The 144179-nt window shown below is 44.5% G+C and overlaps 2 protein-coding genes and 1 long non-coding RNA gene across 3 annotated transcripts; 1 reads left to right on the top strand and 2 right to left on the bottom strand.

Annotated features, from left to right (window-relative positions):
* Nucleotides 1-22949: 22949 nt before the first annotated feature.
* On the bottom strand, nucleotides 22950-37521 carry LOC108384474 (laminin subunit beta-3-like). The gene is given in 19 exon segments (XM_073228273.1): nucleotides 22950-23046; nucleotides 23048-23097; nucleotides 25380-25525; nucleotides 25528-25543; nucleotides 26292-26468; nucleotides 26869-26978; nucleotides 26981-27009; nucleotides 27395-27602; nucleotides 30816-30960; nucleotides 31285-31476; nucleotides 31754-32010; nucleotides 32073-32206; nucleotides 32600-32848; nucleotides 33440-33842; nucleotides 34629-34740; nucleotides 35126-35322; nucleotides 35673-35819; nucleotides 37062-37250; nucleotides 37512-37521. Coding segments are annotated over 19 exon segments (2868 nt in total).
* Nucleotides 37522-37685: 164 nt separating this feature from the next.
* LOC118967661 (extended synaptotagmin-2-like) lies at nucleotides 37686-90315 on the bottom strand. Its single transcript, XM_073228274.1, is given in 29 exon segments — nucleotides 37686-37758; nucleotides 38071-38112; nucleotides 39440-39488; nucleotides 39491-39538; nucleotides 39541-39569; nucleotides 40842-40925; nucleotides 42118-42192; nucleotides 42194-42362; nucleotides 42365-42500; nucleotides 43771-43920; nucleotides 48861-48947; nucleotides 49734-49812; nucleotides 52894-52952; nucleotides 58219-58314; nucleotides 58762-58851; nucleotides 59775-59823; nucleotides 61407-61489; nucleotides 62448-62624; nucleotides 64512-64632; nucleotides 67134-67189; nucleotides 71595-71684; nucleotides 71915-71993; nucleotides 78699-78775; nucleotides 80105-80239; nucleotides 81070-81111; nucleotides 86612-87487; nucleotides 87607-87766; nucleotides 88335-88432; nucleotides 89929-90315. Coding segments are annotated over 29 exon segments (3696 nt in total).
* A 52696-nt stretch (nucleotides 90316-143011) lies between these two features.
* LOC140847567 (uncharacterized) lies at nucleotides 143012-144145 on the top strand. The gene is made up of 3 exons (XR_012127625.1): nucleotides 143012-143110; nucleotides 143512-143550; nucleotides 144036-144145. It is a non-coding gene; the product is annotated as an uncharacterized lncRNA (long non-coding RNA).
* The last annotated feature ends 34 nt before the right edge of the window (nucleotides 144146-144179 follow it).

A 144179-nucleotide genomic window follows, 5' to 3' on the forward strand; every position in this document is an offset into this window, starting at 1 on the left:
TTTCCAAGGAGGAGGCAGTAATCACTTCCATCTTAGTAGTGCCAAGAAAGTGAGGATGAGAACTGATTCCTGGAGGTAGTGACATGGAAATCAGTGATGTTGACCAAAGCACAGCTTTGCTGGAGTGAAGGGATAAAACTTCACTCCAGGTCAAGGGAGAATGGACAGAAAGAAGTTGGAGACAGAGTTTAAAGGCTATAGAATGGTGTGATTTTCTTAAGGGACAGGGCATGGGGTCAAGGGAGAGTGTTTTTTTAAAAAAATTGAAGTCACAATGGTATATTTGCAGGTTAACAGAAAAATCTAGAAGAAAAGGAGGACCTCGAGTAGGAAAGAGAGAGGGGACAGGATGCAGTGCATAAATGAAGGAGCAAACCTTCACCAGGAGCACAGACAGTCCATGTACTGTAAATGGAGGGAGGTGGGTAAATGGTACAGAGGTGGGAGATGTGGCATTGGGAGCCTGGGAAAATTCTCTTCTTGTGAAATAAGATGTTGATATGTTAAAAAACCACATGAAAAGCATCAATATTTTCTGCAGTCTACTTAATAAAAGGATAGCCCAAAGAAGCAATAAATGTTGTTGCTTTTTTCTTTTTGTCCATTTATAGCACATGTTATACTTTACATCTCAAATGTTATCAAACTATAATCATCTGGCTCCTTATGAAGTGTTTAGCCATAGTGGTACATTAACCCAAAGAGAAAAATCCTAACAGGTATTAAGAAGAGTAAGGAGACAGACACAGTGAAACTGTGCACACCTGTAAAACACAAAAGAAAGTTCTAGTAAGCAGACTACCTCAGCATTTAAAAAATATTTATTACCCATATAAAAAGTATGAGTAAATAGGACAGGACTAAAGTTGTGAAAATGAACCTAAAACAAATAGATTAAAGCCAAGGTTTCTCAAATTAATTAATCACAAAATTACCAGCAAACAGCAATCACAATGAATGGCAGCGTAGCATAGTATTTAAAAGCATGAACTATGGAATTAGACCTACTGGGTTCAAGCACTAACTGCACCTCTCAATGGCTATATGGCTTTGGGGAAATTATGCAGCCTCTCTGTGTCTCACTTTCTTCATTTATAAAAATGAAGATCACATTCATTAGCACCTATCCTTTAAGATTGTTAAGAAGATTAAATGAACATAGAACAGAGCCTTGCATACAGCGAGTACTGTATGAGTCAGTTAATTAAATCAAATCACTGTGAGTAATCAAGACCTAGCCAGAAAATACAGCCAAAAATTGACACCTGGTGTTAATTTTTAAGACTCTTCTTCTAAAATTGCCTATTAGGAAATCTTTTCTAGAACAATGGATACATCTGGATCTTGATCATACATGCTTTTTTATCCTCCATCTGACTTTTTCTTAAAACTGTATCCTGACAAAGAGTAGGAAGGTTTCATCATCAATTTTTCCACTTTTAGAAAGTTCTAAAGGAATTGTTCACTTTTTTCAGTTCTACTGAGAAATAACTGACATACATCACTGTATAAGGTTAAGGCATACAACATGAGCATTTCATCTTCACCCACAAGTTTCAGCTAACATCCATCTTCTCATATAGCAGAATAAAAAAAGAAAGAATAAAGGGAAAAAATGTTTTCTCCCTGCGATGAGAACTCTTAGGATTTCCTCTCAACAAATTTCCTCAAAAATACAGCATTGTTAGCTGTAGTCATATTTTACATTATATCCCTAGTACTTATTTATCTTATAACTGGAAGTACCTTTTGATCAACTCCCTACAATTCCCCAGCACCCCACCTTCTGCCTCTGGCAACTACATGTACTCTGATCTCTTTTCCTACAGTTTGGTTTAGATATCACATACAAGTGAGATCACACAGTATTTGTCTTTCTCTAATTCACTTACATAATGCATTTAAGGTCCATCCATGTTTTTGTAAATGGTGAGATTTTCTTGTGTTTTTTTTATGGCTGAAAAATATTTCACTATATATATATATACCACAACTACTTTATCCATTCATCCACTGATGTACACATAGGTGGTTTCCATGTCTTAGCTACTGTAAATAATGCTGCTGTGAACAGAGGTGTGCTGTATCTTTTTGAGTTAATGTTTTCATTACCTTTGAATATATTCCTAGAAGTAGAGTTGTTGGGTCATAGGTAGTTCTATTTTTAATTTTTTGAGGCTCCCGCATACTGGTTTCCATAGTGGCTGTACTAACTTAAAATACCACGAACAGCACAAAAGGGTTTCCTTTTCTCCACACTCATGCCAGCATCTATTACCTCTTGTCTTTTTGATGGTGGTCATTCAAACAGGCACAATATCTCATTGTAGCTTTAAGTTGCATATCCCTAATGACTAGTGGTGTTGACTATATTTTCATGTACCTGTTGGCCTTTCATATATCTCTTTGGGAGAAATGTCTACTCAGGTCCTTTGCCTATTTTTCAATTGGGTTGTTTGGCTTTTTGCCACTGAGTTGGATGCATTCGCTCTATATTTTGGATATTAACTCCTTATGAGATATATGGTTTGCAAATATATTTTTCTCCATTCTGTAAATGATTGTCTTTTTACTTTGTTGATGGTTTATTTTGTTGTGTAGAATCTTTTTAGTTTTGTGTAGTCCCATTTGTTTGTTATTTTGTTGCTCTGCTTTAGGTGTCATATCCAAAAAATCCTTACCAGGATCCACGTCAGGGACATTTGTTTCTATGTTTTCTTGGAGGAATTTCATGGTTTCAGGTTTTACATTTAAACCTTTAATCCATTTTGAGTTCATTTTTGTCTGTGGTTAAGATACAGGTCCAGTTTCATTCTTTTTACTTGTGAATATCCAATCACCCCAGCACCATTTATTGAAGAAACTCTTTTCTCCATTGAGTATTCTTGGCTCCCTTGTCAAATATTAGTTGACTGTATAGGCTGGGATTGATTTCTGGGCTCTTGTTTCTATTCCTTTGGCCTATTTGTCTGTTTTTATGCTAGTGTCATACATTTTGATGACTATAACTTTATAGTATAGCTTGAAATTAGAACATGTGATACCTCCTGCTTGTTCTTCTTTCTCATGATTTCTTTGGTTATTCAGTGTCTTTAGTGGTACGGCATAAATTTTATGAATATTTTTCTACTTCTGTAAAAAATGCCACTGGATTCTTGATATACATTGAATTGAATCTATAAATGGCTCTCAGTCATATAGACATATTAAAAATATTTTTCAAACCATGAATATGGGACAACTTTCCATTTATTTGTGCCTTCATATTTTTCATCAACATTTTATAGTTTTCAGGATAGAGATCTTTCACCTCCTTAAATTTATTCCTAAGTGTTTTATTGTTCTGATACTATTTTCAGAAATTTAATTATTACTGCATAGAAATACTATTTTTTTTACTTTTATTTTTATTTATTTATTTTTTGAGAGGGCATCTCTCATATTTATTGATCAAATGGTTGTTAACAACAATAAAATTCTCTATAGGGGAGTCAATGCTCAATGCACAATCATTAATCCACCCCCAGCCTAATTCTCATCAGTCTCCAATCTTCTGAAGCATAATGAACAAGTTCTTACATGGTGAACAAATTCTTGCATAGTGAATAAGTTCTTACATGGTGAACAGTACAAGGGCAATCATCACAAAAACTTTTGATTTTGATCACTCATTATGAACTATAAACAATCAGGTCAAATATGAATGTTCATTTGATTTTTATACTTGATTTATATGTAAATCCCACATTTCTTCCTTATTATTATTATTATTATTATTTTGAATAAAATGCTGAAGAGGTAGGTAGATGCAAGATAAAGGTAGAAAACATAGTTTAGTGTTGTAAGAGAGAAAATGTAGATGATCAGGTGTGTGCCTATAGACTAAGTGTTAATCCAAGCTAGACAAGGGCAATAAGACATCCACGGATGCAGAAGATTTCTCTCAAAACAGCGGGGATGAGGTTCTAAGTCTCACCTCTGTTGATCCCCAATTTCTCACCTGATGGCCCCCCTGTGACTGTGCCTGTCTTAGGTTGGTCCTCTCTTGAGGAATCTTACCCATCTCTGGCTAACCAGTCATCTTCCAGGGCCATACAGGGAAATGTAAAGTTGGTAAGTGAGAGAGAAGCCATATTGTTTGAAAAGGTTAGATTTTTACTTCTTTGCAGATTTATGCCCTGTGGCTTCTATGCCCAGCATTTGTCTTGAGGTATCTTTAGCACTTGGAGGAATTATGATACTCAGTGAATTTGATATGAGGCACGAATTCTATTTAAGGATTGTAATGAGGAAGGAAGAGAAAAGCTATAGGGGTAGCAGATGGAAGAAAACATGGGAAGATTGATTATTTCTTTGACATATCTTCTTGTAGAGTAACTTAAGCATGTATAGGTTTTAAACTACTAATTAAATTGCACACACACATTAACATAATAGGAATACAGTTACATAACCAAAGCAGATCTATAATTACCAGCCATCTCCAGTGAAGCCAAGAAAACCAGTTAGGCACCCTAGGCATTTGTGAAAATTTGTCTATGATATAATGGATATTGTCCAACTGTACTTGAACAGTCTGAGAGAAATTAGACAAATTAAAACAACCCATTCCTGGGAACTGTTCACATCCCATATGTTCTTTTAACAATAGATAGTCTGTAGTCGTAAGATTTTGGAGCACTACAATTTGCACTTCTCCTAATTCTTGGTTGAGTTACAACAGTACAGATCCAGTCAAATTTGTTGTTTTACTGTATGCACAGGCTAGCTTAGATATCTCATTTTTCATTCCAATTGCAAGTCCAGGAACCGGTGGGATGAATGCAGCTGCAACTGCAGCATCGCCTGGATCTTTGTTGAGGTTTTTTGAAGATCATCTTCTGGTATGACTCTTCCAGGGAGTTGGAAGTTCTTCTTCATATTGTATCTTAGTTCATTTTCTGGGTAGCCAAATTAGTCTTTGATCCTCTGTTAGTCAATTCTTGGGTTCTGTGTTTCCGCTGCTGTTTTGTTCCTTCAGTTTTTCCTTTGTTCTTATACTCCACAGATGAGTGAAATCATTTGGTATTTCTCTTTCTCCACTTGGCTTTTTTTAACTGAGCATAATACCTTCCAGGTCCATCCATGTTGCAAATGGTAGGATTTGCCCTCATCTTATGGCTGAGTAGTATTCCATTGTGTATATGTACCACATCTTCTTTATCCATTCATCTACCTATGGACATTTAGGTTGCTTCCAATTCTTGGCTAATGAAAATAGTGCTGAGATAAAAATAGGGGTGCATCTGTCTTTCTCAAACTTGATTGCTGCGTTCTTAGGGTAAATTCCTAGGAGTGGAATTCCTGGGTCAGATGGTAAGTCTGTTTGAGCATTTTGATGAACCTCCATACTGCTTTCCACAATGGTTGAACTAATTTACATTCCCACCAGCAGTGTAGGAGGGTTCCCCTTTCTCCACAGCCTCACCAACATTTGTTGTTGTTTGTCTTTTGGATAGCATCCATCCTTACTGGTGTGAGGTGATACCTCATTGTAGTTTTAATTTGCATTTCTCTGATAATTAGTGATGTGGAGCATCTTTTCATGTGTCTGTTGGCCATCTGTATTTCTTTGTTGGAGAACTATCTGTTCAGTTCCTCTGCCCATTTTTTAATTGGATTATTTGATTTTTGTTTGTTGAGACATGTGAACTCTTTATATATTTTCGATGTCAAGCCTTTATCGGATATATTCTCCCATACTGTAAGGTTCCTTTTTGTTCTATTGATGGTGTCTTTTGCTGTACAGAAGCTTTTCAGCTTAATATAGTCCCACTTGTTCATTTTTGCTGTTGATTTCCATGCCCGGGGAGATATGGTCAAGAAGAGGTCACTCATGTTTATGTCTAAGAGGTTTTTGCCTATGTTTTCTTCCATGAGTTTAATTTCATGACTTACATTCAGATTTTTGATCCATTTTGAATTTACTTTTGTATATGGGGTTAGACAATGGTCCAGTTTCATTCTCCTATATGTAGCTGTCCAGTTTTGCCATCACCATCTGTTGAAGAGACTGTCATTTCACCATTGTATGTCCATGGCTCCTTTATCAAATATTAATTGACCATATATGTTTGGGTTAATGTCTGGAGTCTCTAGTTTGTTCCACTGGTCACTGGCTCTGTTCTTGTGCCAGTACCAAATTGTCTTGATTACGATGGCTTTATAGTAGAGCTTGAGGTTGGGGAGCGAGATCCCCCCTACTTTATTCTTCTTTCTCAGGTCTTTGGTGTTTCCATAGGAATATTTGAATTATTTGTTCCAGTTCATTGAAGAATGTTGCTTGATAGGGATTACATCAAATCTATATATTGCTTTGGGCAGGATGGCCATTTTGACGATATTGATTCTTCCTAGCCACGAGCATGGGATGAATTTCCATTTGATAGTGTCCCCTTTAATTTCTCTTAAGAGTGACTTGTAGTTTTCAGAGTATAGGTCATTCACTTCTTTGATTAGATTTATTCCTAGGTATTTTATTCTTTTTGATGCAATTTTGAATGGAATTGTTTTCCTGGTTTCTCTTTCTATTGGTTCATTGTTAGTGTATAGGAAAGCTACAGATTTCTGTTTGTTAATTTTGTATCCTGCAACTTTGCTGTATTCCGATACCAGTTCTAGTAGTTTTGGGGTTGGAATCTTTAGGTTTTTTTATGTACAATATCATGTCATCTGCAAATAGTGACAGTTTTAACTTCTTCTTTACTAATCTGGATTCCTTGTATTTCTTTGTTTTGTCTGATTGCCATGCTAGGACCTCCAGTACTATGTTAAATAGCAGTGGGGAGAGTGGGAATCCCTGTCTGGTTCCCAATCTCAGAGGAAAAACTTTCACCTTCTCACTGTTCAGTATAATGTTGGCTGTGGGTTTATGATATACGGCCTTTATTATGTTGAGGTACTTGCCCTCTATTCCCATTTTGATGAGAGTTTTTATCTTAAATGGATGTTGAATTTTGTCAAATGCTTTTTCAGCATCTATGGAGATGATCATGTGGTTTTTGTCTTTCTTTTTGTTGATGTGGTGGATGATGTTGATGGAATTTCGAATGTTGTAACATCCTTGCATCCCTGAGATGAATTCCACTTGGTCATGGTGTATGATCCTTTTGAGATACTTTTGAATTTGGTTTGCTAATATTTTATTAAATATTTTTGAATCCACATTCATCAGGGAGATTGGTCTATAATTTTCTTTTTTGGTGGGGTCTTTGCCTGGTTCTGGTATTAGGGTGATGTTGGCTTCATAGAATGAGTTTGGGAGTATTCCCTCCTCTTCTATTTTTTGGAAAACTATAAGGAGAATGGGTATTATGTCTTCTCTGTGTGTCTGATAAAATTCCGAGTTAAATCCATCCCACCCGGGTGCTTTGTTCTTGGGTAGTTTTTTGATTACTGTTTCAATTTCTTTGCTCATAATTGGTTTGTTTAACTTTTGTATTTCTTCCTTGGTCAGTCTTGGAAGGTTGTATTTTTCTAGGAAGTTGTCCATTTCTTCTAGTTTTTCCACCTTGTTGGCATACAGGTTTTCATAGTACTCTATAATAATTCTTTGTATTTCTGTGGAGTCTGTCATGATCTTTCTGTTCTCATTTCTGATTCTGTTGATTTGTGTTGATTCTTTTTTTCTCTTAATAAGTTTGGCTATAGGCTTATCTATTTTGTTTATTTTCTCAAAGAACCAGCTCTTGCTTTCATTGATTTTTGCTATTGTTATATTCTTCTCAATTTTATTTCTTCTCTGATCTTAATTATGTCCCTTCTTCTGCTGACTTTAGGCCTCATTTGTTCTTCTTTTTCCAATTTCGGTAATTTTGATGTTAGACTATTCATTTGGGATTGTTCTTCCTTCTTCAAGTGTGCCTGGATTGCTATATACTTTACCCTTAGGACTGCTTTTGCTGCTTCCCACAGAAGTTGGTTCTTTGTGTTGTTCTTATTTGTTTCTATATATTCCTTGATCTCTATTTTAATTTGTTCATTGATCCATTTATTATTTAGGAGCATGTTGTTAAACCTCTGTATGTTTGTGAGCCTTTTTGTTTTCTTTGTAGAATTTATTTCTACTTTTATGCCTTTGTGGTCTGAAAAATTGGTTGGTAGAATTTTGATATTTTGGATTTTGCTGAGGCTCTTTTTGTGGGCTGGTATGTGGTCTATTCTGGAGAATATTCCATGTGCACTTGAGAAGAATGTATATCCTGTTGCTTTTGGATGTAGAGTTGTACAGATGTCTATTAGGTCCATCTGTTCTAGTGTGTTGTTCAGTGCCTCCATGTCCTTACTTAATTTCTGCCCAGTGGATCTATCCTTTGGGGTGAGTGGTGTGTTGAAGTCTCCTAAAATGAATGCATTGCAGTCTATTTCCTCCTTTAGTTCTGTTAGTATTTGTTTCACATATGCTGGTGCTCCTGTGTTGGGTGCATATATATTTAGTATGGTTATATCCTCTTGTTGGACTCAGCCCTTTATCATTATGCAGTGTCCTTCTTTATCTCTTGTTACTTTCTTTGTTTTGTAGTCTATTTTGTCTTATATTAGTACTGCAACCCCTGCTTTCTTCTCGCTGTTTGCCTGAAATGTTTTTCCATCCCTTGCCTTTTAGTCTGTCCATGTCTTTGGGTTTGAGGTGAGTTTCTTGTAAGCAGCATATAGATGGGTCTTGCTTTTTTATCCATTCTATTACTCTGTGTCTTTTGATTGGTGCATTAAGTCCATTTACATTTAGGGTGACTATTGAGAGATATGTACTTATGGCCATTGCAGGCTTTAAATTCGTGGTTACCCAAGGTTCAAGGTTAGCTTCTTTAGTATCTTACTGCCTAACTTAGCTCGCTTACTGAGCTGTTATATACACTGTCTGGAGATTCTTTTCTTCTCTCCCATCTTATTCCTCCTCCTCCATTCTTCATATGTTGGGTGTTTTGTTCTGTGCTGTTTCTAGGCGTTCTTCCATCTAGAGAAGTGATGTAAGAGATGCCTGTAGAGGTGGTTTGTGGGAAGCAAATTCCATCAGCTTTTGCTTGTCTGGGAATTGTTTAATCCTGCCATCATATTTTAATGTAGTCATGCTGAATACAGTATCCTTGGTTCAAGGCCCTTCTGTTTCATTGCATTAAATATATAATGCCATTCTCTTCTGGCCTGTAGGGTTTCTGTCAAGAAGTCTGATGTTAGCCTAATGGGTTTTCCTTTATAGGTGACCTTTTTCTCTCTAGCTGCCTTTAAAACTCTTTCCTTGTCCTTGATCTTTGCCATTTTAATTATTATGTGTCTTGGTGTTGTCCCCCTTGGATCCTTTCTGTTGGGGGTTCTGTGTATTTCCGTGGTCTGTTTGATTATTTCCTCCCCCAGTTTGGGGAAGTTTTCAGCAATTATTTCTTCCAAGTTACCTTCCGTCCCTTTTCCTCTCTCTTCTTCTTCTGGTACCCCTATAATGGATATTGTTCCTTTTGGCTTGGTCACACAGTTCTCTTAATATTGTTTCATTCCTGGAGATCCTTTGATCTCTCTCTATGTCAGCTTCTATGCGTTCCTGTTCTCTGGTTTTAATTCCCTCAATGGCTTCTTGCATCTTATCCATTCTGCTTACAAATCCTTCCAGAGTTTGTTTCATTTTTGTAATCTCCTTTCTGGCATCTGTGATCTTCCTCTGGACTTCATCCCATTTCTTTTGCGTATTTGTCTGCATCTCTGTCAGCATGTTTATGACTTTTATTTTGAATTCTTTGTCAGGAAGACTGGTTAGGTCTGTCTCCTCTGGTGTCTCTGTGATCTTGGTTTGCCTGTAATTTTGTCTTTTCATGGTGATTGGAATAGTTTGCTGAGGTGAGACTAGTGATGGGTGGAAGAACTTCCCTTCTTGTTGGTTTATGGCCTTCCTCTCCTGGGAGAATAGCGACCTCTAGTGGCTTGTGCTGTGCAGCTGTGCACAGACAGGGCTTCTGCTTCCTGCCCGGCTACTATGGAGTTTATCTCCACTGTTGCAGTGTGCGTGGCCTGGCTCCAGCTGCTGCTCCAACGTGGTGGAGTTGTGTTGGAGGGGGAGTGGCAGGGAGGCCATTTATCTCCGTAAGGGGCCTCCGTGCTCCTTGCAGCCCAGGGGATTAGAGTGCTCAGAGATCCCTGGATTTCCTACCTCTGGACTAAGTGTCCCGCACTGCCCCTTTAACACTTCCAAAAAGCACCCGCCAAAACAAAACAATAACCACACACACACACACACACACACACACACAAAAAAAAAAAAAAAATGGCCGCCCATTTTTCTTTATTCTCTGGTGCCAGCCTCGGGCACCCGCTCACCAGTCTTACTGCCCTGTTTTCCTAGTATTGGGGTCCCTATCCCTTTAAGACTTCCAAAAAGCACTCGCCAAAACAAAAAAAACAAAGAAAAAAATGACTGCTTGCTTTTCTTTTGTTCTCTGGCACCGGCCTTGTTCTCTGGCACCGGCCTCCGATACCCACTCACTGGTCTTGCTGCCCTGTTTCCCTAGTATTGGGGTCCCTGCCCCTTTAAGACTTCCAAAAAGCACTTGCCACAAAACAACAACAACAACAAAAAAAAGGTGGCCGCTCATGTTTCTTTTGTTCTCCGGCATCGATCTCTGATGCCCACTCACCGGTCTTGCTGCCCTGTTTCCCTAGTATTGGCGCCCCTGCCCCTTTAAGACTTCCAAAAAGCACTCGCCACAACAAAACAACAACAACAACAAAAAGATGGCCGCTTGCTTTTCTTTTGTCCTCAGGTGCCAGCCTCTGGTACTGCTCACCATTCTTGCTGCCCTGTTTCCCTAGTATCCAGGGCCCCACGCTTGCACTGTGTCTGCGCTCTGGTGCAGTTGACTGGGGCTGGGTGGTCAGCAGTCCTGGGCTCCCTCTCCCTCCATGCTGACTCCTCTCCTCCCACCAGGAGCTGGGGGGAGGGGCGCTCGGGACCCACCGGTCTGGGGCTTGTATCTTACCCCCTTTACAAGGTGCTGGGTTTTCGCAGGTGTTGATTTGGTCTGGATGTTTTCCTGTGTCCTCTGGTCTCTATTTTCGGAAGAGTTGTCTTATATTTTCATAGAAATATGTGGTTTTGGGAGGAGATTTCCGATGCTCTACTCATGCCGCCATCTTGGCTCTGCCCCCAGAAATGCTATTTTTTGTATGTTAATTGTGTAACTGAAACTTTACTGAATTCACTAATTAGATTTAACAGTGTTTTGGTGAGTCTTTAGGATTTTCTATATATAAAATCATGTCAACTGCAAATGGAGAGTATTTTCCTTCTTTCTTTCCAATTATGATACCTTTTATTTATTTTTTCTGCCTGATGCTCTAGCTAGAACTTGCAGTACTATGTTGGAATAGGAGTGGTGAGAGTGGACATTCTTTTCTTGTCCCTGATTTTAGAGGAAAAGCTTTCATTCTTTCAACATTGAGTATGATATTAGCTGTGGGCTTGTCATATATGGCCATTATTATGTTGAGATATGTTCCTTCTATGAAAAATTTGTTGAGAGTTTTTATCATGAGTGGATATTAAATTTTGTTGAATGGCTTTTTTGCATCTATTGAGAAGATCATGTGATTCTTTTATTCTATTAATGTGGTGTAGCTCATCGGTTTTTCATATATTGAACCATCTTTGCATCTGAGGGATCAATCCCACTTAATCATGGTGAATTGTCCTTTTATGTGCTGTTAAATTCAGTTTACTAAATTCAGCATTTTGCTGAGAATTTTCACATTTATATTCATTATGAATATTGACCTGTAGTTTTCTTTATTAGTAGTGTCCTCTTTTTGGTTTTGATTGCCCTCATAAATTCAGTTTGAGAGTGTTTCCTACTATTTCACTTTTTGGAAGAGTTTGAGGGCTGGTATTAATTCTTCTTTAAATGTTTGGTAAAATTCACCAGTGAAGACATCTTATCCTGGAATTTTCTTCATTGGGATATTTTTTTTTATTACTGATCTGATTTGTGATCCGTGACATTGATATCTGTACATTTGATTAATTGGGCTCCTCTTTCAGATTTTACAGGTTTGCCTTGGCAGAGACAGTTCTCCACCAGTCAGTTCGGTTGGGATTTCTGTGTGCATCTGCTGGTAATGTCTTTTGGCAGGTGGGGTGTCCTATTACAGACTATTTTTGGGTGAGGCAAATGTTTGAGCTCTGAGGATGGGGATGGGGGTGCCACAGACTAAGAACAGTTGGATAGGTATACTGGTTTGGTTCCCCATGTAGGATGGGTCTCCATGATTGCCTGAAATTTCTGGTCAGGAGTATGAGATGTTTGGGACTAGGTACTCTGCTCAATAGTACATGGGGTTATGAGTTAGATTCTCTGCCCTGGCAGGGAAGCAGGCCATGATCCAAGGCCTATACAGCTTATTGTTTTGGGGCCCAAATCAGTGTTCACTGAATTCCCCAGTCTGGTGAGACCACCAGTGTTGCTCTGAAGATGGGGGAAGCCACAGTCTGTTCACTCTGTTCAAGTGCTACTATGCATAGACTGCTGAATGGGCTATGTAGTTTGCTGTGTACTCTGCTTAGGTTTTCCCTGGTCAGACAAGCTGAAGGATATATTCTGATAAGCAAGGATATGAATCAGATTCCCTGCCCAGGTACACTGGGAGAAACAGCTCTAAAATTGGTAAAACTCTTTGTTGTCTCAACTCAAGCTGACCCATAGCCCACGTTTCCTGGACAAACAGGGTCACTGGCTTTGCTGTGCAAACTATAGGCCCTGTCTGCCCTGCTCAGCTTGACCACCACCGGGTCACATAGCTTTCAGGTGGTTCCACCAGACTTGTGGTCAGATGAGGCTGGGAGACACTCTCCACAGTACATGGGGCTCTGTCTCAGCCACTGCTCCAGGCCACACTCAATTTCCAGCCTCTTTGGTTGGAAGGGGCCAGGAAGTACCCTCTACCTTGGCTACTGAATTAATCCCCCTGACTGTACATAGCACAGAAGCCTTCACACCCAGTGCTGGTTTTATTCTGTGGGTGATCAGCTCTGACTGCCCACCTCTCAGGTAGAGTGAAACAGGCCATTCAGTTGTCACCTGCTCTTCTGTTCCTTTGGGGCTGAAAGGCACTCTAGAGAGAGTGGCTGGGCCTATGACTCAGCACCTTGCCTGGACATGGGCAAATGGGGCTCTAGGGCAATCAAACTCATTTGAGGATCTGAATCGGGCAAATATGCACTCCAAGTTCCCAGGGAAGAGTGTGCCCTAGGCTTGATTCTGCAGATTAGCCACGCCAGTGGTTGTGGTTACTTGTTGGGCCCTGCAGGAATGAACTCAGTTGGCCAAGATCCCAGTGCTGCTTGTTGCAAGCTCCTCTCCCCTGTCATTGTCAAATGCCTGGTGGCTGGGCCCTATAGAATCCCCTGCAATCTCTGTGGCACAAGAACAGAGTAGGGGCTCTCAAAAGTGATGCACAGTGCTGGGGGAGGCTGGTCGTTGCTCTGGGGATCTCTTTGCCTACTAGAGGAGCTGGGGGTTAGGAGGAGACCTCTCTGTGTGGTGCTGCACTGTCCTGGGAGATGGGTAATGCAGTGTGTAGCCACTCCTTACCCTTCTAATGCAGCCGTCCTGGTCTCGGAGGTACAGGGGGTGCTCCAGCCTCATCCTGTGTTCTAGGATTCTCTCAGTGGTGTCTTGTGTTTGAATAGATGTTAGTTGTACTTGTGAAGGGGAGAAAAGTCAGGAACAATCTGTATTGCCATATTGCTGATGACACCTGGAAATTTGTACTTTTAAAAGACAGTTGAAACCAGAAAAGAGCTTCTTGGACCACCATCCTACCTGTCACCTATTAAGTCATATACTGAGAATTGACTTTATGTTCAGGCTCATATCAGAAGGTTAGAATTCATTAATAAGCTTATGTTCATTATCGTTTCTCAATTTTAATAACAAAATAAGGAACATTATATTTTTTAATTTTATAAACCTTGATTTACTTACTTTAGATAAATACCCCTATATAACATTGATTTCTTCAGTCATCTAATATTATTAGAAGACTGATATTAAATATTCAGGAAATAAAGTCTGAACCCCCCTCCCCAGTTTATTTGGGAGTCACTTCTACATAAACTATACATTAACTATGTTCTTTAGAACATTATAATATCCTAATTTAGCCATTAGATTTTTATTGGAAAATAAATTATACATGTTTAATGTGTACAACTTATATAGAGATATACATATGAATTATTTATATACTTATGCAAAGATTCTGAAATAATGACCACAGATAAGATAATTAATACATCCTTTAGCACAGCTGGTATTGTTTTCCTTTATCCCTATGATTTTTTCCCCTTTCTTTTTCCCCACCCTTGTCCCTCCCTTCCCACCTATCATCCCCAGTCCCTTTCCCTTTGGTAACTGTTAGTCCATCCTTGGGTTCTGTGCTTCTGCTGTTGTTCTGTTCCATCAGTTTTCCTTTATTCTTATACTCCACATATGAGTGAAATCATTTGGTACTGGTCTTTCTCCACTTATTTCACTGAGCATAATACCCTCTAGTTCCATCCATGTTGTTGCGAATAGTAGGATCTGTTTTTTTCTTATGGCTGAATAATATTCCATTGTGTATATGTACCACCTCTTCTTTATCCATTCATCTACTGATGGACACTTAGGTTGCTTCCATATCTTGGCTATTGTAAACAGTGCAGCGATAAATGTAGGGGTGCATCTATCTTTTTCAAACTGGAGTGCTGCTTTTTTAGGGTAAATTCCTAGAAGTGGAATTCCTGGGTCAAATGGTAAGTCTACTTTGAGCATTTTGAGGAATCTCCATACTGCTTTCCACAATGGTTGAACTAATTTACATTCCCACCAACAGTGTAGGAGGGTTCCCCTTTCTCCACAATGTCGCCAACATTTGTTATTGACTGTCTTTTCAATGATGGTGATCGATCTCATTGTGGTTTTAATTTGCATTTCTCTGATGACAAGGGATGTGGAGCATCTTTACATGTGTCTGTTGGCCATCTGAATTTCTTCTTTAGAGAACTGAATTTTAAGCTCCTCTGCCCATTTTTTAATCATATTAATTGCTTTTTGTTGAGGTGTGTGAGCTCTTCATATATTTTGGATGTCAGCCATTTATTGGATCTGTCATTTATGAATATATTTTCCCATAATGTAGGATAACTTTTTGTTCTATTGATGGTGTCCTTTGCTGTACAGAAGCCTTTTAGCTTGATGTAGTTCCACTTGTTCATTTTTGCTTTTGTTTCCTTTGCCTGGGGAGATATGTTCATGAAGAAGTCATTCATGTATATGTTCATGAGATTTTTGCCCATGTTTTTTTCTAAGAGTTTTATGGTTTCATGACTTACATTCAGGTCTTTGATCCATTTGGAGTTTACTTTTGTGTATGGGGTTAGACAATGACCCAGTGTCATTCTCTTAAATGTAGCTGTCCAGTTTTGTCAGCAACATCTGTTGAAGAGACTGTCATTTCCCCATTGTATGTCCATGGCTCCTTTATCATATATTAATTGGCCATATATGTTTGGGTTAAATGTTTGAAGTATCTGTTCTGTTCCACTGGTTTGTGGCTCTGTTCTTGTGCCAATACAAAATTGTCTTGATTACTGTGGCTTTGTAGTAGAGCTTGAGGTTGGGGAGCGAGATCCCCCCAACTTTATTCTTCTTTCTCAGGATTGCTTTGGCTATTTGGGGTCTTTGGTGTTTCCATATGAATTTTTGAACTTTTTGTTCCAGTTTGTTGAAGAATGCTGTTCGTAATTTGATAGGGAGTGCATCGAATCTGGATATTGCTTTGGGCAGGATAGCCATTTTGAAAATATTAATTCTTCCTAGCCATGAGCATGGGATGAGTTTCCATTTGTTAGTGTCCTCTTTAATTTCTCTTAAGAGTGTCTTATAGTTTTCAGGGTATAGGTCTTTCACTTCCTTGGTTAAGTTTATTCCTAGGTATTTTATTCTTTTTGATGCTATTGTGAATGGGATTGTTTTCCTGATTTCTCTTTCTATTAGTTCATTGTTGGTGCATAGGAAAGCCACAGATTTCTGTGTGTTAATTTTGTATCCTGCAACTTTGCTGAATTTTGATAATAGTTCTAGTAGTTTTGCAGTGGGGAGTCTTTAGGGCTTTTTATGTACAATATCATGTCATCTGCAGTGACAGTTTGACTTCTTTACCAATCTGGATGCCTTGTATTTCTTTGTTTTGTCTAATTGCCGTGGCTAGGACCTCCAGTACTATATTGAATAACAGTGGGGAGAGTGGGCATCCCTGTGTTGTTCCCCATCTCAGTGGAAAAGCTTTCAGCCTCTCACTGTTCAGGATGATGTTAGCTGTGGGTTTATCATATATGGCCTTTATTATGTTGAGGTAATTTCCCTCTATGCCCATTTTGTTGAGAGTTTTTATCATGAATACATGTTGAATTTTTTCGAATGCTTTTTCAGCATCTATGGAGATGGTCATGTGGTTTTTGTCCTTCTTTTTGTTGATGTGGTGGATGATGTTGATGGATTTTTGAATGTTGTACCATCCTTGCATCCCTGGGATGAATCCCACTTGGTCATGGCGTATGGTCCTTTTGATGTATTTTTGAATTTTGTTTATATTTTGCTTATATTTTGCTTATATTTTGTTGAGTACTTTTGCATCTATGTTCATCAGGGTATTGGTCTATAGTTTTTTTTTTTTTTGGTGGGATCTTTGCCTGATTTTGGTATTACAGTGATGTTGGCTTCATAGAATGAGTTTGGGATGATATTCCCTCATCTTCTATTTTTTGGAAAACTTTAAGGAGAGTGGGTATTCTGTGTTTTCTGTATGTCTGATAAAATTCCAAGGTAAATCCATCCGGCCCGGGGGTTGTATTCTTGGGTAGTTTTTTGATTACCGGTTCAATTTTGTTGCTGGTAATTGGTCTGTTTAGATTTTCTGTTTCTTTCTGGGTCAGTCTTGGAAGGTTGTATTTTTCTAGGAAGTTGTCCATTTCTCCTAGGTTTCCCAGCTTGTTAGCATATGGGTTTTCATAGTATTCTCTAATAACTCTTTATATTTCTGTGGGGTCCGTCATGATTTTTCTTTCGTTTCTGATTCTGTTGTTGATGTGTGTTGACTCTTTTTCTCTTAATAAGTCTGGCTAGAGGCTTATCTATTTTGTTTATTTTCTCGAAGAACCAGCTCTTGGTTTCATTGATTTTTTTCTATTGTTTTATTCTTCTTGATTTTATTTATTTCTTCTCTGATTTTTATTATGTCCCTCCATCTGCTGACCTTAGGCCTCATTTGTTCTTCTTTTTCCAATTTTGATAATTGTGACATTAGACTATTCATCTGGGATTGTTCTTTCTTTAAATATGCCTGGATTGCTACATACTTTCCTCTTAAGACTGCTTTCGCTGTGTCCCACAGAAGTTGGTTCTTTGTGTTGTTGTTGTCATTTGTTTCCATATATTGCTGCATCTCCATTTTAATTTGGCCGTTGATCCATTGATTATTTAGGAGCATGTTGCTAAGCCTCCATGTGTTTGTGGGCCTTTTTGCTTTCTTTGTACAGTTTATTTATAGTTTCATACCTTTGTGGTCTGAAAAGTTGGTCGGTAGGATTTCAATCTTTTGGAATTTACTGAGGCTCTTTTTGTGTCGTAGTATGTGGTCTATTCTGGAGAATGTTCCATGTGCACTTGAGAAGAATGTGTATCCTGTTGCTTTTGGATGTAGAGTTCTGTAGATGTCTATTAGGTCCATATGTTCTAGTGTGTTGCTTCAGTGCCTCTGTGTCCTTACTTATTTTCTGTCTGGTGGATCTTTCCTTTGGAGTGAGTGGTGTGTTGAAGTCTCCCAAAAATGAATGCATTGCATTCTATTTCCTCCTTTAATTCTGTTAGTATTTGTTTCACATACGTTGTTGCTCCTCTATTGTGTGCATATGTTTATAATGTTTATATCCTCTTGTTCGACTAAGCCCTTTATCATTATGTAGTGTCCTTCTTTATCTCTTGTTACTTTCTTTGTTTTGAAGTCTATTTTGTCTGATACTAGTATTGCAACACCTGCTTTTTTCTCCCTGTTATTTGCATGAAATATCCATGTGAGGTGATTTGTGAATAATTACAAGAGCAACCAATCAGCAAAGTAGGTAAATAACATCTTGAAACACTTCCTTTCTTAATGTTACACACCTGTTCAAGAATTCACACTAGCTCCCCACTTCCTGCCAGGGCAAACTAGATTCCTTTGTGTTTCCAGGTTTTCCTTCTTCTGGGCCTGACCCTTTATCTCCAACTTCATTTCCCAGGATTTCCAACACACCTTCTCTATTCCAAAAAGGCCTAAAAGTTATCTTTCTCTCCTTCCCTTCCTCCACCCCACATATGAAACTCTTTCTAAACCACACCTCGTGCCATGTCATTCTCACCACCTAGCATGTCCTGCATCTTGCCTTGTATGTAGCATCCTTCAGGATCCCGAGCAGCCTCTGCCCTTGTGTGATGCCCTGGCTCTCCTGCAGTGCAGGCAGGCCTCCCCATCTCTCTCTATTAATCACAGGTCTTACAGTGTTCAATGTCTTACTCTAGTTCAAGGCAAGCAACATGGCTGAATACCTACTCTGAAATCCCATGTGGATTAGGGCTATTCTGTTACTTCTCTGGGTAGCACTACAGGTAGTACCTAGAAAGTAGTGTGCACATGGGGAGGGTCTGGGAAACACTTTGAGATGAGTGAATAAGAGTCTGAGGGTACAGGAAAAGGCAGCCTGTATCTGGGGCCTCATTCAGGAAGGCTTCCTGGAGTAGGTGGGTTTTGAGCAAAGCAGATATATTCTGTAAAAAGCCAGATAGTGTGTATTTCAGGTTTTGTTAGCCATACCCTCTCTATGGCAACTACTCAGCTGTAGTTGGAAGAACAGAAGCAGCCATAGCCCATTCCTGAATGAATGGGCATGTGTCCCAAGAAGACATTATTTACACAAGCAATGGGCAGATTTGGCCACAGGCTATAGTTTGCTGACCCTGCTTTCAGCAAGTCTTTGGTTTTGCCAAATCATAGGCCCCCTCTGACCAGCCCAAGGAGACAGTGGAGCCCTGGTTCTAGCCCTTTCCTTCTGTGGACCACTCTTCTGGGGCACTCCACTCAGCTTAACCTCAGTCTGCTTTCACAGCCCCCAGGCCAACCCACGGCTCCCACAGGTACCCACTAGCCAGGCATCTGCTGTGCATCCATAGGATTGACAGGAACACAGCCCTCCACCGAGACATCTACCCATCCGTCAGCCTCCAGATCCAGAAGAACTTTGCCAAGAGCAAGTGGAGGGTAAGTAGTCCTCTCTAGGAGGTGGGCATGATGTTCTGGGATGCTGGAGGCTGGGCTGGGGCAAGGGCTGGTGTAGGGGCTTCCTTGGGGCTTCCCAGCAGACACTGGAGATACCTTGGCCTTCTCTAAGATGAGAATTAAACACAGAGATTTCTGGAGGGCACAGCCAAGGGGAAACCTTGAGCCCTGTGGCCTCTGATGCAGGAGAAAGTCAGGGGTTGGTCTTGTGTCTCTTCAGCAAGCCTTCAATGCAGCAGCTGTGGTGCATCTCATGAGGAAGCTGCACATGAACCTGCACAGCCCAGGGGTGGAGAACAGGTCACCTGTCATGCAAGACTCAGAAGCCTCCAGCCCCAGCTCCCCTGTGATCACCCTCACTGGAGCAGAGCTTGGGGCTCCCTGCCCTGTCCTGGCTGCCCTGCCAGCACAGCCCCCAGCCCAGCACTGCTGGTGGCAGGTCCCTCAAATGCCTGGTAAGTGGCTCCCTGTGCATCAGCCACAGCCTGGTGCCCATGCAGCAGGGGCCCCTGACTGCTGGGCCCTGTGGCTGCTGCTCCAGCTGCCTGAGCATCGGGAGAAAAGGGAAGTCCTCCCACTGCTCTGAGCCCACACTCCTCAAAAAGGCTAACAAATAAGTATTTACAGCCAAAGACAGAGGCCTGGCCCTGCTCAGCCTGGGTGTGAGAGACCTCAGGCAGTGGGGCTGAAAGGAATTGAGCAGAGTAGAGGCAGCTCTATGGGAAAAGCTCTGGATGGAGGTCAGGGGAACTGCTTCCAGGCCTGTCCGTGCTGCTCACTAGCTCTGCAGCCATTGACAGTCAAGTCAGTCAATGTTTCTGTTTCTAGTTAGCTCATCTGTAAAATGGGTTAATCAAATTACATTTATCTACCTATCCTGCCTCAAGAGATTCTATAAAGGTTTAGTAAGCAACAGGGATTATAAGTGCACACAGAACACCAGGTACATGTGAGTGATGACTCTTAGGCTCTTTGAGTTTCCAGGGTGTCCATGTTTGGGGAGGAGGAAGGGTGCTTGATGGTTGTATTTTCTTTACTGTAAGGGCTTGTACATGCAAAGCCTCCTAATGGGGGTGCTGAATGGATGCCACAGTCACAGAGGAGCATCCCAGCCCCTCTTCCTTCCTCCAGTTCTCATGCCTGCTGCTTCATTTCCTTAGCAGCAACTACAAATCAGAGGTCGTGGTGCCAGTCAAAGCCAGCAGCAGTCCCCACTGCTGGGCAGGGCAAACTGGAGTCTGTCTCCTTATGTGATCCCCGACTCATCCTGCAGTTTTCAGGTGAGGGGTCTAAAGGCAGGAGGGGCTGGCAGTGGGAGGGTCAGGGGAGCTTCTACCAAAGAAGGAAAGCCACATCCCAGAGTATGAAAGATGGAGTCTTAAGGGTGCCAGAGGCAGCAGCCCCACTCCCACCCTGAGCCCCTTTGCCTCGCAGGAGAGATGTTCCACTCTTTTCTGCCCCTCCAAACCTGGCACCTACTCTGCAGTGGGAGGAAGAGGGAGCAAGCAGAGCAGGGCCGGGCAGGAGCATTTTCTGGTCAGAAGCAGCTGACGCCTGCCACCTGGAGCAGACACTCTCAGAACACCCAGGAGTGAGCCCCAGAGCATGGAGGCCTCGCCTGCCAACAGGAGGAGCAGCATCTGAGGCTCCCAGGTCCCCCTGACCTGCCCGCTCTGTGCCCCACACTCTGCGTGCCATGGCTCTGAGCAGTGCACATAGATTGCTCTTGCCAGGCCTGTGTTGTTCATCATGAAAAGCTTCCTAGGCTGGCCAGGCTGTGTGACCTTCTCCAAGCAAAGCCATGTGGACCACCTACCCAGACTCCCTGCTCAGCACACCCTCACTCCTGCCTCTCAGGCCTCCATCATGGCCAGAAGAATGGGTTCGTGAATGTCGGCGCCTGCCCATCCGCATGAATGGCAGGCAGCTCCTGGTCTGTGAGCTCTCAAGCTCAAATGCTGAACTCGGATAGGCCCCTGACTGCACCGAGACCAGGCCAAACTCCTGCCAGCACACTTCTGAACCACTTCCCTCCCTGCCCCCATGCAAAAACAGTACCCAGCCTCCAACATGACAAAGAAAGGAATCCTAGGTACTATAAGGAGTTATTATCCTGGCCAGATGCCCTCCACACACACCCAATCTAGTAAAAGCTGGAAGTTGACTGGTTTAATTTCAGCCAGTAATTCCAATCCCACTTCTGCTCCCTTCTCTCCACAAAAAGCAGACACATCATTCTTGTCCCTTACCCCTCCCAGTTTTCTTGCCCCCTCCAGCCTCATGCTCGGTGTTGTGCTTAATAACACATATTTTTCTCTATGAGGCTTCACTTTGTTCTCAAAGGCAAAAGCAGTTCAGGGACTTCTGAGCCTATGCAGCTGATGTGGACTGGAAGCCTATGGGGCCAGGCACCCAGGGCCAGGAGTTACACCTGCTGACGCATCAGCTCCTCGGCAGCCCCTCAGGTGGCGTCTGTTGGAGTCCAGGCAGTTGGCTTCAGAGTCCTTTGTCCTAATGACGGTACTAGATGAACATGAATCTGAGGCCCAGCTCTGCTCTGCCTTACCACATGTGTGGCCTTGGGGGAGTGACTCAGCCTAAGGGCCTTGCTTTCCCCACTTGTCACATGGGATCACCAGCACCATGGACATCCTGAGATGACATAGACGGTGTGTCCAGCACAGTGCACTCACTAACTAACATGATTATCAGTCAAGAAGTTAAAGTAAATGAAGTCCTAGTACAGTGAGTGCCTGAGCCATGGTTATCACACAGTCATGCCTTCTCCATATTTGCGCCCCCCCCCCCCCCCACCACACATACACACACAAATACACTTTCCTTTACTTCTCTTTGAGATTCCAGAAGACACAGATTCTGGTCTGAGCTCTGCCTCAAGAAGCTGTGTGAACTTTGGACATGTTACTTTCCTTCCCTGGACTTCTACTTCCTCATCTGTAAATGAGAAGTGGAATCACTGTGGACAGATGAAAATGGCTCCTCTGGTTTCTTAAGGATGGATGCATCAGGCCCTGGGGCAAAGGGGTCCAGTCTCCCTAAGTTCAGGAGGTCAGCAGGCTGGACTGAGAGTGAGGCAGGCTATGGCTTCATACAGTTCTAAGCCTTGATCGTGGGCAGAGGAGCACCCAGGAACCCCAAATGGGAGACAGAAACAAGTGATGAAGCTTTATTTAATGGGGAGACAGACCATTTTCCCTCTTTCAACCTCCAGGGTTCTTTCCACAGATGTTTATTGGGCTTTTCACTTGTATATCATTTTATGTTAAGAGTTTGTGTGGATCCAGGATTCAGCCTCAGTGGAGGATGAAGGGCAAGCACACTACTGCCCAGCTAAGCTACCCCCACATGACACGGCCCGCCTCCACCATCTGGGTCCCATCAGCTCAGGCTCAGATGCAGCCCAGAATGATCTCAATAGGTGCACACCAGGGGTTGGCCAGGCTGTGCTTTGGGCTGCATATAAGTCTCCTGGAGCTGGAAAGTATTCCAACCCAGCCTGTCCCCCAAAAGCACAGGCGGCTGGTGAGTGGGGCCAGGGGCTGGGAGCTGGAGCATCACTTGCAGGTGGCATAGTAGAGCACATGCCTGTTGATGTGGTTGCAAACCTTCTCCACATATTTCTCCAGCCCCAACAGGTCTGCTGAGCGAAGTGGCCTGGCTCCCCTGACACAGCTCCAACTCCACATCTGAGGATAGGTGGAACTGCAGGGTGGAGGAGCTGCTAGTGAGGAACTCACAGACCCCCGACCATTTCCTCTCTTCCCATCCACCTAGAGGCAGCCCCTGCAGGAGAAATCACCTCCAGTGCTGTTTGGCCTCTCAGGCAATTCTCCCCTCAGTGTACCACCCCCTGAGTATGCAGGGAGGATGTGAAGTACTCTGAAGTGAACTAGCCCGGTCCATCTCTCCTGTCAGGCTGGGTGGGGGTCTCCTCTGTTGTATTCATGAGAGCTCCCAGCCTCAGCCCTAACGTTTCCAGGAATAAGCAGGGAGTGCACTGCCTCCCAGGGCTCCACCTTCAGGCAGCTCTAGTTGTTAGGAAAGTCTTCTCATTAAGTCAGAATCTGAGCACTCCTTGCTTCCACCCAGTTGTCAAGGTCTGTCTCCTAAGGGTTTGGGAACATATTTGCTCTCTCTTCCAGGTGGCAATCCTTCAAATGCCTGAGGCTGCATCTTCTCCAGGTTAAGCCTCCCTAGTTCCTTCAGCCAGTCTTTGTCTGATATAATTATCGAGGCCTTCCCTACCTCCACACCCTGGTCATCCTCCCTGGATATGTCCAGGTTTGTCAGTGTCCCTCCTGAGGATGTAGCAGCCACCACAGAACACCACCCCACAGGTGGGATCCTATCAGCCAAGTATAACTGGGTTGTTACTGGGTTGGCATTATTAAGCCAGCCAGCACCCCTATGGACCTATGGGTGAATAAAATATTGAAATTTAACAGCTGCTCTCCTACTCCCTGGTCCCCACTCCCACAAGTCCCTCTGCGAGATCTTTCCGATCATCCTGCAATTAAGGATAAATCCCTACAAGCAGGTAAATGCCTGTCCCAATGCTACAACCTGAGCCTTTTCTGGTTGGCAGGCACATGACACAAATAGTTAATAAATATTTTTAATATCATCCCTGAGCCATTTCTCCCCTTATTTTGGTGGCTGCTTTTTGTATCTTTTTGCTCTTTTGGCAGCAGCAAGGTACTGCTGACCCACAGCACTACTGAGCCAAGCATCTGGAGTCTTTTTCAGGGGAGTAACAACTCATATTTGCTTATCACTTACCAGTAATGACATATTTTCAGCTACATTAGGCACTGAGAAGCTAGGCCTCAACTGAGGTGTACCTGTAGGGTTAAGCCCAAACGAAGCCAGAGTGGGAGATATTTCTCCTTATGTACTTTCATCCTGTATTTTGAATATATCCTTTCGGTTCTTCTGACACTGCCATAGAATACTGATTCTGTTACCTATTGTATCATCTGTCATCCACAGTTTGATAAGCAAATTCTCTATCTTCCTCTTAACACTCACAAACATGAGGAGGGCACATGCTGACCCAGCCCCGAGGCCCCTCCCCCTCGGTCTGCACCCCTCGCTTCACCCTTCAGGTCTGGCTGACCACAGCCTCGTGTCTTCTCTCTGCCAGCTCACCAGGCCAGCCTTCTCTGTGCTGTCCACCTGGCTGGTCAAATGGATCTTTTGTCTGTTTTATTCTAAAATCCAGAGAAATTCTGTTCCTTGCATTCACTGGGCACACTTGTGCAGAGACCCAACTATCATGTCTTTAGAAATTAAATGTGGATGCCAGAAATGCCTACTGTCCTTCCTGAGGAAGCACAGAACCCTTTGGTGATGGCCACGTTCATTATGCATCTGCCAGGGTGAAGACCCTGTTGCCTCCAGGGCAGAGTCTGCCCTCCTCCCCCAGATGTGGAGGCGGTCCCCTGGGCCCGCCACAGTGACCCCACACTGCTTCGCCCCCACCTGTTCTGTCCCCCCCAGCCCTCCTCTCCTGTGGGTTGCGCCTGCCCCTGCCCTCCACATGCCTTGTTCCTTCCTACCCACCTCGTCTTGACGCCCCTCCTCTTCCTCACAGCCTCACCCAGGCCTGTGCATCCTGCCAGGCCCACATCAAACCTTATCTCGTCTCAGCTTCGCCTGTTCGCTGACATTATTCATCACCTGAACCCCTAGAGGTCTTGTTATTTAGGTTTCTATCACAGACCCCTCGTTAAATACAGCTTAATGCCTCTTGTGGACAATAAGAACAATGTCTGCCTCTGGAATGCAAGCCGCAGGGCAGGGCAAATCTCCCGCACATCTCTGCCTTCCCCCAGCCCCATCACTATGCCTCCTCCTCACCAGGTGCTCAGCAAATCCCGACTTGTCTCACCCCCTCAGCACTGCGAGCTCCAGCAGGAGGGGGCCACAGAAGACCTGGGCTGGGCTCAGCCTTCAGGAGTGCCCAGGAGACTGAGCCCCTGCACCATCCCCTCATGTTTCATCCTGTCCATCATCTCCGTGGTCTCCCCAAACAGTTCCTCTGCCTCCGTCTTGATACTCAGGATCCGGCTGCCCTGCTCACCCAGCATGGGGCTCTGCCCCAACTGGTCCTTCAATTCTGCATATTTTTTTTTATTCTTTCAAATCCCTGAAAATTATAGGACAGTCTCTGTGTTGCTATCATCACCATCCAAAGCCCTCAAAACCTTCGTGGAAGCACGAGGTATTACCCAAATCCACCCGCAGGTCAACTGCCTCCTTATATTCTGCATGGGTTGGTTTTGCTTATAAAAACCCCTAGGCCACAAACTGTAACTTAAGCTCCTGTATTTCCCTCCCTCCATCTGCGCCTCCTGTCCTTTCACACCTCACTTGCAGCACAGTGCCAGGCACAGTTGTCCCTGAATTGTATATGTGGCAGCCTGGCCACTGTGCTGGGACCACAACTGCCAAAGTTCCTGGCAAACTGCTAAAAATGCTGGAGACATCGGGAATGGCACCTTGGTCTTCCCTCTGATGTAACTCTAACACCAATGGGCCCGGGTCAAGACAGTGATGCAGCGAGTGTCTGTCTGGGCTAGGTAGCCACGAGAGGGGACAGGCTTTGGCCTGGGTGTCAAGAGACCCATGGGCCTGACAAAGTTACCACTTCATCTGTAAAAGGAGTGGGATTGGACTAGATAATTTCCAACATGCTTGAATGTGCTGCCCCAAAGCAACCAGAGGTAGTTGCGGATTTGGCCACATTTGGGTGAATCCTGAAGCCCCACGCAGTTATTTTGGAACAGCTGTTGCTCTAGTTGCCTTTGAGCCCATGGTCTTATAAAGTGTACAAAGTCTGCTCCTGCTCAGGCCCCCACGCTGTGCTTCCAGGACTGCCTCTGCCCTCTCTGTACCTCCTGGGAACTCAGTGCCTGCTGGCTGGCGCCCTCTGTGAGCTGCTGGGCCTGGGCTGCTTGCACTCGTTGCTGCCCTGCCTGGCTCCAGAGCGCCTCCGTCCAAGCTCGGAAGTCACCTAGCTGCTCCTTCATGCTGGTCACCAGTCTTTCTGCTGGCCCCAGGACCTGCTGAACCTTTGTGGAAAGAGGGGGGCTGGGGGTTTGTGGTGGGTCTCATAAGCAGTAGCTGTCATCCTTTTCTCCAGTGCATCAGGCAGCCAAAACTCTCTCCAACCAGGTCATTGCTATTGCCCCTTCCCTATCCCCTCTGTCCCCTCGCATCCAGGCCTCCTCCTTCCCCAGAAGCTGAGCTGACCCCCACCCTACTGCAGCTCAGCCCCTGCCCCTGCCTTCTGCACCCAGCCCTGAGACCAGAAAAACAAAAGCTCAAAGCCAGTCCCAATGCTTATAAACTTTCTTCTTTAGGGTCCCAGTTCAGGTGCCATCCAAGTCGCTTTCTGGCATTTTCTATGCCTTGGGCCTGAATCTGTCTGTTCATTCCCAAACATGGGGGACAGAAGCCATAAAGCCTCACCTCGGCAACCCTGTCCTGCATAAGCTGAAGGGAACGGCGGGTGCCCTGCGTGGTGTCCTGGGCCTCCTGCAGTGCCACGGTGCCCTGCTGCAGGTTCCCCACCACCTCCCCACCTGGCCCTCCACTGCCTGGGGTCGGCTCCTGGAGCCACAGAGCAGGAGAGAGAGGAGAGAGAAGGAGTGAATAACAAATGGATAGTTGGGTGGCTCAATTCACTCACCAGGCTAGAATATCCTTCCCAGCAGAGACGACAAAAGGAATATTAACTCAGTGGCATTTTCATCCCAGGACCCCACCTAGCAGACACAACAAATGTGTTAAGTCTGAGACGCCCTTTGGGCCTGGTTTCCAATATGGAAGACAGGACTGTGTGATGTTTCACCTGGACACTGTGTGAGCCCCCTTTATGTCCCCCAGCCCTCAGTAACCGCCGACCTGCAGAGGCTTCTCTCCCATCAAGCAGAGGAGTTGGGGAGCAAAACACAGGCCCAATCCTGAGCACAGAGTTCAGGGCCCAGGGCCATACCTGGCCTTCTCAGCCTCATCCTGGAGCCTGCAAGCCCGGGTGATGTCCTGCTTGGTCTGGGACAGCACCAGGCCCACGTTGGGGAGCCTGGCTGCAATGGCCTGGATCCCACTCATCATCTTCAGGACTGTGGCAGAGTCTGCGGGCAGTCACAGGGCCAGCACAGCCTCGCTGACCTCCTGGATGGTGGATGTGTCTGTGTCAGGGTCTGGAAGATAGCAGCCCATTAGACTGGGGAAGCCCAGCCACCTCCCCAAAGGTCAGGGGCCTCTCCAGGCCGAGCAGCACCCACAGGAAGCTCAGTCCCTGCCCTGGCTGCTCCATCCCAGGCACACTCAGGTACCCATTCCCGGAAAATTTTGGGGAACACTGGAGGAGAGGAGCATCAGCACAGCTAACTCAGTTTCTGATGCCATGGGAGCTGTAGGTGGGGGAGAGGAGGTGATGCCAGGCAGCTGGTACCAAACAACACCTGGAGCACAAACATAATCAGCCCTGAGCTGGGGAGAGCCATCAGGAACTGGAATTGCTTCCTTGGCTGTAAGACCCCTTCCATGGGCCCCTCCTCAGGCCAGAGTGGTCATTTTTGCAAAGGTATATAAAGATTCTCAGGTCTCTGCTCAAATACTACCTTCTCATAGAGGCTGGCCCTGGCCAACCGATCTAGAATCGCAACCTCCACCCTAGGCCATCCCTCCTCTCCTCTGCTTTATCTTTCCCCCTAGCATGTATCACTTCCCACATGCCAAATGCTTTACTCATTGTGGGTAAAGTGAAGGTTCCTGTGGCCAGGATTCTCACCTGGTCCTGGTTGGCTAGCTCACTACACATGTGTGGGCAATGCATCATTACTGGCTCTATATAAAACAGCCCTGCCAGGGCTCTGTGCGACATTGTGGCATGGCTGCAAGGCTGCAGGCAGAGCTGTGCAGGCAGAGAGGCCCAGAGGCAGAGACTGGTTTGCTGCGTGCAGACTCGCTCTGAGTGGATGAGATTTTAGTCATCGACCTGCCACTGTGGAAATAAAGTTGGGTATAACCCTTTCACCCCAGGAACGTTCTACTGTCATTTCTTTGGTCACATTGAATCCACAGTGAACCCATTGGCAAGACACTCATTTTTCTGGTGTTTTGTCTGTTACCCGACCAGGACAAAGCTCCATGATGGCAGGACCTGGGTTTCATCCACGACTCTATCCCCAGGCCCTAGCACAGCGTCTGACTCTAAGAGGCACTCTGTATTTGTAGACTAAATGAATGATTGAAAGGTCTCCAGACCCAGGCCCCTTTTACTATCCAAGCAATCTGGGACAGGTCAAATGGCTTCTCTGGGCTCAGTTTCCTGGTCTATGAAATGGCAATAATAGTTCTCAACCTGAAAGGATTAAATGAAACAATGAATTCACAAAAATTTTACCACTCAGTTCTGGGTGAGACTAAGGCCAGAAGTACAGAGATAGCATCCTCTCTGCTATTTCACCCTGTTCCCTTCTGTAGATTCTACTGGTATTGACCTGGGGGCACCCACCCACCTCAAAGGTTTCCCCTGGACTCAACTTCCTGTGAAGAATCTTACTTGCAATCAGACAGTTTCCTCACTGGCTACCTACACAGGCCCCAGCCCCAGTGTCCTCCTTGCTAGATGGAAGGACATTCCTGGAAGGCAGAAGCCATGCCTCATTCATTTCTGTGTCCCTTCAGAGCCAGATTCGCAAACTGCAGGGGCCCAAACCATGATTATGGCTGAGTACATGAAGTTGGCTTATCCCCAGCTGCAGATTTGCACAAGGACCTCCTCCTAGAGATAATCGACCTCTCATCTAATGCAGAGCCCTACACCCAGAACAAGGCTTACCATGCCCCTTCCCCAGAAAGCCTCCCACAGTGAACACACTCTACCTAGCTTGGGCCCTCCCTTTATTCTGTGTCACTTCGGCTGTGCCCGCAGGCATGGTCTCAGTTACACTCATTTTAATGTGCATCGAGTCTCAGGGTGGGCTTAGCAGACATCCACTGCTCCAACTGGCTAAGATTGAAAATCAGATTATATTTGGTCCCTGCCCCATGGAACTCGAACCTGATGGGACAGACAGGCACATGACCAGGGAAACATGACACTGAATAGGATGCTAGGATGGCCACATGGGTCGGGCACTGCCTCCCTGCATCCCCACGGAATTCCCACCCTGACCCCATCCCCACCCCCAATTCTGGGGCTCTCTGGGATGCTGACCCCAGCGTGGCTTTAGGCAAGCCTTTAGGCAAGCCCTGGGACTTAAGCAGACCCTGCCCGTCTCTGACCTGCCATCCACTCATGAGGGGGCTTTGGCCTGTCTGGAGCAAGAGCATCACTACAGTAGCAAGAAAGCCACTGTTGTTAGACTAATCCCTCAGCTCACATGAGCTGGGTGGGCTGCCAGCCAAGCAGATTTCCTGGCAGGGTTGAGAAATCTAATAATATCAACTTATATTCCTGATGCACCTTTGATTTTTCAAAACACATTTTACATCAGTTACTAGATCCTCAGAATAGATGTGTGAAATACTCGCATCCTAGTTTGCAGAGGCAACAGATGAGGCAAAGAGAGCAGCGACTTGCCCAAAGTCACACAGGTTTCCTCTGTCCTGTCCAGGGATCTTTCCATTCCCCAGGGTGGCAAGAGAAGGGATCTGATTCACTTATTCTTTCCACCAATGCTGGGTGCTTTTCTGAGTCTGTCCTCACCCTGGGTGCAGGTGACAGTGAACAAGACAGATGGCCATCCCTCCCCTTTTAGAGTGTAGAGTCTAGTTCAGAGACAAACAGCACATGTGTAGACGGGTGAATTCAACAACCATGGGCTGGAAGCAGTTCAAAGAAGGTCAGACAGCAAAGGGGAAAGGATGGGAGGGGAGGGGAGGTCAGGCCAGGGCTTTCCAGGGAGATATTACTTAAACTGAGGCCTCAAGCACAAGAACCAGCAGCCTTGGAAAGAACATTCCAGGCAGAGAGCAAATAAATGTCTCCAATGCAGGCAAGGTCCTGGCCTATTCAAAGGTGGTCAGCGAGCAATGATGGGAAGAAGTAGTTTACACCTTGGAGGTGAGCAGAGGCCATGTGAGGAGCTGGGGTGCATTCCCAGAATGAGGGGGAGCCAGGGGATGGTTTTGAGCACGAGTGGGATGTGATCTCCCTTACATACTTCCCCAAGATATGTCAGGCTCTTCTGCTGAGAACCAACTGCAAGGGAGCAGGAGGAAAGACAGGAGAACCACGAGAGGGCATGGCTGCCATCCAGGCAAACGGTGGGGGCCTGGCCCAGGTGGCACAGAGGCCAGGGAAGGAGGCAACTGGCTGATGAACAGATCATGGACAGGGAATGGGAGGACCAGGGACAGGCAGGCCAGGCATGAGCTGAAGGGCACGTGGAGGCCAGGCTCACTGGAGAGGAAGTCCCGGACCTGCTGGATGAGGTACCTCATGCGTCTCAGGTCTTCCTCCATCTGTGAGTGGCTGATGCTCAACTGGGTCTCCAGTTGCTGACCATCAGACTGCACCTGCAGGGCAGCTTCCTCGGCAGCCCTGGTCTGCAGACACACTTGAAAGGTCAGGAGTGGGTGTGGCCCCAGGAGCACATCTCACCTGCCCCCAAGGATTCTGGGGAACCTGCTCCCCAGTACCTACCTGGAAAACATTTGTAACTAATTTGGTTTGCCCCCCAGAAGAAATGATGTGGAATCAGGTTTAAAAAGCCCAAAACATTGGCCCCAAACTCTCTCACTTGCTGTGGGGCCTCAGATAAGTCACCTAATAACTCAGACTTTGGTCTGCTGCCTGTACAATGGGACTGACTTGCCCAGGAGTCTCTATCCCCTCTGCTGTAGTGCCCACCAAACCTTGGCAGCACCTACCATCTGCCTGGTCTGCTGGAGCTGGACATTGAAGCCCTGCAGCTGCTTGGCCACCTGCCCTGCAACCTGGAAGGACCCACCTGCCCTGGCACCTATGCAGTGGGAGCCACAGGCTGTGATGTTTTCTTGGGGACACAGCTCTCCAGGGCACCCTTCTGGGGTGCAGGCTGCCAGCTGGGAGCCCCCACAGAGCTGTGGAAAGAGGGGGATATCAGAGAGGGTATCGAAGGCTCCTCAACAACCACCCATCCCACACTCAGGGGACAAAGAACCAGAATTCTCCATGGCAACCAGGCACCAGAAACTTGTTTCCTTGGCAACTGCCAAGCACGAGTGAGGAGCCAAAGAACTGGATGGGTTGGGGGTAGGGTGCCTTCAAATTTCCCTAGTGGGGAACATGTAGCAGCAGTTGATGTGTGACAAGCTGGGCCAGGGGCTCCAGGCAGTGGCAATCCATGCCAGGAGTCACCTTGTTGACGGTGGGGGTCAGATTAGGCAGGGAAGCCATCTCCAGCTGCAGGGCCTCGAGCTGGGGGCCCATAGCTCCTGCTCCTCCACCGGCCTGTGTCGCCTGCCCCTCTGCCTCCCTCCGACTGCCCCTGAGCTGGAGCAGCAGGCGGGAGCTATTGGAGACCTGCTGGGCTGCCTGCAGTGACCGCTGGTAGGCCGCAGTCAGTATCTGGAAGGCCCCTGCGGCAAGAGGACGGGAATTGGGCCACCATGAGCCTGGCGGCAGGGGAATGGAGAAAGAGGAGGTGCGGCATAGATGGCGGCAGTAGGCCTCCTGCCGATTTCTTCCAACTGCTTCCTCTTGCTCTGATACATAACGCGGACATGATTGAAGCTTCTACCCACACTGGCCAGGTCTTCCAGGAGGGACAAGATCTCCTCTAGGGTCAGATCGGGCTGCAGGCCCTGGAGACTCCACGTGGGATGGGAGACAAGCTTTCATTAGAAGAAAGGAGAGGGTTCTCCCCCCAGAACCAGCCATGCCCTTGGAGGAACTGAGTCAGGAGAAAGGACTTCAGCCAAGGCAACAGAATGCAGAGCCCTCCAGTCGGACAGAGTTGTGTAGCACAAAGGCTGGGAGGGCTGGCAGGACCTCCCTCCATCTGCAGGGTTTGGGGGCATCTATAAAGACCCCTCCTTCCTTGAGATGTGTGATCTGGACACTCCGATTCTCCTCCACGCCCCCACAGCTGGCTTCCTCAAGGAGCCCACCCTGACGCCCTCCTCTTGGCTGGCTGCACACTGCCTTCAGCCACACACCACCTGATGAACTGGATCCTGGGCAGGGAGAAGGAGGACTACCCACCAGGCTCCCAGGTCTCCCTTCTGCAGGCCCCACTCCCCACTGAGCTCCCAGAGCTGCTGCCCACTGCTCATCCCCACTGGAACGGGTGTCAGCATGCACCCGCCCTGGTCCATGACCCCTGAGCTTTTGTTCTCCCTCTGAATCCCTTCTGCAGCCTGACCAACCACCAGCACCCTCCACAGCCTCACATTCTCCTCCTCCAGGCCTCGCTCAGGCATGGACATCCTTTCAAAGACCATCCTTCCACACCTGCATTTCCAGCCTACCAACTACCTATGGACTCACTGCTCAACTTTGAGACTTAGGTCAATCACAGTCCTGGATGGATCTGGGCTTCAATACTCAGCAAGGGCTCAGGGAATACAAAGTAATTATAGAAGCTTCCAGAACCAAATCTCATGAACCAGATGGCTCTGCCAGTAGGACGGGGGCTGTGCGGGACTGCTCCCAATCCAAAGGCAAATGCAAGTTATTTTTAGAGCTCCTGCCTCTCAGATGCCCTCCACCAGGGTGACTAATGCAGAGCTGACTCTCCTACAGGCAATGCTGGGGACTTGAAAGAATGCCGGGCTTGGGCTCCTGCCTGGCCTCTGAGGCCCTGCTCTGCCCCTCAGTGGCCATGTGGCTCTGTCACAGCACCCATCTGTGCCTTTTTCCTCATCTGCAAAATGAAAGTCATAACACCAGCACAGCAACCTCACAGGACTTGCAATTGTTGAAAGAACAAGCAATGCTTTTTAACTGTAAAGGGCTGAACCAATGGGAGCAAGGACAAGTGTGCCCCTTATGTGCACCCATGTGGCTTAATTCTTCTAACTGCATGGCACAGAAAGGAACTACCCAATGGAGAAGATGGCATTGGACAACTGGGCCACCTCCTGCTCCGGGACTGCAGCGCTGCCAAGGATTGCTTGGATCTGCTCAATCTTGCTCTTTGCATCCACGATCTGGGAGGCCAGGCTGCGGTCGTCCAGGGCTGGCCCAGGACACAGGCCAGTGCTGGCATTGCAGAGACTACTGAGATGTTTGGCCTACTCCTGGAGGGCAGTATCATAGGTCTGGAAGCAAGGATGGCAGGCCACGCACGCTGGGTAGCGGTTGCAGAAGCCTCGCTGACACTTGTCACAGTGAGGTCCAGTCAAGCCCGGGCGGCAGAGGCAGTGACCCAAGCCCTTATCACAGCCTGTGCCTTGTGTTTCCCAGAAGTCACAGTCAGGGTGGTGAGGGAGAATGATGGTCAGGGCTGGGTCAGGGAGATAGCGCAGCTGGTGGGAGAGCCCGAAGTGGAGGCCTGACCTCCAGCTCCTTCTACCACACTTAGAATAATGGACTGTCAAGGCTGGAATAAAATCACAGTAATGACAGCAGAGAAGGCAAGCCTTTGCTCAGTACCCACTCTGCACTGGGCTGTTCTGTGCCTCATGTTCATACCCACATAACCTCATTTGACTTTCGCAACCACACCGTGATAGTCAGCCACCCTTCTTTTCCCATTTTTATAGAAGAGGATCTGAGGCACAGAGAACTTAAGTACAATGTGCCTTCCAGAAACTGAGGCCTAAAGAGGGGAGCATCTCACCCCTGTCACCAGGGAGGTGGAGGCTGAGTGAGACCAGACCCAGGTCTGCTGGCTCCACACCCCAAGCTCTTGTCACCACTTGTCAATCTGACTCTGAGGAAAGTACACCTTTCCCCCTGAGGACTCACTTTCTCCATCTATGAAGAAGGAAGAAACATCCTTCTCCCACTACTGGGCCCTAGAGGTGGCTTCTGGGAAATGCTTTCTCAAGGATGTAGGCAGCAAAGCAGCCCTCCTGTCATGAAGACACAGGCGGGCTAATCAGCCAGCCCTAGGGTTGGGGCCCAGCCAACTGGCAGGGGTAGTAAGTGGAGCATGTGCCACATCAGGTGGCAGGGTGTGCACCCCTGTGCCATAGAGAAGTCCTCCCATAACACAGCCCCATAAGCCCCCTGCCCCGAGCTCATCCCACAGCCTCAGCACCCACTCCCTGACCCAGTGGACACCCACCTCAGCACCCAGTAGCTGCATCTCCATAAGTCCTGTCTGGACACTGACAGATGGCCACAGCACTGCATGTCAGGCCATGAAACCCTTCCAGGCAGGGGCACTGCCCTGTGAACTGTGGGGGCCAGCACCATGAGGGAGCCCCCTGGAAGCCCCGGCCTGGCCTGGGTATGGGGGAAGTGGCCCAGGTCCCTGGTCAGCAGACAGAGCCCAGGATTCACCAGCTGCCTGTGAGCCGGTGTGCCCCCAAAATAAGGGCTTCCATCAGAGGCAGGCTCTGAAGTCAAAGGCCCTAATGACCCTGCAGAAGATGTGATGAATATGGCATTGCAGAAGGCCCTGAGCCAAAGAGGAAGGGAGACTGGGTGGCCTTCCAAAAGGGCAATGAGGACAGCAGCAGCCCAGCCCGACTTTGGGGAGGCCCAGGGCCGCGTTCAGGGGAGATGGAGGCTGATGGGTGCAATCCTCCCCCGCTGAGGGGCCCATGGGAACACCCCCACCTCACACCTGGTTGGGCTGAGGGCATTCTGTGGGTCGCAGGCACACGGCTCGCAGCCTCGGCTGCTGGCCAGCTCCCAGTGGTGGGGAGCACACTGGTCACATTTGGGGCCCACCATGTGGGGCAGACACAAGCAGTACCCACTCTCCTCATCACATGGCATGTTCTGCCTGGACCCCAGGATGCTGCAATCACAGTCTGTAGGAGGGAGGGCTACTGAACTCTCAGCAGACAACCAAAACTCACCCCTAGAGGACAAACATGAGGGCGGGGGCCCAGCCTGGGAAAGGAATCAGGCAGCGTCGTTCCTTCCAGATAACCTGTGACTCACAGGACCACCATGCTTTCCCACCAGGGCCCACCCTGGCAGCTTAGCCACCCACCTTCCTCCACCGGCTTGCTATCCTGCCTTCAAGCTCAGGCCGGTGCTGTCACCTGCTGGAATCCAGTGGCACAGCATGTGGCATCCCAGAAACCAGGGCAAGTCTTGAGCCTGGTAGCCCCAAGGGCCATTCCCAGGCCGGGCCATGCTGGGTCCCCCTACTCACGGTGGCAGCCCTTTGGGTTGGCATGGGTGAGCCCCGTAAAGCCCGGCTTGCATAGGTCACAGCGCTCCTGCTCCTTGCACATGTGCTGCCCAGTCACTGGATCACAAGGAGCTCCAAGCACGGCCCCATCTGGATCACACTCACAGGCTGAGAGAAATGGCCACCACAGTCGGAATAAAGAAGGAAAGCAGGGAGTTACAAGGAGATTGAAGGAAGCCAGACTGCCTGGTTCAAATCCTTAATCCACCACTTACTGTCTTATAACCTGACAACTTTAGTCAAGGTTCTTAACCGCTCCATGTCTGTTTTCTCATCAATAAAATGGGGTTAGTTATACCATCCTCACAGACTTCTGCAAGGAAGAAATGAGTAAATGTAAAGCAGGTGGAGCAGGACTTAAGAACACATGTTAAGTCCGATAGAAGTTTCTGTTGTCATTATTTACTGAACAACCACCAGGTGCCACACAGCTGAGCACTGTCCCATGTTGCCTTATGCAATCCTCATGAGAACGCTGCAAGGTGAGAAAAATTACCCTCTTGTACCAGTGAGGAAACTAAGGCCCAGAGATGTTAAGGCATGTACTCAAGGTCACACATCTAATCAATGCCAGAAACTGAAGTCAAACTCAAGTCTTTCTCCCCCTTTCCATAAACAAGTCATATCAACAGGAAATGAAGCCTGTTGATGAAGCCCTCTCACACCCACACACCCAGATTTTTTTCATGCTTAAATGCAGATTCTTCCTTCACTTCGGTCTTTCCTGATTTAAAAAAAAAAAACAGCCTAAATCTGATTGCTTCAGTTCACGTTGTTCTCTCCCATACAACCCACTGGCCCTGGTGGACTTGTGAGGTCACCCCTGAGTGTTACATCCACATATTCATTCAATAAATATTCCTGCAGCATCGACTATTTGCCTGTGGTTGTGCTAGGGCTTGAGGATATAAGACATAATCCCTACTACAGAGGCATTCTCAGTGTTGGAAGAAAGAAAAATACGGAGCAAACCACATCAAATGGTAAAGGCAATGGCATATGTATACATAAACTACTTCCCCCATTTTCTCATGCATGTACAGTTTAAGTAACCAAACTGTGTGTGTGCTTCCTTACAGAAAAAACTGTATCATGTATTTACTATTTTCTCTCCTTTGTGAAAAATAAGGGCTACACAATGAATGATTTACTGATTGATTAATGGTCCAGCGAGGTTGGGTTGTTTGATTAGAAGTGCACAGCCAAGTTTTAAAAATGGCCCAAAGTCCTGACACGCAGCCAAGCTTTCCTAAGTGCTCTAATGTACCCAAGAACATTGCTCTGCCATGTCCAGAGTGGATGGGGAGCAATGGGCAGAGGAAACGCTGGGTCCCCAGGGCCGTGACTCATGGATACAGGTCTCCTGAATGGGAACACCAAGACGCCAGTTCCGGAAGTAGTGCAGCTGACACCGCTCACAGTTCCTGCCCTCAGTGTGGTCCCGGCAGTTGTTACACACACCTCCATGTGCACCCTGGCTGGCAGCAAACACAGCTGGGTCAAACTGACACGTCTCTGAGTGCTCGTCGCAGTCACACCCTGAAAAAGGAGATTGCCAGGGCTGGTGGTAGACCAGCACCACTGCCACTCACAATGGTCCACACGGACTCAGGGGCATCTCCTGCAACTCTGCAAGATGCTCAGGTCTGGAAAATGAGGAGGCTGGGTGATTTATTTAAGGTTGTATGGACAGTAAGAAAGAGTGTAGAGCAAGAACTTGGGCCTCCTGGCTCCCGGTGTGGGGGCTATCCCAGGCATAATGTCCCTGTTGTCCCCCATTTCAGTGGGGTTCGTCCCAACTGTCCCCCATTGCCACCACGGGTCTCCTGCTAGGTCACTGCCTCTCTCTGGGTGGGGGACCCACACCTGTGCAGAGGAAAGCCCTGACTCCAGGGGCCCATCTGAAACAGGAACCAGACATGTCCTACACAGGATAAGATGTACTTGGGTAAGTGTAGGAGCTGATGAAGGTTTTCAAAATACTTTGCCAAGAAGCCCTTTGTCTTGGGACAGGAAGCCGCCACTGTTCTTCACTGCAGATTTTAATAAATGTATTCATCCCACTATATATTTTAATGTTGACCTTACAGTGTTTTTAGCAGTACAATTAACAAACTAAGGAAAGAATTCAAATTTATACTAAATTACAGTAAGAGAGTATACCAAACATTTTGATGTTTTATATCTATCTTTTAAAAAGCAGGCATTTGCTTTGTGCCAGTCACTCTGGTAAGCACTTTACGTTCATTCAGTTTTCACATAATACAATTGTTTTTCTTTTATGGTGGAGGAAATCAAGGCTGAGAGGTTAACTAATTCTTCTAAGGTCATAAACAATTACATAATGAAAAAGCTTTGTGTCCTCCTCTGCACTTCTGGGAAGGAGACACTGAAATTGAAGCTGAAAACCAATGCAGGGACCTTCCTAAATTTCTCCACTATTTTGATGTACTTCATTGCAAGTAAAAAATGACATTTCTGCCTACAAGATCATTGCAAATGTTTGTTTTTCATTATAAAATCAAATTCTGATAGATGTCTGGATCTGGCATTTCATGAAGAATCAAAAGCAAAGGTCAAAAAGTAAGAGAAGACCTGGCACCCTGAGTATGTGAAGGGCACCACTGCCCAAAGCCCCCTCTCAGATCAGGAGTGTCCCCTCTCGTCACAGTGAGTAGTAACACACGGACAGCAGGGGTGACGTAGGCCACAAGCTTCTTCCCTCGGTCAGGCCTAAGACTACAGGAGTTACTCCACAGCCAGAGTGGGTGGACTAAGGGCCATGTGAGCAGCTGCTGGGAGGGGGACGGGCGGCAACACAATTCCAATGGCTGAGGCCAGAGGCCACAGACCCAGCACTGAGGACCAGAGTGCCTGAGCCAGCCGATCCTGAGACCTCGCAGGGATGTGGCTGGGATGTGGCCAGCCCCCCACAGAGCTCCAGCAGCTGGAGACCCAGATCTGCATGCGGGGTCCCCACATCCTTAACACGCAGCTTGGGAAAGCACCAGCCATGCAGAGCAGGCCTGCACCAGGACTCAGCATGTGCCCATCAGTTTCTGACCTTGGTTTAAACAGTTACACGTGTGAAAATGCAACAAACGACTAGCATCTTCAAAGATGAGGTGTAAAGTGAACTAACAGACATTAACAGCACTGACTTTGTTGTTTCCATAAATACTGTGCTTTAAGCTGAAGCACCATCACGGGCAATACCAGGTTGCACAGATGGAGAATCTTCGCGTGGGGCAGCCGAGGCTGACAGCCTCTGTTATCAGACTGCCTGTGAGACCTCGGATGCTTCAAGCAGCAATGCCAGTCTTTTCACTGCTTTTCTCAGTTGTTTAGGAATTAGTTTTTCACAAGAATGTCCATCCTAGGATGTTGTTTTTTCAACTGTTATTTAAAAATACTTTAAAATTATCAGTTTTGATTTCTGTCTCAGTGAAAAGCAATGGATCTGTGCCTAAAGGGAAGGTTCTGGACTTTGGCCATGCTCTTGGCTTAATAGAGACCCTCCCTGTCCATAGTTTACACCTGGGACTTACATTTACAGGTCTACAGGAAGTTTCAAATAGTTAGTTATGTTAACAAGTTCACAGCTGCTGATTCTTTCACTTGCACTTGTCAACAGTGTGTGTGTTTAAACATTTGAGTCATTCAAAGGCATTGCCAGGCTGTTCCTGGTGTGTTATTCGGCATCTACCCCGGCTGAGTACACACCTTACCTCTGATCAAACATGGGGTTCAATGTTTTCTTTGACACGTGTGTTTTCTCCTTCCTGACCTCCTCTTGTCTGGTAACAAATACATGTGGACATAGGGTCAGAGCCATCTTCCAAGAAGGCAATAAGATTCCTTGTAACATAAACCGGAGAACACTAGACATTAGAACCCAGGCAGATAGCTCCGTCACACTCGGGTCCCCAGCTCTGCTTTGTTTTCATCTGCATGCTGAGCACAAGGAGTGACACTTGCCTCTGCCTGCTGCCCCTTCTCCTTCAGCATCTTTGCTGCAGGGGCATCTGCCTTCATGTCTTGAGCCTGGAGTTTGGGGGATATTCTGACACCTTGTTCTGCTTCCAACACAGAAACTACCACTTCCCACAGAACTCATACTGTCTTCTCCTGATGAGGCAATGAGGTCAGCCTTATGGCCAAATAAAGCCACCTCCCAGGCCCCAGGGCAGCCGTGCAGCATGCTGCTTACAGGACTGCTGAGTGGCACTCAGTCTTTCTCTGTGCCTGCTTGGTGCTGATGCCAGTCTCTGTCCTTCGACCCCTGAACCCTTCATAGATGCGGACCCAGGCTGCTGTTCTGGGGCAAAAACAGTCCAGTGTTGAATTACACGCACCCACTTAAGGCCATTCACCTGGTCACCACCTGGGTCAGGTTGGGGTATAGAACCAGTACCCTCTGGGTGAGCCATGTCCTGTACCACCCACAGCCCTCAAACAGCAAGCTCACAGAAGGTGCACAACAAATAGGGCTGAACTGAACTCCACATTTACATAACCAGTTAAGTGTAGCTAATTTTATTTTCCTATATTTCCACAGATTTTTCTAAGATCCAAATATTCATATTATTTATTTATATCAACAAGTTACACAAAAGGAAAAAACCCAGTCACCTCCAACCATCACCAGCCATCACACAAACTGAAGCATAACACAAATAAAACCCCTGTGCAAGTTAGGACAGACCGGTCCCAACCGTGGGGAGAAGGGACAGGTGTGCCGGAGGGGCCAATGTCCCCTGGCATCCTCTTTGTGAAAAGACTATGGAAATGCCTGTCATGATCCCATAAACTATTCTGGAGCTGTAAATTGACATAAACCTACTCCTGTAAATTTAATCCCCAGAAGACACCTCAATAAAAGAAAACTGTGTTCACTACTATTATGTGTAACACAGACATTCTAAGCACCATGCAAGGAATGCTGTGTAGACCACAGCACAGCACTACAAATAGGACATGCTTAGGAGACATTAGAACAAAAGCAAGTGAAACACTGAATACAGAGTTACAGGACAATTTGCTTTGTTCTTCAAAGTTGAAACAAGCCCATGTGCTGGTGACACCAGAGCATCTCACGCCCACCCCCACCTGCACCACATGCCCTCTCACCTGCAGGAGAGCACGACCACCACCAGCTTGTACCTCTATGAGCTGTGCCGCACGGTCAGCTGGATCTGTCCCAGTGTTGTCCCACTGGGAAAGCAAGCACAAGGTCACCGCCATCTCCTCCATCCAAGTGGGCTGAGGTGCACCCACACAGTAAGAAGACCATGCTCTCTCGATTAGACAGGAAGGGCTCAGAGCACCTGTGGGCTGGGTCAAACCTGGGCACCAGCTGAGTTCATAGTTCAATTGAGGATTAAACATAATGTAATTATTCAAAGCTGGCAGCCTTTGCTGTTAGGACCCAAAGTAAAAACGAGGTCTCCTGATTATAAACATCTTCCATGGTTTTTATGAACTGACCCACAGCTGCCCTCTGTCACAGCCCCACGCGAGTGCCTCTGTTTCTCACTGACAGGCCATCTGCCAAGATCCATACTCCCCACTTGGATTCTCTCACGGCTGAAGTGCAGACCCGCAGGATGGCCCACAACCACTCCAGCCTGTGCTCCCCAGGGTCACCTCGGCCACTTTCCAAGCTGAGCTCCTGAGGAAAAGCGGTTTCTTTGAAATTCTATTTCCTTCTACAGCAAGAGTGGAAGGAACTGGTTCCTTTTCTCCAGAACAGTGGACATGAAAGAGTACCGAGGGGAAGAGTGTGCTAAGTCTGGGTCACAGAGGCCCCACAGACCAGCGCTCTGTGGTTGCCAGGAACACACACACCCCACCCTGGCTGCACATCACACTCAACACACCTCTTAGAACAACAAATAGTAACAGTGCCTCAAAGGGCAACCGTGTTCCTTCCTTCCGCTGAGAGGAAAAGGCTAGTCTGAGGCTGACAACTGCCAAGTGCTTTTCTTTCTTATCAGAGAACACCTATGAGCTGTGGGGCTTAAACAAGAATGAGCACAGACATCCAAGATAGGCAGATGCTCCCAGGCAGCTAGAATGGGTGTTGATCAAGCACAGACAAGCAGGGCCTATTCTTATACAGCAAACAGGTGCCACCCTGGGATCATGATTCAGCAAGTTGACTCCAGGCTCTGCCTTCCTGGTCTAAGGACAGGCACCAGGGCTCCTCCCAGTCATGGAACCTACTGCCCCTTCACTTTCTCATCCTTAAATGAGCCAAAAATGAGGACCAAAAAAATGGCAGGTTTATCGAAGTCAGAAAGTCAAGACTCCAGTTATTCTAGCTGACCTGAGAGGTGCTCCCTGTATGGTATGTGCCACCCCCACCCCCCACCAGGCACAACAAGGGCAAAGGGCATCTAGTTACTTTTCTAGCAGCCGCAGCTGCTGCCGAAGCTCCTGAGTGCTGATGGACAGTGACACGTCCGAAGCGATGCTTGGGTGGGCTCCTTGATGAGGATGGGTTGGGGGATCAGGCAGCACTGGCCTGCAGGCTGGAGCAGCTTCTGGCCAGGTCACTTGGCTCTGGAGGGCTGGCCTCCACAGACGGGGTGCTCTCCTCCTCGCCAGGCTTACCATCACTCCCACTGTCTGGCACAGGTGGGAGGGTCCACCATCTGCAGTGTGGGGTGACGCAGATATCTGAGCCCTGGTGGGCATTTTCCTCCCATCCCTGGAGACAGAGGGTTGCTTTACTCGAGCTGAGTGCTGGTGTTCTGGAGACCTTTCTTGCTTTTCAAGGTGGAGCACCTAGAGTTGGAAATAAACACAAAATTAAAACCGCTGACACTGGTAATGATCTGATATTTGACCTGCTTTAGATATATTCATTTGAAAATATGTCTTTAAAACACAAAACATTAAAAATGATCTATTCTATGTGTTCAGCTATTCTGTTATTAAGGCAACACCACATTACAGAGGGTTTAGAAGAGGAAAGTTAAAGTAACCAAAACATCGCTTCTGTGAGGTAAATGTTATTTCTGTGTATTTCTCTCCAGCCTCTTCTGTTCACCTGCCTTTCTGCACCATTTTGAGCAATGTCACAGCTGGCAAAGCCTGAGTCCCATGCCCTGTGCAGGTGGCCAGCCTCACTCTGCACGGTGGTCTCTGCCAGCACTCCTCAGGGAGATGATGGGGGCAAGCGCCCCTCTGCCCAGCGAGGCCACCCCACTGCCTGCCTGAGCTCCTGGACACCCCACCCTCTGCCCAGCAAGGCCACCCCCACTACCCCACCTGCCCGAGCTCCTGGACCCCCCACCACACTTGCTTTCACTGCCTCCTTCCAATGTGCACAAAGTTCCCCTGAGCAGTCTGCTCTCCAGGGCTTGTGATGGCTTGTGATTTTTTCCTGCTTTTACAAATAAAGTGGCATGAATGTCTTTACGTGCATAGTCTCCCTACATTCCATATTTCTACCAAAAGCCAGATTTCCAGGGATAGGATCAACCAGTCCAAGGGGCTGCAGAACAGTCCCTTCTGCAGAGGCTGTGCTGGGGCCGGGCACTGGACTTCACCTTCCACAGAGTTTATTTTTTTTGGAAAGTCAGTTAATTTTAATTTGCTTTTTTACGTTAGTCAGTTTTAGCATTTCCCTGCATGTTTCTTCGGGTACTTACAAGAATTACCATCTACTTTGGACAAAATTTTTTTCTGTAATTTCTACCATTTTGTAGTTTCATTAAATTCCCTGAATGGCCTTTGACAATTTAACCTGGGCCAGGGGACTTAAAAGCATGGCTGGCTGGACTCCTGTGCAAGCATAAAGAGTAGTTCTGGGGCCGCGCAAGCCATCTCGAAATACCCGCTTTGTGGGAAGTCTTGAATCTGCTCTCGCCCTCTCCTGAGAGCCTACAGAACCAGTCTGTGCCTTTCCCAAACATGAGGCTTCCTGCTGGCCCTGGGCCCCCACCCGACCACCACTCCCACGCCCTGCACCGCCCACACTGGGAGCACAGCCAGAGAGCATAGCCCAGGTGGCCCCTCCCACTCCTGTAAATCCTGCTCAAGACGCCCGCACCCAGAGGGCGACCTTCATCTTCAGGGTCCTGTTGGGGCCAGAGTTACTGAGCTGGAACCGCTGGCTCGGGGTCATGCCCTCGCTGGCCAGCAGCTGGCTGAGAGGGATCTTCAGGTTCCCAAGGCAACACTGGTGCTGCTCATCTCTGACCTGCACACATGGCAGACCATGCTTAGCACTGAGGATTAGGGCAGAAAACACAGAAAGGCCTGGGTACAGCATTTAAGAAGCAATTCAGTCACCTCCTCCTAAGCAGGTTGCCTAAGGGATTCTTCTGAAACACAAAACACCATAACAAGTGGGTTATGATGTATCTGTCATTTCCTCAATACACGAGAACAAGAACCCAGAGAACACCTTGTGTGATGAATCTGAGGGAGTCCTGAGCCGAGGGGCAACAGCGCACACACCTGAGGATGACAAATGTCCCTGGCCCTGTGGGGACAGTGACCACTCACATGTGCAGTGAGGATTCAAGTTTCGACTAGTGATGGCCTGTCTGTGGAGAAAAAATATTTATACTGAAAATGTACCTGGTTGATTTGAAAATTTACAACATCTAATCTAAATGCATGGCAATTTGTCTTCTGAATAATGCACACCAGCATTACCTCTGTTAATAGGAATCACCCCATTGGACTGTAGTAACACATATTTCAACTGCATAGGGGAGGAGCCCTGGAGGGTTCATGGGCTGCACAGAAATGGTGAGAGAAGTGAACCACACATGAAACCTCAAGGCCTGCTTGCTAATCTAAGCTGCAATCATGAAAGCATTTAAATGATGTGACAGTGTTTACAGAACTCAATTTTAAAAATTCAAGATCCAGTAACCAGATATTTTAACAGAGCAAGTTATGAAGGAAAAAGTAGCTAGACAGACATATTTTGTATTAAACAGAATGTAAAAATATAACAACAACAAAAACAAACAAATAGAATAATGGAACAGGCTGGGCATGTCCATCTGACCAGCACCATCAAGGAGAGTGACAACTGCCTAGCAGGACACCCCTCAGACCTCAGGGTCAAGCTAAATAGAAAACAGAGGACCTCTGACCTCTCAAGGACTGAATGTTGAAATACAGGCCATGCCAAGAGGAAAGTATGGGAACTGGAATTGTTCAGATGCTCAGAACTGGGATGAATGCACTTGGAACGGCACTTCTGTTAAACTAAAGTGGGGTGAGAGAGGTGGCAGGGAGCCTGCCACTGAGAGCAGAAGGTACACCTCCAAGAAGCTCCCCTAATTCTGCCTAAGGAGGTGACTTATACATATTGTATTTTAAAACATGCAGAGGACTTCTGTTCTGGCTATGACCAAGTTACAGGAAATGAATTTTATCATCCTACATTAGCTTAAAAACACCCAGCAGACATGAGATGAGAGGTCTCCGACTGGGTAGCAAAGGGAACTGGACACAGGATGCAGGAGCAAGTGGGGGAGCTCCACCACTGGTATGGCACTGGCTGAGAGGTCACGCTATGGCCAGTACTAGGGCCCCAGACAGAGGCCAGTGGTCCCCCAGTGTGGAGGAGCCCCACAGAGAGCACCAAAGGCCCTGGCGAGTGTCTGCAGCTGCTCAGATGTGTGCAGGAACAGATTGCTCAAGGCCAGGGAAGGTGCTCCAGGAGGAGTAAGGACAAGTCCCAGGGCACAAAGGACAGCAGGAAGTATCCTTTCCAAACAGAGGGCAGAATTTTCTTAACACTCAGAGCATCAGACTAGTGAGGCCACGGGCTGCAGGACTAGCTGTCGGGCCTGCCCAGTGAAGCTTAGCTCAGGCCTCATAAGGCACAGAATGTATCCAAGTAACTCAACTGCTAATAAGAACAAATCTCCAAAACACACAGGAATACAAAAATCCTAATACTCTGGAATGTAAAATTACAATGAAAAATTATCAGGCAACCAAAGAAACAGGACTGTGTGACTCCTAATGAGGGTAAAACTCACATGCAGAAGCAGATCCAGCAGTTACACAGATGACAGAACTGGTGAGAGGGTGCTAAAAGCTGTCAGACACACGAGCACACATGAGCGTGTGGGGGAAAGACTCGGGAGAATGATCCAGATCCTACTTCTGAGATGAAAGATCACATTATGGGGTTGGTAGCATGTTAGACACGTAAAGAGGGGAAAATGTGAGGAAGCAGGGGCCAAAAGTTTCCCAAACTTAACAACAGCAGACTTCTCATCAGAAACAATGCAAGATGGAAGAAAGTGGAAGAAAAAAAGCCGTTAGCCAAAAATTTTGTATCTTGTGAAAATATGTTTCAAAAATGAAGGTGAAAGAGACTTTTTCAGACATACAAAAGCTGAAAGAATTCAGAACAGACCCACAGGAATTGATAAAGACCTACAGGCAAGGGAAAATCACATGATGAGGAACTTGGGATCCATGCCACGGAGGGAAGAACACTGCAAAGGGCCAATGTGTGGCAAAATTGGAAAGACTGCTTTGTTTTTTCTAAGCTCTTTAAAAACAACTGCCTGCTTAAAACAAAAATAACAAAATGTGTTGTAGGGTTAAACACACATGCACAAGTAAAACAGGACCACAGCACAAAGTGTGGAAGAGAGGAAATGGCAGAAGTAAGTCACAGAAGGTTCTAGTACTCTCTGAGACCTGGCTTACTACTTAAGGTAAAAATGACTACCATAAACTCTAGAGCAACCCCTAAGAAAAATAAAAACAAAACAGGGAGGTATAGTGAATAAGGCAAAAGAGGTGATAAAATGAATTATAGAAGTGCTCAATTCACCCAAGAGACATCAGCATTAAAAAAGAGAAAAATAGAATAAAGAATAAATGGGACAAATAACACACTGGCAGATTTGCCACCACCCATCAACAATAACAGCACATGGAAACGAACTAGATGCCAAAATGCAAAGTAAGAGACTGCCAGATTAGATGAACAAGCAAGACTTAACTGTATGCTGTCTGTAAGGACCTAGTTTAATTCTAAAGTTACAAATAGTTGAAAACAATAGGATGGGAAAAATAAGCTGTGCTAACTCCAATTACAAGAAAGGTCATTAATATATTAATTAATGTATATATTAACATCAGAGTTGATCACAGAGCTGAGAGTATACTGACAAGGGACTTTTACATGATGAAGGGAACGGCTCATTGGTGGGCAAGCAGAACAGCCCTAGGGGTTTATGTGCCTAGTAACAGAGGCCAAAGTACATGAAACAAGAACTGAGGCCTGAGAGGAAGAAACAGACAGATTCAGTCTTAAAGCTAAAGCCTTAGACACCACACTCTCAGTGACTGATGTAACAAGGAGACAGAAAACGGTGAGGACACAGAGACTTGAGCAGCAGGGTCAAGCCATCTTGGCCTCAATGGCATTCGTGGAACGCAATGCCCACCCAGGAGCAGCAGGCTTCCCCGGACACATGGAGCGTGCACCGAGAGGCCCTCCTCTGGGCGACCAGCCTCCAGGCTTAACATTCAAGTCATACAAAGGATGTAATCTGACCACTGTGGAGTTCAGATAGAATGAACAATAGGAAGAAAAATCCCCAAACACCTGGAAACTAACAGATCTTTAGTAACCCACGAGTCAAAGAAAGAAACTAAGAGGGGAATCATTAAGTATTTTGAGAAGAATGAAAAAGCAGCTACAGGGAATCAGCACGTATGGGATGTGGCCACCACAGCTCTCAAGACCCCGTCAGCCAGATGCCCAGCTCGTCAGAGAAGGACTCACATCCAGCCTCCACCTTCAAAAACCAGGAAAACAGAAGTAAATGGAACCCAAAGTGAGCAGAAGAACGGAGATAATGACGATCAGAGGAGAAATCGGTGAGGAAGCAAACAGAGAAGGACAATGACAATCAATGAAACTAGAAGCTGGTTCTTAAGAAAATAAAATTGTTAAACCTCTCACCAGTTATACCTCTTGCCAGACTGGTCAGGAAAAGAAGAGGCCATACTCCCTCAGAAGCAAGAGAGGAGGTCTCTACCTTTCCATGATGCTAAGGAGTACCACGGATGGTGCATGTCAAGGAATGCAGTAATGTAGATAAACTGCCTGAAAGACATAAATACCAAAAATCATCAAGAAGAACAGATGGCCTGGATAGATCAGTACCTACTTATGGCATTTAATTTGTATTTAAATACCTTCTTAAAAAGAAACCACAGCAGGCCCAGAAGGCTTTGCTGGTGAATTCCCCAGAGAAGCATGTGAGCAAAACCCACCCAGTTCCACACAAACTCTCCTAGACAATGAAGGGGACACTCCCCACTCATCCCAGGAGGCTTGCACTGCCTGGTATATAAACCAGGAGAAGGGACTACAAGCAAACAAATTACAGATCAAGTACCCTTTATGGCTAAAATGCAAAAATTCTTGACAAAATTTTAGCAAATTAAATTGAACACATAAAAAGGTAGTACGTCATGACTAAGTCCGGGTTCTCTCCAAATAAATGTTTGCTTGCTAAGTTTTGTCATGTTAAGTCTTGAAAACCAAATGAAGTTTGCAAGGTGTAACATCTGAGAATAGACAATGTATTTCACCATAATTATAAACTTAAAAAGAAAAACCATATCATTATCTCAATAGTTGAAGAAGCCTTCTGAGAAAATCAACATCCATTCATGACCAAAGCGATCATCAAACTAGCACTTGGAGCAGAAGAAAAGTTCTCAAGAATCAGCTTCATGGTGAAACACGAGTGAAACATCAGAGTCAAAGGCCAGGGGCTTGGGTAGGTGGCAATGGAGTACAAGTCATCAGACTCCAAGTGCCATTCTGTGCAGAAATGGGGAGCCAGCCAGAAGACATCCCAAAGGAACCATCAAGAGCTACAAGAACCAGTAAATTTACAGAGTTTACAATCTGATGTCAACATACTAAATTCAGTTGCATTTCTAGATACTAGTAGCAATCAATGAAAGATGCAAATTTTTAAAATTTACAGTATCAGAAAGTATGAAATACTCTGGGATAAGTTTGACAAAGATGTGCTGATTCTGGTGATGGGTCTGTATACTGGCTGCTTTACATGCAGTTCTTTGTATGTGATTTTTTCTCAACAAATCTATTACAAAACGCAAATATAATACCTCAACTTCAAGGTCCTGGCGCCTGGGATTGTGAACAAAGAAAGTGAAGCTTTCCTCACACACAGGTTCACTGGTTTTGTACCGAATCTGGAAGGAATATTGAAATGTCACCTCTGTGGTATTTTCTGTGGAAGAGGGTGGCCAGTACTGTTTACTTATTTACTGTGCTTGGAAGCTTAGGACGACTTTAATTAAAGTCCAAGACATACATTTACCGAGCAAGTTCTGTTGCATATTGTGCAGAGACATGCCAAAGCATACTGTGTCAGGAAATCAGCTGTTACGGAGCTGATCACTGGTGACCCACCACCTACCCCCACCCACCTCCAAAGCCTGCCCCAGGCTAGGCTCTGTTCTGCTGTGCCCCAGGGCCTCGCAGTGCTGCAAGACAGGAAGCTCCCGCCGAGTTCAAAGAGAACAGCCTGTAGCTTTACTTGTTCCCAAAACGTTTCCTCCCATGGTGGGAGAGCAGAACGTACCACAGCACCAACAAGGCCTCTTATTCAATTTTATTCTAAATTAATGCCTTTTATTCTTGAATATAATTTGTATTTGTTGAATTTGAAGCACTGGTGGTTGTCTTTTAAACAAAATATTTACAGAACATTCAAAGAAAACTTAGAAATTGATCCCGTGTCACCTACCCATGAAATCAAGCAAAAGCATATTCATAAGTCATTTTAAGTTATTTAAAAAAACGATCAATATATTTTTCCCCAAATTAAGTAGCTGGTTGTCTATGAAATTACTGATTAGAGAAAACAAAAGAAAGATACATCAGTGGCTGGACTTCTGTACCCCCTTCCCTCTGACCCTGGCAACAGCCCCACCTGAGATGGTGGCGCCATCCAAATCGGCACACTGGCATCTTACCTTGCTCTCCTGGGCCTTGTGCCCAACTGACATCTGGACAACAGGGTTTGAACTGCTGTTCATTTTCTTCCCTGACCGTCTAAAGACAAAAAGACACAATAAGAAACATACACCTGAAATGGGGCTCACAAAAAATGCAGTTATTATCCTTCAGTAACACTCACTTCTACTGACTTCTGCTACTTCAGTTATAGGGGACATCTGGGAACACTTTAATCAGAAATGACTGCTAAGCATATCCCAAAGCCATAACTGTGTCTACCATAAAGTAAATTAAGAAAGCTGGTTTTTGCACACAATTTAAAAATGTTAATGTCTTTTTTTTTTAAAGCAAGCTACTCTGGACAAATGGAAATATGAAAAATTTCAATGTTAATTCTAGCTTTCAAACTTATCTTACTAGGATAACAAAATGAATAAAGTGCAGTAAGTGGAAACAGAAAAATATGAGAATGGACAAATGTAAAGAGTGAATACTTCAAAAATCCCCTGGGACTGAGAGGTTCAGACTTTGAATCATAAGGTCAGTCAGTCATGGGGCTATAATGCACAGCATATAAATTTAGTCAATACTATTGCAGTGACTGTGTGGTGACACGTGGGACTGCAGTCAGCATGACAAACATTTTATGATGTGTCTAACTGGTGAATCACCATGGTGTACCCCTGAAACTGATGCACTGCTACATGTCAACTGTACTTCCATTAGAACAAAACAGTCCCCTGGTTGCAATAATAAAACACTACAAAGTGTTAGAGACACAATATAATATTTTTAACTTGGTACCTTCTGTTCAAACATGTAGCTATCAGATATCTTGCTTACCAGCTGGTAAGTAATTTTGACTGGAAGAATAAACATCAATCTATAAGTGCATTAAATGAAGCAGATATAAATATAATGAGAAAAATCAGGAATAAGAAAATGTGATAAAAAGCATACTTTAGCACAGACACGACAGAAGAAAACAACATAATGGGATATGAGGTTTATTTATAACTTAGCCCCACAAGAACATGCAATTAAATATATATGTTGGTGGCAATTAATTGGAAGGCCACAGAAAATGTTTTTAGTTGAAAATTTTTAGAATCAATCCTCAACACTGCAGCAGTGACAGAAAAAGGTGTCAAATTCATATGATTATTGGAATAAAACACACTAGCTCAAACACACTGTGGTAGTCTACTGTCTGGTTTCTGCTTTTGATGTGAATGAACTCTGCAAAATGAAGTAAATACTGTTAAAAAATACCCAAGGCTATATAGACTTCTGTAGCAGAGAATGCTCATCTTCCCCTAAATATTTTCTCCTTCTTTGTTTATACTAGAAGCCTGAAGTTTCCTTTGAGCACCACCCCTTCAAACAAAGGGCCTCCCTGTAGTTAAGAGTGAGGCCAAGTCACAGCCGGGTCTTCGAGGGGTTCTCATTGTGGAGCCACAGGCAGAATTAGTACCGAATCAGTAAGGATCAGTACTGGAGGGGAACAGACAGCCACTTGCTTAAACTTACACTTTTGAGTTTGGTACAGAGGCTGACTGTTAAGGCATCATCTCTGAAAAAGTAGCCATTCATTCCTAGAGATTTACTCTATCTTCTCAATTTTAAGACACACTTTTTTTTCACTTTCCACCACCTATGGAAACATGGTGATAGTCCAGGATGACTATGTGCGCCTGCCCTCAGGCAGAAGGCAGTAGTGCCAGAGTGTCTCTGCCTTAAACCATCTGTTTTGCTGACATTCTCCTGTGTGTGCATGTGTGGGTGCCATACAATGTGTCCAAGGTCTAGAAATTCTTTCAAAGCATAAAATAAACCTTAATTGATACCTTTTTTCTTTTTTGATGGTACAGAAGATAATGGTGGATCTTACAGTGGATGACACTTTAGATTCTATGAAACAGTTAAATCACTGTGTTTTTTACCATGATGTGATATTCAAAATGCATCATCAGCACATGTCAGAGACCCAAGGCATAATGAGAGTATGAGCTTTTAAGTCGGTCTGTCTTGTGTTAAAAGCTTAGCTGTTTACCACTGATGACAAGACTGACATTCCATGGTCTGAACCTCCATTTTCATGTGTATAAAATGGGAATAATGCCATTTCCAGAACTTTGTTATTAAACATAAATGAGAAAATGTAATAACTAAAATACACATATTATCCTATGATTCTATACTCCAATTAGGATTGTATCGCCTCCATGCTATCAATAGGGATTGAACGTTGTGCTGTGTCAAGTGGGTCACACTGGTGAGCTCTGCTGATTCACATGCAGGCTGTCTGATTTCAGAGCCTGTGTTCTAATCATCACAGCGTGCTGCTCAGTGAGCACCGGGTATCAGAGAGGGAGAGGAGACTGCTGACAGAGCTCCTTCAAGTGTTCTGAGGGATGGACATGGCAACAACTGTTCTTCATTTTTGAAATTTAACTTGTTTTTCTACATGAACCTGATTAAAAAATACCATCCTGACTCTTTTGGATAAAATTTTCTTAAGACAATTTAAAACCTCCCCTGCCCCCAATATTTAAGCCTAAGATATTAAATGAAATCAGAGAAAAAATAATACAGCATTGTAATTCATAGAAAACTCTTAACAATTTCACCAGAAAATACATGGTCATGTCATTTTAAGGAGTGGAGCTTAGTTTCCAATATACCTCATTTAATGAAACTTAAGGCTAGTCACCCACACCTGGCAGCATCAAAAGCCAGGAGTCACTGACTCAGACATGGCCCTGACTCAGTATATTGGAAGAGGTGATTTTTAAACGGGTAGTCACAATGCACAAGGTATGCCTTGAAATTATCACCTAAAAATTGATTCATATTTTAGGTACAACTTCTATTTCGCCATTTTCACAAACTCAAATCCAATTAAAATATGGATGATGTAGAATGACCTTAGATATTGCTACCTAAGGCCAACAGGACAGAGGTATAATTTATCATATTGTGTCTTATAAAATTCATCTTCAAAGTTGACTTAAATTCTTCTACGTATGAATTCTTGGGTAACAAAAGTAGGCTCTCTCCAAGCAGATACTGCTTACTCTGTGACTATGAGGGGCACTTCATAGCAAACCCATGAGCACCAAAGCATCATCTCTTTCAATATGTTTTAACTTTTTGAAGGGAAACTATTAGTTTAACTTTAAAGTTTTCTGAACTGCAGCCTTCTTCAAGACATCAGGATTAAATTGAAGGCATACCTTGTTTCTTTCAAGTCAGAAGAAAATGAGTATACCAAGAGTTAATAAAACATGCAATGAGGCCTCGACATAGGTTGATGACACGAAAATCGATGAAAACAAACAAAACATCTTTAAAAGAAAACCAAAAGAATTACACAAAAAAACAATGACAATCATTTGTAAAATTCTTCTTATGCCCAAGGCATTTCCTGAGATGAACTATTAACCTATGAACATGACACATCTGGTTTTCCTCTACAGTTTCTTCTCTTACTCTCTCACCATTTTGGGATTTGAAAAACCCATGCGTGACACTTTAGGGAAGGTTTCTATCTGCTCTTCTTTGTTTGAATAAGCACTTAAGACATCCACCATATCTCACTAAAGGTTTATGCAGAGTACAAAGGAAAGGGCCACATGGCTCTCTGGGCAGACCCTGTCCTGAAGCAGGCACTACTTTCCCCCCAGCTGAAGTCTGTACTCTTCATGAAAAACTGCTGCAGGCATGGGCCTTCCCCACCCTGCCCCCAGTTCTTTCCCAAGTACAAAATGCAGAAGCTGAACAGACAATTTCAAAAGGTCCTCCTGGGTTTAAAGTTCTACTGCTATGGCCTGTAGGCCCTATTTTTGTTGATTTTTAAAACTTTGCAAATGCCTTCAAGTACTAACATTTAAGATGAAGGATTTGATCATTTTAGTTGTAATTAACTTCAAATGACAAACTGTGTTATATTTTATTATTGTTTAGCAGGATATTTTATAATGAAGTAGGTGGACAGCTGGCCTTCATGCCTTCCAGGGTCATGGAAGGTAAGGTCAAGCATCTGACACAAGGAATTAACTTGGTGTTAACACTGACGCTCGGCCCAGGCTACCCCTGCAGCAGACCAGGTCTGAAACACTGGGCCCACCACACGTGTATTGGGGGGCCTGGGCAGGTTAGGCTGACAACCTTCACCTGTCACAGGAATACTTCCTAAAGCTCAGTTTGGGTAGATGTGACGTGTAGTGAACGTACATGATATTCTAATATGCATCAGTTAAAGCAAAAGGAGATCAGAAGCCACGTGTGGGGTCAGGGGTGCGAGATGAGCACGTAAGGCCATGCAGAGCTGCACAGGCCCAGAATTCACAGGCTGCATCCCCCAGGGTCACTGGCAGCGTCAGCATGAAGCCTCAGGCACTGCTGCACTTTCCACCCGCAGGCCACTCACCACAAATGGAAGCAGTGACAGCCACCTGAGCGTCTGCTTCACCTGGCACCCTCACACAGAAGGGTCTTCATATTACACAACCAGTCCCTTCATGGGCAGGCAGGCATTAGCATGAACACCACGCACCTCAGAGAAGCACCACACACAGCGTTCTGAACTTACAAATTTAATGCAGTGATAATAAACTCACTTTACACTAGGAGGGAGTAGACAGGAAGGGTGAGGATATGGACTCTGAGTCACATAGCTGAGCTCCAATCCAACCTCTTCTACTTGACTAGCAAAGCCTGGGTCTCTACTCTGCACCCACAAGCTCTGCTGTTTCCTTACCTGAAAAGTGATCATGACGGCAGAGACTGAAGGGGCTGTGTAAGCTGAGCCCTCAGACAGTGCTTAGCAAACCCATGCTATCTTGTAAGCCTAAAATTCTAAAGCGGGCCACTGGGAGTCAGAGCACACCCTCAGTGCTCCAGTCTGAAACGCAAGCCTAGTACTTGATCGAGAGGAGGGCAGATGCTGAGTCCACAATACAAAGAGGCTGATTCCAGGATGGGAGCAAGTCCTGCCATGCTAAGAGTTCACTGGTGGGAATGCACTCATACTGGATATACAGTTCTGAGTAGGAAGAGGTTAAAAGAGCAATGGGCTGGCAGTGTCCAAAACCCTCTCTAGAAAGAGAATGGTCTCAGTCTTTGGAGGAGGTAGAGAAAGCAGTGATCTAACTTCATAGCGAACACTGATGGGGAAAAAAAGGGCAACTGACCCGTTCAAACTCATTTTACAGAACGTTTTGCTGATGCCTACATGTGAGTAGGCAAGTATGTGATTTTGATAATGTGGAAGTTTTGGTAACCCAGCATTGTCTTAGCTAAGTATTACAAAGCAATTTAAAAAATACTGACACAAGGTCAGAAATATTTCCTCTAACAGGAATAGTTATAGAATGGAAAAAAGTAATATTGCTTCTCTGATACTGGAGACAACTAACAGTGTATGTACCAGTCACACTGTCACTTAGAGCAGCTTATAATGCAACTGTGTATTGAGAAGTACCTGAAATAGAAAATCATTTTAGTGATAGAAAAGGCTGTCAATATGCACACTGACCTCATTTTGCCTTAAAAAGGCTGTAAACAGGTGCTGGAGGGCAGTGAAGATGATGGTCACCACCGCCTGCTGGTGCGACACATGGCTCCCCAGCCCTGCAGGGCCTTGACTGTCTTATCCACAAAATGGGGCAAATCACCTGTTCTTCAAGATTTGCTGCCCCTTCTACTTTTAATAGGAGTAGACTAAGAATATGTGTCAAAGTAGAAATGAACACTTCAGAAATGCAAAGCACCACCACTATTGGACTCGAGGACCAAGTGAGCTTTAAGAATCTCACTAGTTATTGAGTCACATGATTCATTAGTCTATGAAGCATGACTTTCTAGACCAACCACTGAGCCATTCATTGGTGGCTTCCTCTAACCCCAGAATAATTATCTGTTTGCTAAAAGCATGAGTAACAGTACCCAGAACAAGGCCCTGGGGAGGCACAAGAGGTCAAAATAAGCTTCCCCAATATAGGTTAGAAATGCTCAACAGCCCCCTCCATGGAATCTTTAGGCTCCTTAGAGGAACTGAGCTGTAAACTCCATGTTTTTTCTCCCTGAGGAGGCCTGGTTAAGCAGTGAGGGCTAGCAGCAACTGGAAAATCTGCACAATTTGGAAGGAAGGTCCTCAGAGAAACAGGATTTCCACCCTCACTTCCCCAGGGGAAGAGCTAGGACTTCAAGCAAAGCGAAGCCCTGACACTTCTGTGTCTGGTCAGGAGGAGAATGTAGATCATGGAAGTTTATGAAAGCTTGCCGCAAAATATTTACATCTCACATTGAGATGAACCCCAAGGAAATAAATTTCAATCATTATGGTTTCATTTTTCCTCAGAATTTCTCTTTTTATCTTTCTACAGGCCAGCAGCAGTTTTGGAACTAAGCTTCTTTGTGACTCACTAGGTGTGTTCATCTCACTGTCAGACGTGACCACCAACATCGGTCACAGTGGTGTCACAGAACAGGCACAAATGGAACCACATGGTGACTGGGGTTGTGCAGGGGTCAGGAGGCATGCCTCGTCATCCTACTGTCAAGGGGGTGGTTAGAAGTCCCAGTCCACATTCCAGCAGTCTCCATTACCACACAGGAAGAGCAACGCTGGAGAACTCACAAACAGTGGTCTATAGACTGAGGCAGTATTTTCACAAAATACTAGTCCCGACACTCACCTCTCTTTTAAGTAGCCACACCCAAAGTTTCCCTCGTATATACTCTTAGGAAAGTGGAAACAGGAGGAGAAAGCAAAGAATGGTGGGTTGTCGTCAATGAGTGTACAGAAGCTCTAATAAACAGGGGTGCAAAAGACAGACGGTCCCACAGAGGTGCAGGCAGTGCAGATGGCAGGCGCGCCCATCTGAGACAACCGGCAGGGCAGCAGTTTAATGAGGAACCTTTGTCTCTGGCAACCAGAGCACAGGTCATGTACAGTGACCTTTCGATAGAGGCAAATGAACTCACTTTTTCTCTTTTTGCTTACATGACCTAACTCAAATTTCAATGTAATGTGAAAACTCAATTCTAAGGAGATGCATAATCCTTTCTTGCCAATAAAATGTTCAAAAAATTCACTTCCATAAGGCATTATAAAGACTCTAGAGCAAACATTATTGTGGTTAAAAACAGAAGGTTCTACTGTATAAGAAATTTGTAGAAAGGTTAAACAATAATGAACCCCCCAAACATCTTTCCCCAAATTGTCATTTTAACAGAAATAGTCACAGACTTCAGATTGGAAGACTGTCCAAAAGGCTAATGTAATACTTTAAGAAAAATTAAGAATTTAATTAAGTTAAAACTAGTCAAGAAAGTTTCACTGAAAGGTACAGTATGTCTATATACAATCACATGGAGTCCAACCACATCCTTCTAGGGTGTAAAGATAATCAATTGGGTTTTAATTGTTAAAACCTTTAAATAAAATGTACAAATGTACAAAGTATATTTACTTTGCTTTTGAGCAAAGCCCAGTCATGCAAAATTTTAAAACCCTGGAAGGTGCTATCACTGGGGTGTGTATTTCAAGGAATACACAACAGCCCAGCCACAGTCAGGTGAGGCCTGGCTGAACCCAACATGAAACACTTGGATGCAGAAGCACCAAGTGCCAGCAAGATGCTCTGTGCTCATCGAAGCAGCGAAGGGAGAGGACACAGAGACTGTCCCCAAAAATTAGCACCCACTACCACCATGAGGGGAAGACACCCTGCATCTGGTAGCAGTAGTCTTTCTTTCAAGAAAATTGGCCTTTGACACACAGAAGTAAAGCAGGAAGGGTGCACTACTGAATGCGTGGCAGGCACTCAAAACCCATCCCAACACAATACCCACGGCTGCTTCGCCCAAAGAGCGGGGTCACAGCAGGCTGCACAGGACAGGAGCAGGGAGCTTTTCTTCCCCGTTATGGTCATCATCTGCACGAGCTGCACGTTGCAGCTTTTTCTAAGAGCAGAAGAGCTCTGGTGCAAACGCTCTGGGCTGAGGGCCGTGTGAGCGACAGGGGCTCAGGGGCAGCGTGTGTGTCCTTTTGCTTCCTGCCATCCCGGGAGCCATGCTACATCCAGGATGGACTCTGGTCTGTCACCAGAGGTGCTTCATTTCATTCCTGAGCCTGAGACATTTTCTGTCCTTAGGCAACTGCATTTAATGATCAGTGACTTTCTATAGACTACCTTCTTCCCTAAATGCTAGGCATACTCCTTTTTTGTGTATTGGAGATTTCTTTGCAAAACATGCCACAGTACAGATAATTCTGAGCATCCTGGAGAAATTAGTAAGATCCATAAGCACCCCCTACAGAAGATACGTATGAGTCCCAGACCACACTAAGTACACATGTGTCCCTGTCCACTGCTGCCTTCAGGCTGGAATGAAGTGAAAACCGCAACAGAAATAGGTGACACAGTGGAGTTGAGTACAGTGGGATCTGCCACCAGCTGGTGGGCACCCAGCACACCCCAGGGTGCTACTTACTGGAAGGTTCCTCGCCGAGTCCAAACACAAGATCAGCAAGGAGGAGGAGAGACCATCACTGGCCTGGTCTTAGTCAGCTCTGATGTCTGCCAGCACCTGCAAAGGAGGGGAGAAGCCTCAGCAGGTGCACTTCCACGTGGTGTCAGACTCTCTCCACCTGATTGTCTGTACTTCCCAGGGGAGCAAGGGAAGTAGAGAAACAAGCCTTTCCATATATGCACTACAGGGAGAATGAAAACATTAAGTATCTTTCAAAAGACAAAATCCTATAAAAAACGGTATGCAGGCAACTGGTTGCTCTCCAAATCCAAGTACTATATCAAGCATGGCAAAACTTGAAGATCTCGTAAGACAGGTGTGAATGACCTGAGTGTCTCTTTAAAAAAAATTCCATTGTCTTCAATTTATCCATCCTGCTACTGTAGTGACATGGTATAATAATCAAAACACTGCTGTAATTTTTTAGTGGAGCATCAACACAAATGAAAGACAGTGATCTCAGCCCCAGCAGTGGCTGCTGTCTCAGGAAAGCAGCGCACACACCTTGTCCAGGCTGGACGCGTCCAGGACCAGCATAAGCCACTGCAGCCTCAAGGGAAGCTTTCCCCTGGGGATCTCGTCCAGGCCAAACCACTGTGGAAAAAGGGGCAGGTCAGCAGAGTTCTCCTGAGTCGGCCTGCAAATGTGACAGCCGACTGCTGGCTGCGGCACCAGTCCTTGGTCAGCGCCAAGAGTGGGGCCTCTGCTCTTGTCTGAGTGAACGGGTGGCCCTGGTGACCTGCATGGCATGGCTGGGCCCTGTGTCTGTGAACGTGCTGGTCAGGGACTATTCTGACTGCTTCATGTACATTAATCTACTGAATCCTAACCAGATGCCTGCGAGGGAAATGATGTTCATCCCTACCCGCACACGATTTGGGTGTCTGCTAGTGCCACCCAATGCTGGCTTCTACGTAAGGGCTTTAACAGAACATAGGAGCCAAGAGATAACACCACATGGGTCCCAAATACTAGATTTCAATTTTCAAACAAGCAAACATGTTGCTTTTATTCATCATTATGTTAACTAAAAAATAATATACTGTTGTTTCAGCTTAAAAACCACAAAATAATGAACAAAGACAGATGCCATGCACTGTGGTTTAAGACCGCCCTGAGCTGGGGCTTAATCTCTCCTACCTGAGTCTCATACTCACTCTGGTAGCAATGCCCTGTGCATTTCTTGCTGTCTGCTTGCTGTCAGCCCCCACTGCATCTGCAGGTGCTGTTCATGGAACAGTTTCTCATCCACTGGGCAATGCATTAAGTCCAGCTGTTTAAATGCTAGCTAGAGCTACTTCTTGTGGGTCTCTGCCCTGTACCCTTACGAATTCCTAGCACACAGTAGGTAGTCAATACATACTTATTAGGCTCTTAAGCTTCTCTCTCTTGCTTTGCTATTATGAAAAGGCCTATACTCTCAATATGTCAGAGACAAGTGTTAAATTCTCAGAAGGTCACGTGGGCAGGCAGGGCAGGCACACAGCTAAATAGTAGAACTCTCCAAAAAGACTTACTTCATCTAAAAGGTGCTCCTTTTCAACTTCAACGAGATCAATCATGAGACTACAGAAACAACACAACTTTAGAACACAGGGACACACTTCTTACAACTGAAACAATCTCAAGCATGTCTATGAAAAGTACTCCAGAACTGCAACAAAATGCTAGTTTATCCAGAAAGACTTCTTGAAAGGCTTCCTGGAGTTCAGAGCCAGGCAGGAGTGAAGGAGGTGAGGAGAGCAGTGTGCTTCTGGGCTTGGCAAAGCTGAGGCTGAGTATAAAAACTGGTCTGCTCCTCCCAGCTGTTTACAATGTAGCTACTTACGATGTGCCTTAAGTGATCATGGATATTCTGCCGTCCTGCTGGATATACCCCAGCACCGTGGCTCAGCACCTGGGGTGCTGGGACCCCAGCCCCAGCTCTGCTCCACCCTCAGCTTGAGGCCAGTATCTAAGTCCCACAGCAGCCACTTGCTCAGCATTTCTCAGACAGCCCACTCTGTTTTCCCTAAATAATCCTACTTTCTTGCAAAAAATGCTCTTCCTACCCCTGCCCAGAAGCTCAGAGGTGAGCTAAGAACACAAATGTACTTTTAATATATTTTCTGCCTATTCTTTGGGGCAAATGGGTGCACATGGGAAAGCACACATGTGCGAAGTTTCATGGCACCAAAGAACACCTCTAAACCCAACTTTAAAACAAGCTTTAAAACTTAATTCTTGCCAGTATTTCTCAGACCTTAAAAGTGTTAACATACATACATAAAGTAACTACACAGAAAGGACCAGATGATTCCACTCCTGTCGCTTCCTGTAGCTCCCAGGAGCTTGTCTCAGGTCAGACCCTCACACCCTCTCCTGGTCTGTGAGAGCAGGCTCCAGGCCCCTTGCAGGTCACCTAGCCACACATGGTCCCCTAGAATGCACCCCTCTCTGCTCACTGCTCTGCTTACCATCTTACAATCTTCCGGTTGCTCCTTGCAAAGCTCTCTCATGAATTCTCGAGTCACACATAATCTACAGGCCATTCTTGATGAGGTCAAACACGTCCAATGTATCTACTCTGTATCTTTTTTGCTAGGAAGAATCATTAAATAATAGAGATTAGCTTAAAGTGTATTTTTTATAAGCTCATTCTCTTCAGCAGTACAGTTGTTCAATGGAAGTAAACAGATCAATATTTTTCCAATGTGTAGGCACAATGTAAATTACCATTCTCCCCCCAACCCCCAAACCCCAGAAAACTGAAGAACTTTAAAACCCCTTCCTGCACTCAGAGCAAAGCTGCCTCAGTGTGAAGGCCAGAACTGCATTAGTGTTGCACGCAGCTCCCAAGCACTGATGTGGGGCAAGTGCACCTGAGAAAGTGAACTTTAAATTGTTTCATTTTAGTCAACTTAGTTTAAATGGCTACATGACTGGTGAGACCCACCAACAGAGACCTAGTAGAAGCTTCCCTCTCTTATTTAAATGTTAAAGTACTTAGGGAAAAAACAAACATGTTTCAAGAAGTGTAAGATGAAAGAAATCTTTCTAAGAACCATTTAAAAATGCATACAATGTGTACACAGACCTCCTCTTGAAGCTGTTACAGTTTTAAGAGTGATTATTAGAAAAAGGCTTCCTTACAGTCGCCAAGGATTTACCTTCCCAGAAAGTCATCCTTGTCTGGGTCTCCATCAAAGAGTTCAATCTCTAATTCCTGTCCTGGATGTTCATAAACTAGAGCCTGGAAAATCAATGATTAGCAGTTATTTCACATTTTCCCTAATGCTGCATCTTGAGGATGATTACAGTGAACATGGGTGTACCCTCCTCGGTGGGGAGCAGTTTAAAGACCCTGATTTCTCACTGCCAAGCCACACAGCCTGCTCCGTGACCAGGACGTGCTCTGAGCTCACCGCCCCAGAGAGTCCCCTGTGCTTGCTCCCGGGTCTCAGGGGTCATGTCTCGCTGGGCAGGTGCCATTACTTCTGAATGAGGCCACAGGATGGCAGCCATAAGCCTCCTGCAGGCTTGGGGCTCTGTTCTACAGCTGAAGGCCCCCTTTCAAGTGCTCCTATGGGCCAACCACAGCGCCCACCTACCACCATTCAGAAATGAGGAGAGTTGGCGGCCCAGGCGGGTGGGAAGCTGGTGAGGACAGGCTGTGAGCACACCAACTACTCCAGGCACATTGTCCTGGGGCATTCTTCTCAAACAGGGACAGTGTTCTAATGCAGCAACTCCCCTCTGAGGGGCCTATCTTGGGAAAATGGCCAAGAGAACTAGGCACTCCCCACAATCGCACAGCGTAGGTTACAATGCCGATCTGAACAGCTAGGGTCTACTGGGGCAGGAAACGATGGTATTTATTTAGTGAGTGGCTGTTAGAAATCAGGTCCATCTATATTTATAGACATGGAGACATCCAGATGTATTAAGAAAAAACTTACAAAACAGTATAAAATTAATCTAATTACATACATGTTTATATGTCATTAATCACTTAAAACATTTTTCACATTATCAAAAACGTTTTACCAATTATTTATTGTGAGCTTTATGGGATTAAGGTTTACTGTTCTATATGTCAGCATGACAAGAAATGTTGTGAGGTTGGGACAGAAGTTCCAGCCTACACTGGCACACTCCATGGGACACACCGAGGGCCCAGGGCGCACCAGGACACCACTGGGCCCACTCACCTCATACACCTCGTTCCACTTTGGACTGAGGTTCTCCTTGATGACCTTGCTTTGGAAGATTTGGTTGCCAACACAAATAACTCCATAGAGGTCTGACTTTCCCTTGACAAGCCCCTTAAGGTAAGTATCTTTGCCCTGAAGATCCTGAGCTTCAATGAAGTGTATCCTCAGAACACCCTGAAAGGAACAAACATGGGGCTGCTCAATGTTCATTACACACATGGACCAGCAGTTGCGTGATGAGAACGCAGTGCAGACCAATAAAAGGAAGAGCCTTTCTTGTGCAGTGAAGAAGGGTGTAAGTCTGTGAGGCATCAGGTGCTGTGCTAGGGAAGCTGATGAAGGCACAGGGTGGTGTCTGACAGCCAAGGAGGGGGATGGGGGCCTGTGGCCTCCAGCCACCCAGCCCAGATCCTGTGCAGCTGCTGGAGCCCACGGAGCCAGGACAGGCAGAACCTCACAGGTCATCAAGTAAGCCTATGTTTCAGTACCATGGTGAGTGACAACTAATATTATCAGACCTCATATTAAGCCCTTGATATGCACCAACTACTTCATTCAATTTTTAGAAGAATCCTATAAAATGCTGCCATTAGACCTACTTTATAGATAACAGTATCTATAAATATGTACCACTCATAGACATTAAGCAAGTTCTCTTTCCCTAAAATGTTGTTTAACTGGTAAAATAAAAGACATTCACTCATATTTCTTTCATGGTCAAACAAACGCAGTAAGGCTGCCTGCCTCTCAGTAAGGTAGCATTCTCTCCTACAAACCTTTTAAAAGAATTACTGGGTAACATTCCTGACCCAATCAGTACACAACACATGCTTTTACAGATAAATACACTTTAAAACGTTTAACACAAATTTTCTGCTTATATTTTCATGTCTGAAGTTCCATGATCTAGAGACATGCTTATGGCTCACACCCAACCTGGGCAGGGCAGCTCCATGTCCACCTGCACTGGAGGCTGGAGGCTGTAAGTGTGTGAGGACTTGTCTGAGGGAAGGGATCCCTGGATTTTCATAAATAAGCATCACAGCTCAAGGTAAAAGACATCCCTTTCTCATAGGAATGTCCAATTAAATGTGCTGAATGCCAAGAGCATAACTAATTTGGGTGAAAACTAGTTGGAGCATTACTTTACTTCTCAGAAATCCAAGAGTGCTCGTGGGTGTTTGCTGGCTTGTGCACTGTGTCCATCTAATTTACCTGGCAAAGTGACAGGCCTGGGGGTAGTCATGAATGGCCACCTCAGGTGCAAACGTAACCACCAGCTCAACACCTTCCAACCTGGTGGCATAAGCTGTGGGTCCCACTCTGGAGCCCCCAGTCACACTCGGCAGGGTGCAGCTCAGCTGGAGAGGCCCTTGCTAACCAGTGGGGCCCATTTGCTCCAAGCCTTCCTCTGAGGCTGGCAGAGGTAATTCTACATCCCTGACCCACAGTCCTCACACCCTCTGGATGAGGTGACTCAGTTTACTCCAGAGATGGTGACTGCGGTGCCAGCTATTGCCCTGGCTCACAGATGAGGACACAGGCCCAGACATGCTGGCAACATGCCCTGAGTTGAGGTCACTGCTGACCCCAGGGTGACTCAGGCCCCCAGGGAGCCATAAGACCACAGATGTCACCACCACGTCACCTGTTGAATGACCCTGAGATCACTGTGTTCTCACGTGTCACAAAAGGGATGCTGGTCATTAAATGAAGTCCCTACCACTCAGACTAAGCTGTTACATTTTGATAAATACAAATAGTGTGCTTTGTGAGGCAGAGACTTTGCTGTTACAGCTGTCCCCCAGGACCTACAGGTCCATCTGCAGAACCAAGGCCCTATTAGCACCTCTGAGGCTCATGGCATCTCTGAAAGCTTCCGGGTCCTGGGTGCACATAAGCCAACTTCCCAGGAGTGCAGCAGGACAACTACCTTTACCACACCAAGATGCATGTGGCAAGGTTTCTGGCTGAGAGAAAAACAGAAAGTTACAACACCATGCAGGTGAAAGGTTACTGCACATCTATTGTGCATATTATGGATGCTAAAGACGTCCTTACCTTTGGTATAGGAAACTGCAACTGAGCTATTTGAACTTCGCTGACAAGAGGAATGGTGATCCGATTGGGAAGCACCAGATAGTCTGATATTATGTCCAAAATGATAGTATTGGATAAACCACTGTCAAGCAGGAGGTAAAAAGAACAAACCATCAGACACAGCAACCTTGCACCCTAACAGTAAACTTCTCAAGTGACAAGACAACCTGTTCACAGGGCAGAGGGGTCTGATGTCTCCCACACAGTGTATCCTGGCAGCTCAATCCTTCAGCTGTGGTGACCATGAGGCAGGATTTATCCTGGGGACAAACTGTACTACTCTGGCTACACTTCCTGATGTCCTAAATAACACTGCACACATTCATACATAGCTTTATCAGTGATTAATGTTGAATAACTAAGAAAAAATTCACTAAATTTCTTCACATAAAATATTCCAAACATCCATAAATGTGCAGAGAATATCCTAACAGACATCCACATACTCACTGTATCACACTACATCGCCCTCTCATTACACATGCACAGTTTTCAGTGAAGGAGCACTCAGTCGTTCTCCTCCACTTATCTGGGTATTGAACAGTGATTTTAAGACACCACATGCCACTGCACAGAGCTCAGCACAGGAATAAAACTGCAGCGGCTGAGAACACAACGCTCTTGTAATACATTTTCTGCCTATTATTTGGGGCAAACAGGGGACTTAGTGTGTAAGTGACCACATGTGGGAAAGCACAAAGACTGAAGTTTTGGGGCACCAAAGAACACCTCTAACCCAACTGCAAAGCTTTAAAACCACCTTACTTCTTGCCAGTAGTTCTCAGATGTTAAACATGTTAACACACATAAAGTAACTGTGCACATAAAAATGTCCACTGGGACAGAGTGAAGGGCTCCATCACTGAGTCACTGAGTGATAACTGAACACTTACCTAAGCTGGGCATTCAAATACAGGGACCATATAGGGCCTTACCTTAGGACTTGTCAGTTTAAGACAGGAAAAATACAAAGACCAAACAAACCACACCCCATAGACAATGCTACTCTGATTATGAACAGGCAGCTGAACAGACATGAGCACTCCGGAGAGCCTGGAGGATCTCCACTGCACTGGGCATGCCCAGAGCAGAGGTGGCCCTTCAGTCTAACGCCAAGCACATTCCTACTTCTGGCATCCCCACAAAACAGCAGTTTTATTTATATTGAAAAATCTGTTCAAGCGGAAATCCATTGGCTGATGACATGTTTTCAAGAATCCCTCAGCTGCCGTGGAGGCAAGCCAGCCACCACCCTGACTATGTGGTGCCAGGGGGACTCATCAGGGCCACAGGGTGTCCTGACCACGTCTTCACGTGCTGCCACCTCCCCATCATGCCAGAATAGCTTCCTGTGGTGTCCGGTCCTCTCTGTCCCTGGGAGCCACCCTGCTTGTCACTGTACTTCTGTCTCCATCATCACCTCAGCCCTTCTTAAGCCTTCAGCACTCAATGTGGGGCTCTTCATGGGAAGCAGCAGGGACAGCTAAAACTCATGGTGGAGTGAGCAACTCAGGCATTATAGATGCTTGATAACCCTTAACACAGCACATGGACCTTCATTTTATAAAGCTTGGGGTAAGATTTCCCAAAGGAATATTTACTTTCATAATAGGGTTCACCATATCTGATTCATTTGCTAGAAACCTCTGAGCGAGACCAAATTTGTGTTAAGAATGTATGTACAAGAGAAGACAAGTAGGCATTGCATGGCATCTTACTACACTGATGGACAGTGACTGCAATGGGGTAAAGGGGAGACTCGATAATAAGGGTGAATGTAGTAACCACATTGTTTTTCTTGTGAAACCGTCATAAGAGTGTATATCAATACCTTAAAAAAAGAATGTATGTACATATTTATTATGCAAAAACAGCACAGCTGTTGCAGACAGTCCCTCTGCCAAGTGAGGCGGACAGACAGAACCAAACTGGAAGACCTGGCTTCTATCACACAGGGATGTGCCCTTCATGGTTCCATACGCTTACCAGGGTAAATTCTCCCCATGTGTGAGATACCAGTTACTACAGAATAATGAGAGGACCCCAGCAGATGCGATGCAGAAGCTTTGGGTCTCTCACAGACCTGACTCTTGGGTCCTACATGGTCTGGTTGCCCCTAAACCTGCCCTCCACACAGGGGAGGCTAAAGGCAGAGAGGGCAGAAAGGAAAGGGACAGTGAAAAGAACCCAAAAAAGGCTAGTTTTGAAACTTTTTTTTTTGAAACATTTGCTTTTTAAAGTTTTTTTGTTTTTCTGGAAAATAATAAAAACCAAATCTAAATTAACTTGTAGGATGTTAAAAGGCTGTTATTTTCTTAAAGCGCCAAAGCTGGAAAGATGCCTTGTGATGAAAAAAGTAAAGGGGAGTGTGAGCAACTCAGTGTAGACCCCAGGGCCCCACTACTCCGGACCCCAGCAGCATCCAAGCTGCTGATGGGGCAGAGCCAGCGCAGCCTCACCATGGCTCCTTCACAACCTGTAGGGCAGGCATGGATTCTGCCCACCAACTATTCTGTGTTGTCTCATGACACTGAAGACAACCACACCACCCCCACCAGTGAACATGGGATGCAACACACTTACTTCAGTCCAGGTACATCAAGGAGAACTTTCAGTCAGGTCCAATTAACCTCTAAAAGCTGGTTTTAAAAAGGCAAGAATATTAAGTAGTAAATTATTTCTGATCTTCAGATCAAATCATAGGGATTTTCTTTTATATAAGTGGAAGGGACTAGGACACAATGTTGCCCTGCATCTCGATTATCACTCAGTAAAACGTCAAGGCCATTGTCCCTTGTTGGTACATGGAAAGAGGCCTTTGTTTTTGTTTTATTTTCTAATAACGTCATAGTTTCCTCCAGTGAAGTCATATAAAAATTTATATATCTGTTCTCCTATTGACAGGCACTTAGAAAATGTGTAATTTTTATTTTAAGTAATGGTTCAGTGAGTATCTTTGTTACATACATGTTATGTGTGCACGAGACTAGCATTCAAAACATGGAAGCCTCACAACAAGAAAAACAGATTCACAAATACAGAGAACAGACTGGGGGCTGCTAGAGGGGAGCATGAGGCATGGGTGAAATAGGATGAGGGGTTCAAGAGGTACAAGGTTCCAGTTACAAAATAAATAAGTCACAGGAAGAAAAGCACAGAGTGGGGAATACAGTCAATACTATAGTAACTATATGGTTACAGCTGGTAAACATTCCAAATTTATGTAATTGTCAAATCACTACATTGAACACCTGAAACTAATAACTACATATCAACTACAATTTTTTTAAAAATGGAGGTTTGGTCAAAGACATATGCTCATTTTTTTGTGCTGACAGATGTTGCCTAATTGCCCTAAAAAAATTATCAATTTATATTCCCACCAAGTGTATGAAATGTCCTTTGTTTACACCTTCACCAAAACCAGATACTAAAAGTCAGTTCATCTGGAAGTTTAAAAAAATGGCATTTCAATTTTCATTTTCCTGATATTAGTGTAAAATGTTTCATCCATTCATTCAACATTTGCATTCTTTTGTTCATTTTTGTAGCGGTTATTTATCTTAGAATAATTCCTACATAGTTGACTAAAATTCCATTAAGTAGATGTAAATGGGTGAACACAATTGATTATATTTTTAGGAGAAATGTTAAGTGAAATTGCATGATCTCAAATATCCAAGCAGCTGGAGTAACAAAAGTGACTAAATCCCTTGGGAAGTGGATGGTTATAAATAAATATGAAGTAGAAGAATCAAGATTCTTTTGGATAGACCAAAACTAAAAAGCAATAATGTAAAAAAACCTCTCAAGGACTGAGATCTTTCAGCATATGGGAAATGAAGCATAAACTTACTGCAAATATCAGTATGAACTCATGCCCACCCCTTCTCCCCAAGAATAGGCCCAGAAACAATGACAACCTGGGGCGACCAACACCTGGTCCCCAAAGCCCCCTGGCACTGCAATGTGGTCTATGTCTGGGTCCCACTCTGGTTCAGGGGACTCCCGGGGACCCAGCCGCACAGCCCTGCCTCTCCACTTCACTGCTGCCCCAACCCAGGGCTGTGGGTCGGCTCCTGGGAGCCCGATTCAAAACCGCAAGCTTCCCACCAGGGCAGGCTGGTCTGCTTCTGGCCCAGCAAGCAGGGAAGGGAAGGGAAGGCAGAAGACACACTGCCCCTCGGGGGCACTGACAGCCTTGTCTTTGGTATGTGGACAGGAGGACCAGAGGAAGCCAGTCACAGTGGGAGAGCATGAGAGACTGTCAAAGTGCTTTCAAATTCTGAACTCCATAGGCATCATAAACACCAATATCTGCTTTCATTTTTATAAAGTCCCTCCTTTGCCTCAGGTACCTCATAGCAGCAGTCCTAGATAACAGGACTTACGTCCTCACCATCCCTCTGAACGGAAGATGTCATTTCTACCTTACAGATGGAGAAATGCAATCCATGTCTCAGGGAGCTGGCTGGAAGGACCCCTGAGATACACACATGTGGAGCAAGCCTCAGACCTCTCCTCTCCTGGGGACAGCCTCCTGGACTCACTGGTTTACTCAGCATGAGGGACAGAACCAACACAACCTCCAACCTGGCACCCCAAGGGATGTGAGAGGTCACTCCCAAGCTACAAGTCAGCACACACAAGCAGCTGGGACATGGACAAGGGCACACGCTGGCTTGTTCTGGCTCTTCCCAGAACCTTCACCCAAGCTTTTGTCCTGGTCCTTACTGGAACCTTCTTCCAAGCTTTTACGCTTGCCAGGACTTGACTTCTGATGTCAGGACCTCACCAGAATGCTAAATCTACATGTAAGCAAATATTTGATTTCCTAAAAATCTGAGGCCCTGCTATGTGCCAGGCACTCTACTGCCTGCCTTATACCCACTTTTGTGAGGTAGGTCCTTCTGTAACCCCCATTCACAGATGTGGAAACTGAGGCTTGGAGAAATTAACTAAGTTGTTCAAAGCACACAGTAAGAAGAGAAAGAAAGAACTGAGGTGGGAACCAGGTCACAAGTCTCTTCAGTTTGTCACTTAACCATCCTACTGGGCTCATTGCTCCAGAAATTTGTAGGTTTTTAGTAACATATTATCAAAATGAATCTAAACAAATCAGAAAGCAGGGAAATGAATTAAGGTTTCATATATTCTAAATCATCTGGATAGCCAAGAAACCCCCAAGTCTTTCCAGCTATATTTTCCAGTGGGTGAAGAATAACTTGGCAGCCAGCAGTGAATTCTGTTCTCATATTTTCCAGCTGAAAGCAGCTGAAAAAATTTTGCTTCTGTCCAAAGCACAAGTTTAGTGACTTTACTCCCATATAAGGAAATGAATGATTCTGAACTTTGCACAGAACCATCTTCCTTTTCTGAAAGTAATATTTCATTTGGATGTTAACATTACAGTGTAACTTTTAAAGTAAATACACCTATGGAAGAGCCAAATAAGTAAAATCATTACTAAATTTTGAGGCAGTTAAAGATTTGGATTTTGTTACATTCTGAACTGAAAGAAAAAAAATGTTTAAACTGTTAAAAATTCTTTGTAAATTAAAAAGACTTGGCAATTTGCTAAAGATTAGTTTTTCATACTCATTAATAAAGGAAATGTTTTAAACATATTGACTTTTAAACAATTGGCATGCTAAATATTTTATGGATCTCTTCATTTCTCAAAGTTTTAATAAATTAAACAGAGAGGTTTCTTAATAGCTTTTGAATTTTAACATGCTTTGTAGTTACAATACATTCAGAATTAAATAACTGAAAGCAAGTGAGAATAATGATTTCAGTGGTAACAAAGTGGTGACATAATTCTTGTGTTATTATATAGAAAAATTACTAACCTGTGGTCAAAATAAACCCATATTTAAAAACCCAAAAATAATTTGAATTGTTATTTGAATCAAATTATACAAATTAACACCCCATTTTAACTACATGATGTTAATGTTGCCTCCAGAAAGGACTCATCAAAGGTTAGAAAAGTGGAATATTGTGAAGAGATGTTTGAGAAACAGATTCTGAACTACATGAAGACATGTCATGGCTCTCAGAAGAGTTAATGCCAAATGTGCCATCATGCAAGGACTCCTGGTTCAGTGAACAAGGAGAAAGCTGGCCAGCTGGGAAAGGCAGCGTAAATTCCTGGGACAGCCCTCCGGAGAAGGCAGAGGTGAGGGGAGATGGGGCTGGCACCACTGTTGGGCTGTAATTCTCCCAGAGCTTGGAACATGGGGTAATGCTGGCAAGAGGGACCCCATCTGGACTACAGTGACTGTCTGTAAGTTAGAGAGGGCCCCTAGTGGGCCAGTCTGGCCTCAGGAAGTCGCCCAAGTGGTGATGTCTACAAGAACAGAGCCAAGGCAGGAAGCCCATCAGAGGCTGCAGGAGCTCAGGTGAGGAGCAGCCTCGCTGGTAAGGAGCCACCCAGGGGAGGGGAGACTCTTGGCGAGGGTGAGTTTAGGCAGGTGTGACATTTTTGTTGTCTCATTTTTGTGGCTAATAATGAGTGATGAGCACTTATAACAAAAAATGGAGGAACATGTATTTAACAATGTGAAATAACATTATGTTTAGCGAAGTGTTATAACTCAGTCAAAAAATCCTTATGACTTTTAAAACTTTTAAGAACAGTATTCTGTCTTTGTAGTTCATTAAACACACCACAAATGGTGGCAATGCAAAATGGGGCCACCGTGGTCTGTGGGAAGGGCTTCAGGAGCCTGGTGGTGAGGATGAGAATGGTACCTGTGTCCGGCTGGGTGGGTCTAGTTGCACGCCCAACTTACTGACAAATTAGACTCTGAGAGAACAGTTCTGTGACAAAAATTATTTTTATAATCATCAAAATATTGTCCATCTAAAGAGCAAGGCCCTCAATCAACACACAGAGAGGAATGAAAACAGCCACAGGACTCATGCATCAGGGAAGAAGTGCATTAAGGACAGAACTCTGTTCTCCACCTAATATACTCTGAGATGTACATATTGTTGTCAGGGAATCAGAAGATAAGGATGAAGTAAATGTTGACTTACTGGCTTCCTAAGGAAGAAGATGGACAAAGTTCCCACCAAGGGCATGTATCCAATCAATGGTTCCAGGATCACCCACATGGTACCATGAATCTGAATTCAAACAGGAAACCAAAACATGTTATAGAAAACAACTCCACAGGCCACTTGCTGATGCAGATGCATGACTGTCTTAGCAACTTCTGAGCATTTGACTTCAGGTTTCTCTCAAGTATAACCTACAAATAAAAACTCAAATTCAAAGAAATTGAGTTAATAAAAACATCACAGATTTCTTCTTAAACAGAGCATAGAGAGATTTTAGAAGAATGAAATTCAAAAACTCTTATCTGTATGCTTTGCACACCAGCTCTACAAAAATACCGGTTGATCTCCAAATCAATCTCACAATTTCCTACAAAACTAGCAAAGAAAAATTTCTGAATTAATTCTCTTAATCACCACAGACCTGCAAGGCAGGATATATAATATGAGTAAAATGAAAGGAAAGCAACCAAACGCAGCTGTCGGCAAAGCTGCAGCCTGGGGCCTGTGTGCCAGAGTATTCCCAGCTGGCTGCGGGCAGCAGTGCCGCCAGGCCCACCATCACATCACTCCGAGTGCAGCTTCTGGAGCAGCCTCTTGACACGACGTAGCTTTCATTTTCTTTATAAACAACCATGCTTGTTTAAAATGTACAGATTTTAGACTTACTTTACAAGTAAGTTCTGCACCACATCCCCAGTTGTGAGAAAACCAGCAGTGCTCCAGGGTCTGCGGCGTCAAAGTGAGGAACACTGTCCGGGCAGCAATTTCACTTGAAGACTCGGTCATTTCAATCGCTGACATGGAATGAACATGAACTCAGGGTGATGTGAAAGGCACGGTTTGCATCTACATACAATACAAACAGGAAACGCCACCTACATTCTCTGTGGATCTGTATGATCTGATTCCGACCCTTGACTCCAGAGGCAGGTGCCGCACTCCTGTCTGAGAATGTCTGGGAACAGTTTATAAATGCTGGATAGAGCATCTCAGCACATAGCAAAGTACCAAAAGGCATCTGGGGTAAGACATTTACTCTCCTGGCCTTGAAGCCAGCACCTATAAATCCTTCTCAATGAGAATCATCCAGTTGGCAATGTCACCAGTGACAGCCTGTTACAAAATGATCCCGAAGCTTTCCTCTTTATCAGTGAGACTGGGGTAATGGGGAAGATAGTGTAGCAGCCCAGTGTACAGCCCAGTGGGATGAAGTGCATGCACTCCATTGTGCAGCCATCCCCCCATCAAGGACACGTTCCACCTCCCAAAACTGAAACTGTACCCACTAAATAGCAACCCACCCCCCACCATCTGCTCTCCATGAATCTGACTCCAAGAGAGACTTTATGGGTCGAATCAGATAGAATTTGTGCTCTTGTGACAGCCTTGTTTCACTTAGTGTCATGTGCTCAAGTTTCCTCCATGTGGAAGCAAGTGACAGGAGTGCCTTCTCTTTCTTTTACTGTTTTCATGAAATCTTTTTATTTATTTATTTTATTTTATTTTTATTTATTAATATTATTACTTTTATTATTGATATATACTTTATGAAGTTTCACATGAAAAACAATGTGGTTACTTCATTCACCCATATTATGGGGTCCCCCCAACATCCCCACTGTAGTCACTGACTCAGTGTAGTAAGATGCCACGAGTCACTAGTCTTCTCTGTACTACACTGTCTTCTACATTACCCCCCCCACCACATTTACTAATCATAATACCCATCAGTCCCCTTCTCCCTCCCTCCCCACCCACCCTTCCACACCCCCTCCCCTTTGGTAACCACTAGTCCCTTCTTGGAGTCTCTGAGTCTGCTGTTGTTTTGTTCCTTCAGTGTTGCTTTGTTGTTACAGTCTACAAATGAGGGAAATCATTTAGTGCTTGTCTTTCTCTGCCTGGCTTACTTCACTGAGCATAATACCCTCCAGCTCCATCCATGTTGTTGCAAATGGTAGGATTTGTTTCTTTCTTATAACTGAATAGTATTCCATTGAATATATGTACCACCCCTTCTTTATCCATTCATCTACTGATGGACACTTAGGTTGCTTCCATATCTTAGCTATTGTAAACACTGCTGCAATAAACATAGGGGTACATGTATCTTTTTGAATCTGAGAACTTGTATTCTTTGGGAAAATTCCTAGCAGTGGAATTCCTGGGTCAAATGGTATTTCTATTTTTAGTTTTTTGAGGAACCTCCATATTGCTTTCCACAATGGTTGAACTAGCTTACATTCCCATCGGTAGTGTAGGAGGGTTCCCTTTTCTCCACATCCTCACCAGCATTTGTTGTTCTTAGTCTTTTCGATATTGGCCATCCAAACTGGTGTAAGGTGATGTCTCATTGCAGTTTTAATTTGCATTTCCCTGATAATTAGTGATGTGAAGCATCTTTTCATGTGCCTGTTGGCCATCTGAATTTCTTTGGAGAAATGTCTGTTCATATCCTCGGCCCGTTTTTTAACTGAGTTATTTACTTTTTGGTTGTTGAGGCATGTAAGTTCTTTACGTATTCTGTATGTTAACCCCTTATTGGATATGTCATTTACAAATATATTCTCTCACATTGTAGGATGCCTTTTTTGTTCTACTGATGGTGTCCTTTGCTGTACAGAAACTTTTTAACATGATGTAGTCCCATGTGTTCATTTTTGCTTTTGTTTCCCTTGCCCAACGAGACAAGTTAAGGAAAAAGATGCTCATGTTAATATTTAGGAGATTTCTGCCTATGTTGTCTTGTAAGAGTTTTATGGTTTCATGACTTACATTCAGATCTTTGATCTATTTTGAGTTTACTTTTGTGTATGGGGTTAGACAATAATCCAGTTTCCCTCTCTTACACTTAGCTGTCCAGTTTTGCCAACACTAGCTGTTGAAGAGGCTGTCATTTCCCCATTGTATGTCCATGGCTCCTTTATTGTATATTAACTGACCATATATGCTTGGGTTTATATCTGGGATCTCTAGTCTGTTCCATTGGTCTGTTTTTCTGTTCTTGTGCCAATACCAAGTTGTCTTGAGTACTGTGGCTTTGTAGTAGAGCTTGAAGTCAGGAAGCATAATCCCAGCTTTATTTCTTTCTTCTCAGGATTGCTTTGGCTATTTAGGGTCCTTTGTGGTTCCATATGAATTCTAGAACTATTTGCTCTAGTTCATTGAAGAATGCTGTTGGTATTTTGATAGGGATTGCACTGAATCTGTAGATTGCTTTAGGCAGGATGGCCACTTTGACAATATTAATTCTTCCTATACATGAGCATGGGATGTGTTTCCATTTATTGGTATCTTCTTTAATTTCTCTCATGAGTATCTTGTAGTTTTCAGAGTATAGGTCGTTGACTTCCTTGATTAGGTTTACTCCTAGGTATTTTATTCTTTTTGATGCAATTGTGAATGGAATTGTTTTCCTGATTTCTCTTTGTACTAGTATCGTTAGTGTTTAGCAATGCAACAGATTTCTGTGTATTAATTTTGTATCTTGAGGTCTCCCTATTTTCAGAGCGAGGAGTCTTGGCTCATCTTCAAGGACAAGATATGTTTTTGTGTGCAGATAACTTCCAAGGACTGCACCGGTTGCTCTCAAGCTTGTGCTTTCCCATGCTGCGTTCAGACGTGGGGGAAGGGACATAGCCCCGGCTCCCAACATCTCCCCCTTTTTTCTTTAATAAAATAACCAGCTTAACTCAGACTGGGTCAAGGTATGTGCCTGTCTTAGGTTGTACGGTTGAAGTAAATCCTTACCCGTCATGGGGGCATAGTCCTCTGTCGACCACTCCCTGTCTTAGGTTGGTATTTACTATTCAACCATATCTTACCCATCACTGGCTACCATACTTGACTTTAGATCTTATGATTTACAAGTGGGGGAGCCGTCTGCAATTTCAAATAATGCAGGTCTCTTAAGGCTTGTTGGATGAGTTAGGAGGGATTGGGACAGGAACTTGGAGCTTTTTATCTACTGGGTAGACGGTGCCTGTCTTAGGTTTAGAGGTTTTGTACCTGGCCTCTGTTTTTCAGGAGCTTGCCTCTTTTTGGAGTCGGCCTGATATCTTCAGGGGAGCTTGCCCTAATACTGGATCGGCCTACATAAATAGGAGCTTGCCCCAGTATTAGATCGGCCCCTGTTATTTTTATCAGAGGTCTTATGTCTGTCCTGTATTTCTGCAGGTACAACCTCTTAATTACCCGTCATTGACTACCCGCCTTAATTGCCCAGAGATGTTGTCAAGGGACAGGACAAGAAACCTTGACATAGCTCGTTCCTGGTTTATTTTGTCGCCAGCTCAGGGCTCTATGTAAAGATTCACACCTTGGTCAGCTAAAGCAAGGCGGTGATAATGAACTTGTATGGGTTTTGCTACGAGGGAGTCAATTTGCTGTTTGATTAACATTGTAAGTTTTTGAAAAGCCCAGGGGCCGAAAGAAAGTACTAGTAGTAATCCTAAAAGGGGGCCTAATATAGGAAGGAGGTATGGGAGGAGCAACTTTTCTGAATTCAGATATTACATCTGGTAGTTCTGGAGTGGATTTTTTTAGGGTTTTTTTATGTACAGTATCATGTCATCTGCAAACAGGGACAGTTTGACTTCTTCCTTACCAATCTGGATGCCTTTTATTTCTTTGTGTGGTCTAATTGCTGTGACTAGGACCTTCAGAACTATGTTGAATGAAAGTGGAGGGAGTGGGCATCCCTGTCTTATTCCTGATCTTAAAGGAAAAGCTTTCAGCTTCTCACTGTTAAGTATGATGTTGGCTGTGGGTTTGTCATACATGGCCTTTATTATGTTGTGGTTCTTGCCCTCTATACCCATTTTGTTGAGAGTTTTTATCATGAATGGATGTTTAATTTTGTTGAATACTTTTTCAGCATCTATGGAGATGATCATGTGGTTCTTGTCCTTTTTTTTGATGTGGTGGATGATGTTGATGGATTTTTTAATGTTGTACCATCCTTGCATCCCTGGAATAAATCCTACTTGATCATGATGGACGATCTTTTGTGATGTATTTTTGAATTCAGTTTGCTAATATTTTGTTGAGTATTTCTGCATCTATTTTCATCATGGATATTGGTCTGTAATTTTTTTTTTTTCGTGATATCTGCCTGTTTTTTGTAGTAGAGTAATGCTGGCCTTGTAGAATGACTTTGGGGGTATTTCCTCCTCTCTATTTTTTGGAAAACTTTAAGGAATATGGGCATTATGTCTTCACTAAATGTTTGATTAAAAATCAGTAGTGAAACCATCTGGTCCAGGGGTTTTGTTCTTAGGTAGTTTTTTTATTACCAATTCAATTTTATTGCTGGTAATTGGTCTATTTAGATTTTCTGTTTCTTCCTGGGTCAGCCTTGGAAGGTTGTATTTTTCTAGAAAGTTGTCCATTTCTTCTAGGTTACAGGATTGCCTTCTTTTTAAACTGAATAGTTCTGCTGCACATGTGCACATCTCACATAGCCACCTTGTTGACATGCCAGTGGCTACTTGTTGCTTCCACATCTTAGCTCTTGTGAATACTGCTGCTATGAACATGGGTGTCCACATCTCTGAGACCTTGCTTTTGGTATTTTGGGTACACACCCCCAATGTAGAATTGCTGGGTCATATGGTAATTCTTAAAAATTTTTTGAGGAGCCACTATTCTGTTTCCTTAGCAGCTGCATCAGGTTACATTCCTGCAAGGGCTCTGATCCCTCCACATCCTTGCTAGCACTTGCTTTCTGTTCTTTCAGAAGTAGCCGTCCTCATGGGGGTGAGGTGGTTTATCACTGTGGTTTGATTTCATTTCCCTGCTGATAAGTGAAACTGAGCATCTTTCTACATGCCTGTTGGCTGTCGGGGAAATGCCTGTGTAAGTGCTCTGCCCGTCTTTGAATTGGGTCACTAGTTTTGCGGTTGTGGGGATGTAGGATATATATTCTGGGTATCAGTCACTTATCAGATATTTGATTATATGAATTGCATTGATTCTGTAGTTTACTTTTAGTATTGATGTAACAAAATTAAGTCTTTGAAACCATGACATTGGGATGTGTTTCCATTTATTTATGTCTTTCATTTCTCATGGCAGTGTTTTGTACTTTTCACCACCTTGGTTAAGTTAATTTTTAGTATTTTGTCCTTTTGATGTTCTTGTGAAAAGAACGGCTTTCTTCATTTCCTTTTTGGATTGTTCATTATCAGAGCATAGAATGTTAACTGATTTTTGCATGTGACTTTGTAGCCCACTGCTTTGCCAAATTAATTTATTAGTTCTAACAGGTCTTTGTGAAGCCTTCAGGGTTTCCCATGTGTAAGATCACATCTGTGCATAGAAACCATGTCACTCCTTCCTTTCCAGTATGATGCTTTGTGCTCTTCTTACCTAACTCTCTGGCCTCTCTGGCAAGGCCTTCCAGGGCCACACGGAACAGAAGTGGTGAGGGCAGGCATACTGCCATGCTCCTGATCTTAGAGGGAAGATTTCAGGCCTCGCTGCTGAATGTGATGTTCACTGTGGGTTTCTCATACATGCCTTTATTATGTGACAGTAGTTTTCCTCTATTCCTAATTTGCTGAGTGTTTTTATCAAGAAAGGTGAATTTTGTTAAATGCTTTTTCTGCATCAACTGAGATGACCATGTGGTTTTCGCCCTTCATTCTGTTGATGTGCTGTATCATACTCCTTACCCCTCCAATGTTGAACCATCCTTGTATCCCTGGAGTAAATTCCACTTGCTTTGGTGCAGGGTCCTTTTACTATGTTATTTAATGTTGGTCTGCTTAATGTTGGTATTTTTGTTGAAGTTTTTGTCATCTATATTCATGAGTAATATGGGTCTGTAGTTTACTTTTGTTGGGCTACCTTTAATTTCTTTTATTTAAGATATTTTATAAATGGCAGTATCTAAGCTACTGGGAACTGTGACACAGAAAGTCAATAAATTGGGGCCCTCAACAAGAATTTAGTCAAATTCCATCAAGCAATGGTAAGAAGTGTGCTCATTATATCCTCCACCCTATGGGTTTGGCTAATTGACATCATACATCATTAATTATGACAAATTATGTTACAAATGTAACACAAATAAAAACTTACCTAATCTGGAGGTCCAAAATAATTTGCCTTTTGTCCACATTTTCAGTATATACCTTAACACCATTGATCCTGAGGGGCTGAAACAAGAAGCAGCACATTTTAAATTGCAGGAAGGGTGAAGGGAAAATAAACTTTGCAACAGGGCAAAGAGATGAAGAGAGAAAGCTTCAGCACCTGACTGTGGGCACTGAACTTCTGCTCTCTCCACACAGCTATTTCACTCTGGCAAGTTATTTAACCTCCGTTCTTCTGGGAAGTGTGGATAAAGTGGCATCTATCTCATAACTTATGTGACACCAAAGGACATGAGAAACATGCCATATGCGGTGAGGGCTTGGCAGCAGTGAGCACAGGGGCATCTGCTCTTGGCCGAGCCCGCTGCCCCTTGTCTCTTCCTGTTTGCTTTGATCCTTTCCTGACAAATCCTTGTAATGTAACTCCCTTTCCATTTTTTTCTGTCTTGTAATTTTTCATTTCTTAAGATTTTAACAAAAAAATGGAGGATTTTGAGTAAATCAAAAGTAGTAGCTATAGCTATTACTTCAACAGCTAATACATGACAGAGAGCCAGAATCAAGTGACCCTGAAAATAAAAGGCAGATCACATTAACTGCTGTATCTCAAGGGTCCAGGTACAACACTATTTCAAACCTTTCCCATTTGTTAGGTGGAGAACCCTCCTGAGCAAGTTATCAACACCACATGGAATATTAATAACTGAGTTTAGAAGAGATATCTCACCGTTAGAGATGACTCCAACAGCCTGGGTGTCCTGCAATCTTACCCCTCAACCAGTGGTAAGTTAAACTCTATGTCTCTGAGGGTCTCCATCTTCTGCTCTGCCAGGTGCATGGCTTTTCCAAGAATCCCAGCTCACACACTACAGACTCTGTGGAACACATGAGGAATAGTGCCAGCTTTCCTCTGCACAGAATATGATTCCAGTATCAAAACCCCTCTTTCCCCTTACCTGTTACATCAGAGCCATGCTTACGAGCCTCGCATTGGAGCCACAGCTACTGTTTTTAAGTGTCTTGAGGGGTGAGCACCTTGAGCTCATCATCAACCACTGACCTTCCAGTGGGACTTCAAATGTCAACATCAACCCCCCCTTGCAACAGAGTGCACTGCGGACAACTGCAGAGGGTTTTCACAGAGAATGTGCGGCAAGCTCAGGTATCTGCCCAGGGGCCATCCTGGCCCTAGACCACAGGGCTGAGAGGGGAACGCGGAAGACTGCTGATGTGTGAGGGGGCCTGCAGGAGACAGCACCTGGGGCAGCCTCAGAGACACCCATCAGACCTTCCTGGGGACAGCTTTTACTGGAAAATGATCTGAAGAGCCTGTACTCTGAGGTCTCACAGCACTGCCACCATGTGCACAAACACCCTTCAGGATAAACTAACCTGTTGACCCATGTCAACTTTGGAGAAACTGAAGGTGCTGAGGTGGGTGTGTGCTCCCCACACAGCTGGCTCTATGGTTTCTCGAAACAACTTCTCTATGAACTAGCAAATGAAAGGCCACATGTGTTCTACAGTCTGAAAAGGAGAACTCACATTAAACAAAATGTTACAATACATAATATACTTAAGTCACCATGAAAAATTATGATCCTGAAGCCTATCAAAATTTTTGGAAATAAAAGGGGGTCTATTTCTTATGCAAATCAACACAATATAAAATTCTAAAATGTATTAAAATAGTAAACTATTAATTAGTATGTTACAGGTAGTAAATATTCTGGTTAAACATTCTGTTTAAGCATATCAACACATTAAATGATTGCTGAAAATAAGAAAATCCTGTAGTTTCAATGCATTGCTAAGTATCTTCTAAAACCATATAGATCTTAATAAATCCTGGGTTTTCTTTAATTATGGACTCACTTCCAATCCTGTAAGGTAATCATTGCCTACATTAGTTCTTACTATATAGCTTTAAGGGTACATAAAATATAGAGATAAAAGAGATCTACTTCAGTGTATCGATCTAAAAATAAATCTTTTAAAATAAATAAATGATTATTATATATAAGTAGGCTTCTTGGGAGTCATTTCCTTCTTCAAAATATTTCCAGAATTTTCACTTATAGTTATTAAAAAACAGATCTGAGCATTAGCCACAGGAAAGAAGCCATAAGACCAAAGACACAGTCATGAATATATCATTAATTTTCCCATGGCAAAGATAGTTTCACTGCTTAGAAAGGAGAGTAGTTATCAGTTATAACTGAGTCTTTTGGGAGCAGAAGCCACCTGCTGAGTTCAAACAAGTTCACATCATGTCAGCATCCAAATTCCTAGATATGGGGAGAATCCCAATTTCTAATTCCCACTGAAATCTGGTATTTAGTATCTTCCATTCTTACCTTATTTAGCCACCCTGCTCTTTCAGTGTCTGGAAAATGGACCTAAGGGAAAAACATACACACATGACTTACTGACTCTTGACAACTGTACTCAGCATGTTGTCCAGCCAGCTGCCTCACTGCATGCCTCGTCCACAAAGGGCTCCTGCAAGATGCCAGCTCTGGAGTTTTGGAAGAGGGCCTCTGCGGCGGGACAGTGGCACGTGAGATGCTTGCTCTTTACATTCTAGGGACACTCCGAGGCAGGACTGTCTAATGGACGCTCAGCCCTCCATCTACATCCTGACCATCCAGAGGACATTCACAGCATCAGGACATCACCAGGAAGGTTCCTACTAAACTTTTCCCTTCACAAAGCCCTGCTTCATCCCAAAACCCAACCCTCCCCTTTGGGGTAAAACAGCTGGCAGATGCCCTCCACACTGTTGCCCACCTTCTCCCAAATGAGTATTACTACTGTAGCTTCCCATTAGGGCCTGTACATTGGAGAAAATAAGCATTTGTAGGGGTAGAAAAAAACCTATTTAGAAAAAAGCGTGAAGGGTCATCTTTGCTGTGAAAATAGAAACCTCTTGTAGAGGAAAACTAAAGCTGTTTTGGTAAGGAATTTTCTCTCCCTCCTCTCGGGCCTCCCTATTCCCTGACACACAACAAACAAAATTGAAATTAGTCCAGTGGCCTCTAAGTGTCTAAGTGAAGGGAACAGCTATACGACTCTCCCTTTCAATCTAGCTTTTGCTAGAAATGATCAAGCTTAGTGAGGAAGGCATGTTAAAAGCCAAGACAGGCCCAGAGTGAAGCCTCTTGCACCAGTCAGCCAAGTGGTGATGCAAAGGAAAAGTTCTTAGAGGAACTTAAAAGTGCTACTCCAGGGGACACATGGGTGACAAGAAAGTGAAGCAGCCTTGTTGCTGACATGGAGGAGGTTTGAGTGGTCTGGCTAGAAGGTCAAACCACCACCACAGTCCGTTAAGCCAAAGCCTCATCCAGAGCAAGGCTCTGACTCTCCTCAGTGCAATGAGGCCTGGCAGAGTGGAGGCGGCTGTGGAAGCAAAGCCTGAAGCTAGCAGAGGTTCATGAAGTTTAAGCAAGGAAACCATCTCCATAATGTCAACATGCAGGTGGAGCAGCAGGGGCTGAAGGAGAAGCTGCAGCACAGCAGGTCACCCAGAAGATCCAGCTGTGAAAATTGAAGGTGGCTACACTGAACAACCCTGATTTCCAGTGTAGATGAAATGGCCTTCTGTTGGAAGATGCCATCTAGGCCTTTCATAGCTGAAGAAGAAAGTCAGTGCCTGGCTTCAGAGCTTCAGAGGACAGGCCGACTCTCATCAGGGTCTAACGCAGCTGGTGATTTTAAGTGGAAGCCAGGGCTCACTGACCACTGAAAACCCTAGGGCCCTTAGGAATTATGCTGAATCCACTCTGCCTGTGCTCTCTAAATGCAACAACACAGCCTGGATGACCACACGTGTGTCTACAAGATGGTTTACTAAATATTTTAAGCCCACCAGTAAGACCTACAGTTCAGGAAAAATGATTCCTTTCAAAATATTACTGCTCATTGACAGAGCACCTGGTCCCCCAAGAGCTCCGGTGGAGATGGGCAGCGAGATGAATGCTGTTTTCGGGCTGCTCACACAGCATCCATTCTGCAGCCTGTGGGCCAAGGAGTCATTTTTTCATACGGCTATAGCTGCCCTGGAGTGATTCCTCTGGTGGCTTGGGGCAGAGTCCATTGAAAGCCTTCGGGAAGGATTCTCCACTTTAGGTGCCATCAGGAACATTCATGATTCATGGGAAGAGGTTAAAATAGCAACATTCACAGGAGTGTAGACATTGATTCCAACCCCTATAGGTGACTTTGGGGATTCAAGGCCACAAGGAAGTAACCACACATGACATGTGATAGCAGGAGAACCAGGGTTAAAAATGGAGCCTAAGGATGCAGCTGAACTGCTGCATCTCACGATCAGACCTGAAGGGATGAGGAGCTGCTTCTCACAGAGAGAGTGGTTTCTTGAGATGGAATCTGCTCCTTCTGAAGGTGCTGCAAAGATTGTTGAAATCACAGCACAGGATTTAGAATATTACATAAACTTTAGAATAGTTTATAAACATAAAAAAAATCAGCAGCCGGTTTTGAGAGGACTGGCTCTAATTTGGAAGATGTTGTACATTGCGAATAGTGCCATCAAACAGCATCTCACATGGAACAGAGGAATGGTTTGTAAAAGGAAGGGTCCATAAATATGGCAAACTGCACTGCTGTCTTCCTTTAAGAAATGGCCAAAAAAACAAAGAAAAAGAAATGGCCACACAGAGAGGATTAAAGATAGTGGTGTGTGAGGTGAGACAGAGGCTTCCTCCTAAAACCATATGTAATATGAAAATACAATACAACTAATCCTGAAAGAGCAACAGGAAAGAGGACTGCGTCAGATTGAATACACCTGAAGAAAAGAGCAGACCTCATGGAACAAGGTAGCATACCAAAGCCATAGCCCAGTGGGATCCAAGCCCTTCCCCCACCCAAGTTCATGGGCAGGGAGGATGAGAACTGAGTAGGGAGGGAGGGGAGGCCTGGAATTGCAGAACACCTAACTCTGGAGATCTGTCAAGCCTACGTTTCATGGTGCTTGCATGGTACTCTCATGATTAGGGGATTGGAAAGCTAAGAGAAGCGGAATTCCTGGAGAGAATGAGATTCCAGCAGCTTGTGGAAAGCAGAGATCCATATCTGGCTGCTCTGGGACAAAAGAAAGGCAAGCAGTCTGAGAGACTTCCTAACAGCAAGAGGGCTGCTAAAGGGGCAAGGACTGCACAGAGCTCACTGCTCAGGAAAGTACAGGTAGACAAACCGTCCAGGTGCACTCTGCCCAGCAGGTTGGGAGCTTTGACTATCTTCAGGCGCTCAGCTCCCTGGCTGGCTACACAGCTCCAAGGACCCCCTCTGTGATACACAGCCTACCGTGCCTTTCCCTGGCCAGTCCCACTGGCTCGCAAACTGGCAAAGCCTACTTTGGCATTAGGCATTCCTGCCTAAAGCAATCTACAGATTTAATGCAATTCCTATCAAAATACCAATAGCATTCTTCAACAAACTAGAGAAAATCATTCTAAAATTCATATAGAACCACAAAATACCCCAAAAAGCCAAAGCAATCCTGAGAAGGAAGAATAAAGCTGGGGGAATTATGCTCCTCAACTTCAAGCTCTAGTACAAAGCCACAGTAATCAAGACAATTTGGTACTGGCACAAGAACAGACCCATAGACCAATGGAACACACTAGAAAGCCCAGACATAAACCCAACCATAAGCAGTCTATCAATATATGATAAAGGAGCCAATGGACATACAATGGGGAAATTACAGCCTCTTCAACAGATGGTGTTGGCAAAACTGGACAGCTACATGCAAGGGAATGAAATTGGATTATTGTCTAACCCCATACACAAAACTAAACTCAAAATGGATTAAAGATCTGAATATAAGTCATGAAACCATAAAACTCTTAGAAGACAATATGGGAAAAATTTCCTGAATATAAGCATGGCAACTTCTTCCTGAACCAATCTCCTAAGGCAAGGGAAACAAAATAAAAAATGAACTCATGGGACTACATCAAACTAAAAAGTTTCTGTACTGCAAAGGACATCATCAACAGAACAAAAAGGCATCCTACAGTCTGGGAGAATATATTTGTAAATGGCATATCCAACAAGGGGTTAACATGGGCAAAAATCTCATGGACATATACATGAGTGACTTCTTCATAAACATTATCTCCCCAGGCAAGGGAAACAAATGCAAAAATGAACAAGTGGAACTACATCAAGCTAAAAGCTTCTGTACAGCAAAGGACACCATCAACAGAACAAAAAGTTATCCTACAGTATGGGAAAATATATTCATAAATGACAGATCCAATAAATGGCTGACATCCAAAATATATGAAGAGCTCACACACCTCAACAAACAAAAAGCAATTAATATGATTAAACAATGGGCAGAGGAGCTTAAAAGTCAGTTCTCTAAAGAAGAAATTCAGATGGCCAACAGACACATGAAAAGATGCTCCACATCACTTGTCATCAGAGAAATGCAAATTAAAACCACAATGAGATATCACCCCCACCAGTAAGGATCACGGGAGAACAGTGTAGCACAGAGAAAGCATATAGTGGATCTGTGGCATCTTACTACACTGATGGACAATGACTGCACTGGGGTATGCATGGGGACTTGATAATGTGGGTAAATGTAGTAACCACATTGTTTTTTCATGTGAAACCTTCATAAGAGTATATATCAATCATACCTTAATAAAAATTTAAGAAAAGAAGATACTGTACATACACACAATGGAATATTATTCAGCCATAAAAAGAAAAGAAATCCTGCCATTTGCAACATGGATGGATCTAGACGGTACCATGCTCGGTGAAATAAGTCAGGTAGAGAAAGACAAATACCATATGATTTTACCTATTTGTGGAATATAAATACAAACCCAAACAGAACAAACATAACAGCAGTAGAATGATAGACTCTGAAAAGGGACTGGTTGTCATGGGAGAAGGGTTTGGATGGGTGGGTGGAGAGGGTGAGGGAGATAAAGACTCAATCATAATGTAGGTTGGTTACAGGGACGGTAGTACAGCATGGGGAGATAAAAGACTCAATCATAATGTCTGTTGGTTACAGGGATGGTATTACAGCATGGAGAATACAGTCAGTGATTCTGTAACACCTTCCTATGTCAACAGATAGTAGCTGTACTAGTGGAGGTGAGTATTTAATATGGGTAACTGTCGAACCACTGTGCTGTATACTTGAAACTAATGCAAGACTGTATATAGACTAAAAAAAAGAAGGAAATATGGATTAGAAAAAGATGTCCTAGCAGTGAAGGTAGACCCATTTTCATTTTGAACGGGATGATCAAATGTCAAAATAATGAACGAAAAAGGACCCACAACAGACACACTGCCATATATGTTCAGAACAACAAGGGTAGACCCTAAATCTTCTGGAAATAAAGATTATGTCACTTACAAAGGCCACCAGGAAACAGAACTAGAATGCTTTCCAAGTCCTGGAGAAATTGTTCTGATCAGAGAATTCTATGCTGAGCCAACTCTCACGCAAGTGTATCAGTACAATACTTTCTTAGAGTAGTTCCTTCCTACATACCATTGTTGAAAAAGGTATTTGAGGATTTTCTCCAGGGAGAAAAAAGCGGGTTTTCAAGAAAGAAGAGGACACTGGATCCAGGGAACTGCAGATCTCACCCAGATGTGCAAAGAAAAGAAATCGCAGATGACAGCTCCTAGGTCTGAATACAGCTTCTAGGTCCTGACCACAAGAGAAAGCGAACTCTGAGATGAACTTTTTAAGCAAATTTCATTGAACAGATAACACGACTAGTGATAGGCCATATATGTGATAAGGTTTTTAAAAAGTCTATGTTATTTTTTGCCAAAAGTAGACAAAGCACTGGAAAGTCAAAGGCCCCTTGAGAAGCACGATCGCTCAACTCTCCAGGGCCGCTCGTGGGCGCTGAAGGAGGGGCGGCCCCCGGTCCCGCGGCAGGTTCTGCGGCGACGCTGCCCCGATGACCACAACCCCGGGGGGCTTGTTTTAGTAGCCCCGCCGCCAACCACCCCAGCAAACGCAGTTTCTAGAGTTGCAGGGGATGAAAGGACCGAGTGCTTCTCGAAGCAGCGCCGGGGCGCCGGTCCAGCAGTGTCGTGCATCTGGCACAAGGATGCAGCTCGGCACCGTAAACGGGAGTAACGTGAAAGCCCGAACGACAGCGAGGAGGGAAGGCACGATGGAATGGACGCAGATGGCATTCCTTGACTTTTGGCCGGCCTACTGCTGGCGCTCAGCCTAGTGCACAGCTCTCTCCCAGGCCCAGCCGCGCGGCCCGAATGCACAAAAGGCGCCCAGAAAGCCATAGCCGATACCCCGCACCCACCTTTAGCTGCTCCATAGCCCGTGGGCATCCGACTAGCGTCCCGACGCCTAGCAACCAGCAGGGGTGAACAGCGAAGCGCCAAACTACCGCGGGCCGGCACACCCCGCGGCCGCCCTAGTGCGCCTGCGCACTCCAGACTTCTAGCAACCGGCAGGCGCGAGCCCCAGAGGGCGGAGACCGCGGGCCTGGCACACCCCGCGGCACCACCAGCGCGCCTGCGCCTCGCGACTCCTAGCAACCCGCAGGCATGAGCAGTGGAGCGCAGAGCAACCACCCGCCCGGCCTTCGCGCAGCCCAAGGGATCTAGCGCAGAAGGAGGCGAACCATGCCCTGGGTCTCCCTCTGATCCGCGATAGGTTTGGGCTTCGGGCGCTGCCCGGGGTGCTGGAAAGCAGCTGGACTGACCCCGCCGGCCGGTCACCGTTGTACAGAGCTGCAGTGGGCACACAGGCAGGGCAGCTGCACCGACCACTGCTTATGCCCCACGGGGTGCCCTCTTTCCTTCAAGGACCGCACACCTCCACAGGGGACCACACTCTCCCACCCTCAGACCGCGATCCGGGAAAGCGGCGGGCTCTGGCCTGTGGCCGCGCCTCCAAACCCAGGACCGACTACCTGGCCCCGCGCAGTGCGGCAGGTCTCAGGAGCCCGGGTCCGAGGCCGTCCTCGCAGGTCGCCTCCCGCCCGTGTCGCCCGTTTTCGCCGGCGCCCCCTGGTTGGGCCGGGAACGGCAGCGCTGAGCAGAAACGGTGCTGAAAGAATGCTTGTCGTTGTACAGAGACGAAGGCGCGCGTCACAGGCTTATTTTGTGAACTACCCTTCCAGGTCTGCAGTGAAGGCCAGTCCCGAGCAGGCCCTCCTGGAAGGAGCGCCATTCCCATGCGCCTGTCCCAGCAGAGCCGCAGCACGACGCCTCAGGACATCAGCTGGCCGGTAGTGACAGTGTGCTTTTGACGTTATGTTTTTCTGTACAAAGCTGACTTATTTTGCAAACAACTGCATTTTTGAGTTCACCGTTTCATGGATCCATCTAGTTTGTGCCAAAGACCGCTTTGCTCAGCAGCTTGCCTAGAGAAATTAATAGCAGATCTAATAAGCCTTTTATGTTTAATTGTACCTGTTTTTGGATATATCAGTGCTTTTTCATTTGCACTCATGAGCACTCAGGAAGAACAGAGGGAGAGAGAGGTAGGAGGTGTAGTCTCAGCGACAGCTCGGATTTATGTAAGAACTGCAGCAGTGGAGGAACTGAACCATATCTCACTCGCCTACACCCACACCACTGGGCTGGTGGCTGCTCTGATGCCAAGGTCCACCTCCTAACTGCTGTGTCACTTCTTGTCAGCTGAGCAAACAGCTGGTACTGGAAAGCTTCAGACTGTTAAATAAGAGGATAAGGTCACCAGCTATGGTATTGGGTAAAAAGGCATGCTCAGCAGCCTGGGTAGCCTGGGCCTGGCCCTGAACCCTTCTCCCTTGCCTCTGGAAGTCCTGTCCAGCGCCCAACATCTTGACTGCCCATTGTTTCCACTCGATCCCACTTGCACTGGTCATCAACATGGGAATGTCATCACTTCCTGCATCTGTCTCCCCATGTGTACCCTGTTCACAGGCTTTGCAAATGCTGTTTACTCTTTCTCACCATCCCTACCATATTTGCCACATAAATGGCTACAGAGGAAGCTAAAACAATTTTTCCTCAGACCTCTTTAAACAATCGTTTTCTAAATAACTCATTTGCCAGTAACATTTTATCTTTATCTTATAATATTCTTCTATCATTTTTATTCAGTAGATGACCTATTCAGTTCACAGAGTGCTGGAGAGAATGCTAGGTAAACTCCATGGGCCTCTAGTCATTCATGATTGCTGGGAGAGGGAAATATGCAAACAGCTATTGACTAATGTGAGCATGCTGGGTGAAGAAGCCATAGACATTTGCCAGGAAGGAAGGAATGAAGAAGAGGAAGGACCTCCTTTCGGTGGGATCTTGCAGCACAAATAATTTACCAGGCAGGGAATCTGGGAAATGAGACTTTGAGGGGAAAAAAATATGGGTTCAAGTACGGTGGGAGGAGGGGCTGGAGAGCTCAGGGAAATGTAAGGGTTGTTTCTATGGCAGCATTGTCCACACAGGTAATTATAAAGTGTCTAGTAGCCACATTTTAAAATGTGAAAAGAACAGATGAGACCAAGTTTAATAATATACTTGGCCAAATACATACAAAGTTATCATTGTCATAACAATTTTAAAATACTGATTTATCTTACACCTTTTATACTGTCTTCAAAATCCAGTGTGTATTTACCTTTACAGCACACCTCAGTTCAGAGGAGCCACACTTCAGGTGCTCTGTGCCCAAAGCAATGAGTGGCTTCTGCATCAAGCAAGCATGGTATTGGTGGAGGGTGGTAAGAAATGAGGCTTAGAAGAGGACATGGCTAACTTAGAAAGGGCTCTGAAGGGCAAGGCAGGAAGATTCCAGTGTAAGGCTGGGTGATGGTAGGTCACAAGTGGAAGAGAGTGCTGTGGTTTGCAGGTGCAGAAGGGGTGGGGGCCCAGAGAACAGGCGGGAGGCATGGTGAGGCTTGGCGCCATGGCAGCTGGCCTTGGAGCAAGCTGCTGGCCTTTCTCCACTCTATTCCTGCCCCTGGAGCCTGCTGCAGCTGCACACACAGCCTCCCTGCTCACCTGTGTGTACCACATGGGTGTTATAGTTTGCCCATAGCCTCATTCCAAGAATTAAAAATTTTTAATGTCCTTCTCCCTCATTAGACTATAAGCTAGCTTACAATTTCAGGTTGTGATAAAATAACAAAACGGGAGGTGAGGCAGCGGAACAGACGTGACACTGCTGGGTGCAGCGGCCTCACGGGCCCAGGGTCGGCCAGGCTGCGGCGTCCACAGTGCACCGGGTTAGCACGCGGCCCGCGGGCCGAGGGTCTGCGGGCCGCGGGCGGGTGCTTCCGGCCCTGGGCGTCCTCCTGGGCCCGGCGCGGTGGGAAGAAGGCTGGAAGCGGCCTTCGCGACCTCGAGAGCCGCGGGAACGGAAGCTGAAGGGCGAGGCGGGGGAGGTGTGCCTGGCCACCCGTGCCCCCTCGCCAGCCCTGCGGCCACCCGCCCGGAGAGCCGTTAGCACATGCCTCGGGCACCGCGCACGTGTCCTGTGGGAGAGGGGTCACATCGAAGCCTTGTGCGGGTGCGGTGCAGCCCCGCCAGCCTCCTAAGCAGAGTGTCCGCCAGGATGAGACATGCCTCATGCCCTGGGACTGGGTTACGTGCAGCCGTTTGAACTCCCCACAAAGTTCACAGGTAACCTTGCTTCATTCTGCACAAAATACAAGCTATGAGGCTCGAAGCTTGGTGTGTCCTTCCTCGTCACTGAGAGACCACGCAAAATGAGTCATCTCAGAACTCCTCTGAGCTTGGGGGCTAGGCCACTTCCAGCTTTTGAGGATGTGGACATTTTTGCTATTAGTTTTACCAGTTTATATCCTGTTCAGCAAAGTATGGACGAGCCTGTTTGTCCACAGCTTCACCAACACCATGCACCAAGCTCCTAAAACCAGGAAGGTGGGAACTTTCATGTGCACCTGCTGACCTGCAGGAAGCCCGCAGCAGCAGGAGGAGTGGAAGCCGCGTGCATCCTTCCTCTTGCTTGCCTGGTCTCTTCCCTTTGGTGGTTTCTGAGTTGTATCCTTTATGACAAACCAATGCACCCTTCACCCCCTGCCACATCTTCATTTTGGTTGATGTTAGACTGCAGCATTCAGCATATTGCCTGCCTTCCCTAATCTCTCCTACCCATTTTGCATAATATTAGCATGATTTACATGTTACCATTCTTATAGGTTCTTACATTATAAATATCTCTTGGCTACAATTTTGATTTTATATAAACATGTCTGACTTGAACACAATACTGTGAGCAAATCAGTTCCTTTTAGCCAGGGCTTGGCAAAGGAGATGGGCAAAGTCCTTAGTAGCTGTGTGACCCCAACAAAGTCACTTTGCCTGTCTGGTCCTCCATTTCTTCATGTGTAAAATAAGGACAATAACAGGACCTACCTTATGGGGGAGCAAGGAGCATTGAAAGAGTTAACACATATAAAACACTTAGAAGTGCCAGGCACATAGTAAGCCCTTAACTTCCAAGAATCTGTGTTGGAGTTAATAAGGAAATGGGTTTAACTAGAAAGAAATAGCATGGTTAGAAAAAAAAGCATAGGATGAGGCCTTGAATGCCATAATCAAGAGGGACTGGTGGTTTGTGGTCAGGTTTTTGAGCAGAGGATATTGAATGAAGCTGCATTTAGATGAATCTAGGAGGGGAAGGCCTGATGATGCTCTTGACCAGAAACCTGAGCTTAAATCTATTGACAGAACGTTTCAAAGCCTTGATTTATTTACTGTTTTAGATTCAAAACACTGGCTTTCACAGGGCATTTGAGTCTAATGTAATGTCAGTTAATTAGGTCCCAAGTAAAACAGCTGCCATGGGAAGTTTGCATTACTGTAGCTTGCATTTGATAAAGTCAGAATAAAAAAAAATGGTTAGTTTCAAAGAATATTTTTGATAAACCAGCCTGAATACTGCATTGTGGATAACAAGGTTAAATAAAGGTTCTAATAAGACAAACAGCGACAATTTAAATAAATCAGATGCTTTGCCAAAGATTACTCTGTGATTTTCTCCAATTATTCATGACATTTCACCCATTCATATTGTGATCTGTTGGGAGCAAATCTGTGGACCTTTAAGCAGATTCGGTCACAAAAGCCTTATGACAACAGCAACGTTTTGAGTAAAAATCTTTCCTGTAAAATCAGCTAGAAATCTTTCCTGTAAAGTCAGCAACAATGAACCCATCCACGCATTAGAAACAAGTTTTCCCCTATCACTAAGAAGCACATTTAGTGAACTTCTAGGTTAGAGCTAGGGGTTAATTTACCTAGCAACATTTGCATTTCTAAGTTAAAGTTAGAGGTTAGGCTACCTCACAGCATGTGCCTTTTCTGTCCTTTGTTAAGCAAGAAACACCTCCCCTGCCCCCAAAATAGCGAACTCCCCGCTTCTCTTCCGGGTCCTCCGTTCCCGCCAGCGCCAACCAAGACCCAATCACCCTTCTACACCTCTCCGCCGGCGCCACCTAAGGTCCAATTATCTCCTGACCCACCCCTTACTTGCTACTTGTATAAATTGAGCCTGTAAACAATAAACTGTGCCAGCTTGATCAGACCTCCTGTCTTGCTCATCGTTCTTTGTGTCCCTTGCCCCATTCTTTTTTATTTTTCAATTCTCTCCTCCAGGTCGTGGACCCCCATTGATAGTCCTGCAGGTCGGGACAGTGATCTGCTTTAATAGTGGAAGGAAAAAAAACCTTTGTCTCCTTATTTATTCTTTGTTCTCAAGGAAATAGGCTGTTTATAAAGATACGTTATTTGTTATTTAAATCACTTTTACTGAAGTTGTTTATTTCCTTGTTTCAGTTTCTAAAAATATTGCAACAATTGTAATGCTTTGTAGAGTTGTCTATTCAATTCAGAGTGATTTTTACTGAAATTCTTTGCTAAATGGGCACAGGTGCTGATGAGTATAACATGCTAGAATGAGTCAAACTAATAAATGCTTAAAAAAAAGAAAAACAAACAAAAAAAAAACAACTTTTTTTTTTCACAGTAACAACCCATCCTTTCCCAGCCTCTGTAGTTTTCCCAGTCATATAATTTTGGTGTCACTCTGATGTCCATGTGTGCAGGTATGGTACAAAACCTACATATAGTATTAACTATCCTGGCAAGCAGTTGAAGGTGGAGCTCGCATCCTGGTAGCCCCTCATTAGCTGTGTGAGCTTGGGGGTTTTTACTACGTTGGACTTCAGTTAGCTCCTCAGTAAAAATGGAATTAAAAGATTAATTGGAATTAACAAAAATGGAATTAAAGGGTTAATTAAGATATTGCACCCTGTAGAGCTATTGTGAGAATTAAATGAGTGATTATATAAAGTACCTAGTGTGGTGCATAGAGCAAATGAGCCCTCACTGTCTCACTTTTAGTTACTGACAATTTTATTATTATTGTGTTATAGGCTGTCACCTAAGTTATAAAGATTTAGGGAAGATGAAAATAGGTGGGATAAAATTACAGCAGAGACACTGTTGTTGTCCTGGATGAAAACAAGCCAACTGGCACGTCAGGAGGGGCCATGTGGACAATGCTGATGGTGGCACCTGGCCATCAGCCAGCAGAAACCGGGAAAAGGAGTCCTGCAGCTGCAGGGGACTGGACTCTGCCAACCCCCTGGATGAACTTGGAGAAGATCTCAGAGGAGGATCTCTGATTTCACCTTTGGAGACCTGAGCAGAGGACGCAGCAAGGCCCTGCAAATAACATCTTCATGACTGATAAAAACTGAAGTGGGGCCTGTGACTTGATATATGACTTCAGCTGGGGTCTCTAACATACTACCCAATAGGACATCTCCAAGGACACCAGGCCCCTCTCACATGCACAGAGAGCTGAGCTGTCTATAAGGTATAGACAGGATTAACTGAAGGAGGGAATATCACACAACACTGACCATAGATGGAGACATACAAACTGAGTTTTGAAAGACAAGGAGGAGTCTTACATAAAGACAAAAGGAGAAGGGTAGTCCAGACAGAGAATAACAGGTGGAAAGGCATTAAGAAAGGGAATTTGGGAAGATTCTTTCCCACAATTTGGGAAGAATGAGCAGCAGGGTGACCCTGGAAGACCCTGGGTGCAAAGTAGGTGAGATGAAGAGCTGTTTGCCATGTAGGGGAGCTGTGCACTCATGCCAGAGACAGGAAACATTTCAGAAGCATCGAAGAGCTTAAATCAAATCTTCATTTTAAACTGGCCATTTGATAGAATTACAGACTGTTAAAATTTTTTTAAATTTCAAACTTAGAGAAAACATGCAAGTATAAAGAACTCCACCTCCATCACCCAGACCTACACTTAGCATCACATCACATGTGCTCCACTTGTTACCTGTCATACATCTGCACATGCCCATTATCATCTATCTTCTTCAGAGCCACTTGGCAAAGAGCCTCAGATACAATTACACATCACCCTGAAACACTCCACTGTCTTTCCTCAAAACAAGGATGTTGCCAAGCATTCACACACAGGGAGTCTCTCCCTACATACTAGGAAAAACTTCAGCGCAGATGGGGGAGGGCTCTTGGCTTTGTTCAGGGAAGAATTCATGAACAGGTAGGATCAGTAAGGAAGGAACTCATTAAAGTGAGAATAGTAGTGAACAGCAGAGCTGCACAGAGCCAGGAAAAGTGGGTCCTTTATTTGTGCAGCCATGCAGACAGAGCAGGGGAGAACAGAGGAGGAAAGGGAAGCTCACTGAACTCCTGCTCAGCTTAGGGCACGTCCCTTTCCAACTCCTAGAGCCAGGGCCACCTAATGTCCAGTGTCTACTTGAATTTGCATGGTGTGGGAACTAAGCCCCCACCACCCCAGGATTTGGGGGAGCTGCAGAGCACTGGATGGAGTGATATTATGTTTTGAGAACTTCCCAAAGCAGAGAGAGTTTTGGGGTAGGCTGCTAAAGAGCATGATCATACATACAGCCACAGTCCCGTCGGGGTCACCAGGTGATGGGAACTTGCAAGCCCAAATTCCAGATCTCAGTAGCCCTTCCTACTTATCTGAAGTAAAACAAGGACAAAAGATATGCTTGAGTATTAAACTGAATGAAGTAGCAAAGTAACAAAGATGCTTACCACCAGGAAAGGGGTCTCTTATTAACCTCCCAACAGGCTTAGAAGAGTGAAAAGACAAAACACATTGCATTGAGCAGCAAGAAGGCTTTATTTAAAGCAAAATACACAATTGAAGACATGGGATTTCAGGCAGCCTCAGAGGAGAAGTGCACTTAAAATAAGAATTGGGTAAAGGGCCAGGGGAGCACAGGCTAACATGAGGTCTCCTGATGTCTATCTCTGGTTGTACAGACACTATGTCACCATCCCTGGTCAGTCCTCTAGATGTTCTGTGAGATAAACAACACAAGATTTTTATTGGTCCTGTCCTCCAAGATGGTGGTGGCCCTCAGCAGTGGGGACATACCAGTCAGGACTGCTCACCCTGCCTTAGGATAGGGTCCGTTGTTGGCTAATCACCAAAACATGTCAGGAATCTTACCTCCTAATGCCCGGTTTTTAAAATGGAATCTTAGCCTTAACATGGAGCCCCTCCTTTTCCTACTATACTAACAACTTATATCTCAGCATTTTTCATCATAGGCGGGAAAAATTAATCATGGTGCTTCTCCCATGTCCCTGCTCTACCTCAAGGAAGCCCCTCCACACCCTCTCAGTGAGGAAGTCAGCACTGACACAACTCTGTTATTCAATCCACAGACCTCCTGTGTTTCACCAATGTCCCCAAAACATTCATTCTCCTTCCTGACCCAGATCCCACATGAGAATATATACTGCATGGAGTTGTGTCTCTTCAGTCTACTTCAATCTGGAGTAATTACAATTCCTCAGCAAGTAAATAAGGCAACCCTACACTGCATCTCTCGCATGAGTCACTGGGCCACACATGCCCCAGAAACACGGCCGTGCTCCTGTTTCCCTTAGTAATCATTGAGGATCTTGTGGAAAGGTTCTCTGGTATCAGTTCTCATCAAAACCCCCAAGTGCCATCTTAGCCTACCTCAATAATTCCTTCACTATAGTGATTGCAAAGTGCTGATTTCCATTTCCATCACTCCAGTTATTTTTTTCCATGCGCTCATCATTTTGTCACTCACCCACATCAGTATAGACTCACAGGCTCCTACTTTACTCACTGGGTTGATCTGCCCAAATTGCCGTTAACTCTGCCCTCATGCTGTCCCAGATTTAACCCTCTAAGTTGCTTCCCATGTCCTTTCACATCATGTGACTCTTTTGAGACTTTTCTTACTTTCTGGCAAAAAATATACAAAGCTCATCTGTACTGTCACTGTTCCAGCCCTGAAGTCAACTCTTCCTCCAGTACACCTGGCTCCTTTTAATTGGAGAGTCGTATTTATAAGACAAGATCTGGGACCTTCTTGTGCTTATTGTCACAGGAATACCATTGCCTCTGGACACTCTCAGCAGACAGAAATAGAAATTATATAAAGTAACACATGCACATTAATACAGACATACATCTGTAATTGTTTATCTGTACATATATGTCAAAGCACATGGGTTCACACCACTTCCAAGGACAATCCACATTGTTGGAGTCTTTCTAGGCTCCCAGTTTCCCAGCTTATAAGATCTTCTCCAGCAGTGAGAAAACTGGCTATCGTTACCAACCTGTGTGTTTATTTGCTAGTGTAACCAGGCTGACTGATCTTCTTGCCCCCACCTCCTCCCTGCCTGAGAGGGGAAGGTCTCTAAGAATGTTTTAAAATGGTAGGGGTACAGGTGTACCAGCCAAGAGGTTTTTGTGATGATCCAGGCAAGCAAGAAAGGGACACAGTTGTTTTGGTCCTTCTGCTTGCACAGCCCACAAGCACCCAGGAGGCTCAGGGAATGAATGAGCAGTGATGTTACCAAAGAGCACCTCTGAAACACAGGACTGGTATCTTCCTGAATTTGGGCAAAAAGAGACCTGACTGGTGGGTAATAGGAAGAGAGGTGGGGTGTGCTCATACCCCTACAATGAGACCTGAGCAGAGATTTTGGGGAAGGAGCCAGGACAGAGAGAGCTGGAGGTGGATGGGATCTGAAACTAGGCAGAAAGGACTGAACTAAACAGAAGGCAGTGCTTTCCCCTGAGCCTGAGGCTGAGGGCAGGGAGGGAAACTCCAGAGCTTTGTACCAGGACACTCACAGCATGCTCTTTCCTCTGAGAAAGCAGAGCCTTTCACTGAGAACCGTCTGCCCAGAAGGTAAGGAAAGAGGCTAACATGAAGAGGTCACAGGAGATTGAAGGGTATGGAGAGTAAAATACTAGCAAAATCCTATAAATTGGGCCTGTTACCAGACTCTGAGCAGAATGAGGGGTGTCCTGCCTTGCTGGTGTGACTACCTACAGGAAGTTCCAGAAATTCAGTGGGGTCACAAAGGTGGCTGGGCTGGGAGGCTGATCAGTGTACAACATGGACACTTCTCTTCAGTGTATTTTATATCCTAGACTCCCAGGGCAAATACTTAATTGAGATGTGCAGAATTCTTTGTGTGGACTTGATTTCACACAAGTCTTCATCTAATGACTGCGATTCTACACCTCTTTAGAGGAAAGATGGCAAGATAGACAGGCTCATTTTTCTTCCTGCTATAAAGGTAATTACTTGTTTAGAGGTTGTAACTTAAGTCTTGTGTGAAAGTGGCATTAAAATATCAAGCTGTTGCATTGGAAAAATTTGAGACCCACCATTTTATATGTTTACGACTTTCATAATGTAGTCTGGTGAAGAGTAAAAAAACGAAAACCACTTCCTTCCCTTACTCAAGTGTTAGTGCCCTTGCCCAAATCTGAGTGTTCCATCCCCTAGAACAATGTTTTTGACATGAGACACATATCCCCAGAGCCACATACAGATACACATACATCGTTGTACACAGACTCAGACTCACAGCTGAGAAGACAGACTGTTCACCCAATTGGGCCCTGCTGTGTAAGCCACTGCTAGCCTAAGGATATAGTGATATACATGGTAAATATGGTCTTACACTCATGAAACTTAAGTCCCAGCTGAATGACTGGTGAGACCTTGGCAAAGTTAACCAATGTGTGCAAATGTTTCCCCTGCCCAAAAAGTTCCCCTTAGCAGCAAGTCCTTGACACCTTGTGTCTATCAGCACTGTGTTAGCAGCAGTCCCCTCCTATGTGCACAGCACAGTGCTGGTGTGTGGGAATCACCATCTGTCCTGCATGGCTATCAGGTTGTTATCCCAGATCTGTTCTCATGGAGGGAGGCGACATTAGGCCATTGCATGCACAGCAGATGCATGGTCGGAACTGCAGGAGGCGCTCCAGCTTCTTCACCTGTGCTTTCTGCTGGCTTATCTGCTTATTAGTTCAGTATTAACGGGTCCAATGCCACATATAGAGCTATATTTTTTTCTTTGATTCAAGTATTTTCTGTCTTATAAATTGGCACTATTTGATTATTTTTCATCCAGTTTTAATACAACCTTGAAGTTGAACTCATCTGAGTTTCAGGAACCAGAAATGTTGATATGAAGGTATTATTCAGAAATTTAGATTTCTACTTTTATTCATATGACTTTATATATCATAAAAATTCTTATTAAATGTACAAATATAATTTATATGTTCCTTAGTAATTTATTTCCTGAATATATCTTTTTTGACAGTTACTGCAGTGAGGGGCTATCAGCATGTGATTTATCCCTGGAGTAACATTGGTTAATAGCCTGATTCCTCATCATCAGACAAAACTGTGGGTTATATCAGTGAACTTGTACATGCTTTGAAATTTTGAATTACCTTCAGTATATTTAAATATAGTTATGATGGCGAATCAATCATGTTTAAAAACTCACACAGTAAGTACACTGCAGAGCTGGGCACAGGTGGTCTCTGGGCCAGTGGCAGATGCCTGACTCCCTCACTGGGTTTCGTAAGAACTCAGTTCTTATCTCTGCTGTGGCCATTACCATTTCATGGCATGCATTGCATTTAACTTTTAACCAAATATGTCCTGTAGTGTACTTGCCCTCTTGGAATGAAGGTGTCTGATATAGCTAAAGTCAGGTTTTTCCCCCAACCCCCCAGCACTGCCTCCCCTAGACCCACACATGGTCATCCAGCCTTGCTGTGAGCACTCTGTGCGCCAGGCTTTGTGGGGCCAGGGACTGGTATTCTTTCCCTTTGGGCTCTGGTGAGGATGCAGACATGTGAAGACAGCAGGCACTGCAGGTGGGCTCCCTGGCATCAGAGGAATGAAGTTTGGTGGAGCTTCTGTATGAATAAAGTTTCTAAGGTGATTCCTTGGGATCAATGCTTGGAAAGGGGGAGTGGCCAGACCTGGATGAGGTGAGCTGTGAAGCTGGCCCCACAGCTGCTGCCCAGCCTGGGGGACACTGAGCTGGGCAGCTTTTCAGAGTGGGCCTTGCCAGCCTTTCTGCCCTCTGTCCAGTCAGTCACTGGACATGGATGTCCCTGGAGATCTCGTGTCCTTGAGTGAAGCACCCTGGAAGCTGGGACAAGCAGCCGTCCCCCGGATGCACCTCATTCACTGTGGTGGTGGCATGGGTCTGAATTTCTCTGTCAGGGCAGCTCGTGGTGTATGGGACTCAGAGGAGGGGCTGGCTAGGGTGGAACAGTGACTTCTGGAAGAAGTGGCAGTTGAGATGGGCCAAACAGTGTGTGCCCCACCAGAGGGGACAGGGTATGCGAGGCCCACATAGGACCTGGTGGGTCTGCCTTTGAGAGAGAGGCTGTGCAGGTCTGTGGCCAGACCCTGGGGTGTTCGCAGTGCTGAGGCTTTTAGGTGATTCTCTGGAGGCGGTAGGGAGCCAGTGCAGGATTTTAAGGCAGCATGTCTTACTTAGAACCATCAAGTTGGCAACAGTGTGGGGTTGCATGGGAAGGAGACCAGCTGGGCAGCTGTTGTGGGGTTCCTAAGGAAGATGAGTGCAGTGCTGACCCTGGTGTCTGGCTTAGCTACTGGGTACTATGCATGAGATGAACAAAATGGGGTCTGGGGGCAGAGTGTGCTGTTCATGGTCATGACCAGGAGGCAGTGGCTCTGTAGCAGGGATCTCCTGGGAGGCACAGACCTGGGAGTCCTCAGCTGGTACATTCGTATCCTAAATGTGGTATGAGAACTGTAGGCAGAGAGTGGCTAGGTTCCTGACCTCTGAGGAGGGCAGAGTGGAAGCAGGATCTGCTGTGGGCCTTCTGTTCAGACACATCCCTGTGCAATGTGAAAGCCTTTAGTACATTAAGTATGGCTTTTAAAAGGAACAGAGGAACATGCCAGAACAAGGATGGAACTTCGTTTAGTGTGCAAGCTTTCGGGTGCTGTGGGAGTGGACTGTCAGTTGGCTGTGTTGAGCTCAAGCCCTGCAGCCCCACTGCTGCATCAGGCTTGCCTGGGACAGGGAGCAAGGATGAGACTCTGCCCTGGACTCCGGATTCACTGCCCTCTCAGGGAGAGAGACTCAGAAAGCCCACTCCCAGCCAGGCAGAGCAAGGAGCCCCGGAGACTTGAAATATGAGCTCTGGTGTGGGTGTGATCCACACGCTGGTCCCAGGCCTGTGACCCTGGCTGGTTCGCCTCAAAATACAGGGTGCCCACATGGAGCCACTCAGAAAGAAGACCACGAAATGCCCAGCATGGGGAGACATCACTGTGAATGGGTAGGATTAGCACCCCAAGACCTTGAGATAATTGTGCAATCCAAAGAACATATCTAGAAATGGAGGCATTGTCTCAAACTTAAAAGTTAGTGGGTGATTAAGCAGCAGTTTAGACACAGCTGAAGAATTAGTGAATGGGAAGATAGAGCTAAAGAAATTATCAAGATCTCAGTAATATAAAAAGAATAAAAAAACTGAGCCAGAACCTCAGAGGGAATGTGAAAGGCCTGTTATGATGTATATCATGTGAAAAGTGATAAACATGTTAAGTGTCATTATCCTCATGGTTTTAATACTGTCTGTTAATCTTTGCTATTTTTTTCGGCCTTTCCCATGAAGATGATGAGTTTTGGGGGACCACACAAACACTGTGCCCTTAGATCTTAATCACTTTATTGTTGGCACAGATGTGGTGAGTGCCATGTCTTTAAAATATTTAAAATTTAAAAATTATACTCTGTAGACATTTAAAATTCCACTCTTTAACTCATTCTTTGAGTTGCCTGGCAAATATATTCACTAAAGGTTAACCTACTCTTTACTTTTATTATAATCTTGTTTAAATTGCATAAGGAATAATAGCTTTATCCAGCCTTGCACCTAACCTTTTCCTTAGTTACCTTTGCATCTCTTACCCCTAGGGACTTGTAAGGCATGGCACCAGACAGGGTCTGAGGGAGTCTCCCAGACTGTTTGCTTCCCAGCAGTGTGGTGTGAGACTGGTGAAGGTGAATGTGATTGACTTTTTGCCATTTGGAGAACCAGTATTACTGGTAAGACAGTGGCAGGAGCCATGCCATTCAAGCTGTGTAGCAAAGCTCAGGCTGGAAGAAGACCCCCACAAAGCAGGGGCCTTCGCAGCTGGCTCCCCCTATTACCCACCTTGATTTTGCTTTTTATATTATATTACTGACTTTGCTTTTACCTGAATTTTTGCTAAGGGTTAACTAACCTTTGCTGAGCAATGTGGAAAGGATGAAAACATAAGTTTCCCAGGAGCTTTTCAGGACAGTGCTCCTGAAGAATGGAACATGCAGGGGCCCAATGGTGATCTTGGCATAAAGTACCGAAACCTACTGTTAGTCAAACACTGACCACACCATTTCCACTGAGAATGCCCCCCTTTTATTATTACAATGCTAGTGAAACTAGTGATGGAAAGTTTTATAGAAATAGAGTTATGAGAGAATATTGAATAGAATAATCCTGTCTGACACTTAATCCATCTTCTCGTGTATTCTTCCCTCTGCTACTTCTATAGCTTTTCTTCTTCCTTCCTAATTACAGCCCTTTACTAGCATTTGTGCCTTATATGTGAAATTACCAAATATCACAATTTTTCAGGAAGTAAAGATACCGCAAGACAAGTGCTGGACCTAGAAGCCACAGGGCATAAATCTGCAAAGAAGTAAAAAGATAACATTTTCAAAGAACATTACTTCTCTCTCATTTACCAACTTTCCATCTCCCTGTATGGCCCCGGAAGATGACTGGTTAGCCAGAGACGGGTAAGATTCCTCAAGGGAGAGACAACCTAAGACAAGCACAGTCACAGGGGGGCCATCAGGTGAGAAAATGGGGGCCAACAGAGGTGAGGTTTAGAACCTCACCCTCCACCCCAGTTTTGAGAGAAATTGTCTACACCTGTGGATGTTTTGTTGCCCTTGTCCAGCCTGGATTAATACCTAGTCTATCGGCACAGACCTGATCATCTACACTTGCCTTCTTACAGCACTAAATCATGCTTTCTATCTATATCTTGCATTTACCTACTACATCAACATTTTATTAGAATTGCATATAAAGTATAAAAATCAAATGAATAATCATACATCATATTTGACTTGATTTTTTATAGTTCAAGGTTTGTATTTAACACAGAAACAGTTTCTATGATATGAATGACCTTGCATTGTTCACCATTTAAGAACTTGTCTAGTCCCTACAGGAGTGGAGTCAGGGAGACCTGTATATTATATGTCAGGGAAATTTTGGTATCCACACAGAAGAAGGGGAAATGTAGTTTGCTGCTTACTGTGCCCTATAGAAGGGTGTATGAATTTATGATTTTAGATTGATTATAAATTTATTTAAGCTTCTAAGAATATTTTTGTGGGAAAGAATCCTAGCTAATTGTGGCAGTAAGTGACCTGTATTTCACCTAAGCTGATAGACTCCATAGTCGCTGCTACATACTGCACACTCCTATGGGAACATGCACTACTTAGAAACCGTGTTGCATAGAAACGTAAAACACAATAGAGTCCGTGTTGCTAGGAAAAGTTTCGGTCAAGGAACAGAAAAACAATCACCTGTCTAACACTTGAACAACCATGAATAGATTAGAAAGAAGAAAGAAAAAAAGCTTGCTTATACCTATTAATCAATTGTCTATGCCAATTAATCAACAGAACAATAAAAAATAATCATATCCTTGTGCAAAATGGTATAAATAAAGGTGTCATCGGCACTTTGTCAAGAGACCACCTCCGTCTGACTCTGTGTCCTGTCTCTCCGTGCACCGACTCTGTCTCATCCTTTTGGGCTTCACACCCCCACCCCGCTGGAGCTGGACTCCAGCAAGAAAGTCTGTTTTAATGCACCAGTTCTATTGGGGCAGCACACCACCTGGCCATCTGCTGGGATTTTAGAAGTCGGTCATCAGCAGTGTGTGGGGGGTATGCCTGCACACCTCACTCCTCTGAGGTCCACCTGTGCGGTCAGTGCAGGTCCTTCACACAGCTATGGGATGGATCAGATGTTAGAACATTTTATTTTGACATGATTTCAGGCCCATAAGAAAGCTACAGCAGTCCAGTTCTCTGCCTGCCCCACATGCAGGCTCCCCACATGCCACATGTTTGCCACCTGGCTGCCTCCTGTCTCTCTGGGGGTGGGTTTACAGGTCCACCCTGAACAGATTGGTGTTGGTGTTCTCAGAGCAGGACCACCCTCTGCCACTGTGGTCCTGTCCCCCATGGGTCTGACGGGGGTGATGTCCTTTCTGAGCAGAGCACTGTCCTGTCAGGAGCTCTGCAGCTGCTGTGCCTCCTCAGGACCCTCTGACCTGGGCATCTCCTCAGGCTCTCCTGCCCCGGCACTGCTGATGGGCATAGGATGCACCTCTGAATGCACATGCTGGTCCGCATGGCTAGATCCAGGTCTGTGCCCTGGCCTGTGCCCGCTGGTGCTGTGCTGTGGGTCCCACCCTTGCCTTTCTCATGCGGGTCCCGTGGGGACAGGTGGGCTTGTCAGGAGCCCTGCTGCTCATGGGGCCACTGGCAGCCTTGCCCTCCATTGATGGTGGTGTCCAGCCCCTGCTGAGGCTCTGTGTGGAGCCAGCTGTTCCCTGAGCTCCTAGGCACACATGCCTGCCTTTATTATGTGAATTGGCATGTGGCCCTTGACTCTTGTCTAGGTCCTAGTCACTGATTCTGCTGCTCACACTGTCCCAGGGGGTGTCCTTTGCCGTCACTTGCAAACCCTTCTTTGCCATCTGGTACAGTAGCCCCTGGAGTCAGCCTCTTCTCCAGGGAGTCCTGGCTCCTGGTGGGAGAAAAATACCTGGAAACCAAGCTCTGGGCAGTAGACATGGTTGCTGTGCAGGAACCTTGATACCTACTTTGATCCCTGCCTGTCAGATGTCTCTGGTCCAGGTGACTTGGGCCCCCTGCCTCCCCAGCTGGGAAACCCGCTCCAGATGTCCTGGTGCACTTGACCTCATGTGCTCCATCTTGAGTACACAGATGACTCATGATTGTGCCTCATGACTCTGCAGCTTTTGAGTATGTGAAGGATTAAATATATTGAGGAAAAAGGCATCAAGTGTCTCTTTCTGAGCTAAAGTTTTTTCTTTGTGGAATTTCAATCCAAGGAGACAGTATTAACCACATTCACGGTACCCATGTATATAATTTTTCTAAAAAGGTGGCTTATTTACTTCCATGGAGCCTGTCTTAATGGCATATGACCACATCAGCAATATTCAAGTTTGTTAAAAATACTGTTTATGTATTCACTGAATTCATTAATTATCAGCCATTTGGGAAAGGGGAGAGGTGCAAGTGTATCAAATCTCCAAGAGGACCACCTTTGTGTGGTAAGGGCAGAGGTAAGGCTCTCAGAGATTCCCTTGGCTGCTGAGATGAGGATGAAAGGAAAATGAGCCAGGATCAGCAGTCCCTCCCTGCTTGGCCTGGTTGTCTAACACACCACATGCCTTCAACCTGAGGAGTTTTATTGACATTTCTTGGTGCTGCCCCTTCAAATGTCATGACTGTCATTTTGGGATTTGGGAAGCAGAAGAGACAAGCTCATACATTCCTGATTGGCTGTCCTCTGTGCTCAGACTCAGCCCATATGCAGGTGCCTCCTCCCCATTCCAGTCCTGTAGACAGCTCCTCCTGCAGGACTGGGCAGGAAGCTCAGTTAATGGCAAGGCCCGCACCTTTGTGAGCATGTCCTCTGTGGCTTCTGCATATGTTCATAAGTGAGCAAATAAAGGGAAGGGGTGCAGTAAGAGGCCTCTGGGAACTGGAGCCAAACCCTACCACGATGTGAAGAGTCCAGAAGTGAGCACACAGCTTTAACATCTATTGAGCTTTCATCATCAAATAAGAAATTCAGCCTTTTTTGGTGACAGTGGTTGACCCTTAATCAACAGCCAGCCGTCAGCAAGCACTACCTCATCACCCACTCACTAACATCGAAATCAGAAGGCTCAGGGCCTCCATGAGACCCCCACTCCTCACTGCCTGGCCTTGAAAAAAGAACTTGAACTTAAAAAAGAATCAGACCCCTCTGTGGCATCTCACTATGCTGATGGACAGTGACTGCAATTGGGGAGGTGAAGACTTGATTATGTGGGTGAATGTTGAAGTCACAAGATTGTTCATGTGAAACCTTCATAAGATTATATATCAATGATACTTTAATCCAAAAAGAAAAAGCCAGAGTCAGACATTTGTACCCCTCTGTCCTCCCACCATGGGATCCAGGCTGTCTCCAGGAGGAGAGGCTTACTTGGGAAGAGAGCAGCTCCTTTTGGAAGAGAGCTGTGAGCTCAGCTGCTGGAGAAATGAAGGATACATCTAGTGAACTCGAAGGTGGACATGTGAAATCACCCAGAAAGTCAGCATCTAGGTGTACACCTTACAGAAATATGCCATCACTGCACAAGGGGACACGTGCTAGGGTGCGCACAGCAGTAGGGACAGTCAAAGAAAAAACAACCTATAATGTTTATCAGTAGGACAACAGATAAATAAGTTGCCATACATTCCAAGTATACAATACTTTACAATAGTTGCAATGATCAGACTAAATTTACACACATCAATGTATATAGGTCTCAAACATAACAATGTTAAGGTTTTTTTTTTAAGTAAATTTTAGGAAGAAAATATAGGGCCACTGTGGCAACATTCCTTCTGCATGGCTAAGGAAGAAGTGGTTTCCATTTATAAATATCTTCCCAGCATTTCTTTGAAAATTTATGTTTTTCCAGTCCTGAGGATAATTCTGAATTCTGAGGATAAAGTCAGACAAGAAGTTGGGAAAATGGTAAAAGCAATGATAATTCTTATTTGAGAATTAAAGTGTAACTTTTTAAAAATTAAGGTATCATTTATATACAGTCTTATGAAGGTTTCACATAAGCAACATTGTGGTTTCAGCATTTACCCATATTATCAAGTCCCTCCTACCAGTAGGGTGAGGGCCTCTGGAAAAAAAGCAGAGCAAGATCATTACTGTCAGAACAGTGTAACAATATGCAAAGAAGTCCCTATCAAAACTCTGTGTTAAGCATTATGCAAAGTCAGAGTCACACTAATTCTCTAGGATAAAGATTTGTGCACATGACTAGGAAGACAGACATTATTCAGTGAAATCACTTAAAGCTCAAAAGACCAGGAGCAACTTGGCCTGGAATGTGTGAGCCTTCTGCAGATAGAAAAAACTATCTCAGCATAAACCATCACTTTATTGTATCAATTACATCATGACAATGTAAAATTTACCTTATCCTGCTAAAAGGCCCAGTTTATTTTAATTGTAACTATGTGCTGTTTTCCCTTCTCTAATTGTAATCAAGTAATCTGCAACCTTGGCAAAAGACTACTTTGGTAAGCAATCTCAACTATAAACAACCCAAGCAAACAGACAACAACCCAGCCCACATTGGGGACAGGGCAGGCAGCCTTACAAGTCTGCACCCCTAACCCTTTATCCTTATTCCTTAAAATCCTCAACTGTGCATAAAACCCCTAGAAAATGAGCCAAATTCGGACTCTCTTGTCCCCTCCTGGCATGAGCTGGGAGCTCTGTCCTCTCACTTTATCTCTAAATAAAAACCTGTGCCTTGCTCTCCTACCTTGAGTGTTTGTGAAGCTCATTCTTTGGCTTCGTGAACAAGAACGCCGGCATCAACTATTTGTCTTCTTCAGGCTATACTGCCTTCCCCATGACCTACCTGTATTGCGAGTGCTAATTACAATGCCCCTTAATTCCCTTGTCCCTCTCTACCCATTATTCTCCCTAACCATTTCCCTTTGGTAACCACTAGTTCCTTTCTGGAGTCTGTAAGTCTGTTGCTGTTTTGTTCCTTCACTTTTGTAAAGTGTAACATTCATTAATGAGGAGACAAGACTGGTCATGAGTCCACTGATGTCTTGAAAGCAAGAGCACGAAGCAATGCGAAGCTGAGCCAGTGGATCAGGTTGACATTCTGGAAACTAGGACAGGAGCACTTAGGAGAGACACAGCTACAACCTATTCAGTCAGTCTCACACAAATAGCTGTTGTGTGTATATGTGTGTTTATGGTCCATTTCCTGCTAACAGCGAATTATTTTTGCAGAAAAGGAAGTATTAGTAATTTCATTTGCATAGTGCACTTTATACAAATGCTTTGAGTGGGGTTATAAAAACATTAAGTTTGGAAGCAAAATACACCCTTAAACAGCAACTTTGACATGTGAGTGCAGTGCTGTTAACTTTGCTGGGAGATCTGAATGTTACATTGTATTTGTTTGGATTTTCCAGTGTTGGAATATTTGCTGTAGGTTACAATTCTTTGTAAAACAGACAATATTTTCATTGGATAAATAAGGAAATCAGCCTGTTTCCTTGTTTTTTATTGTAGCCACCATTTAGCATGTCAACAAATGTAAAAAAAAAAAAATATATATATATATAGGAGCTTTTGATTTTAGGAATTTCTGAGAATTACTATTTCTCATTCCTGAATCCCAAAGATTAGTATCTGTTGAGAATTTTGGAACACTCAAGAAGCTTTGTAAGTTAGAGTGGGGACCCCCTAGGATATGGAAAATGCACCAAGAAAGAAGCAGATGTGCTGGGCAGAGTCAGGAAATGGTAATGATGTCATGGGTGGCACGGTTAAAGTCATGGTAACATAAGACCTTGATGGTCTTCATACAGATTAGCCTGGGGGATTGTTAAAAAAAAACCCAGATTTGTACTGGATGTTTGGCTGCAGGTATTCAGGAGAAAATTGCCCCAGCACTGCTGGGAGAGCTAAGAGGCAGAGCTGAACTGAATGGCACTGTTTGGGTCATCCAGGGAAACACTTGGGTGACCTGGGGTCAGGCCTGTGCCTCCCTCTGCAGAGCCAGCAGGAGCTGGCATGAATATGGAAGCATCCTAGGGTTTGTGAGATACACAAAGGGACTGGATGAAAGTGCTTTCTCCTTCAGAAAGGAGCAGAGTGTCCTGAGAGGGCACGTTGGCTGTGAGGCTTGAAGGGGAGTGAGGTGACTTGAAGTGCTGGGACAAACTCCGTCTGTCTGGCAGTGTGAGTGGCGAGGCCTTGTGCTGACCTTCCAGGGTCCGAGAGGGAGAGCTGTGCCCAGTAGTCCCGCTGCAGAGCTGTGAGAGACCCTTCCAGGCTGGGATCAGAATTAAAGTGTTCGATGGAAGTAACTGCTGCCTGTAAGTTATATTTGTATTTCCCACTTGTGTCAGATGCTAAGATCCTATTCTTGGAGAAATACGGAAGCCTTTTCGGAGGCATGGGAAATGCCTTTGGGGAAACCCCCTCACTCAAGCCTCTATGCCCTTCTCAGGTCCTGGGAAAGAGGAAAGACAGAAAGGCACGGTCTCATGGAAGACACGATGCTATTACCAACCAGGGCGCAGAGGAAGGTGCTTCAGAGCAAGACAATGGCTGGTTCACACAGGCCCGGTGGAGTCAGCTCGTGCCTGGCTTTGGTCAGTGAGCCAAACTCTCAGAAAGACGCAGCTGCTCCCTATGTCCCCAGACTGCAGGTGACAGCCTGGTCTCTCAGAGAGAAGGCAGTGTGACACAGAGCTGAGGGCTTAGCATTTGAAGCCAGACAGCACCAAGAGCGAGTCCCAGCTCTGCCCTCCCAGCTTTATGTGGCCTCTGCCTTTGGTCACCTCACAGGGTCACCTCCACAGGTGGCAGTAGGATGGACTGAGGTAGCATATTCTGCTTCCTGGTCCACACTGAGTGCCTGATAGCTTTTACACTTAAACAAAGGATGGGTTTCGAGGTTTAATCTCTTGCTTTGATTTGATCCACATCAGTGGGTCACATTGCTGTGGTCGCATGAGTACAGAGCGAAGAACTGCCTCTGGTTGGAGACAGGCTACATGTTCTTACATATTAAAACAGTTGATAAGCTGTGAAAAATAGGTGAGATTTCAATGGCTTCCAGTGATAGCTTATCTGTAAAGCTCAATAACCAGCTGTGATTGGAAATGCTTACTTCTAATACTTCTCCCAGGAGCTGCTGAGGCTCTCTGTCCCTGGTCAGTCCTCACTGGTCTACCAGCCCCACTTCCTTCTTCTGACCTACACTACCCAGGTGCCTCCTGGCCACCCAGAAATTGGTTCATCTGTGCTCCATCTTCACTTCCAGAGAGCCTCCATGATGATCTAGCTCCCATCCTGTTCTTCAAAAATTTGTTCCACGCCTCTCCAGGAATCAGTTAGATAATCTGCCAAGCCAGGCTGGGCCTCAGACAAAGCACACTGGCTTTCTGATGTCAGTTCTCCTGCCTTCTTGGGGCACTGCAACAGCCCTGAGGGGGGAGGGGACACCAGAAATCACCTCTGTCAAGAGTCAGCCCTCAGCTGACTTACCTGCCATGTGCCACAAACTGGAAATTAATTTGTGTTTATCAATTTTATTTTAAAATGAAACACCTCCAGGGAAGATTGACCCTATATATACACTGTTATTAGTTTAATATCTATAAATATTACGATGTGGAGTCATCGGTCAGAAATGAAACTCCAACTCCAATGTTACTGTTATGGGGAAGTTCCATGTACCTTACAATATTCTTCATATGCGGTTTCCAGAAAAACATTGTTGGCAAAGGGGAAGGCTATTTTTTCTCTAAAATAATCTTCACTTCTCTTAATGACCTATAATGGATTCATCATCCCTGAATTTCAATGCACATACCAATCCTATATATTTTTGTTTACCCTGATTATCATTAACATGTAACACATTTTCTTATCTACACGCTGGTTTTTGAGTTGGCCATCACTGTAACTGATGGTGTTCTGGATTTAAGGGCATCTCTGATTTGAGAGGCACCCTCTCCTAAATCATGTTCCTCCACTGGACCTGTGCATATCCCTGAGTAGCCAGTGTTCAGCCGTTAGTCCAGGCTCTTCAGAGAGACCTCAGAGGGGCTTTGATTGTCGTCCAGTTCCATGCCTTCACCAATCCTCACAGAGGGGAACCCTGACGTCCTCTGTGGCTGGCATTCCAGCTGAGCTCACAGGGAGCAGCACTGGGTCTCTACAGCTCCAGTCTCCTCAGTGGAGAACAGTGCATTTCCCACATTGGATGGGCAAGGACTGGGCACTTCCAATGGCCACAGTCACCAGGCAAATGCCATCTGGAAGGAGTAATGCCTAAAACTGTTACTACCCTCTCTTTGGCAGTTACTATTAATGTAGAAAAGGAAAAAGGAAAATCAAAAGTAGGACCAGTATCCTGGATCTGGAACATCCCTGTGCAAGAGAAATGCAGTGCAAGCCACACGTGTGATTGTAAGTTTCCTAGGAGCCACATGACCAAGTAAAATAATCTAAATATATTTTAATCCTAGTTATGTCTTAATTACCTAATTAATTCTAATAAATATCATTTATTTAACCTGACACACACAAAGCATAATTTCAATATAATAATTATTAACAAGATATTTTACATTATTTTTGTACTAAGCTTTGAAATCTGGGAGGCATGTTACATATTTGGCACACCTCAGGACTGGCTACATATCAAGTACTCAATAGCCACATGTGGACAGCACATTGGAGAGAATGAGCCTAGGGTACTCTCTGCTGAGTTGTCTGTTTTCTGTTTGCTGCATTAGTGTGGGGGGCTTAGAGGTCAGGGCCATGACCCTGATTCTTCATATCCTAAAAATAAGAGGATCATATACTTTATTAAGAAATCTAAGATACCATTGAGGGTAAAAGGAATGGGTGCTCTTAAAAATAGTGGCAGACAACAGACATGCATCAGTGAACAGCAGCCCAGGACATGTGGTCTCTTTGGTTATAAAGATACTCCCATCAGAGGTGGGAGTCCTCAGGGAGCCACGGGCAGCCACTGTGCAGCATGAGAGATGGCAGACACCTGAATTGAGGCATCACAGCTACAGGGCACTCTATGCTGAGTTGCCCTATGTGGTCTCCCCTTCAGTATTCCCTGGAGCCCCAGGTAGGGATCAGGTATCAGAAGGAGCATTGACAGACACCTAGGCAAAGTACTTGCAATCTAATCCAGGATGGAAGAGGCCCTTATCAACTAAAGAAGTGCAGAAAAGAGGAAATAAGCTTAAAATGCACAATGTAAGATTTATGTCAGACCCAGGAAGGATGTCCTGGTGCTGAGAAACACTGGCCAGGCTGCTCCTCTATCCAGAAACTGCTCTGTGCAGCACACTGTTGTTTTCCATGGCTGTGATAACCAAGTACCACAAACTGAAAGGCTTGGACTGCACATGTGTGTCATCTCACAGTTCTGGAGGCCACAAGACTGTCTGCAAGCCTGTGCACCTTCCTTAGCCTCTACAGAAGGATCGTCTGCTCTTCCAGCTTCTGGTAGCCTCAGGCATTCCTTGGTTTACTGCAGCATGATCTCCATCTCTGCCTTCAGGTCCATGCGTTCTTTTCCGCTCTTTGAGAGTCTGTGACCAGAATTCCCTCTTATTATAAGGACACCAGCCATACTGGATCAGGGCCCACCCTAATGACCTTCATCCTAACTTGATTACATCTGGAAAAACCCTATTCTCAAATGAGGCCAAATTTATAGGTGCCAGAGGTTAAGACGTCTGCATAGCTTTTAGGGGGACATAATTCAACTCTGAATACACACGTAGCTACAAGGTAGGCACACTGGGACCAGGAAGGGCTGGAGGATACCAAGGGATGTTTTCAAGGGGCAAGTCTGGAAGTGGTTTCTTTCACTTTAGTCCATCTCCCCTTGACCAAAACCTGGTTTGTGTACACTGAGATTTTCTTCTCAGAGAGCTGACCCATTCCAGGTCTGTAATCATATATTTGTGTTGTTCTTTATTTAATGTCTTCACACCAGCATCTGTATATCATGAGGTTGTGTCTATGATTTCTTTTTTCCACTACTGTATCTTCAGGATTTTCTAGAAAGATTGCTTTAATTGCTTGCTTTAAATTGTCACTAGAAAATTTAGCTATGTACCTTCCATGTACCTTTTTGTTTATAATTACCCATCCATTCACTCAACAAGTATTTATTACCTACCATGTGCTAGGCATGTTCTGTACCCTAAGAGACAGATAGATGCCTGGGGAAGGGCAGGAGGCACAAAGCTGGAGGAGTTGTGTACATCTTCTACTTCACAACTTCCCCCTCAGGGCTTGGGAGCAGGCACGTGCTTAACCTGTGGGACTTGAGAGAGCAGCCGCTGTCATTATACTGGGAGATGCAAGTCAGCCTCACCTCAGCAGAGACATATGAGGAGGTGATACCCCCACTTCCACATTCCCTGGCTAGCACACAGTAGCATCTACTTTCAGGAGTGGCTAGAGTCTCCCATGAGGCCAGGCAGGGAGTTCACATGCCCCAAACAGATCTGGTGCATCCATCTTTCTGGCCCTCACTTTCCCAGAGTCCCAATTTCCTCATCACTTGATTTAAGTGGCATGAAATCCTTTCTGAGAGAAGGTTGGACGTAGGGAAGTAAAGCACCTCTCTAAGGCAGCAGAGCTGGTTTGCCTACCTCACCCACACCACAGTTTATTTATTAACAGGCTGAATGTCACCCAAACTCAGAACTCAAGAGGTTGATCCCCAAAACTAGCTGACATAAACAGACAGGAAACCGAACTCAATATTGAAGTTACTCTATACCACTCTGAAGGAGCTTTTCTGTTACCATTTTGCTCACAATGATTCATATCAACTATCAGTTTATTTTCCTCAGTCAGAGTAGGTGGCAGCCTCAGTGATTATTATGGAGGCCTTAAGTTCCTTAACCACAAAATGTCTTTCACACATCAATTTGAGAAAAGTTTCAAATGCAGTCCCTCTCAGGCAATGACTTAGCTTCACAGTAAGTATAAATTATTAGTAACTCACACTGAGAAAGAAGGGGAAGAGAGAAATTCTAGCACCTGAAAAGGGTGGGTAGAGAGAATCCCCTATCTGACAATTAAATTCTTTAGTAATTTCTTAAAACTACTCTATTATTAAATATAGGCCCAATAAAAATTTTCTGAGTAAATGCAAATTGGGAGAAAGTTAAGGGGAGAAGGGAAATTTTGGGAAATGGAAACTGATTCTACTTTACAATGTTGTTAAACAGTACCTTGACAACAAACTAGGAGGGAATACAAAAAAATTTCCACCAGACAAAAGAGAATCTAATAAAAAACCACAACTAGCACATATTTAATGGAGACAAACTGAAAGCTTTCCCCCTGAGAAGCCCATCCTCAACATTTCTATTCCATTGTATTAGAAGTTCTAGCCAGAGCATTTAGGCAAGATAAACAAAGGCATCTAGATTGGAAAGGAAGAACTTTTATTTGTAGATGACCCAATCTTACATACACAAAATCCAAAAGAAGCCACAGAAAAACAATTAGAACTAACAAGTTCAGCAGAATGTCAAGTTACAGAAATCACATACAAAAAATCAATCGCATTTTTGTACACTAGCAAAAAACAATCTAAAAATAAAGAAAACAATTCTGTCTACAATACATGAAAAATAGAATATTTGGGAATCCATTTAACAAAAGAGGTGTAACACTTATGCTCTGAAAGCTACAAAAAGCTCTCTTTTGAAAGAATTTTAAAATATTGAAATAATGAAAGATATCCTATACTTGTGAATCAAAAGACAATACAGTTAAGATGGTGATACCTCTAAAACTGATCACTAGATTCAATGCAGTCCCTATCAAAATCCCACATGGATTTTTTTTCAGAAATTGACAAACCAATCATAAAATTTATATAGAAATACAAGGGATCCAGAATAGATAAACAATTTTGAAAAAGCAAAATGTTGGGGAATACACACTTCCCAGGTTGAATGCTTACAAAATATTTATAATAATCAAGACACTGTGGGACTGGCATAAGAATTGGCATAAGAATCAATAGACTAGAACTGAGGAAAACCAGAAAGAAAACCTTACATTTATGGTCAATTTTTAACAAGGATTCCAAGACAATTCAATGGGGAAAGGATAGCCTATTCAATAAATGGTTCTGGTACAGCTGGATATTCACATGTGAAACAATAAAGTTGAATCCCTACCTCTCATCAGATATGAAAATTAATTCAAAATTAATTGTAGGCCTAAATGTAAGAGCTAAAACTATAACACTCCTAAAAGAAAATATAGAAGTAAATCTTTGTGACCTTGGATTAGGCAATGATTTCATGTATAGAAACCAAAATCATAGCAATAAAAGAAAGAGTAGATAAATTACACTATATCAAAACTAAAATGTTTTGTCCTTCAATAAAGGTTGTTTAATAAGGTGAAAAGACAAGCTAGGAATGGGAGAAAATATTTTCAAATCATGTATCTGACATGGGATTTATATGAGAATACATAAGGAATGCTTATAAATTCACAACAAAAGGACAAAGATTAAAAGTGGACAAAGAATTGAATGGACATTTATTCAGAGAAAATATACAAAAGGCCAACAAGTGCTTGAAAAGATGCTCAATATCATTAGTTAAAAGGGAATTAATCAAAACTCAATTAGATACCTGCTTACACTGTGATGGCTAAAGTAAAAAAGATGACAATAACAAGTATTCATAAATATGTGTTCATAAATATAGGAACTCACATTCATTGCTAGTGGGAATGTAAAATGGTGCAGTTGCTTTGGAAAATAGTTTGGCAATCCCTTAAAATACTAAACATAGATTTCCCATGTGACTCAGCAATTCCATTCCTAAGTATTTACCCAAGGGAATTGAAAACATATGTTCATGCCAAAACTTGCATACAAATGCCTATACCAGGATTGTTCATAATGGCCAAAAAGTGGTAGCAAAGCAAATGGGCATCTACTGATGAATGGATTTTAAAAAGTGGTTTTGTTTAAAATGGAATATTGTTTGGCAATAAAAAAAGAATGAAGTACTGATACATGCTCCAATATGAATGAACCTCCAAGTCATTATGCTAAGTGAAAGAAGTCTGTCACACATGATTACAAATTATATGATTCCACTTATGTGAAATGTCCAGAATTGACAAATTCATAGAAACAGAAAGTAGGTAGTGGTTGCCCAGTGCTGAGGCAGGGAGAGTGGGGAATTACTGCTAATATGTATGGGGTTTGTTTTTAGGGTGATGGAAATGTTCTAAATTAATCTGTGATGTTCGCATGGCTGTGAATACACTAAAAACTACTGTACACTTTAAGTGGGTGAATTTTATGTGTATGAAGTATATCTCAAATCTTGTAAGAGCATACTTACTCATAGGATCTATTAGGAAAAAAAGATCAATTTATTATAGTACTTGATTTTCAAATTTGGATTAAGATATTTTGGTAGAGTCTGTGAACCAACCACACAACAGCCATTATGTTCTTGTTCTTGGGGGTAAAATCCTAATTTTGTCTAGGTAAGAGACATTGTGCTTGAATCACCATGAGTATTGATTGGCTTAACTACTACTCCATCATGATAACCTCATTTACCTTTAACAGTGAGTTTAGAGGTGGCAGGTGACCCAGTCCTGGCCATTGACACAAAAGAGGAACTTCTTCTGTGTCTTAACAGGATGAAAGTTTCTGGATACAAAGAAAGTTCCCTCCATTTCCTGCCTTTTAGCTACATTTACTAAGAAAGTAATACTTGTGCATACATATTCACAAGGAGGACAGAAGCTGCTCTGAAGCTGCTGTGTTAACTGTCTCTGCAATTACCTACCTCCAGAATTCTCAAAAAATGAGATTCATTAATAAACCCCACTGTTTAAGCCACATTATGTCCCATGTGCTACTTATTGCGGCCAAGAGCCTACTGACTGGTATGTTTCCTCATAAGTGGGCTTAATTGTGAATCTCATACAATTACATTTTCAGTCCTACATCAGTGTTCTTCTTTAGAATATGAGAAAATAGTTGATCTGGATTTTATCAGAAGACAGGCCTCATGCTAGTCAATAAAAGATATAAGAAGGGAGCATTTTGCTCCATGGGAGAAACAGCACTCTGAACATGAAATGGGTCTGAGGATTGGTCAGAGTTTGTTAGAATGCAAACGGGCTCCTGACGATCAACTGTCACAGATGTTAATGTGCATCATCTGGGGCCTGGGCTAGATTAGAGTGTTCATAAGATTCTAAAGTCTATGCACTTTAGTTTTCACATGAAAACCTCTAGGATCACAGACATTTTCATATAAAGATGAAATCAAGCAACTCTTCTTCCAGATATGTTAATATTTTATAACTTTGTTAGGTTCAGTTCAGACTAACAACCAGAAGCCAGTTCTTAATTGCTTGCCTAATTATTTATGAAAATTTAAATAATATCTTAGCATTCACCATTTAAAATAATTTCATAAATCATTTTAAAAGTGAGCAAGAAATAAATCATAATAGAAAAGCAGGCATTTTAATAATTCTGAGGAAAAAATGAACATTTTTCTGTAAATTTTTATCTTAATAGAAAGTAGGAAATGTATGAAAATATCTACAATTGTTAATGCTGTCATGGAATCTATAAACCTGTAAGCATGGGATTTACATGTATCTCATATATGATTTAATTCATTGTGTAAAAATTCTTTAAGCAATATGATTTGACCTACAGCAATGCAAAATTATGAGATACTGCTATGAGATACTGAGGCAATGCCAAATTATTTTTAATGATAGAATTAATTCACAGAAGCCAGTGTAACAGTTTTTTTTTAATATTCAAGTTTTATGGTAAAAAGACAATTGGATAATCCTCTTCCCAAGCATCTAACAGCTGGATATGATGCCAACAGGGGCACATAGCTGAACTGCGCGATCAGAGAAGGGCAGTCAGAGCTCAGATAAAACTATAATGCTGGGCAGAGCCAGGACTGCGGCATGAGTAGAGCAGCAGAACTCTCCTCCCAAAACCACATAGAATTATGAAAATATAACAAAGACAACTCTTCCTAAAATAGAGACCAGAGGACACAGGACAACATCCAGACCACATACACACCTGTGAGAACCCAGCGCCTTGTGAAGGATACAAGCCCCTGCTCGGCGGGACCCGAGCACCCCATCCCCCGGCTCCTGGCGGGTGGAAAGAAATCGGAGCTAATTTTTTTTTCTTTTTTGGTGAGTGCTTTTTGGAAGCCTTAAAGGGACAAGGACCCCAATACCAGGGAAACAGGGCAGCAAGACTGGTGAGCGGGTGCCTGAGACAGGCACCTGAGGACAAAGAAAATTGCACATTTTTCCCTTTTTTTGTGGTGAGTGCTTTTTGGAAGCCTTAAAGGAACAGGGACCCCAATACTAGGGAAACAAGGCAGCAAGACCAGTGAGCGGGTGCCTGAGACTGGCGCCAGAGGACAAAGAAAATAGCGCATTTTTCCCTCTTTTTTTTGTTTCCTCTTTCGTTGTTGCTGTTGTTGTTTTGGTTTGGAGAGTGCTTTTAGGAAGTCTTAAAGGGGCAGGATAGGATACTTAGCCTAGAGGCAGGGAATCTGGGGATCTCTGGGCAATCTAAGCCCCTGGGCAACAGGGGGCACAGAGGCCCCTTATGGAGAAAAATAGCCTCCCGGCCGCTCCCCCTCCAAAGGGGCTCCACCATTTTGGAGGAGCTGCCCCAGCCAGGCCACACCCACAGCAACAGCAGAGATAAACTCCATAGCAACTGGGCAGGAAGCAGAAGCCCTGTCTGTGCAGAGCTGCCAAGCATAAGCCACTAGAGGTCGCTATTCTCCCAGGAGAGGAAGTCCACAAACCAACAAGAAGGAAAGCTCTTCCAGCTGTCACTCATACCAACTCTGCAAACTATCTCTATCACCATGAAAAGGCAAAACTACAGACAGACAAAGATCACAGAGACAACACCTGAGAAGGAGACAGACATAACCAGTTCTCCTGAAAAAGAATTCAAAATAAAAATCATGAACATGCTGATAGAGATGCAGAGAAAAATGCAAGAGCAATGGGATGAAATGCAGAGAAAAATGCAAGAGCAATGGGATGAAGTCCGGAGGGAGATCACAGATGTCAGGAAGGAGATCACAGAAGTGAAACAATCCCTGGAAGGATTTATAAGCAGAATGGATAAGATGCAAGAGGCCATTGAAGGCATAGAAACCAGAGAACAGGAACATATAGAAGCTGACATAGAGAGAGATAAAAGGATCTCCAGGAATGAAACAACACTAAGAGAACTATGTGACCAATCCAAAACGAATAATATTCGTATTATAGGGGTACCAGAAGAAGAAGAAAGAGGAAAAGGGATAGAAAGTCTCTTTGAAGAAATAATTGCTGAAAATTTCCTGCAGCTGGGGGAGGAAATAATCGAACAGACCACGGAAATACTCAGAACCCCCAACAGAAACAATTCAAGGAGTACAACACCAAGACACATAATAATTAAAATCCCTTCAAAACAAAGAAAGTAACAAGAGATAAAGAAGGACACTACATAACGATAAAGGGTTCAGTCCAACAAGAGGATATAACCATTCTAAATATATATGCACCCAATACAGGAGCACCAGCATATGTGAAACAAATACTAACAGAACTAAAGAGGGAAATAGACTGCAATGCATTCATCTTAGGAGACTTCAACACACCACTCACCCCAAAGGATAGATTCACTGGGCAGAAAATAAGTAAGGACACACAGGCATTGAACAACACACCAGGACAGATGGACCTAACAGACATCTATAGAACTCTACATCCAAAAGCAACAGGATATACATTCTTCTCAAGTGCACATGGAACATTCTCCAGAATAGACCACATACTAGCTCACAAAAAGAGCCTCAGTAAACTCCAAAATACTGAAACTTTACCAACCAATTTTCAGACCACAAAAGTATAAAACTAGAAATAAATTCTACAAAGAAAACAAAAAGGCTTACAAACACATGGAGGCTTAACTACATGCTTCTAAAAAATCAATGGATCAATGAACAAATCAAAATAGAGAATAAGGAATATAAAGAAACAAATGACAACAACAACACAAAGCCCCAACTTCTGTGGGATGCAGCAAAAGCTGTCTTAAGAGGAAACTATATAGCGATCCAGGCACTCCTGAAGAAGGAAGAACAATCCCAAATGAATAGTCTAACATCACAACTATCGAAACTGGAAAAAGAAGAACAAATGAGGCCTAAAGTCAGCAGAAGGAGGGACATAATAAAGATCAGAGAAGAAATAAACAAAATTGAGAAGAATAAAACAATAGCAAATATCAACGAAACCAAGAGCTGGTTCTTTGAGAAAATAAACAAAATAGATAAGCCTCTAGCCAAACTTATTAAGAGAAAAAGAGAATCAACACAAATCAACATAATCAGAAATGAGAATGGAAAAATCACGACAGATCCCAGAGAAATACAAAGAATTATTAAAGATTACTATGAAAACCTATACGCCAAGAACCTGGAAAACCTAGAAGAAATGAACAACTTCCTAGAAAAATACAACCTTCCAGGACTGACCAAGGAAGAAACACAAAAGTTAAACAAACCAATTACGAGCAAAGAAATTGAAACAGTCATAAAAAAACTACCCTAGAACAAAACCCTCAGGCCGGACGGATTTACCTCGGAATTTTATCAGACACACAGAGAAGACATACGACCCATTCTCCTTAAAGTATTCCAAAAAATAGAAGAGGAGGGAATACTCCCAATCTCATTCTATGAAGCCAACATCACCCTAATACCAAAACCAGGCAAAGACCCCACCAAAAAAGAAAATTACAGACCAATATCCCTGATGAATGTAGATGCAAAAATACTCAATAAAATATTAGCAAACAGAATTCAACAGTATATCAAAAGGATCATACACCATGACCAAGTGGGGTTCATCCCAGGGATGCAAGGATGGTACAACATTCGAAAACCCATCATCATCCACCACATCAACAAAAAGAAAGACAAAAACCACATGATCATCTCCATATATGCGGAAAAAGCATTTGACAAAATTCAACATCCATTCATGATAAAAACTCTCAGTAAAATGGCTATAAAGGGCAAGTACCTCAACATAATAAGGGACGCCCACAGCCAGCATTATACTGAACAGCGAGAAGCTGAAAGCATTTCCTCTGAGGTCAGGAACCAGACAGGGATTCCCACTCTCCGCACTGCTATTTAACATAGTACTGGAGGTCCTAGCATGGCAATCAGACAAAACAAAGAAATACAAGGAATCCAGATTGGTAAAGAAGAAGTTAAACTGTCACTATTTGCAGATGATATGATACTGTACATAAAAAACCCTAAAGACTCCACTCCAAAACTACTAGAACTGATATCGGAATACAACAAAGTTGCAGGATACAAAATTAACACACAGAAATCTGTAGCTTTCCTATACACTAACAATGAACCAATAAAAAGAGAAATCAGGAAAAAATTCCATTCACAATTGCATCAAAAAGAATAAAATACTTAGGAATAAACCTAACCAAAGAAGTGAAAGACTTATACTCTGAAAACTACAAGTCACTCTTAAGAGAAATTAAAGGGGACACTAACAAATAAAACTCATACCCTGTTCATGGCTAGGAAGAATTAATATTGTCAAAATGGCTATCCTGCCTAAAGTAATATACAGATTTGATGCAATGCTTACCAAATTACCAGCAACATTCTTCAATGAATTGGAACAAATAATTCAAAAATTCATATGGAAACACCAAAGACCCCGAATAGCCAAAGCAATCCTGAGAAAGAAGAATAAAGTAGGGGGGATTTCATTCCCCAACTTCAAGCTCTACTACAAAGCCATAGTAATCAAGACAATTTGGTACTGGCACAAGAACCGAGCCACAGACCAGTGGAACATATTAGAGACTCCAGAAATTAACCCAAACATATATGGTCAATTAATATTTGATAAAGGAGCCATGGACATACAATGGCAAAATGACAGTCTCTTCAACAGATGGTGTTGGCAAAACTGGACAGCTACATGTAGGAGAATGAAACTGGACCATTGTCTAACCCCATATACAAAAGTAAACTCAAAATGGATCAAAGACCTGAATGTAAGTCATGAAACCATTAAATTCTTGGAACAAAACTTAGGCAAAACCTCTTAGACATAAACATGAGTGACCTCTTCTTGAATATATCTCCCAGGGCAAGGAAAACAACAGCAAAAATGAGCAAGTGGGACTACATTAAGCTGAAAAGCTTTTGTACAGCGAAAGACACCATCAATAGAACAAAAAGGAACCCTACAGTATGGGAGAATATATTTGAAAATGACAGATCCGATAAAGGCTTGACGTCCAGAATATATAAAGAGCTCACACGCCTCAACAAACAAAAAACAAATAAGCCAATTAATAAATGGGCAGAGGAACTGAACAGACAGTTCTCTAAAAAATAAATACAGATGGTCAACAGACACATGAAAGATGCTCCACATCGCTAATTATCAGAGAAATGCAAATTAAAACTACAATGAGGTATCACCTCACACCAGTAAGGATAGCTGCCATCCAAAAGACAAACAACAACAAATGTTGGCGAGGCTGTGGAGACAGGGTAACCGTCCTACACTGCTGGTGGGAATGTAAATTAGTTCAACCATTGTGGAAAGCAGTATAGAGGTTCATCAAAATGCTCAAAACAGACTTACCATTTGATCCAGGAATTCCACTCCTAGGAATTTACCCTAAGAACGCAGCAATCAAGTTTGATAAAGACAGATGCACCGCTATGTTTATCGCAGCACTATTTACAATAGCCAAGATTTGGAAGCAACCTAAATGTCCATTGGTAGATGAATGGATAAGGAAGATGTGGTACATATACACAATGGAATACTACTCAGCCATAAGAAGCGGAAAAATCCTACCATTTGCAGGAACATGGATGGAGCTGGAGAGTATTATGCTCAGTGAAATAAGAAAACCGGACAAAGAGAAATACCAAATGATTTCACTCATCTGAGGAGTATAAGAACAAAGGAAAAACTGAAGGAACAAAATAGCACCGGAATTACACAACCCAAAAATGGACTAACAGGTACCAAAGGGAAAGGAACTGGGGAGAATGTGTGGGCAGGGGAGGATAAGGGGGGGAAGAAAAAGGGGGGCATTAAGATTAGCATGCATAGGTGGGAGGGAGAAAAGGGAGGGAGGGCTCTACAACACAGAGAGGACAAGTAGTGATTCTACATTTTGCTATGCTGATGTACAGTGACCATAAGTTGGTTTTTAGGGGGACCTGATATAGGGGAGAGCATTGTAAACATAGTATTCTTCATGTAAGTGTAGATTAAAGATTAAAAAAAAAGGAAGAAAGAAAAGGGGGATTACTCCTTGATAGGATAAAACAATTGGTAAATCAAAGATTAACGCATGCTTTAAATATCCTTAATGTTGATCACTTAAAGGGTGTCAGATGATCACCTATGGAGGTACTCTTTTCTGATAATATTCCTTTCTACTAATAAAAAAAAAGCAGTTCCTGTGTGCTGACCTCCAGTGAGTTCTACACAGTGGCATAGAGGGCATGTCAAAGTGTGGTCAAAGGGTCTGTTTGTTTCTATGCAGAAGATCAAGGCCTAACTTGGCTACCCAGAAAATGAACTAAGATACGATATGAGGAGGAGCTAGTGGCATCAGCACTCTCTGGAGGACTCGTGCCTCGTGCCGGGGGATGATCATCAAAAAGCCTCCACAGGGATGTGGGCGATGCTGCAGTTGTGGCTGCATCCAGCCCACCGTCTCCTGGACTTGCCATAGGAATGAGGAGGGAGATGTCTAGGCTGGCATGCCCATACAGTGAGATGACGAATTTGACCGGATCTGTACTGTTGGAACTCAATCAGGAGTTGGGAGGGGTGCAGGTTATAGCGCTCCAAAATCTTATGACTATAGACTATCTATGGTTAAAAGAACATATGGGATGTGAACAGATCCCAGAAATGGGTTGCTTTAATTTGTCTGATTTCTCTCAGACTGTTCAAGTACAGTTGGACAATATCCATCATACCATAGACTAATTTTCACAAATGCCTAGGGTGCCTAAATGGTTTTCTTGGCTTCACTGTAGATGGCTGGTAATTATAGATTTGCTTTGTTTATGTCACCGTATTCCTATTATGTTAATATGTGTGCGCAAGTTACTTAGTAGTTTAAAACCTATACACACTTAAGGTACTCTACAAGAAGATATGTCAAAGAAATAATCAATTCTCCCATGTTTTCTTCCATATGCTACCTCTATAGCTTTTCTTCTTCCTGCCTAATTACAACCCTTAAATAGAATTCCTGCCTCATATCGAATTTACCGAGTATCATAATTCCTCCAGGTGGTAAAGATACCTCGAGACAAGTGCTGGGCATAGAAGCCACAGGGCATAAATCTGCAAAGAAGTAAAAAGCTAACCTTTTCAAACAATATGGCTTCTCTCTCACCAACTTTACATTTCCCTGTATGGCCCCGGAAGATGACTGGTTAGCCAGAGACAGGTAAGATTCCTCAAGGGAGGAACAACCTAAGACAGGCACAGTCGCAGGGGGCCATCAGGTGAGAAATTGGGGAACAACAGTGGTGAAGCTTAGAACCTCCCCGCTCCCCACTGTGTTGAGAGAAAGCTTCTGCATCCATGGATGTTTTATTGCCCTTGTCTAGCTCGGATTAGCACATAGTCTACAGGCACACACCTGATCATCTACAATTGCTCTCTTACAACACTAAACTGTGTTTTCTACCTTTATCTTGCATCTACCTACCACTTTAGTTTATTAAAAAAATAATAATAATAATAAAGGGAGAAATGTGGGATCCACATATAAATCAAGTATAAAAATCAAACGAATATTCATATTTTACCTGATTGGTATAGTTCATAATGCGTGATCAGAACCGAAAGTTTCTGTGATGAATGCCCTTGTACTGTTCACCATGTAAGAACTTACTCACTATTGTAAGAATTTGTTCAGTATTTAAGAACTTGTTCGTTATGCTTCAGAAGATTGGAGACTGACGAGAACTAGGCTAGAGATGGATTAATGATTGTGCATTGAGCATTGACCCCCCTATACAGAATTTTATTGTTGTTAACAACCATTTGATCAATAAGTATGAGAGATGCCCTCTCAAAAAAAAAAACAAGAAAAAAGTATAATTCCGGGGTGACCATGTACATGCGCAGTGCTGTGCGCTCTACATCAGAGGTTAAACACTGCAGAGAAAGTAGACTTCACTGTAAGTGTCCAACCAAGAAACTCTGTAAATAAGCAGGCAAACAACAAAAACATGCCCTGGAGTTGGGAGTAGTCAAATACAATGCCCCAGAAATTAGCGGGTCTATCAACATCTGATCTCCGCCGGTCGGCTGTGCGAACGGGACGGGAGGGTGGGGAGAAAGAGCCCAGACAGGGTTGGCCGACCTGCACCGTGTTGGGCGCGCACGCAGATCACGGAAGTTCAGCGGCTGCGTCTTGGCTCCAGGCGCCGCCGCCTGCCATAATCAAGTCAGTAGCATCGCGAGTGCTTGGTGAAGAGACAACCCTGTGGCTCCCTCTGTGCTTCGGTTGGCCACCGTGTCCGGGCGCGTCTGGCCCGCAGTCACATTCACTCAGGGGAACACCAGATATTGATGCACCGTGAAGTTCTGGGCCTGCACTTGCTTGCCTGCACTGTCCTCTGGCGCGCATGTGGGGGCGGCACCGACCTCGCCCCTCCCTCCCCCGCCCCCGCCCCACCGGCCTCGGATCTTCTCTTGTCGCCAGCTGGGCTGTCAGCGCCGCGCTCGCGCCTTCTCGGCTCTCCCGTGGAGGGCGGAGGGCAGCGATCGGCCCAGACTTGGAGCGCTGACCCGGCCGGACTTCAGAGACCTTGGCTGAGAAGCGGCTCCTGCTCCTGCTCCTGCGGATCTGCGTTGGAGGGTCCAGAGCGCGCCCCACTTCAGGGGTGAAGGCGACAGCGACTGTTCTGTGGGCCGGAAGGTACGTGGCCGTGGGGCGTGGCGGGACCCTAACCAGGCGCGGGGACCTCGGGGGCGGCTGGTCGAGGAGACCGCCGGACGTGGAGGCGGCCGTGCGAGAGGCTTGGCGGGCATCACGTGGCCGGCGTGGCCAGGAAGCAGCCTACGTGGGTGGTGGGCTCGCGGGGCCTGGCCTGGGATCGGGAGTTGGTGCGCCCCTCCAGAGGTGCCTCCCGGGAAGGAAGGGAGCGGAGCGGGTGCGCCCGGGGCGGGCGTCCGAGGGGCCAGTGAAGATCGCCGGGGCAGGTGGGGGAGGGGTCCGCCGGAGCCGCTGCTCCTCCGTTAGGCCCGGGTGGTGAGGGCGTCTGCTCTCTGCCCCTCGGCGCCCATCCGCCCGGCCCAGGGCCGCCCCGCCGATCTGCTCCCGCCGCTCTGACCGAGGCCACAGGCGGAGGGGACAGGCCGGGCAGCGCAGATGGGGAGGCCGGTGGGCGTTTTTCCGTGTGTGGATTTTCTCGGCGGGGACCTCGAGGGCGAGGGCCGGGTGGGCTGAGGTTCAAGTGTGACCCGCGGTGGGGCTGCCAGGGAGAGGCCGCCTGGAGGCAGCGCCTTTGAAATTAAGATTTTTTTCATGAGGTATTTCTCGTATTTTTAATTTGTGAATGCAGTTTCTTTACTTTGATTTGGGGACTGGCAGTGCGTTTTCTTGTATTTAGAAATTCATCTTTCTGTCTTTTCGGTTTGTAATCTGCAGCTGAGTAATTTATGACTAGCCACAGAGATTCTGAGACAGGGACCATGGCTGTAGTCAGAATAGGGTGAGCGCACATGGAAAAAGACCCCTGCCAAAACTCCTTATTTAAATATTCAGCAAAGTCAGAGTCACATTAATTCTCTTAAATAGAATATCAAAGTGGGAGTATAAGCATTCTTCAGTGAAGATTAGTTAAAACTGAAAAGCCAGGAGTAACCTGGCCTGGAATATTTAAACATCCCCCATATAAGAAAATACATTATTTAGCATAGCCCGTGTCTTCATTGTGTCAATTAAATGATGCTATTGTAAAATTTACTTTAGCCTGCTAAAAGGCCCCATTTATCTTTAACTTTGCCCAGATGCTGCTTTTCCTCCCCCAGCCCCTAATCAAGTAATGTATGAACTTGGGCAATTAATATGAGAAGTAAGCCCAGCCATGAACAATATATTGAAAGGCAGGAAGGATCCCATCTTAAAGATAAGATTGCATTTTAACACCCAGGACGTTAAGTAGTAAGATTCTTAAGTTACTCTTTAGCAAACAGATGATACATCAGCCCACCTTGGGAGAACCGTCCATAGGGGCGGAGGAGGAGGGGGAGAGAGGTGGGTTGGGGCCAGCAGCGTTCAGAGGGGTGGTGCCTTCAGGGTTTGGAAGGCCCGGTGCTGTCTTCAGAGGGGTCCTGGTTCAGGGTTTGGAAGGCCGGGTGCTGTCTTTACAGGTGCCTCCTGCTTAGGGCAGCCCGCACGCATGTGTCCGTCCCTCAGTCCCAGGACTGAGTCACCTCCTGTGTGCAAATCCAGTTTTCATCCTAGAGTCTTTACTTATTTATTTATTTTTATCTATCTATCTATCTATCTATCTATCTATCTATCTATCTATCATCTATCTATCTATCTATCTATCTATCTATCTATCTATCTATCTATCTATCTATCTATCTATCTATCTAATCTATCTATATCTATCGATCTGTCTATCCATATCTAGTCATCTATCATCTATCTAGGTATCATTAATCTAAATCTAGTTACATGAGGAACACTATGTTTACTAGACTCCCCCCCTTCACCAAGTCCCACCCCACATACCCCCACTGGTCACTATCAGCATAGTAAGATGCTGTAAATTCACTTGTCTTGGTGTTGCACAGCCCTCTCCGCACCCCCCCTTACGTTATGTCCGCTAATAGTCATGCCCCCCCTTTTTTCCCCTAATCTCTCGCTTCCCACCCATCCTCCCCAGTCCCTTTCCCTTTGGTAACTGATAGTCCACTGTTGGGTTTGTGAGTACCGTGTTTCATTTTACATGGATGCTGCACAGAAAGGGAGTGTGGTATTGATGTGCGCACCCTCGGTCGTTGAGGGGTTGGGGGCTGCACCGGAGAAGGGGCGTGGTCCGCTCGCACCCGATACTGCGCACGCTCATCCAACCAACCAGCACCGCCCACTTCCGGTGCCCACCGCGATGCTTGTCCCATCGGCCAGCACCGCCCACTTCCGGTGCCCGCCATCTTTCCTTCCCACTGCGCAGTCTCCACCCCCACCCGCAGAGAAGGAGGTTTTCCTCTTGAGCGCCCCCGCCCCTCGCCTGTGCCTTCCGCGCCGCCCACTTCCGGAGCCCTTCATCTTTCCTTCTCACTATGCAGTCACTTCCCGCAGAGAAGGAAGTTTCCCCGCTTGAGCTCCTCCCGCCGCTCGTCTGTGCCTGCCGCTCACACCGTCCCTTCTGGCTGCTGCCCGGCCACCGCCAAGGCCTCCCGCTGATGTCCCCGTTGCTCTCCAAAGATCTGCGCTACCGGCTGGAGCTTTCCAACGTGGCTGTCTCCTGCCGGCTCCAGGGGCCCACCTCGCCAGGGAACGTGCGTCCTCTTCCTCGCGCAGACCTGTCCTCTCAGCGGCAGCTCGCAGTAAGCAGCCACCCCCTGGGGGCAGGCGGCGTAGGCTTGGAGAGGGATTGGGCGGGGAAGGAGTCCGCTGGGGGGAGCTGCGGATTTGGGCACCTCGGCAGCGGAGTCTGTGGCTGGGGGCAGAGTCCAACCCGCCGTCTGCAGGTGTGCCGTGTGAGGTGGTAGAGGCAGCGGCGGGCGGTGGGTAGCGGGGTCTGCAGTGGACGGGCTGCACTCCATGGTGGGCCGTGGCGTCTGCAGCGGCGGGAGGCGTGGGTGTCTGTGCCCGAGGACGACCGCTGAAGCTGCCGTTGGCAGGTGCGCAGCCAGAGGCGAGGGCAAGGCATCAGCGGCGTTGGCCGTGGGAGGGCAGCGTGCATGGCTGGCGATGGCGTCGTTTGGGGGCGGTGACTGGAGGTGGTGAGCGACAGTTGGTAGTGGCTGGTTGTGCCTGTTTCTGGGGCAGAGGGGCAGCAGCCGATGCCCAGCATGCGCCCCCCCCCCCCACCAGGCAGAGCCAACGTCCTCTGCCACTCCTCTCCATCAAAACGCAGCCACTTGTTCTAAAGCCTGCCTCTCTCCTGTCCTGCTCGCCAGTGCCTCCCGCTGACACCTGCCAAAGACACCTGCGGCCACCACCGAAGTCGCTGCCTTCGCTGACAGCACTCATGCCCCTCTGTGGCTAGACACCCTCAGACTTGTACCTCCGCCAACAGGGACCCGCTTGCCAGGGACCCGGGTTCCTGGTTCCCACGCAGGCCTCGCTGCCTTGCAGCCGACTCAGGGCACAGTAAGTAGTTGACCCCATGTTGGCTTTTTTATCAGGGAGTTTGGGGGTATTGCATGGGCCCCAGGAGGAAAGTGGAAAGCTGTGGGTGGGCAATGGAAAGCCATGGGCAGTGCATGCACTACCCAACCAGGAAGGTGACTGGATCTCAGCGGGGACCTCGCCAGGCCCACCAGCTTCTCTGACTCTGGGTAATGTTTTGAATGGTTGGTGGGCATGCAGGCATGTCTGTTGCAAGGGTGCATCTGCGGGGGGAGAGGCGCCTCCTATGCTTCTAAACGGGTCAGCCCGGGAGTCCAAGGAGTGTGTCAAGGTCCCTGTGGCTGCATGGTGGTGGCTTGGTCCACTGGTAAGTGTGTCGCTGTGGTGTCAGCTGCCCTCCTTCGTGTGTGTGTGCGTGTGTGGTAGCTCTTGCACATGTGGTGGTGTGTGTATGTTAGAGCACTGTGTGGTCTGGGACAGTGTGTCTGGGTGCCTGTGCACTAAGAGAGCTTGAGGAAGGCAGATGGCTTTCCATAACTGCCTGCCTAGTGGAAAAGTCAGGTGGGGAGACTGGGGCGGGCTGCTGGGGAGATTGGCCTCAGCAGGGAGGGAGGCCTCTGGAGCATGCATAGTCATAGATGAGAGCATCCTTCCCCACTCCCTTCCATCTGGCAGGTTACCTGAAAATCAGGGCTTCCCCTGTGACCCACTCTCTTTGCCTCCGAAAAGCTGTCTGCTAGTGGACTGTCCCTTCTTAGTGTGGAAACCCAGTGGGTCCGGTTCACCCTCTCAGTGACATTTTTGTTTTTCCTATAAGGTCTCCACAGGGAACAACTTCATCTCTCTGAAGTCAACTCATGAAAGTTCTACTTGATCCATTTCTGCAGACATCTGTTCCCTACCACCAGAGTCACACAAGTCAGGTAGGTAATTCCCTTTAGCATCCTTAGCAAGCCACCATTCAGTGCCCTTCTTCATCCCATAGCATGACAGAGAGTACAGCTGTTCTCTGAGAAACCTCCCTCCTGCTTTTCACAGTGGCTGCATCAACTTGGAGCCATTGTCCCACCAGCATTCCGTTGTCTCCACCTCCTTGATGACACCTGTTATTTTTTTGTCTCTTGTATTTTGGACATTCTGACAGATGGGACATGACATCTCGTAGGGTTTAGTCTTGCATTTCCCTGGTGAGTGATATTGAGCATTTGTTGGTCATCTGTATGCCTCCTTGGCAAAAATGTTTTTGAAGTAGGTGAGGAGTGATAAAGTGAGTATTTGATATCTTGATCTAGGTTACGGTGGTGTGTGTACATATGTCAGAATTCATTGAACTTTATGATTTGTGCATTTTATTGTATGTTTTGGTGTAAAGTTTCTTAAGAGCAAAAAGTATGGTCCTTTGACAAGGGTCATTGTTGGAGAGAGACACCGTGTATTCTGGCACTCTGGAGGTGAACTCGGGTTGCTCTAATATACATACATCTGTGGGTGTAGGAATGGATAGTTTCTATCTTGCAGCCATCTAGGCAGGCTACTTAGTGAAGTGGTAATTCCTGCTTGCTGATGTAACTCAATCTGGTACATGCTATTAGAAAATTAAGAAATAATGAAGTGCAGTATAGGAGTTAACATTTTGTTCCATGGTGCCACCAAAACAGAGGGTAGCTTTGCGTCAGAAGGTGAGGAGGCCTGAAGCTCACATAAAGCCCCAGCCCCCTTCTCCTTGGTGTTGCTTACAGACCCTGATGGGCACGGTGAAGCCCAGCCAGCCAGAGGGTCAGTTTTCTGGGGTAAATGTCAGGTAGCATTGCATTTATTCTCCCTCTAGGCTTGTGGCTCCCAAGGCCTTAGCCTGAGTTGAAAGGGGCATGCCATGGAAGTATAAAGGACTTAAGACCTATAATTTAACTTTGACAAAGTTATGCAAATTTTACTAATACTTCAATAATTGAGAAAGAGGTTATGATACTGGCTTGAAACCATCTTTTGGGGGTTTGATTCCTTCCTTGTTTGCTTAAGTTTGCAAAGGCAGGCTCCTCAAATGTATAGTTAGGTGGGGAGCAGCTGTGTAATCATTCAAGGTCAGTATTAGTTCTATGTGCACCTCTCATTTAGAAGCAATAGCAAAAGCTTCTCAGATTATAAAAATTATAATGGCACTTGGTGAAATAAAGGATCCTATGGACGACACAGTATTTCATGTTGTGTAAGCATCTGGGTAAATCAGAATATCTTGTGGTATTCCTGAAAGTCCGAGAAAATGTTGAGGGGAAAATTATATTAACACCCACAAATATAATTGTAAAGTGAATCTTTGCTCATGTAGGGTTGAGGGTATATCCTGAAAATAGAGTAAGTCAATGTACAAATACCCCCCATAATAGCAAAAACTGCACCTGTGGAGACCACATAATAAAATAGGCTCTACTACATAGTATCATGAAGAACAATATCTAATGATGAATTAACTAATACAATACCAGTTAAGCCCCCTACTGTAAACAAGAAAATAAAGCTAAGGGCCCATTATATGGCCGGGGATCATTTTACATTTCCACCGTGCAGAGTTGCTAATCAACTGAATACTTTCACACATGTTGGAATTGAAATAATTATAGTGGTGGATGTAAAACAGGCTTGTGTATCAATGTCTATGCCTACTGTAAATACATAATGCTCGTATAATGAAGCCTACAAAGCCAGTTGACATTATTGCCTAGACTATGCCCATGTACCCAAAAGGTTCTTTTTTCTCAGAATAGTAGGTTACAATATGAGAGATGATTCCAAAGCCAGGAAGGATTAAAATACATACTTTGGGGTGATGGGAAATCAGAATAAATGTTAGTATAACATTGAATCCCCTCCCCCAGCAGGATCAAAAAATGTATTTAGGTTGTGATCTGTTAAAAGCATAGTAATGCCATCAGCTAGAACGGGGTAGAGACAATAGTAGGAGTATGACTGTAACTCCTAGAACTGATCACAAAAATAGTGGAGTTTGATATTGGCTTATAGTGGGAGGTTTTATGTTAATAATAGTTGTGATGAAGTTAATAGCCCCTAGAATTGATAGGACACCTGCCAAGTGAGGAGAAAAATAGTTAAATGACGGTGCCTGCCATCGAAGTTGAACAGTCTGAAGGGGAGGCGTGGAGCTGATTATATGTACAACTCACTCTGAGAGGATGCTCCATGTTTGGGCACCTGATGAGAGAACAAAAAAACACAGAAAACACAGATAGACAGACAATGGCTGCAGCCCCGATGTGGTGCAGCATCTTTATTTTTATACTGCCTTTCTCAGACCACAGCCAAGTGCTATACTCATCTTTCCCTTCTCAGGGGGGGCAGGCCAGAAGCAGGGGCTGTGTTTTCACACATCCTCAAGGTCTCCCTATTTTCAGAGTGAAGAGTCTTGGCTCGTCTTTAAGGACAAGATATGTTTTTGTGAGCAGATAACTTCCAAGGACTGCACCGGTTACCACCCTCAAGCTTGTGCTTTCGCATGCTGCGTTCAGACATGGGGGAAGGTGCTTTCCCATTCTGCCTGCAAACTTGTGAGAAGACAAAGGCCGTCCCCAACATTTCCCCCTTTTTTCTTTAATAAAACAACCAGCCCAACTCAGACTGGGTCAAGGTATGTGCCTGTCTTAGGTTGTATGATTGAAGTAAATCCTTACCCGTCATGGGGCTATAGTCCTCTGTCGACCACTCCCTGTCTTAGGTTGGTATTTACAATTCAACCATATCTTACCCATCATTGGCTACCATACTTGACTTTAGAACTTATGATTTACAACTGGGGGGGCTTCTGCAATTTCAAATGATGCAGGTCTCTTAAGGCTTGTTAGATGAGTTTCCGCATGCTGCGAAGGACACAAGGCCCTATAACAGCAATAGAAGACATAAAATGCTTAGGGTTAAGAGAGGTGTGACTGTGCCAGACACTACTCAGGGGTTCTTTGAACATGTCCAAAGACAGACATAACTTGAATATATATATATATATATATATATATATATATATATATATATATATAGGTTTTAACAAACTACTAGTTAAATTGCATATACACATTAACAACAGGAATATAGATACATAACAAAGGCAGACTTACAATTACTAGTTATATCTAATGAAATTAAGAAAACTAGTTAGATAGCTTAGGCATTTGTAAAAACTTCTTGACAATATGATGGATATCATCTAATTGATTTTGGGTAGTTTGAGAAAAATCAAATTGAAACAGCACATTCTTGGAAACTGTTCACATCTTAAATGCTCTTTTAACAGCAGACTGTCCACAGCAGTGTGATTCTGAAGCACTGCAGCTCACACTTCTCTCAGTTCTTGATTGAGTTCAGATAATACAGAAGCAGTCAAATTTGTTGTTTTGCTGTATGCATAGGCCACCTTAGATATCTCTTTCTGCATTCTAATGACAAGTCCAGGAATCGGCAGGAGGAACGCAGCTGCAACTGCAACAGCGGCAGGATCTCAAAGTTTCAAGTTTTCATGACAATCAGATGGCAGAGCTCGGAGAAGCCCCTTGCGCTTATATCCAGGTGGTCTATTAGAGCAGGAAGAATGTGTCCCACCCCACAAACACCTCGATAGTGTTGGAGAAAGGGCTTGATATCTTTTGTCATTACACAAAAATACCCAACCATTTGGAAGTCTATATCCAGAAGACCATTTTACATTGATTGTAAAATTACAATAAGAGGGTACATGAGTACAATTAATACATACACAGTAATTATAATAGTACTAACAGGTAAATTTAATTGGGCATCAAGAGTAAGCACTTTAGGGAGAAGAGTGATATTTATGTAACATGAAACATTCAGTAATAAACTTTAGCATTATTCCTTTTGACAGTGCTTTCCAGGTAAGTATATATCGGGTAAATAAGCCAAATTAGTCAAATATTTTTCTTGATGAAGAGAAGAAATTCTACTGATATGTTCCAGGGGCCCTCTGGAAAATATCAGAGTTAATTGAGAGGCAAAAATACTTTTGAAATTTGGTCTTGGAAAGTTGTCAAAAGTTTTTAAGGCACTTGCCTAAATAGAATTATAGTTATTAAATAACACTTATTTAACCAGAATGACAATAAGAAAGTTTAAAAGCAAATGCAGGTTACATAGTTAACACTTAGTTTAGTCTTTTTAATATTAAGATCTCATTTTCTTAAATACTCAGACAATTCATTGAGACTTTAAGCATAAGAAACTGTTTTAATAAACAATCGGAAAACTTTTTACAATCTTTCAACATTAAAGGTAGAGTAATAAACTTTTGTTCTTTTAACAAACAAAAATTCTAGTCTTGCTGTGTACTTGATATCAAGAACTATTTGTTTTCAATTTCACACAGCAAGACCACATCAGTCCTTCACAAACTTCCCACAACTTTTCTTACATTCAGTGTTTTCTTTCCTTAAACAAACAGCTGTACTTTTGAATAGTTACCATCTTTTGCTTTCAACACAATGCATTTTTATTCCTTATACCTTCTCTTATTAAAACATACATTCTTTAGCATACAGAAATGTTTTCCTTATTATATTAAGTAGTTTCTATTAGAACTTAAAACCATTTAATACTTTAACCTTCAGTGAACACTGAAAAATAGGCTGTGGTAAACTTACACCAGCATTCTTCAGATTGATACATTTATGAACATATTTTATCATTTTTGGAAATGTGCCTTACAGTACAATTTCTCATTAGGCACAAAATGTGTCTATATAACTTAGCAAACTTTAAGAATTTTGGTTACCACAAAAATTCTGGCTGTTTGCAGATATATACAGTTATACATTAATACAGAATTATTATTAAAAAGCTTATTTGCTGCACTTGTTTACTTATTTAAGTGCATCAAAGTCAAGCTTTTCTTTAAGCATCTTCTTGAAATATTTAATAGGTAACATCAACTTAAATGACTTCAAGTAAACTTTGGCAGCTGATAACTATAAGGACATGTCCATTTCAGTTAAGCTTAAATTAGCATTAATGCTTAATATTTTTTATTAGATTTTCTGGAAGTTTTAGAATGCCCAATTTTCACAAGCACTTGTTTTTAAATCAATTTTTATTAATACCATCCAGAGGTAGAAAATATTTATTAGTTACACACTTAGACACACAAACATACAGACCAACATGTAATGACTACAGTTAGCAACACTTTTCATATAAAAACATATACACAGACAAACTGACATAAAGATTTGAGTTTCTAATATTCAGTTGCCTTCTTTCTTTTTAGTTTATTTGATTAAAAGTACTTTAGTTTTTCAAGAATACACTCTAAGGGCAAGCAGTTTACATTACTGAGTCAAGGCTTATACAGCCCCAGTCCAGGGGGCTGGAAATAAAATGCATGTACAATTCTAGCACGAGTTATTTAAAGCCAGGCTGTATTGTAAAAGATAAATTTCTTGTATCTCAGGGACTCTAGTTTAAAACTTCCCAATTTTCAAAGATAATGATGAACCTAGTAAGTAGAATAGATTTTCACTGAAAGAATTTAGAAAACTAGTTCTGTATTGTAGTAGTTCACGGGACTTTTGACCATTTTCTTTGTAGCAAATATATTTAGCTGCATAACATTATATTGCATATCTCTTTCAGGGGCTAAGCCTTTCTAATCAGGGAGTTTGTATTAAGGCCAGGTTTGTGTGCATAAGACAAGACACTTCTTTTTTAGAGTTTAGGGATTGAATTAGTTCCAGTTAGTTTTCCTAGTTTTTTCTGCCCGAGCTTTAATCATTTCTTGAGAGGCCCCTGACTGTCTGATAAGTGCAGGGACTGTGTGACTTTTCGTTGCTAGAGCCTTGATTCGGGTTACAAGCTTGTTTCGCTTCCTTGGGGCTGCACACAAGGAAATGCCTAGCTCTAGGACGACTGCCTCTAAGGAAAGGAGTTAATAGAATAGAGCTATTTACGTGTTGATTTGAAGGTGTAGCTTGATTATTTTGCAGGTTCTATTTACATCGTGTTAGCTGCAGGACTACCTCCTAAGCTGTGAAAAACAGCATCTTTTAAATGAGATACCTTCTTGGGGGAACCAAGACACACTTGTTCTATAAATTCTAAAAATTTTGTTAGTTGTTGTTGTCCTACTTTTGAGCCATGTATATACTTAAGTATCTGTGCAAATAGGACTCAGCTGTTTCTGGCTCCCATGTTACTCTACACCCTTTCCGAGCAGATTAGTTAAATTGCTGGATCTACTCCTGGGAGGCAATGACTTGAGCTTTTAAGGACTCAATTAAATCCTCTCACCTATCAAAGGGCGGCACGGAGGCAAAATCTGAGAGGTGTATCTAGGAGGAGGCATATTCTCCACGGGCCTTTCCTTAAATGATCTTTTCATAGGCTCATCTCTATTTCTGAGTTTTTCCTTGCTTACTTTCACTTCTCCCGACTAGTTCTCTCAGGCCCTTTTGCATTATCAGAGCTTCCTGTGTCTGAGTCTGATGAGTGACAGGATGCCTTTTTCCTGCTTTTCTTGAACCCATCCCTCTTTTTTATCTCCTCCTCCTTTCCTGCTTTTAGCGGGCCCCTTGCAGCCTTTTCTGTGTGTGATGAAGTCTACTAAATCGTCTCCAGCCTGTGATACTCTTTCTTGAATTTCCCCTGTCTTAGCACAATCTTGTATGTGCTCTTGAATCACAACTGTGGGGGAGGAGAGGCAATTTTTAACTAAGGCCCAAAGGGAAAGGACATTAGGAGGGACTGAATCCTCTCCATTTTTCCCTCATGTATTTAGCAACGTCCAATTTGTGTCTCTCCCAGTCTTCTTTGTCAAAACTTCCCACTGTCAGTAACCAAAGACTTATCTCTCCTAAGGCATTGCTATACTTTTTTGCTGTTTCATCTTTTATTCCAGTTCCTGCTGCTTTAAGCAGCTGTTTCAAGCTGTTTTTTGGCCTGATGTTTAGACAGATCTGATCCCATTTTATAACTTATGAAAAATAGAAAGCAGCTTAGCAATAATATATTACAAGGACAATTAGCAGAACAATAAGGGAAAGAAAGCCTGCTAGGATGAAAATTCTCTCAGAGCTTGCACAGATACAAATTGTCTGCGCACTGCCTCTTCTGAGGGCGATTTTCCCCAACAGCCCATGAATTTTGTGAGGCCTTTCTCAGAGCTTGAGTTCTGCTATTTTTCCTCCCGATTTAATGGGTGACTCCTTCCCAGTTTAGTGGGTAATTCCTTCACAGTTTAGTGGGTAATTTCTTCACATTTTAGTGGGAAATTCCTTCCCAGTTACGTGGGTAATTCCTTCCCAGTTTGGGAAATTCCTTCCCAGTTTAGTGGGTAATTCCTTCCCAGTTTAGTGGGAAATTACTTCCTAGATTAGTGGGTAATTCCTTCCCAGTTTAGTGGGAAATTCCTTCCCAGTTTAGTGGGAAATTTCTTCCCAGTTTAGTGGGTAATTTCTTCCCAGTTTAGTGGGAAATTTCTTCCCAGTTTAGTGGGAAATTCCTTCCCAGTTCAGTGGGTAACTCTCTCCTAGTTTAGTGGGTAATTCTCTCCCAGTTTAGTGGGTATTCTGTACCAGTTTAGTGGGTAATTCTGTTTTCCCCACTTACTTTCACTTCGGCTGAAGCTTTTTCTCCCGGGGTTCCTCAGCTGATCTGCTGTTTTTGTCCTCAAGGAAGGAGCGTCCGCCCTCCCAGTATGGGCCACCACTGCTTCGTGCGCACTGTTATCTCATGGCGGCTCTCACATTCTCCTCCGTACTTCAAGTCCCTGTTAGGGCGCCACTTGACGGTGCCTGCCGTCAAAGTCGAACAGTCTCAAGGGGAGGCGTGGAGATAGCTGATTATATGTACAACTCACTCAGAGAGGATGCCCCACGTTTGGGCACCTGATGAGAGAACAAAAAACACAGACAAGACAGATAGACAGACAATGGCTGCAGCCCCGATGTGGCGCAGCACCTTTATTTTTATACTGCCTTTCTCGTACCTCAGCCAAGTGCTATACTCATCTTTCCCTTCTCAAGGGGGTGCAGGCCAGAAGCAGGGGCAGTGTTTTCACACATCCTCAAGGTCTCCCTATTTTCAGAGTGAGGAGTCTTGGCTCGTCTTCAAGGACAAGATATGTTTTTGTGAGCAGATAACTTCCAAGGACTGCACCGGTTACCACCCTCAAGCTTGTGCTTTCCCATGCTGCGTTCAGACATGGGGGAAGGTGCTTTCCCATTCTGCCTGCAAACATGGGAGAAGACAAAGGCGGTCCCCAACAGTTAAATCCACTGAGGCCCTTCCATGTGCTAAATTACCTACTAAGTAATTTATACGGTTCAACCCATTCCAGCTCCTGTTTTGACTGTAGAGGATTCTAGGAGAAGAAGAAAGGAGGGAGGAAGGAGTCAAAAGCTTGTGTTATTTATATGGAGAAATGCTGTGTCTGGGGCAGTAATTATTAAAGGCACTAGTCAGTTTCCAAAGCCCCCAATTATAATACTGTCATCATAAATAAAATTATTAAAAAGTTGTGTGCTGTTACACTTACATTATAGATGTGATCACCACCTAAGAGGGTCCCAGGCTGGCCTAGTTCAGCATCATAAGGAGGCTTAGAGCGGGTCCCACTATTACAGCTCAAGTGCCAAAAAAGGTATAATGTGCTGATGTCTTTGTGATTAGTTGGAAATAATCAATGATTGATGAACATGGGTAAGACGGCTGAATAAGTATTAGACTAAATATAGAGATAGAGGTAAAGTACTCTTCTTGCCAAGTCCTGAGGTGTTTTAATACTGAATTTCAAATTCAGAGAAGCAGCTTCAATTCTTACAGGACTTCTCCTGCCACCTTTTTTTTCTTTAATGGCAGGAGAAGTAGATTGAAGCCAGCTGATTAGGGTTTTTAGCTGTTAACTAAAGTTTCATGGGTTTGTATCCCATCAATCTAGTGAGGATTTAACTTAATAAAAGTGTTTGATTTGCATTCATGTGATGTAGGATAGAGTCTTACAGCCCTTAGGATCAGAAGTTAAGTGTTTTATACTTGCTTAGAGATTTGAAGGGTCTTGGTCTGTGTAACCTAAATTTCTAGTTTAGAATTGATATGGTTGGAATTAGTGGAAGTAATACTGTAGATAGAATAATTAGTGTGGGCCTAATTTTATGTGTTTTGTAGTTTCATATTGTCACTTTTATGTTGGTTATTGGGAATATTTTTAGTGTTGTGGAGTAAGTCGGTGCATATAAAAATATTAGTTTAGTAGAGCTATCACTGCTATTATTGGTAATATGTTGTTTCTGCCAAGTTCTTGAATTATCATTCATTTAGGTAAAAATCTGACTAATGGTGGAAGACCTCCAAGTATAGTTAGTATTGTGAGCATAATGGTTGTAATTAGTGTCTTATTTGATAGGTGAGACAAAGATAAGATTGTTGTCGATGAGTTGTATACTATCATTATGAATATTGATAGGGTCATTATAATATAAATTAGGAGATTTAGAATAGTAATAGTTGGATTATATGTTATTCAACCTATGTGGGCAATTGGGGAGTAAGCTATAATTTTTTGTAATTGTGTTTGGTTTAGACCTATTCCAATTAAAATTGAGAGTGTTGCTCTAGGTATTATCAATTTTATGTTAACTGTGGGTGAAATTTGAGATAGAACTGAAATGGGTGTGATTTTTTTGTTGGGTTAATAGTAGTATGCCCTATGACAGCAGAGATCCTTGTGCTACTTCTGGAACTCAGAAGTGGAATGGGACTATTCTCAGTTTTATGGCTATGGCTGTGGTAATGGTGATAGATGCCATCACCTGGCATCTGCTGTCCACTTGATCTGCACGGCGTGAGAATTATATCCCTACAATTCCAGAATTTGGGGAGCCCTGGAGCCCTGGATGGAGTGAGATTATGTTCTAAGAACTACTCCTTCCCCACTGGCCTTAAGTAAAACAGGGAGAGAGAAAAGTCTTGTAAAACTAGAAAGCTGAATAAAGTAGCAAAGTGACAGACATTTACCTCTGGAGCTTGAGGTTGCACAGCTTTTGTCTTGATTAGGGTAAAGGGTTAATACACAAGTCCAGTTGACTTGTGCAACAAGAAGGTTCATTTACTGTCAGACAGTACACACCCAGATGGGAGTGCAGGTGACCAGGGAGAGGAGGCGCAGTTAAGGGCCTTTTGGGTAGCTGTGAGCGAAAAGCATGCTGCATATAGGTGATTCCTAATTCCTTTGAAGTTTTGTCTTCAGAGTAGGGTTATTCAGGGGACTGTCTTCATCCAGATCTCAGCATATTTTATCCCCCTAGGTTCGCTTTCACTTCGGAGGTCTATCTCCCATCCTGGTTACAAGGTTTGGAAGAAGCAGAACAGCATGTAGATGAAGTTAAAGTATCAAGTGGGCTTTTTCTAGGCTGAGTATATTTCATAGTGGCATGACCCTCGGCCCATTTCTCTGCTCTGTCTCACTGCAAATGCAGAGAGTGGATTGAGAAGGTGTCTCAAAAACTTGCACTTTTGTTAGACAGTCCAAACTTCCTAGTAACATCCAGCTAGTCTCCAGAGGCAGCAGTGACCAGGTAACGTGGGTGCTGTCGCTCAGAATTGGAACCTGCTGCTTAGACATTCTTTGTGCTCCAGTGTATTCAGAGCTGCAGAATGTCTACTCATACTCAGGAAATTAAAATTCTAGATTTGGGAAATTTCCCCCCTAACTACACCCTATCGTGCTGCCTTGCAAGTGCTCAGACAGCCAGGAAGCATCTCCGATGGAAGTGGAGCTTGCACTGCCCCGTTCGACATGGCGACGGGGAGTCACTGGGCCACCTCCTCTTCCCTGTCAGGTTTTTCCAATCTGAACCCCAAGAGGAGTGGAACCCTTCGCATTGCAAAGCTGAGCACACACAGCAGCTGTTCAGCTGCTCTGACTCCAGGATTTTGTTCTTTTCAGGCCTCTGTGTGTCAGGCTGGGTGGTGAAGTGACAGCTAAGGCTGAGGGAGTGGAGAGCAGCTGACAGGAAAACAGACTTCTGAAGCCATTTCTACCATCTGTCTGCCCCATGTCTCTGGGGAGGAAGGCCTCCTTGGCCTTGGCATTATGCAGGAAGCCTTGACTTTATCCTCCTGAAAGGGATCATCTATGGTGCAGATCAGTGTCATAACTAGGAAGGAAATTATGGTGGAAGTGGGGAGCTCTGTGCCTCCTCTTGGGGAGAGAGAGGTCCCTGCAGGCATTATGGGTATGTCGGGACACCTGTTGTGATATAATGATTGATAGGAAGTAAATATTTGGTAATTCAGACAACCAAACTACATTTCCTAGGTTTTTTGCTCCTCATCCACAATTCCTGAAAATCCTTCTGAGACATAACTGTCCAATGGGTGTCTTGTTAGGTGAATGCAGAGGCTTTGTGGCCCTATCCCAGGGTAGAGGCTGGTTGCCAGGGGTACCAAGCTTGTAATATAGGATGGGAACTCTTAGCCCTCAGCCCCCAGGGAAGAGGAAAGGGATGAGGGCTGGAGGTTAAATCAGCAATGGCCAGTGATTTAGTCAGTCATGACTCTGCTGTGAAGCAAGCCCTCACAAAACCCTAAGTGAAGAGCACATCTCTCTCTTTCATCTCCTGTTTCTCTGTCAGAGCTTCTATGATAGGGGAACCAGGTCACCTGCACATGCCACCATGCCAGGCCCCAAGCACCTTAGGAGGATAGAAACTCTTCTATTTGGGACCTTGCCATATGTGTGTGTTCATCCGGCTGTTGTGTCCTTTATGGTACTCTTTGTTAAACTGATAAATGTGAGTGTTCTCCTGTGCTTCTGAGGCACCCTAGCAACTTGGGAAGACCTAAGGGGGAGGTTGGTGGAACCCCCAATCTTAGCCTGCAGGTGGGAAGCACAGGCTAATTGCATGGGGCTTGCAACCGGGCTTTGGAGCTGGGGTGTGGAGGGCAGTGTTGAGGATAGAAACCTTAACCTGTGGTATCTGGTGTTGTCTCCAGGCAGATAGCCTCAGAATTGAGTTCTCATACACCCTGCTGGTGTTCAAGAATTGCTTGGTGTTGTATGCATTGGAAACAGGTCCGGTATCCTGAAAGGAGTTACACTGCTGTGTATGAAAAAGAATGCTGGGTCATATGATACCACTATTAATATATTTAGGAACCTTCACACCGTTTTCCAGAGTAGCTGCACCAATTTAGATGGTCACCAACAGTGCACAACGATTCCCTTTTGTCCACATCCTCATAAACACTTGTTATTTCTTGTTTTTTGGGGTACCAGCCATTCTGACTGGTGTGAGGTGATAGCTTGTTGTGATTTTTTTTGGTTGTTACCATTAGGGTACAATTACATGAGCAACATTGTGCTTACTACACTTCCCCCCCATGATCAGGTCCCCACCCCATACCGCATTACCGTCACTGTCCATCAGTGTAGTAAGATGCTATAGATTCACAGTTGGTTGTCTTCTCTGTGTTGTACTGCCTTCCCTGTGCTGCCACCCCACACCCAACACACACACATTATATGTGCTGATCATAATGCCCCCTTTTCCCCCTTCTCCCTCCCTTCCCACCCATCTTCCCCAGTCCCTTTCCCTTTCGTAACTGTTAGTCCATTCTTGGGTTCTGTGAGTCTGGTGCTGTTTAGTTCCTTCCATTTTTGCTTTGTTCTCATACCTCACAGAGGAGTGAAATCCTTCGATACATGTCTTTCTCCACCTGGATTATTTCACTGAGCATAACACCCTCTAGCTCCATCCGTGTTGTTGCAAATGGTGCTAGGATTTGTTTTCTTCTCATGGCGGAATGATATTCCATGGTGTGTATGTACCATCTCTTCTTTATCCATTCATCTCCTAATGGACGCTTAGGTTGCTTCCATTTCTTGGGTATTGTAAATAGTGCTGTGATCAACATAGGGGTGTATCTGTCTCTTTCAAACTGGGCTCCTGCATTCTTAGGGTAAATTCCTAGGAGAGGAATTCCTGGGTCAAATGGTATTTCTGCTTTTTGGTTTTTTGGGGATCCTCCATACTGCTTTCCACAGTGGTTGAGCTGACTGACATTCCACCAGCAGTGTCGGAGGGTTACCTTTTCTCCACACCCTCGCTGACATATGTTGTTTGTCTTTTGGGTGGTGGCCATCCTAACTGGTGTAATGTGATACCCCATTGTGGTTTTAATGTGCATTTCTCTAATGGTTAGCGGTGTGGAGCGTCTTTTTGTGTGTCTGTTGGACACATGAAATTGCTTCTGTGGAGAGGTGTGTGTTCAGATCCTCTGCCCATTTTGTAATTAGATTTATTTCCATTTTGTGTTGAGGTTCATGAGCTCTTGATACATATTTTGGATGGCAACGCTTTATCAAATATGTCATCTATGAATATATTCTCCCTTACTGAAGTATGTCTTTTGTTTCTGCTGATGGTGGTCAAACAGAATCTTATACCCCATATCATTTCATTCCAAACCTGACTAATTTTTTTTTTCAGAACACCAGCCGGCTGAGAAAACTGGAACAAAGAGAAGAAGCTGTGATGCAGGAACATCTAGCGTAAAGCTGAGAAGTGAGATGTTGTGGAAACTGGTAGGTTGTGTCTTTCCATGTGCTGCTTTCAAGGGTCATAAGGAAAAAAGATTGCCAAGGAGATAAAGCCGCAGTCACCTGGTTTCGGTGGAGCCATGTAGCCACTAGCTGTTAATGGGAAGGCTAGCATGTGGCACTGTTGTCTTTCCTGCAGAGTTAAATGTGCGGCGTACCCTGTTTGCAGTTCAGTCAGAGCCCATATGGGACTGTCCTGGCACCGGCCGGGGTGGATCGAAGAGCTGTGCCATTCCTGCTGGGCTGTTGCAGCATCCCTCTCAGAACAGGGCCTCAGCAGTGCTCCCAGTAGAGAGAGAGAATTGCGCTCAAGAGGCAGGGGCAGTTTTTTTTTCTGTAGCTCCAGGAGCATGTTTCTGATATTTATTTTGAAATCTCTTTCTCAGGAAGATTGATTTGAGTCAAGTTACCAGGTTCCTTTGAAGGTTCGTATTTGTAGGAGGCACCTCTAGCTCCCAGAACCTTTACTCTCTGGAGCTGCTCAGCCCTTGGGGGGATGGCAGGGGTCACAGGGGAGCAGCGCTGGTGCCCTCCCCTGCTGGGAGGAAAGAGGTCTTTCTTGCTTCCTGGCCACAGTGCCCGTCTCCACTGCCAGGGCCAGTTTGCGGAGCACACAGGGAGAGGCTGACATAGGTGGGGGCGGCCCTTTTCCAGGCCGATTCCTTCAGGGAGGGAGGCCGTGTATCAGTCACAGCACGGTAGGGGGCGTCGGAGCTGCAAGGCCAGCCAGGGGGATGGAGCGCCCAGAGCTCCTGGAAGTCCCCCCGCCTGCCGGGCAGAGTGCACCCGGGCAGTTTGGTGCACCTGTCCTTTCTCCTGAGTGGCAAGCTCTGTGGAAGCCTTGCCCCTTTAGCAGTTCTCTTGCTGTTAGGAAGTCTCTCATACTGCCTGCCTTTCTTCTGTCCCACAGTGGCTGGATGTGGATCCTGTATTGACCCACAAGTGGTTAGAATCTCAAGTCTCTCGAAGTCTTCTGCCTGTCTTTGCTTTCCAACCCCACCAATCCTCTAGAGCGCACCACGTGTACGGTAGGTTCGTGCTCCCAGAGCACATT

Source organism: Manis javanica, chromosome Y (assembly GCF_040802235.1).
Source record: "Manis javanica isolate MJ-LG chromosome Y, MJ_LKY, whole genome shotgun sequence".
Classification (NCBI taxonomy): Eukaryota; Metazoa; Chordata; class Mammalia; order Pholidota; family Manidae; genus Manis; species Manis javanica.